Here is a 144,179-nt window from a genome sequence, read left to right on the forward strand (position 1 = left end):
TCGTGGCAACTGACATACCTCGATCGAGGTATGCTAGATCGATGTGTATGTGGCATGTCAAATACCACGATCGAGGTATTTGGCATCCGACATCGCAACTGAAATACCTCGATCGAGGTATCGTGGCATGTCTATACCTCAATCGAGGTATGATGGAGCGATGTTTATGTGGCATGTGAAATACCACGATCGAGGTATATGGCTTTGCAGGTATTATGCTAGACCGATGGATGATGGCATGTCCAATACCTCGATTGAGGTACGTGGCATCCCGATACCTCAATCGTGGTATTGAAACCCTAAATTTTCGTATATAAAGAGAGGGACACCCCTCATTCTCCATACCTCAATCGAGCTCCTCCTTATCGAAATCGACGGAATTGTGGGAGCGACGGACAACGACGGAGCGACGGAGATGGACGGAGTGGGATATTCCAGGTAAGGTTTTCTTTATGTAGCTTTTTTTTTTGCAATAATTTATTTAAATTTTAGTTTATATGAATTGTAATTTAATTATAAAATATTTCAAAATTTAAAATGCGTTTTAAACTTTTTTTAAATTAAATTTTTAATTACGTAAGTGTTTATTTAAAATATCAAAATGTATATATTTTATTTTTTTAAATTATCTTTTTTAAAAAAGAGATTAAAGTAGTTTTTATGTTAATTTTTAAATTAGTGCTTTTTTTATTTAAATAAAAAAAACTTTAAATTTTATTTTTAAAAATCATCTCTAAGAAAAAAAGAAAAAAAAGAGATTAAAGTAGTTTTTATGTTACCTTTTTTTTTTAATGTTTAAATTTTATTTTTAAAAATCATCTTTAAGAAGAAAGAAAATAAGAGTTTAAGGTGAAGTTTTTATTTAAATATAAAAAACGTATATATTTTGTTTTTAAAAATCATCTATTTTTAAAGAAAAAGAAAAAAAGAAAATAAGAGTTTAAGGTAGCTTTTATATTATTTAAGTTAGTGAAGTTTTTATTTAAATGTCAAAAACTTATATTTTTTGTTTTTTGAAATTGAATCTATTTATTAAAAAAGAGACTAGGATAGTTTTTATGTTATTTTTCAAATTAGTGCTTTTTATATTTAAATTAAAAAACGTTCAAATTTTATTTTTAAAAATCATCTTTTAAAAAAAAGAAAATAAGAGTTTAAGGTAGCTTTTATATTATTTAAGTTAGTGAAGTTTTTATTTAAATGTAAAAAACGTATATATTTTGTTTTTTAAAATCATCTATTGAAAAAAAAAGAGATTAAAGTAGTTTTTATGTTAGCTTTTAAATTACTAAAGTTTTGAATTAAATATAAAAACGTTTAAATTTTGTTTTTAGAAATCATTTATAAAAAAAAAGAGAATAAGAGTTTAAAGTAGCTTTTATGTTATTTTTCAAGGAGTACGTGACTTAGTGTAATCAATCAAACAAATAGGATGATTTGAACAACACATTCACGTACACATCATTTTCAAATCATATGGTGCGAGAGGTTGATGCAAGGAGAGGGTAGATCATGTGGCTAGCAATCCCTTTAGGTGGCACGTGAAACTATAGAAATAGGGAACTAGGGAAGGTTATAGATCTATGTATGGATATAGTTACATAGACAATTACAAAGACTTATGTGATTCCATGAAACCTTGTCATGAGCTTTTGCAAAAATTTAATCAAAATTGGCTAGCTAAAAGTTTTCATTACACAGATAGATTATTAAGTCCCATTGAATAGAATATTAATTTTCATTACCTAAATAGAATATTAATTTCCATGTGTTTTTTTGTGCATGCGCCAGCCGCCACGTAGGTTCTGGCGCCACCGTTCATATGCAGATAGCGATTTTGAGAGCTGAGATGAGGGCACTGCAGGATGCTAGGGCACCCCCTCACTTGGTTGCGAGCCTAGATTCAGTCATTGATGCTCTACGTCGATTAGACATAGTTGAGGACATTTTGGATACCTTTCAGGCACAGGCTGAGGCAGAGATCGGTGGTCATGGCTTGGATTGGAGAGCCATTCGAGAGTTGTTTGAGCGTGAGTCACTGCATAGGCAGGCCTTAGAGGATATGTTTTGGGATGGTCACACTGAGGCGATGCGACCACGATCAGGGTAGCCCTTTTATATTTTACGTTGTAGGCACCCCGTCATAGCAGCACACATTTATCCAAGATATCTCGCTGCGAATGGCAGTCGATTGCCTCACAACCGTCAGATAGCCATGTCCTTTGCCATGCAGCTATATGCTGAGTTTGTGCTTGGTCATCAAGTAGACTACCTTAGTATCCATCCAGGATCAGGAGTGTGGGACATGCTAGGATGGGGTGTCAGGAGTGTCAGACTGCAAGTGTTCGGCATCGATGCAAGGCACCAGAGCTGCACACTATCCCTACACCGGCATTGCGAGTTGTTGGAGGATGGATTAGGGGGGATGTTCATTTAGTGGCCTCATCCTTGCACGACATGGTCTCTGCCCTATCGAGATCACTTTCGATTCCACCTCCCCCACCTCCCACATCTATGGAGCCTCCCACATCTACACCACCTCCTATATCTACATTGCCTCAGCATGAGTTGGAGACTCGAGATGCACGACATTGCCTCAGCATGAGTTGGAGACTCGAGATGCACGGATTGCAAAGTTGGAGGCATTGTTGGCTGAGTCTAGGGACGAGGTTAGTTATTTCGATTATTTTAGTTTTTTTTTTGTTACGTGTTTTGAACTAAAGTTTTTTTGTTAATTCTCACCATGTATGTGACATGTTTGCATTGCAGGCACATCTATTGCATCAGGATATGGAGTCTCGTGTACGACTATTGGAGGCAGATTTGGAGGAGCAGAGGATTCGGACATGCATAGCCTACCATCGAGTGGAGCACTATATTTTACAGTTGAGACATATTAGTCGTGATCCATCTCGCCATAAGATCGACCCCACTGTGGCCCTGTACCCCGCTCCTCCTATAGATGTGCCGACTAGGACACCCATAGATGCACAAGTCATAGCCAAGCTTCCTACCGCCGCTTGCATCCTTTGCCACGAGGATTTTGACACCGTAGGGTGGTTTGGACTAGGGTGCTTCCACATCGCACATCTCCATTGCATGACCCGCCACATGGTGGCACGATCAGTGTGCCCTGTATGCTTTGCTGACATTGACGTGGCCACATACAGAGGACTAAGCATGGATGATCTGTATCCTGGTCATCATCCTGGTAAAAATGTATGCATTATACCTTCCACGTGGCACATACCAAATCAGTTGGAGACCAAATCTTATGTGGATGTAGGTCTAGGGTAGCCTAAGAGCCGTGCGAAGTTTCATCCCCAACAGATAAGTCCACGTGCGTATTTGGTTAGTACGTGCGCCATTTTTCATACGTAGTCACTAGTAGGGATTGTAAAAATGTACGCATTATACCTTCCACGTGGCACATACCAAATCAGTTGGAGACCAAATCTTGCGTGGATGTAGGTCTAGGTAGCCTTAGAGCCGTGCGAAGTTTCATTCCCAACAGATAAGTCCACGTGCATATTTGGTTAGTACGTGCACCATTTTTCATACGTAGTCACTAGTAGGGATTGTAAAAATGTACGCATTATACCTTCCACGTGGCACATACCAAATCAGTTAGAGACCAAATCTTGCGTGGATGTAGGTCTAGGGTAGCATAAGAGCCGTGCGAAGTTTCATCCCCAACAGATAAGTCCACGTGCGTATTTGGTTAGTACGTGCGCCATTTTTCATATGTAGTCACTAGTAGGGATTGTAAAAATGTATGCATTATACTTTCCACATGGCACATACCAAATTAGTTAGAGACTAAATCTTGCGTGGATGTAGTTCTAAGGTAGCCTAAGAGCCGTGCTAAGTTTCATCCCCAACAGATAAGTCCACGTGCGTATTTGGTTAGTACGTGCACCATTTTTCATACGTAGTCACTAGTAGGGATTGTAAAAATGTACGCATTATACCTTCCACATGGCACATACCAAATCGGTTGGAGACCAAATCTTGTGTGGATGTAGGTCTAGGGTATCCTAAGAGCCGTGCGAAGTTTCATCCCCAACAGATAAGTCCACATGCATATTTGGTTAGTACGTGCGTAAATTTTCATATGTAGTCACTAGTAGGGAGTGCTTGCAAAAATGTACGCATTATACCTTCCATGTGGCACATACCAAATCAGTTGGAGACCAAATCTTGCATGGATGTACGTCTAAGGTAGCCTAAGAGCCATGCAAAGTTTCATCCCCAATAGATAAGTCCACGTGCGTATTTGGTTAGTACATACACCATTTTTCAGGCATAGTCACTAGTAGGGATTATAAAAATGTACGCATTATACCTTCCACGTGGCACATACCAAATCAGTTGGAGACCAAATCTTGCGTGGATGTAGTTCTAGGTAAGCCTAAGAGCTGTGTGAAGTTTCATCCCCAACAGATAAGTCCACGTGCGTATTTGGTTAGTACGTGCACCATTTTTCATACGTAGTCACTAGTAGGGATTGTAAAAATGTACGCATTATACCTTCCACGTGGCACATACCAAATTAGTTGGAGACCAAATCTTGCATGGATATAGGTCTAGGGTATCCTAAGAGCTGTGCAGAGTTTCATCCCCAACAGATAAGTCCACATACGTATTTGGTTAGTACGTGCGTCATTTTTCATATGTAGTCACTAGTAGGGAGTGCTTGCAAAAATGTACGCATTATACCTTCCACGTGGCACATACCAAATCAGTTGGAGACCAAATCGTGCATGGATGTAGGTCTAGGGTAGCCTAAGAGCCGTGTGAAGTTTCATCCCCAACAGATAAGTCCACATGCGTATTTGGTTAGTACGTGCATAAATTTTCTTAGTCATATTTTTAAAATGTCCTAAAGCACAAAACACAATTACAACATTACTACTAATAAACAATTTTTTGTTTTACAAAAACAATAAATCCCATTGAGAAGACAACGGACATCATGTATAAAATAGAATCTAATACAATGATGTGTATGAACGTGTATAAAACCATCATAGTGAAATACAAAATATGAGCATGAAAATTACAATGGTACGGTCACACAGTGAGCCTATACATATCGAATACAAAAATATGTAATGAACTAGTGATACCTAAAAAAATCTATCTGATCAACTGATGATCCCAAAACTATGATATGTAATGTGCTACTCCTCAGGATCGGCTCTCATGCCAATAGTTGTAAGTATGCTCTCGTGATCCTCCACTGCAAGGTGCCATCGTGGAGTGGACGTCGCCTTGCGAGTGCGAACACGACTCAAAGTAATCTTAATTGCAACAACAAGATGAGAATACATGTATGCCTCCTGATCCGCCATGTACTCATGAACTCAATATAGCGACCACATCTCTGTATCTGCTGAAAATAATGGCCACCTACGATCATGCTATGAGCATTGAAGTGCATCCCATGCCCATTCACTGTATCCTCATTTAGCACACTCTTCACCATAGAGCATCGCAACAAGTAATAATCCACACCCTCCTCATTGCCCTCCAAAGCAATGACTGCGAAGATATCACCAATACACAAAATATCTGTAAGCTGGTCATAATCTCTAGAGGAATTGAATCTCGCATCCTGATCATCATGCACCTCCTCCCAAGGCTGGAAGGGAGAAAGCACTCACCATGCCCATGGATCGGCCCATGGTATCATGGAGCACCATCCCCAATCATCATCAATGCATGCGGAGCAAAAACATGCAAACCGTCGACAAAAGATCGCGGGGTGAGACTCACCTATGCTCCTGATGGAATGGAAATCAAGAGTGCCAGACACTGAATGACAATCAAAAGGCCTAGACCGATCAAGACTCCCAATGTCCATGCACCAAAAATACCGGCTCACGACCCTATCGTCACGCGACTGAAAGGAGGACATAGCACTAGTGGATAAGTGCTGGCTGCACCACCGCACCACATCATGTGCATCCTTGGAGCGATCAGCACTGTGACGCAACTGGTATCGACGCAAATCACGCTTCACGCAAGCACCTGCACCATCGTTCTCTCCCTTACCGTGCCCTATCTTAAAGTAGCTCCATGTGATTAGAATGCCTGTCTCACGGTGCCATCTGCAGAACCAATAAAACTGTCTACCAGATTTGAACTGACCACCACAACTGTTGTCTGACCAGATCTAGCACTGCTGCCATGTGACACCATGATCCCTCAAGAAACTATCATGCAAAGTGAAGCAATGCTGCACAAAATGGGCATCATGCTATCGATCATCACTAATGTAGAAGTGATACTCTCGCACAATGACGCATGAGTCCATGCTGCTATCAATGCCATCCACATGAGCCTATGCATGACGATAGCTAATGTGCACAAATATAGCAACCTGCAATATGGCATTGAAAAAAAATATGACTATTGAAATAATTCAATATAATGAGGCCATAAAAAAACCAATAACTCAATCACACATCACCTGTTCCGAGAAATAATACTCCGATTGGATCTCATGCTATGGTGCAAAGGTATAATTCTCCGCAAAGTCCACCACTAAGACAACCACCCCTATAGGAAATGTCCTCAAACATGCACGGAACTGATGAGCCTCCCACTTCACAGTGTGCGAGTGGCGTATGTAGCGGTACAACTTCCCTCGAAAACTGTTAATGAATACAACACGTGGTGTCTTCTTCCCCACAAGCTGCAACCTCCTCGAATGTGCACCACCATCTAAAGTCAGGGTACTGTACTCGTACTGCTGCCAACGAACCATTTGCATGTCATAAGTATCTAGTGCAACTCGTGGCACTCTAGCAAAGTCACCACACAAAGTACACCTGCCTTCCACACAATCAAGGGAGTGGAATAAAGCATCGCCATCTCGTGTACACAATATGGAATGAATGAAGTCGTGAGGGCTAGTAGGAACCACTCCCCTATGACCATCAAGGGAATGGAATACGTCATACATCAATCCAAAATCCACATGGTAGCAACAACAGCATGTGTCACGCTCCTGAGAGCATCGCACAAACCATGGCCTGCATCGCTCAAATGACCTCTACCCAATCCTGAACTCCGGGTGCGCCTCTACAAACTGAGTGTACAACTCAGTCTGGGTACACTCCAAAAAACATGCACCATGCTCAATGTACACACCGCGTGACACCCTCTTCCGCAATGCCTTCTTGAACACCGGGGATGCTCTGTAATGCTCCTCCCAAAACTGTTGTATGAAGGACCTAGTGGAATCATCCAACAATCGATCACTGCGAGGTGCACGACCACTCGAAGCCCAAAGAGCATCAGCCTCACTATCCTCTAGACTCTGCCTCCTAATCATGCCTGCTCGCAATGTGCGCGGTGCAATCTGAAGAAGACATGAAGCGGTACGCACATGGCCTATCATATGAGGTCTACTAATGGCAGCCACAATAGCACGACGTGCTGCCAAGGCATCACTGGAGTTCCTATGCTTAATAGAAGCATAGGAACATCGAACACTGCTAAGGACCTTGCTACATACAACCCTATCTCTACGTGCACCAAGACCAGCAAGCCTCCTACACTCTACCAAGTCAGGGTGATCAATCAGAGACGTGAGAAGAGCAGACTGTGAAGCTGGTGTGAGGTCACTAAAAAAAGACTGCACGATCTTGCTAGTATGACGATGGATAGTGGACTTCGGCAAGTCACATCCTGAAGCAACACTGCTACTGCAAGGTGGGGCAAGGGGATCAATGGGAGATGGTAGGGTGGAGGGGGGAAGGGAGGCGCCAAGGGGAAGGGGGGGAGGGGGAGGGGGAGGGGGACGGGGGAGGTGGGAGAGGGAAGAGGTCGAGGTGGAGGGCAAAATATAGGTGGCTAGGGGAAGGGCGGAGACTGGAGGTAGGGGAGCGAATGAGGATGTGGAGGGGGGGACAATGGAGGTAGGGGTGGAGGTGGAGGTGGGATGTACAGATGGAGGTGGATCGATGGTGGCTGAAAGTAGGATGGAAGGTGTGACAAAGTGATGGGGAGGCAAGAATGGCTAAGAATGGGTGAAACGAACCAAAATGTGGTGTCTTATAGAGAGCCTCAACTCATCCACTAGATTGCTCTCACTCATCCACTAGATTGCTCTTGATTATTAGTGGTGGAGAAGGTGCTAAGATTGAAAATAATTGGCTACTAAACTACGTTGGATTTTGTTTTGAAACTAATTTTTGTGGTTACTCCAAATACCTCGATCGTGGTCATAAACCTCGATCGAGGTATTCTATGCTTCGGTCAAAAACCTCGATCGAGGTATTCTATGCACACCATGGTCATATACCTCGATCGAGGTATTCTATGCATCTGGTCATATACCTCGATCGAGGTATTCTATGCCTCGGTCATAAACCTCGATCGACGTATTCTATGCCTCACGCACATCACGGTCATAAACCTCGATCGAGGTATTCTTACCTCACGCACATCGTGGTCATAAACCTCGATCGAGTTATTCTATGCCTCACGCACTGAAATCACATGCATGTATAACTTACCATGCATGTTGATGATGTGGCTCGCCATCACATGATGTGTATACATGTGGCTGATGTGGCACCATGCATGGTGATGATGTGGCAATATGGTGTGGAATATATGAGTCTCTTCCATGACGTGGAAATGTGATGTGGCATGATGAGTTAGCATTCATGAGGTGGTAGATTGACATGGCAAATTGAGGTGGAGGGATTGGTGATGTGGCAATGTTGACGAGGTATGCCAAGGTGGCAAGATGTGATGACATGGCTCCAAGAGTCCCTATGATGTGGAATGATGAGGTGGCACATGTGGCTGATGTGGCAGCATGTGTGGCAATCTAAGGTGGCATGGCAAGGAGTGATGTCACATCTTGTTGATGACATGGCACCATGCGGTCTGACAACGTGGCATGGTTGCAAGGCAAAAATAGATGACTCAGCCTTCCACATGGGCAGGATGCACACTCCAATGGCTTGCCACTAGGGTCGGTGATGCTCCTAGCCTACCTCACCAAGCCTAATACCAAGCCTACCTTGTCTTGGTATTAGGCTTGGGTGGCCCTTTTTCCCCCACAAAAGGGAGATTTCACTCTTGGAGGCCATATTGTACGTTTCCCTTACTCAAATTTAATCAAAAATTTTTCCTCTTATTCATCATGCAGAGATTTTTAAATGTTTGGTCATGTTTGAGAATTACTAGATTTATTTTTAATATTCTTTGTTGATCCTTTGAGGAGTAAAAGTAAAAATAAAACTTCAATCTTCCTAAATCTAACCGTTGGATTCGGGATTTGATGATTGAACCACACACCCTTATGTGCCTACTAACCTTCCACCGAATTGGATTTGCTTAATTATTCAAAATACTATAAAAATGTGGTGTGCTACTAAAATGCATGTATTTTATGACTTTATTTATCTTAAATAATTATTTATAATTAGATAAGTCATTCAAATAATTACCAATAAATCAAGTTAAGCTCTACATAATGTAAAGAGACCACCTACAAAGTTTCAATAACATTTAATCTAAAATGAGTGAGAAATTTAGAATTTAGTATGACACTCTCTGTTCGTGACAAAGGTGTGACCGCCTTGGAACCATGCCGTGTGACACAAAGAAATTTTTTGTGTGTGCATCAAATTTTCGATCAGACGATACATTGTGTGCACAATAGCATGTGTGATGTTGTGTCTGAAGACTTCAAAGACTAGATCCATAGGGAAGTACATGAGATTTGCATTTTTGTGTGCTGAAAAGCTTGTTTTTCCACCTCCTAAGGATTGGGGAGTGAACAAAAAGTGGACACCCTTAGCTTGCTACTTCCCCATTGCACTGTACAATCCACACCTAACCTAAAAAAAAAAGCCCCAATGTATATAATTCCATCAATAAAAAAGTATGTCCATAAATTGTATAATTCTTTTCGCTGCGTGGTTGAAGATGCTCCTGTGTTTGTCTCCTTTTTGTCTGCCATTGGTTTGGATGAGTTTCCCCTACGCAATGATAGTCTCTGTATGACACCCTACCCTTTGAATGCTAATTAGTTCTTCTTTCACTTCCCTTTCATTAGCAAAGAAAAATTTCTGCCCGTCGGCACTTTCCCATTTACTAGTGCAGGCTTGTTGGGATTCCGACATTTCTTCGGTTGAGCAAATCTGATGAATGTGCCTTGCAAGATCTTTTTTTCCTTTTCCATGTGTCTCCCTTGCACCACCCATCAAACACTGATTTGGCCTATTGTTTGGCTGCACTTTATCCCGCACACACCCATGCCATGATCTTTGAAGTGCTTCGATTGGAAGGCATTATGAATTCATAGGAACAAGGAAAAGGTGATGCCAGGGACTGCAAACCAAACGAACCACACGACTCGCATTCAAACTGCGGAAGAACATGTCGGCACCCATGTGTCCCATCATTGTGCAAACTCCATCGACCTAATCCACCGTTGCATTGTGCACCTACAAGAAAGCTTGCAAGATTCATTCACAATCCTTCTGCACGATTCATTTTGATAAGCCCAATATTTGATGTGCAGGCAGCTAACAGGCATCAAAGCAATATTGTTTTGATTGACCAATCGCATTCTCCTACCACAATCATGCCCCTTCTATGCACCCACAAAAAGAGGCGTACAACAGTTGGTCACAAGAAGATGAACTATTCCTGATGCATCTTCTCTAGCAAACTTAGACACGCCAGCAAAGGACATAGCAAGGGCGTACGAGGAAAGCCACAAAGAAACCGCCCACAACTTCAAGGCTACATGTAACAAGATCTACAAGCTAAAAGCTGCAATGTACCAGACAAGCCACAAAATTTTGATGGAAAATGCGGTTCCACCTAGCTTGCACACAAACCAAGAAAGAGGTGGCAACCACATAGGGCAAGCGCAAGTCCCTGTCTCCTCAACAGAGAGAGCGAAGCGCAAAAGGATCGGGATTCGGGATTAAAGCTTATCGCCTTTACCAAAAGAAAATCAATGACACACCAAGCTTCACATGCAGCTGCTGCTGCTGTGGGTGCTTGACTTTCAAATCAAAACTAACAGCAACAAGCATCGAGCTACCTACAGACGAACAAAGCGACAACAACTCCAACTCAACCGCGAGTCAATCGCTAATCCAAACAAGCTCGTTTGCTCGCTTTGCTACGACCAGCTATGGAGCAACAAGAAGCCCAGGTTCTCAAAAGACAATATGCAAATGGCTGCACCAAAAATTTGCACGAGGTCTCTCAATAAAGTCGAGGAGTGGCTCATTTTGATTAGGATTCCTTTTGTGCAGATCGGGCAATTGACATACGAAGGACAATTGGAACTGTGTGGCAGCGTCGTGAATGTTTTCACTGATGTTGACAAGGCCCAACATGTCCTTCCATCCTTCATTGATGACAGTGCAACGGTCACAGTCGCAATCAAAAGATGCATATAATATAAGCATAACTACATCAACGCGCTGGTACGTCCCACCTTGACTATGCGTGCACTGCATGATATGCTGCAAACACCCCTTTACTTACAAAACAATGTCAAAATAAACCAAGGGTGGCTTGAGCACATTCAAAGTTTCCAGTCTGATCGGGAGGACCACCAACTAGCGGCGACAGTGCACAGCTGCGATAGCCCAATACTCAAGAAGTCAACGCAACAGACACTCTTGTTCACGGCATTTACACAGCACATCAAGTTATCAATTTCGAGAGTGGCCCAATATTCGTAGCGCCTTTAGAAGGTTTCTCTCCTCTCAGCCTCTTCAAAGACGAGCGTTGCGAGGAACTAGCTTTCCCAACTCTCTTTTTTGGCTATCCTCGTGCATACAACACACCTGAAAGAACGAGTTACCAGGACACTGTAAAATGGGAATTACGCAACAAGGACCGACGTTTCACAATTTGAATTGAGAACTTGTTCTTCAAGATAATGAAGGTGTTGGTGCGGCATGTCCTATCCTCCACGTGGTGCGCATGAGGGAAGGGCAGCTACAGGGAAGGAGACTCGAGGCAAGAACAGCCGTGATCGACACAAACATCAAGAAACTACTGTAATCAAGAATAGGCTTTCACAACTTTGTATGCCTGAGAACATCTGTCGACTATAAGATGCGGCTCAAGCGAAATGTTTTTGCCATGTTACAACAACTAGGCCCACCAACGTTCTTCATCACTTTGTCTACGGTCAAGAAATAGTGTCAGCCCGCTGCTACGTTGCCTCCAAAAATTGAAAGATACCAGTTCACTCGGATTCACCAACGGAGACGGTACCGATGGGCAAAACTCGCCAAGGTGGACCCCATCTCATGACAACGCAATATTATGTGCACAAGTTCCGAGCTTTGAAAACTTTGCTACGGTAGGATGACACAATTCTGGGGCCAATATTGGATTTCTTCTTTGTCACGAAATTCCAGAACAGAGGCAGCCAACATGATTATGGCCTAATATGGATGGACGGTGCACCTAGTTTGGACAACTGCAGCAGTGATAGCAATATAGAACAATTCATCGACAAGTAAATCACAACAAATAGCAACGAGCTTGACACTGGCCAGAAGGATTTGCAAACACACTTGTAAGCACAAGCAAACTTGCAAGAAGAATAGAAGAGAATGCAGGTTTGGATTTCCACGACCACCTATGCGGGAAACCGACATTCTCAGGCCCCTGCCGAGCGACGTTGACAAGACTTTGCATAAGCAAAATTATGTTAAAGTCAAGAAAGCTCTACAAGACACATCCATCATTACGCTCACGATCGATGATTTTTTCCAGGCACTATCAATGTTTGAACAAGAATACAAACTCACTATTAGAAGTAGTCTTTCCCAATTGAAAGTCTTCAACCAAAGAGCCTCGCAAGATATTAACACAAACAATTTAAATCCCGTTTTGACAAAACTATGGGGAGTGAACACTAACATCCAATTTATTCTAAAACCCCACGGAGTGGCTTCATACTGCACGTGCACATCCTACATGACAAAGATCGACAAGGAGACAAGCGAGGCCGTGAAGACAGCAATGGGCCAAAGCTTTAGAGCGAATGTCTCGATGGCGGATGAACGTGTACGCAAGATTGGGAATGCAATTCTAAACACGCAACACATAAGCACCCAACAAGATGTCTACTTATGCCTTTCACTGCCATTGACTACTTCCACAAGAGAATTCATGTACATAAATACAAATCCGATTGAAGACAGGACACTTCTAATAAAGCACCATGCACAACTGGAGATCCTTCATCTAGAAAGCACCGACATCTTCTTCGATGATATCATTAAAAAATACACCACCAGGTGGGCGGTATTAAATAGTATGTGCTTGGATTGATTTGCGAGTTGCTACATGGTGAAGGCCAGAAACACTAAGAAAAGAAAAAGAGAGAGAATAATACGCCCCACATTCTTGATGTGACTGACGTCCGGCACCGATTTTGTAGCAAAATAATAACAATACCAGGGAACCCCAAGAAAACGGCTGGTTTGCACCGCCAGCTCCAACTGAAACTAGGCATGATCATAGAGATTTGCTCAAGAAACCTTGATATCGATGATGGGATCGTGAACGGGGCTGATGGTATCTTCAAGGACTAGGAAACATCAAGGAAACCATCTATTGTCTGGGTAGAATTTAGTGACAAAAAAGCAGGTGAAAGAGCGCATTACGAATACAAATATCTATATGACCACAACATGCGTACAACGTGGACACCTATATTGCGTGTTGCTCGAGAGGTCCAGATTGGCAACAACTACCTAAACACAGTAATAAGGAAACAATTTTCGATCCAGCTACAGCAGCAGCCGGGAGAACAATACATCGCTTGCAAGGACTAACATTGGAAGCCCTCGCACTCGATCCGATGGGAATAAGGACACATGGACTGGTGTATACAACAATGATAAGAATATGCAACTTGGCAAATCTTGACTTCATAACAAAACTAGAGAGTAGGCAGGTAAAAGTAGACGCACAAGTCTTGCGCAAAATCTCGAGATTGCGAGCAGAGACAAATAGGATTTTAAACAATTGGATTTCAGCAAAAATAACGACCACATCAAAACATTAGAAAGCCTGAACACGCGTTCATTTTAGCTTATCGAGACGACACAATGGTGTCACAAAGCATCCTTAATGCAACCATCTTGTGCTTGCAAGAAACACACACACACAAATACATCCGTCAATGGATTTGCCCTTTCTCTACAGGTGCTCGATATCACAAGGAGTAGGGCTAGCAAATTATTTATTGGGCAAGACTTGGTATTGACCAAACAGAAATCAAGCTTCGAAGAAGGATGTGAGTGCTTGCTTCTAGTCTTCTTGACAAATACAAAAAAAAAAGCTGGCAGTTCTAAACACATTCAGATCACCAAAAACGAGAACAAATACATTGCTTCAAAGCATTGTCGAAATGCTAGGAGAAATACCAGAAGGGGCAACGACATTTATTGTGGGCGACTTCAACATCAACTAGCAATAAGATTGAAAGAACTTTTGCGAACCCACGAGATGCAGCAATTGATTACAGAAAGCACAACAATACATGGGTCTACTATTGATCACATTTGGATGGACTCAAAACAAGAGCAATAAAAAAATGGAACAAACTACATTTACTGGTCCGACCATTCGCTGCTCTATACAACAATACAACCATTAAAAAAAAAAAAAGCTTCATCGCAAACGACCAAACAACAACTACAGATACCCAAAAAAGTTGGCAGGACCATTGAAGAAGCTTCAACTTGTTTTTGGCCTGCCATATATGGAGGCTTAAGTGAAGCCGATGGGCATTTCAGAAAGCTCATTTTGTTGTGGGATTCTCGCCGCGTGGAGCCACACCAATGCTTCAAATCCTCTCTCTCTCTCTTTCTCCCTCTCTCATTGCTAACTTCTTCCCTTCAAATCCTCTCTCTCTCTCTCTCTCTCCCCCTCTCTCCCTCCCTCTCTCTCTCTCTCTCAGCTTTTTGTCCCCTTTTCCATGTTGCACATCAATTAGTCTTCTTTTTCGATCGCGGGCAGGGATATTCATCTTGTTTTTTTGGGGGAGTTGTAATGAAATTGAAAGTGCCAACAAAGCCCATTGGTTAACAAAACTTAGCAATAGAAGGGCTAATTGTTTGGGCAAGGTACACAAAAGATAAGACGCCTACTTTCAACACTCCTTCACCGATCAGCACCATGCTCACTAGAAACAGAGCGAAATCCGCAGATTCTCCTCTTGCCAATTCAGGGACTCCGAAGAATGAGCCCGAGATGAATCCAGAGCCCCCCGCCCACTCCCTCCGCAGTCCGCGCATGAGGAAAAAGCCTAGACGTTATGACGACGAAATTGATAGAGAACACACCATCGGTCTCCCACGGTCAGCGGGAACCCGCAGAGGAAGGAGAGGAGGAGCACCCAGCAGATACAACCTTGCTGGCCGGGGAATACAAGGTCACAAGCTTTTAGAACCGAGAAAGAAGACCATGAGAGGATCTTCGAGAGGGCCAAGGCTTGTTGACGGTGAGAAGGATGACGATCAGGGCACTTCGTCAACTAGGATAGTTCAAGGTGGTAAACACAAGGAAATAATTCAGCCTATCGAGGGCACTCCTGCAACAATCGGGACGCCACGAGCACGGGCTCAAGAGCAACCATGCTCTCGCTCAATGACTGCAAAAATGAGATGGAAAGACCGAGCTAGGAGCACGAGTATTGAAAAGGAGGCTGATCCTTCGCCATCACGTGTAGAACAAACTTCGTTGGAAACGCTAAATGTTGATCATCCTAGTCCCTCTGCTTCCCCTTCTGCCTTCCAGAGTCAAAGGCAAAAGGACCCTCCACAAACTACTCGAAAGAGAGGGCGTAAGACTAGCCACAACCAGAATAACCAGCAGATCCACAAGCGAAGGAAGTTGGACATTCCAATGCTAAGGTCGAGGAGAGAAGAAAGCCAACAATACCTTAAGGCAATGAGACAAGAGAGAGCACGCAGACAGCAGATTAAAATTTTGAAAAGGCTGAAAACATGGCTGACTCAGGTAACATTTTTGCTAGTTGGGTCATGTGTCAAATCATCTCTCTCTGGAGTCTGAACAGCAATCGGTAGAAAAGCAATAAAACTTGTTCAACACTCAAAGAAGTAATATATTTAGATAAGTCAGCTCAAAAACTTCCTCGTTAGTTCAAAATGAGTGCCTATTGGGGGCACTTTGTATTCAAATATGGGGCAGCCCGAGTGATTGACCCAGTATTGATTCAAATAAGCAGCTGTTATCAAATACTAGCCCTGTGTTGTGGCTGGATTTCGAACATGAAGTTGACACTATTATGCTAAATACGTTATCAAGCTATACCTATGAGGCACTACCTTTTGACCTTGTTAAGCTATACCTATAAGGCTGAGATTGCAGCAAAATACAGGACTGTGAAGCTATACAACTCTTTATAGAATGACCCAACGATACCCTTTCTGCGTTTACTATGGGCAGTGGCTTCAAATATATGCCATGCAAGGTTTCAACCATAGCACTGGTTGCACAAGGGTGTTACTCATGGTATGAGACTCCACGTGGAGTTTAAATCCATATTATCTTGCACGGTCCAGCCTGATACCCAAGGGTCCCCGGGTAGCCTTGGACAGAGAAAGTTCAGAAAGATGTGAAGTACTCTGGGTCCTCGGGTGTAATAGTATCATGATTAGGGAGTTACCATTTTTGAGGACTCAGTTTTGGGAGTAAAAAGTATAATTCAATTTTTTGTTGTGTCCCAGTCCGTTGGGAACGCATTTCTGCTGTCATCATGATTATGGAAACGTGGGAGCACAGATAACGTCCTTGCACTGGGCAGTGTAAGTTTCACTCCACACAGTGATACAACACTGGTATGGGTAGTCAATGACTCGGCTCATGTCTTGCAATCCGCTAGAAAAGACATTGGTATCTGTTTCCAGTCGACATCTCAGTAGAACATGCTCATCTGTCTCCACCTCCTATGTGTCGCATAGGGTATAGAGTCTCACAGTGTTGCTTTTTGAGCTCAGCCTCTGAATGTGGAATTGCTGAAATGATGTTCGAAGCTGCCCATAGCTACCCTTACAGTGTGTGATACGTGGATATCTTGGTGCTCGGATAAAGGCATCCTCAGTCAAGTGAAGGAAATCGTTGCCAGGTTGGTGGCATGAGGCTGCATCGGGGACACCTGAGTCCACTAGATGTACACTTGCTTAAAGGATCTCCTCCTGGGTCAGACATAGGGAGGGCGCATCCAAGGAGTATTGTGATGGGTAGGGAGGGGCTCAACGGACACATACATACATACATATGTACACAGAGAAAGAAAGAAAGAAACAAAGAAAGGTTTATCAATGTTTGCGGAAGGCCAAAAGAGCCTATGAGACCAAAACACTAAGGTTAACATGAGAGGACACCCCTTATGAGGGGCAAGGTGTCTATCACACCTTCAAAACACAAGATCTGCCAATGGCGACCTTGGCTCCTCTCTGGAGGGTGTACTCTCACGGGGCTTGTGTTTGCTAACCCAACGTGCCTGAGAATCAGGGTCTTGGTCTTGGTGTCCTTGTCCATTTCCTCGCTTGTTGTGAGAAGTCTTGATCTCCTACTGGGTCTCACGAGTCTAGACCTGAGTTGGGTGACCTTGTAGTGGATCTCTGGTCTGGGTACTCAATGACCTTGGCCATATCTGTGTATCCATGGATGAAAAGGCATTAATACCTTGCCTGAATCTCATACTATTTAGAACATCGTATCAGAATTGCTTCTCCATCTCTATCTCATGTTGTCACAAAATGTACAAAGCCTCAGGTCTCTGCAGTGTCTACGATCTGATGCCTTGCCTCAATCTGAAATCTATGGGATGAGTTCCTAAGCTGGCTCACGGTGATCTGTAGTAGCCAATCTGAAATCTGTGGGATGAGTTCCTAAGCTGTCCCATGGTGGTCTGTATTGCATGAGAAAGGTGAGTCTATAGTACCCAGGTGCCTCAATGCTTTTGGTAGGCCATAGTGGTCGCAATTGGCTGCAAGGGGAGACCCATGTCCTATGGATGTATACTTGCCATAGACTGTCTCGGATGGTCTAGTGAGTCTTCGGCTGTCTTAGTATCAAGAATGGGCATCTAGTGAGTACTTGTGTGGTGGTAAATGATGGATATCCATGCCCTGCAATCAGAACAATGTGCATACAGCACTGCCGTTTCCCTCTGTTGACCTTCAGAGACAACTGAGAGAAAAACATGGAATAAGAGTAAAAGTCAAAGGATTGCGAGATGCATTGGAGAGAACCCTCCAAAAAATAAGTGCATTAGAGCTAAAAGCTAGTGTTGGATATACAAAAGTTCAGACGCTAGAGAAAAAGTTCAGAAATTAGACAACACAAGCTGCCAAGATGAAGACAATAAAGTTCAAGATTTGGATGAGCTGGTGAACTCCTATTAGAAATTTCCTGACAGAGGGTATCCCACAGCGGAAGACTGATAGAACGTCTTAGGAATGCATGGAGAAGTGTTTAACTACAGAATCCAAAACTTCTTTCCTTATGTGTACTCCACAAAAATGTGTGTGTTCACGCTAAGAGGCATATAGAACCCACAAAAGCTAACATTGGCCAATGATTAGTAATAAAGATGTGCACACATGTGTCTAGGTCCTAGGGGCAATAGGAAAGGGAAAGGGTGCATTAAATGGTAGGTGCATGGGTCATAGGATAAGGGTAGGTGTAAATAGGAAGATGGAACTTGAGTGATCTCAAGGGACATTAATGAAAGGGTATCACCCTTTCATTGTGAATCTCACATAGCATTCTCTCTACCACATTGCATTCATCCGCCATCTCTCTCCCACCTTGCATGTAGGTCGAAATAGAAACAAGTACTCTCACGAGGGTGCTCTTCCCCATTGGAGGGCCAATTGGCATTCAAATTCTGCATGCATTGCACACATTTGCATTCTCGAAAAGTTTGGTTTTTTACATTTGGTATCAGAGCGGTGACAGTCCACGAGCGGGACGAGAAGAGGGCGAGAGCGACGGGCAGAATCGTGGCGGAAGCGCTAGTGTGGGGAAGGTACGACCTGCGACAGCTGCGGACGACGGAAGAGGGGCGACGGAAGTCGCAGGAGAAGGTGGGGATGAGGAACGCGACAACGAAGTCGGACGACGACAACACGACGGTATGCAGCGGCATACTTTCCGGCCAAGACAACCTTGCATCCTCGAGGCAAACATCTCCCTCCCGACCAATCTTTGAGGTGATTTTTCTGAAAATTTTTGTTCGTGAACGGTGAACGGGGTGACCCCCCCCGGGTGTGAATGTACCCTTAAAATCCTTAAACCGTGAGGAAAAGGGACCCCCCCGTTCTCCCCAACGGAAAGTCGGATCGGAACAAGATTTTAAGGGGGTGATCCACCCATCGAGTACCCCGTGTAACGGTATCTAGAGCTCCAATTTGCTCAAAACAAGTAGCCCAAACGGAGCGTACCAATTTACAGCAGAAATACAAGAAGAAAAGCTTAAAAGAGAAGGAAGAGGAGGTCATTTTAAGTGTCTTCTCAACACAAACGAAGCGGGAGTCGGATAAGTACCACCAACTCTACAACACTTGACTTTTGCTGTAAAATAAACCTCTTTTTCGAAATTACAGCAAGTCATTTTCTCTCTTGTATTACTAAAAGGAAAGAATGGAAGGGGAAGGGAGATATAACAATGAACTTATTCCTTTTCCTCCATTACCCCAAGGAGAGAGAGAAAGAACACCTTCATCCCCTCCTGAAGAGGATGGATTAGGTGAGAGTTACATTACGCCTTCAACTCAAAACCTAGCACACATGGATTATAATCCAAGTGCAAGAGTAAGAGAGGAGACTCCTGTTGATAAGCTGATTTTCCAGCTTAGCAATATGATTGAGCAGTCCATTATGACAAGATTAGGGACTAAGAGGACTTTAAACTTTGGGGATGAAGAGTTGAGTACCCCTTCTAAGAGGTCCAAATTCCAACCGCGAGAGAGAATTGAGTTCCCCAAATATGATGGGGCAAGGGAGGCTGACAAAATCCTCAATTGGATTCGCCATTTTGAGCTATACTTTGCCCATCAAGACAAGACCGAGCAAGAGAAGCTTGCTTTTGCCACATTGCATCTGCAAAAGGATGCTCTAATGTGGTGGTCTTTGTCACAAACAGGAAAAGAGCCTATTCATGAATGGGCTAAGTTCGTGGAGTAATTGAAAGACACTTTCATGCCACCGAGACATGAAGAGAACCTAACCTTTTGTTGGGAGAGGTTTAGGCAGTTTGATAATGGGAGTAGTGCAGATTTTACAGCCAGATTTTGGAAACTCTCTCTAGAGTTACCCGAAAAGAGTGAGGAAGATAGGAGAAAGAAGTATTTAGCAGCCTTAAGCCCAAAAGTAAGGTACGAGGTTGAATTGTTTAACCCGACCACGCTTAAGGACCTCACTAAGCTGGCTGAAATAGCCGAGAGGAAATTGAATCCTCGTAAATCCTTCAATAAGGAGGGTGGGTCATCATCTAAGACCAACAATATACCCACTTTTAGGAAACCAAACCGGTTCAAGAATAATAAAGGGAAGGGTAAAGCTCTTGTAAGGAATGTGAACAGCCAATTACGTCCTGGATGGGTGCCATTTCCTTCTATGACGGACGAAGAGAAGAGGAAGTTGATTAAGGAAGGAAAATGTTTCGGGTGTAAGAAACATAAGCTAGGGCACGTATAGTTGGAATATGGAAGCAAGAACTAGAAATAGAAACTGGAAATGAAATAACAAGACTGAAAGACTAGAAATACCTTGAGAAGAGTGTAGACAAGACACAAGCTAGACTGATAGATTACAATGATGTGACCCATTGAATATATGGGCCAAAGTACAAGACATAAAACAAGAGTGCTTATGGGATAATTGTAGAAGTGCCACATGGCACACACTAAAGACTTAGACAGATGTAGACTAGGAAATAGTACACCTAGTGTGTACTTATCTCCAACACCCTCCTTAAGTGGACACTAGGAGTAAGACAGAAAGACAAGACTAGAAGACAGACATAAAGACTGATAGACTGAGAGACAAGATAGAAGACATGACAGAGAAAAGATCCTGAGACACCCCTCCTCAAGTGATATCCTCATATGGGTCCACAAGGGTAGGGACAAGATGGATCTAAAACATACTCTGATTGATAGACAAATAGACAGACAGACAAGACTAGATAGACAGAAGACTGATTGTAGACAAATAGAAAGACCAAGACACTAGAACCCCTTGACCTACATCATCGGTGGTCAAGGTGGTAGACAAGACATAGAAGTAATCAGAAAGCCCACTTCTCATCATGTGAGGAAGGAACAACAGGATCAACTGATGGAGATGTTGCAGCAACATGGGCTGAGGTAGATGCAGGAGCTGATGTAGTAGCAGTCCCTCTCCCGGTGATTATCACGGCCACAAATGGTGCATGGAAACAGTCCTTCTCCACATGATTAGTTTTGCCACAATGGGTGCAAGGCTTTCTTACCTTAGAACTTCCTTTCTTTGCTAAAAATGCAGTGTCAGTTACCTTTCGTTGTTGAGTTCTTTCTTCCTCTTGGAGAGCATTGATGATACCCTCAAGAGAAGGATTATTATGATACTTGAAGGTAGTGACAAGAGTAGCATAGGAGTCAAGTAAGCTTTTGAGAAGCACAGCAATAGCAATATCTTCGGAGATGGGAGACTTGATTGACGCAAGCTGAACCATAAGACTGCGAAGATAATTGACATAAGAGGCTATAGTAGCTCCTTCCTGCATATGTAGATCAAAGAATGAGATCATAAGTGCAATCTTAGAGTTTTTAGATCGGGCTCCAAAAAGAGTGTCCAAAGTGATCCATGCTTGAGGAGCAGACTGTATGTTGGAGATGTGATGAATGTAATCATCTCCAAGGCCGAGCAATATGATAGCATAGGCTTTGTCGTTCTTGGCAGCAACAACTTGCTCAGATGGACCTTCGGGAGCATCACGGTGAACAATGTCCCAAAGGCCTTCTTTCATAAGATGGCACTTGATTTTGATCTGCCAAGTATGAAAGTTGGACCCATTGAATTTGTCGATAGATATGAGAGAATGAGAGGAAGATGCCATGTGGGAAGGTCTTACCTCTTGCTAGGATGCAAGGGCAGTGTCTATTCCCTTATAATATTGCAGAAAATAAATGAGAGGAAGAGATCCCAGAAGCCGGTTCTCTCACGACTTTGTCAGGGCCATAGCATATGACAGCCCATCGAAGCAGGAGGAACCAACAAAAAAGGAGAGACTGTTCAACAAACTGAAAGAGGCAAAGCTTAGTACCTTAATCCCGTGCATAGACAGAGGTGAAAAAGGGATGCAGATCTTCGTGAAGATGAAGTCAAAGAAGTCAGCCTGTGCAGGTACGGATTCCGTACAGTCGTACGGACTGTACGGACTGCTGATGATGTATGGACGGCGAGCGGAGTACGGAGTACGGCCGACGTACGGATGACGTACGGAATACGGGCGACGCTATACGGATAGCAGATACGACAGCAGGTGCAGAAGTGACAGCAGATTTACGCAGATCTGGCGCTGCAGCAGAGAGTTGCGCAGATCTGGCGCTCAGATCTGTGGCTGAGCTGCACAGATCTGAAGCGCAGATCTGGCGCAGAGATCTGGAGCAGGTGCAGAGATTGGAGCGGAATGGCGGGGCAGAAAGAGGGCAGATCTGCAGCGGGGGAGAGAAGAGGCAGATCTGAGCGGGGGGGCAGATCTGTATCTGAGGACAGACTTGAGAAGAGAGAAGAGGGGGAAGAGGGATCAACCTAGCTCTGATACCAAGTTGGAATATGGAAGCAAGAACTAGAAATAGAAACTGGAAATGAAATAACAAGACTGAAAGACTAGAAATACCTTGAGAAGAGTGTAGACAAGACACAAGCTAGACTGATAGATTACAATGATGTGACCCATTCAATATATGGGCCAAAGTACAAGACATAAAACAAGAGTGCTTATGGGATAATTGTAGAAGTGCCACATGGCACACACTAAAGACTAGACTTAGACTTAGACAGATGTAGACTAGGAAATAGTACACCTAGTGTGTACTTATTTCCAACACGTATGGCATAAGTGTCCCATTCTCTTGGCTAAGATTGCCAAGACGAATTCAGTAAAAGGAAAAGCCAAGGCATCCAGGCAGGAGGGTGAGGCTTCTACCTTGTCACTCTCGAAATCTACCTTGACTATTGAGCCAATAGTGAATGCTGTCCATTCAGCCAATACCTTTGGGCCTCATGATCTTTTTAAGATGTATGGATTCGTGAATGGACAGAGAATAGTGATTCTCTTAGACGATGGATGTAATTATGACTTAGTGAGTGATAGATTGGTAAAATTACTCCATCTTAAACCAGAACCTATAAAAAACATGTCGCTCTCAGGAGCTTTTAGGGGACACAATGAAGAAGACACATCCATAGTACGGAATATTCATTTTCGTATATAAAAATATAGAGATCAAAGGGATTTTCAAGTAGCTCCTTTACAAGACGTTGACATGATTCTAGGTAAACCATGGCGGTATGATTTTAACCCTACTATTCATCCTCATACTCATCATTGTTGTTTTGTACATAAGGATGAAAACATAAGGATCGTAGGGGATCGAGACATGTATACAATTCCATTGATTACTCCTACCCAAGCGAAAAGATTAGTAAAAAGAGGGGTAGATTGTAATCTTGTGTATATACGGGATTCACGAGATCTTCATATCTCAAAAGAAGATCGGAAGAGAAATGAGTTCCTTAGAGCTTATGAGGATCGATTTTCAAGAGATGACTCATTCGAATTGCTTATGGAGAGAGAAGATGATCATGCCATAGACTTAGATTCAGGAGCTTCTCCTCCATGTAGAGCCCGATATAGGATGAACAGGATAGAAATGGAGGAGGTAGAAAAACAAATTGAAGATCTATTGCAAAAAGGCCTGATTCGACCAAGCAGTTCTCCATTTGGAGCACTTGTATTATTGGTCAAGAAGAAGGATGGATCATATCGTATGTGTATAGATTACCGTGCTTTGAATAAACTTACGATTAAGAACCGGTATTTGATTCCAAGAGTGGATTATTTATTGGATATGCTTAAAGGTGCTAAAGTTTTTAGCAAATTGGATTTGAAATCTGGTTATCATCAACTTCGGATGAAAGCTGGGGATGAACATAAGATTGCTTTTCGTACTCTCACTGGACATTATGAGTTTTTGCTCATGCCTTTTGGCCTAAATAATGCTCCAGCCACTTTTAGTAGGTTGATGAGAAGGGTTTTGCGACCCTACTTGGGAAAATTTGTCATAGTCTTCTTTGACGACATTTTAGTTTTTAGCCAGAATGAGGAAGAGCATAAGGATCACCTTGCTAAGGTGATGGAGCTCCTAAGGAAGGATTGAATGTTCCTAAATACCAAGAAGAGTGAGTTCTTCAAGACAAAAATAGAGTATTTGGGACACATTGTGTCTGCTGAGGGAATTCGGGTTGACCCTAAAAAGGTCAAGGCCATAATTGAATGGCCAATACCAAAAAATATACATGAGCTGAGATCCTTCCTAGGGATGTGTAGTTATTATCGCAGATTCATTAAGAATTTTGCACGTCTTGCTTCTCCACTAACAGATTTGTTGAAGAAGCATTCCTTGTATGAGTGGGGAGAGGTTCACCAAGTACCTGTGGAGCTTAAGAGAACATTGGTCACTGCACCAGTGTTAACACTTCCGGACATGGACAAAGAGTTCTTTGTTGTATGTACGAATGCGAGTGGTACCTCGATTGGGGTAGTGTTGATGCAAGGAGAGCATCCCATTGCTTATGAGAGTAGAAAACTTCAAGGGGCTGAATTGAAATATATCACGTATGAGAAGGAGTTACTGGCAGTCATTCAAGCTTTAAAGTTATGGAAGCATTATTTATATGGTTCTGCTTTCAAGATTAAGACTGACCATCAAAGTATTAAGCACTTGTTTTCTCAACCCATTGTTTCTTCAAGGCAAATCAAATGGGCTTAATATATTCAATCCTTTGGGCAACCAAATATTGAATATCAGCTAGGAAAGGAGAATTTAGTAGCTGGTGCTTTGAGTAGACGGCCCCAAGTTAATCACATTTCTGTGATTAAGGAAAAATCATTAGGAGCAATGGTTGAAGCTTATCCTTTAGATGAGGACTTCGCTGACATTTATGGGAAGATTCGGCGTAATGAGGTCGGGGGTTTAGAGGCTTATTCCATCGTGGATGGATACTTATTTTTGGGACGTGGCATATGTGTACCCAAAACATTTCGGTATCTAGTCATGAGTGAGTTACATGCGAGTCCATATTCTGGACATAGAGGCATTAGAGGGACCATTGACAATATTGAGAGATACTTCCATTGGCCTAAACTTCGCAAAGAAGTTTCGACCTTTGTTCAACAATGTGACGTATGTCAGCACATTAAATCTGACACAAGTAAGACTGCTGGTCTTTTGCAGCCTTTGCCTATTCCCTCGGAAAGGTGCAAACACATTACAATGGATTTTGTGTCAGGTTTTCCCAAGGTTGGTCAGTTTGAGCAGATTTTCACTGTTATAGATAGGCTGAGTAAACAAGCTCATTTTATTCCCTGTAAAAAGGAGTTGTCTGCTCCTAAAACAGCAAGGTTATTCATTAGGGAAATCTTTAGGTTACATGGGTTACCAAAATCTATTGTATCCGATAATGATGGCCATTTCATTAGCAACTTTTGGACAGCCCTATTAGAGAATCTCGGAACCAAACTGAAATTTACTACAGCCTTCCATCGTCAAGGAGATGGACAAAGTGAGAATGCCAATCAAACCATAATTACTTTACTTCGAGCTTATGTCCATGACCAACCTAGAAGGTGGCCAGAGTTCTTACCCATGTTAGAGTTTGCTTATAATAACACTGTACATACTTCCACCAAGAAAGCCCCATTTGAAATCATCTATGGACAATGTTTACCCACTCCAATAACACACTTGGGGCAGCTTCCTGTGAACTATGTATGCAGATCCTTTGCCACCTCCCTTGGACTTGTGGAAGGCCTTCTGGCTGGCCTTCTCTTGCTTCAATCTGCTCTTAATTTATTGCTCCAGAATGTGTCAAGTGAGGTCTGAATGGCCTCCTTTTATAGGGGCTGGATGCCCCCAAGTCAACCAACCTGGTAGGGCGATTTGGGCCGACCCAAACAGCCTTTCCCCCACTGACCTGGTAGTCTGTCCCCCTTGGTGGGGGCACATAAACTGAAGTAGGGCTGGCCCTGCCTGGCCACGTGGCAGGCACTCACTGGCCCAGGCCCTGCAGCCCCTACCCTGACCTGATCCAGGGCCTTTTGGCCCCCTAAACCTGCCCAAAACCTGCGCAATCCCTGCTGCATCTGTTCCGCACTTGTTCAGGCCTCTTCCAGGCCCTCGAGCCTCTCCAAACTGCTCCATACAGCCTGCTGATAATCTCCATATATAGCTGCTGTTGTCATCTGCTAGGTCATCACCTTGTTTCTGGCTGGATTCCCTGCGCAGTCAAGCTCCCTCCAGTCGTTGGCAGACACTTGGCAATTCCGTGCCAGATCTGCCCTCCAGGAGATCCATCTGCTAGGTACTCCTCTCTTTATGCTGCCCATGTGGCAGCCCCATGATGTGTTGTTTTGCTGTGTGTATGCTGCCAAGATGGCAGCCAAGATGTTGCTAATGTTGCAGCCACATCACCTCGTGGTTCACCTCCGATGCTCTCCTCATATGGGGCTTACAGATGGGGAGGTGTCCACCCATTTCCAACAACTCCAAGATGGATGAGATACATTATCCATGAAAGAGGAACAAACATGAAAAAGAGTGCTCTTAGTTTCATGATCATAGGGCTGGAAGAAAAGGAAAGGAAGAATCTAAATGACACTCTTAGTGAGCTCTTTGGCAACACCATTAATGTATTTGAGCCTGGATGGCAACATGCTCTAGGGTGGGAAATAAGAGGGAAATGATGAGACATCTCATTGTGAAGTTTCAAAATGCTGAAACATGACAAAGGGGGGCATCAGTTTGGTTTAATGAAGTTCTGGCAAAGAGCCAACGCTCAGAAAATGCCAGAACTTGAGATATTAAGGAACGCAAAGAAGGCAAGGCGGCATTCATCAAAGAAGGAAGAACAATGGTCATGGACAAGAGTAAGGGGAATGGTCACAAAACATAGGGACTCAATACTTGATCAATAGATGGAATGTGAGAGAGAAGTCCCTAGTGTTAGAGAAGCTATTTACAACAATTGGCATGCTTCTAGTACTAGAGCATTATGTGCTTCATCCATGGCATGTTGCCATTTTGGAACATTGACTACTACTCTTAAAAATATCAGTTCTTTAATTTTCATGACTTTGGCCACAAATGCAAAGCTACTTTTGTTTTCTATCTTTTTGATTCGTTTCTTTTGCAAAAAGATCCTTTGACCCATGTTATGAAAGTTTCAGGAATTTCGTTGATAATTGTAGTTGTTGCATTATCAATTGTAGTATTTGCTTCCTTAGCTTTGTGTAGTTACAGTGGACTGATTACTTTTTGAATTTCTAGTAGTGGCAAGAATAGTAGAGATTTGGAAAGCAAATGAAATGTAAAATTTCTTCATGAAATACGGATATGCATTTTCTTCATCAATGTCTTGATACACCAGTTGTTAATATTCAATAACTGTCATGAATCTGTAGGAATTATGGACCGTGTGCTAGAAAGTCTCAAAGATCGAACGAGTAGTTCCTTGTTCCCTAGGCCTTATGTCTCTTTTGTCTAGCTATTTGGATTGTAAGTATAACTAGTACAGGCTTGATTTTGCTTGTAGAATGGATTTGAACATGAGGACAATGTACCTGGAGCGACACAATTGAAGTTTCTTATGACAGAGGATGACCGTGAAGCTTTTGTGCAAAAGATGGTGGAACAATGTCGAAACAATACCGATCTGCGGTCTTCATTTTTAGGTAATTGTGCCAGCTGTAAAAGCAAACCATGTTCTGGTTGTGTCATGTCCATTCATGTTTTTTGTTCCAATTGGCCTGGATATGCCATGATTATGAAATTCTTATTGTAGTTGATGTACGCTTGAAGCCTTGTGATTTGTTTCAGATCCTGAAAGATGGCATCCTATCTTATAACTTTGCAATACTAACCCCTATGTTTTTGCCATTAATTTGCAGATTCTGTAAAAATGCTGGCAAATAGTGGAGTTATGAATTTTGCTGCACTAAATGTGCTACGCGAGGTTGGTTTCATACACGTTCAAGGTTTGTGGGTGTTATTACTTTTTACAATTTGGTAGAATGTTTATGCAGAAATTGCTCTTGCACGACTGTGAACAGTGTCCTTGTAAGGAAGCTCAAGATGTGATCAAAGCTTGGGAAGACACAAAGCAACATCAGTCTTCATCAAAAGAATTGCCTATGGATCTCCTTCATGCAGTGGCCAAGGTATTATATTCCTATATTATAAAGGCATGACATGCATGCATGTGTAAGTGTAACATGCAAGGGTTAAATCACAGCGAGACCTTCTATAGACCTTATTGCGAGGCGTATGCATATGCACCACAGAGAGAAGAGAGAGAGAGTTTTAGGGTTAGAGAAGTGGAGACAACAACCTATTGGGTCCCTCTACCCACACTGAGGGCTCCCGTCCCCAATATAGGGAAGAATTTGCTTTAAACTTGGAGAACTTCGAAATACAAAAGGGGGGCTTCCCTTTTTCGAGCCTAAAACCTCCAGCTTCGAGCTTGCATTGCCAAGATAGCTTCAAAAAACAGCCAACCAAACTACTCTTTCTTGGAAAAAGGGTGAAATATATGTCCTTTGAAGAAAGTACTCAACCATGTGCAATGTGAGTCTTGAAGTCTTACCGAAGTGCAAGAGTCACCCTTTACTATTGTAATTATCATAGGATGTCTTTGGAACAAGATGAGTCCTAAACTCAAATCACGTACTCAAATTTGCGTGTGTGTGTGTCACTCACAAAAAAAAAAAAAAAAAAAAAAAACAAACACAATAGTTTTACATACTGCCTACATCTTTGGGTGAAAGGATACTATTTTACTCATGCATTATACTTTTGTATGGTACCTATAACTCATGATAAAAGGAACACACACGAGAGAGAGAGAGAGAGAGAGAGAGAGAGAGAGAGAGAGGACTTTAGAATCATATCCTTAGGTCACAAGGGATAACAACATCATGTTAATTTTCCATGGTTTCAGAAAGAGTCCTCGGGGACATGCAACCCTTAGCACCCATTTTGCTAGCAAAGGGGTTTATTATCTTGTTGGGCTTTATCATCATGACTTGTATTGGTTGGGTGGATGAACCCTTTCTCACCCCTTTTTCCAGTGAAAGAGATGTTGAACATTTCATTAAGCTTGTAGTGGCAAGGATACTTTATGAGCCTACTGGAATGTACTAATGGTAGGATATGTTTCACCATGAAATCCTTGGTAGCATAGCATCAAGGGAAATATTTGGAATGCACATGAGTCTCTTGGAATCCAATGGTTGTAGGAAATGCGTGCTCTTAGATGGATGCCACCATGACACCTTTCACACTGACAAAAGGCTGCAATGCACCTTGTATATACTATCTATCTTTTTCATTATGTATATACTTGCGCACCATGCATAGACTCATATTTGGAATGTAACCCTTTCTAGCCCTTTCTTTGTGTTGGGAGGTAATTTTTTTCCTATAAGATTATTTTCACCATTTGGTTGGATAGATTTTTATAAATATATATTTTCACATCTTATCAATCCGAGCTACGGTTTGAGAGTTATGATCATTTTTAATTCTCATCACATCTCCGCTGACCCTTTCATTGGCGAAATGATACTAGAAGGATGGAAAGACTTAATTTTGATTTCATGGCTAGATAGAACAAAAAATAAACATATTTTTTCTTTATTTAAAAACTTACTTTTGATTGCATGGTTAGATAGCGCACACAAATTCCATCTTTTTTTGTTTTTACAGATCGTCAATCCGAGCTACGGTTTGAGAGTTATGACCATTTTTTCACCATCATCACATCTCCATGGACCCTTTCTTTGGCCAAAGGGTCTTGGAAGGATGAAAGGTATTTTTTTAACTTCATGGTTAGATGGAGCGCAAAAATTACATCACTTCTTCTTTTTATAGCTCAGCAATCTGAGCTAACATTCATCACATCTCTATGGATCCTTTTGCCAGAAAAAGGGTCCAAGGAGGATGCAAAGACTTACTTTTGATTGCATGGTTAGATATAGCACAAAAATTTCATCTTTTTTTCTTTTTACAGCTCGTCAATTCGAGCTACGGTTTGAGAGTTACGACCCATTTTTCACCATCATCACATCTCCATGGATCCTTTATTTGGCCAAAGGGTCTTAGAAGGATGAAAAGTATTATTTTTAACCGCATGGTTAGATGGAGCACAAAAATTACATCACTTTTTCTTTTTACAGCTCAGCAATTCGAGCTACGGTTTGAGAGTTATGACCCATTTTTTACGTTCATCACATCTCTATGGAGCCTTTCGCCAAAGAAAGGGTCCTAGAAGGATGCAAAACCTACTTTTGATTGCATGGTTAGATAGAGCACAAAAATTCCATCTTTTTCTCTATTTACAGATTGTTAATCCGAGCTACGGTTTGAGAGCTATGACCATTTTTTCACCATGATCACATCTCCATGAACCCTTTCTCTGGCGAAAGGGTCTTAGAAGGATGGAAAATATTATTTTTAACTGCATGGTTAGATGGAGCACAAAAATTATATCTCATCACTCCGAGCTATGGTTTCAAAGTTATGACCATTTTTTCACCACCATCATGTCTCCATGGACCCTTTCGTTGGTGGTCTTGAAGAAATATTATATTTGATTGCATTGTTAGATGGATCACAAAAATTACATCACTTTTTCTTTTTATGTCTCACCAAATCCGAGCTACAGTTTGAGGCTCGTCACATATCCATGGACCCTTTCACTGGTGAAAGGGTCCTAGAAGGATGCAAAATACTACTTTTGACTACATCTTGGCTAAGAAAAAAAATCTCCTTGGATCCTTTCAAAAAACATTTGTTGCCCAAAGAGTAAATAAACCAAAATTTCATAAGTTTTCTAGGCTCTTTAGTAAAAAATAAGTATTCAAATCTCAGATGCATTCAAATTGAAAATAAATAAATGAATTTTGGTCTTTAAAAGGCCCATGAGATTGGATGAAAGGGCCTATGAGCATTTTTTTGTTGCAAAATAAGTCAATAAATTTAGTTCTTAAAATGATCCAAGTGAATCTTTACTAGTGGAAGGATCCTATGAGCAATTCCTTTCTAATAATTTGAGGCATAATGCAACAAAACAAGCACAAAGGACCTTTTGTTGAGCAAACGGTCCTATGGTATTTTTTCAAACCGAACTTGATGTAATTTCTTGAGGCTCAATACAACAAAGAAAAAGTCCACGAGACCCTTGGGCCAACAAAGGATCCTATGGATGTTTTTAAGACCTTAATTTAAGATCAACTCTCTATGTATTACTAGCCCTTCTCAATTGTAACTTGCGTCGCTTCTCTTTTGGAGTATCCACTTCACCCCCCCTTTTGACCTTCACCTCATCATCTCTCCTCCATTAAAGGAAGGTATGATAAATGGAGGTGACCTTTCAAAAACCATGGAAAGTTATCATGATGATGGTTAACAAAAGTGCTCATAACTCTCTAACCGTAGCTTGGATTGATAAGATGTAAAAATAAAATGTGATGTACTTTTTGTGTTGTCTCTGATTGTGTACTCAAAAATAAATTTGGCATCTTTCTAGGACCCTTTCACTAGCAAAAGGTTTCATGGAGACGTGATGATATAATTTTAGTGAGAGTGGGCTGGTTAGGGAAATAAATTCACTCGGCGTTCTCGTGGATGAGATACCCACCCGAGAGAACTAGATTTGCTGCAGTTGAGAAGTTGGAGGAAAGAGAGGGAGTTCATAAGCCCAGAGAGCAGCTTGTCTAGTAGATTCGGGCATTAGGAACAAGGGCGATGAGATTGGGGCAGACGCTTAGCTTTGGAAGGAGTGTGTGGCTGAATTTAGCAAGTTTTGGCTGATTTTGGCTGGCTGGAGAAAAGCGGGACAAGCTGAAGGTTCTTATTGATTGGACGAGGATGAGTCTTGTTGGATACCTTCTTTGAATCATGTCCAAAGGCGGGGTCATTCTGATTCTCACTCTTTTAGCCCGAGTTCATGGATAGTCAGGATTCAAGAGTTGTTAGGGATACTACCTACTTGTTTTCTTCTTTGACGTATTGGTTGGGGTATTGTAATACAAGGGGGTGATATAATCACATTAAGAAAAGGATTGAGAACGAATTTAAGAAAAGGATTGAGAATGAATTTGCCACCCTGACTCAATCTGGGATCATCTGAGTTGAAGAGGGATCGGCTACCCTAATTCACTCATATTGTCCACTGAGTTTTTTATTTGCAGTATACTTTGGTGATATGGGACACTAAGGTATGTTACATTTAAGATTCCCTGATGTGGTGGTATAATCCAGTGTGAAATAATACCCAAGGACCTCTAGGGTGAAGTACAAGTAGGCTGAATTGGATTGGGGGCAACTTGATTAGATTTTTCACGAGGACTGACTAAGATTCTTTACCCTGAAAGAAGCCATGTATTTTTTGGTTCAACCCTGGAGCTCCATAGTCTAGACTCAATCTCAGGGAGCGTTACCACATCCCTTCTGATGATGGTATGTCAGTGCCTTGTTTGGAACTTGGTGTTCCTAGATAAGAGATCCTAAGAACTGGATGATCCTGTGATAGGAGCGGTTTATTGTGCACAAGTTTATACAGGATATCCGATAGTGGATCTTGTTTTAAGAGATCTCGGATTGTCTATTTCCGTAGTCTTTGGATCACATATGATGTTACTTCTATGATGGTTGACTATACTCCCAACATTATGAGAGAGAGAGAGAGAGAGAGAGAGAGAGAGAGAGGATTACCATGCCAAACATGAGTATATACATGATGCAGTGCACCAAAAGAGACTCTTCTCTAGAGGAATAGGAAAAGGAAGAGGAAATACTACATTTTCTAATAAGAGTGGAGGCAAGAGGACTTGAACTAGCCAAGATGTTGGAGTCGAGAGATTTAGTGGGACACGTGAAGAGCTTCTCCATGATATTGAGGAGGAAGACCAACATCATGATGAGGAGGAGGAGAGCAAGCGTGAAGTATGTAGATGATAGTGAGACAGGTGAGGATCACATTGGTTTGGAGGCCAATGATGCCAACTTTGAATTGGCAAGTGAGGGAGATATCATTAACAAGTGGAGGGTTTTTAGTTCAAATTAATATCCTTGAATATCCTTATGCATACGCGCTTAACTGATTGGCCTTTACTTGCTGGGATTGAGGATTGCTGCAGGGCTTTGGCTCCTGGTTGGACCTACTTAGGCTTTTCCCCGCTCAACATCATTTCGTGATTTTGAGCCTGGGTAAGCACACGGTCATTGGTGGGCGTGTCAAAGTTCTGGATTGGGAGACGAATATTGGAGTCCAATCCTCTAATGAATTGCTTTAGTTTGTTGGTCTTGGACACGCGTAATTGCTGTGCCAGTGTGATGACCTTATTGTTGTATGTCAACACGGTCTGGGATCATCTTCTAGTTTTGTACTGAGGCATTAGAAAGCGAGCTTTGACGTTTGTCACAACGTATCCCATTTGAAACTCGTGACATGCGTGGTCAGGTCAATGTGTATGCTGGAGTGGCGAATTCTTATGGAGACAATTAGCAGCAGCTGTTGAAGATTTTGCAGTAGCGTGTGATTTCATCAGCTAGGGATGTGAATTTGTCATGATTAGACAGAGAGCAACACCTCACCGGTGAGGAAGATAGAACCAGATAGAGGAATTTGCCAGAATCTAGGAAAGAAGAGCAGTAGCTTGCACTCGATGAGAAATCCGATTGGGGATTAGAAGAAGAGTTTGTCTTGGAAAGATTAATCCGAGATGTGTTCTGAAGAGTAGGGTGCTGCGAATTGATTGGCAAGGACTTGGTCAGGCTAGGAGACTTGTGTGGGATGGCGCATCAGGGAAAAGAGCTAGGGTGTAGCACAATTGGCTGGCCCTGCTTTTAGAAAGATGCTTTTAAGGTTTTGCTTTTCTGGGAAATTGCTTTTGGGAGCTTTAATTGCCAAAAGCAATAGCTTTTGCTTTAGTTATTGATGGCTAAAGGAGAGAAAAGAAAGAAAAGAAAGAAATATTAACGTCTGCGGAAAGCCTCGCGGTCCTATGGGACAAAGTGCAAAACACACCAAAAAGGGAAAAGAACTCATACAAGCCACAAAGGGCTGGAGCAAAGGGTGTGCTAAGGCCCTTGCTGAGTACTATGCTGAAAATAAAGAAGCTCAATAGCTCAAGCGAAATCAAGTACAAAATGTTGGAAAGGTCACCTCCCCATCTGTAAGCCCCCAAATGAGGAGTGCGTGGGGGAGGGAGACCTAGGGCAAGATGTGCCCAAAGAGAGATTACCTAGATGTGTGGATCTGGGACGGATCTGGAGCATTCATGGTTGGTGGGGTATCCCAAGGATGAAAGGCTGCATCAGGAGCAGCTCATGTGCAGGAAGATGGCGGGGACATAGTGTCTTGGATCAGGCCTGGCATGAGGCACTCAGTGGACTGCAGCAGGACCCTATGAAAGGCGCGCTGACATCAGCATGTGTACGGAGCAGGGTACAAAGCTGTACGGATCTGTACGGGCTGCTGCAGGGCAGTGTACGGAAGAGGTACGGCCAGGACAAGGTGCCGGCAAAGGGCTGCAGCAAGGCGCAGTATAGTGGGGGTCTATGGGCAGATCTATGGCTTGCAAGCAGGGCTGGCAGGTGGCAGGACAGCAGCAAAGGAGCTGGACCCTGCATGGAACAAAGGGCCAGCAAAGGGCCCTTATATAGGGCTGGTTGGGCTGAGCCAACAAGGTCGGTTGGGCCAGCCAACCTGGTCTGTCCAGTCGGCCCAGTCAGGGCAGACTGGTCGGTATTTTTGCCAGGCCTTAGGGCCTATAAAAGGAGAGGCTCTTGCCTCATTTTAGTATCCAGCATAGCCGGCAGAAAGGAGCAGCAGGGAGCCTACTCTCTGGGCCTATCTACAGGAGGTGAGAGAGTGCAACAAGTGCTGCAGACTTAGCCAGGAAGAGGCTGGACCTTGGCTGTCTTCTAGGGCAGCAAGGTGCTGAGATCATCATCTTCTGGAGCAGCCATTCACAAGCAGGTTGGAGGAGTGGAACAGGGACCTGTGTGCTGCAGACAAAGCTTGGCAGGGGTTGCCCACCTAGGCTGATTCACAGGCAGTAAGGTGGAGAAGAACACACTGGATGGAATGTCTACAGACGCTCGAGGTGGAGCACACGGGCTCGAGTCTAGAGATAGCCGGCAGATAGGAGAAGGACCTTGTGGTTAGATCAGAGGACCACACCATTGGTGGGACTCTGGATCTATCTCTTTTGTATTGTGTCCATAGTTTTGGACGGAAATATATATTTTGGTGTCTTCTATATCTAGCTGGTTCATTGTCTATTGATGAGTCTGCACATCTATTTTATGCACATAAGTAAAGAAGTTTGTGATTCCACACTCACACCGCACACTGTGTGAGCTCCTGGGCATTACTATAAGTCTTCCGCTGCGTGTACCCTCTGTTGGGTCATTTCTAACACAAAATATATCACATGCTATCTGAGGTAGGCTTAGACTGGAGCTAAAACTCAGAATCGGAAACCCGGCACCGTGATGGCAGGCCTACTATGAGCGGTGAAAATGTCTCGGATTTGCGTCTCTCAGACGGTCTCATGCTGTGGTAGCAGAGAGGGACGTGGTCTCCTCGATCTTTGAACTCATTGAGCTATGTTCAGAGTGACCCCTCGTCTCGAGCGGACTCCTCTGAGGAAAGTTGTAATAGGTTTGACCTCAATAGAGGGTCCTCTGGTTCCTCTCCGTGTTGCGAGTGGCCTCTGCACCCCTCTCTTAGAAATCCAGACTGCCTGCATGTCACGAGGACGTGAAAAGTAATGTAAAGTATCTTTGTAACTCAATCTACGCTTAACCTGGGGTTAACCATGGTTAAGTGTTGTAATGGTTTGGCCGTGAGGGACTGGCTAGAGGAAGTGCACACTTCCTAGAAGTTCTTAAGAGCAAATTCTAGGTGCACCACTAGGCCTTAGGGGCAAGGCAAAGGCTTTAAAAGAGGGGTCTAAAAGTTGGGTCTTAAGGACAACCAATGTTGTCCTTGGTATGGGGGTTAGGACTTTAATGAAGGGGCAAATGGCAAGGAGGAGGTGCCATTTGTCATGCATGTGTATGCATGCCCTTCCCCGACCTTCCATTTCTCTCCCCTCACTCTCCCAAAGGTGTTGGACGTTTTTTAGTTGTTCTTGTGCAGTTGTTGAGCTGTTTGAGCTGTTTCAAGCCTGTTTTCAGCCGTTTTCAGCCGTTTTAAGTCTGTTTTGACTGTTCCAAGGCTAGTACACACTTCTAGGAAGTGCCAGAAGTCATTTATGAACTTTCTGAAAATTTTCGTGCGGCTGTATGGACGTTTATACGGACGTGCTCAGCTGCCTCTAGCAGGTGCCCGGGGTTGTCTTTTCCTGTGCTGGACCTTTGTGCACATGTTTCTGGCTGCGTGGTGGCTTCTGGAGCTGTTCTGGACGAGTGCAGGCTGCAGGAGGAACTTTTCCTGCTGCTTTTGGCACCCTCTCTTAGGAGGACTCAGGAACAGATCCCGAGGCAGTCATTTCGGGGCAGATCTGTGGACCATCTTTCCTCTACAGCTCTTTCTTGTTCACCCTCCACTCTCTATCTTCATTTCTCTCTTCTCCTGATTGTTGGAAGACACCTGCATCCTGCGGGGAACCTGGACAGAGGATAGGTGCGAGGAAGGAGCTCGCCTCTCTGCCACAGACAACGGGAGTTGGTTCCAGGTTCTGTTTTTCCTTGTTATTTCTTGCTTTCCAGCTTTTTGCAGTGCATGCGTGTTGTGTGCAGTCCTTTCAGGACTCCTACAGGTTCTAGCAAGCACCCAAAGGCAAGGGTGATCCTGTGGAAGGCCTAAGGACAGTGTGGATGCATGTGATAGCCTTGAGGCTGCCTTGAGCTCAGTTTGCTAGTGGTTTGAATGCCTGAATGCCTCTAAGTTGTGTCAGATCAGAAGTGAATGCCTGAGTATGCCTTGCCAGTGGGATGCCAATTCCACTGCCCTTGATCTTCTCAAATGCTATGTTTCAGATCAGCAATCGAAATGGGAGCAATTTTTGCCACTTGTTGAGTTCGCGTATAACAACACTGTACACTCATCCAGGGGGAAAGCTCCCTTTGAAATTGTGGCAGGAGAACGGAAGGTACCTCCCATTCTGCATACGAAAGAGAAGATTTTTGAAGCGGACAGATTTGTGGAAAGTTTGGATGTTGCTTATCAGAAGGTTAAAATAGCCCTTTAGAAAAGCCAAGAGAAACACAAATGGGCATCCGATAAGCATTGCCACGAGTTACTCTTGAAAGAGGGCGATTGGGTGCTGCTGCATTTTCAAAAAGCACGACTCAGGAAGATGAAAGGCAAGACGAAAGTGTACACAAAGCTGAAGATGCGGTATTATGGTCCTGTTCAGGTTTTTGAACGCATTAATGATGTAGCTTACAGGCTGAAGCTACCTGCCACTTGGACCATACACAATGCCTTTCATGTGAGTTTATTGAAGCCTTTCCACGGTGATGTGCCTGCTGACCTGCTGCATGAGGATCAGCCCAAGGTGGAAGAGTTGGATTCCGGAACAGATTTTGGCACATATGGAAAGAAAAGTGAAAGGTAGAGTTTCCCGTCGCTACCTGGTGAACTTCAGGAATTATCCTGCACTGGATGCGAGGTGGATGGAGGAGGGTGACCTGGCAGACTCACCTCAGATTTTGTCGCTCTACCTCGAATCGTTTCAGCTTGCGCCAACTACGGTACAGGTTCCTACAGGTTCAGCAGAGCAGAGATCTGGAGCATTCCCTGGTGCTCAAGAGGTACAGGTTCCTACAGGTTCAGCAGAGCAGAGATCTGGAGCATTGCCTGGTGCTCAAGAGGAGGGTAGCCTCCCCTTCCTTGATTCAGATTGCTCATATATCTAGAGATCGCTTGGTGGCACCGAGTGTCTCATATGAGATGCTGCTTGCTGACATTATTTCTGCCGTGAGGTCTCCATGATGGGTGTTCGCGACACTCGACATAGAGGATGCATTGATGTATGGATGGACTCTCGAGCTCTCCTAGCCCATATTATCGTTGCAGGTTGTATCTTATAGATGATGTATATTCTGGTATGGGCTATTTTTGCCTATTTGTACTTTTTCAGTAGCAACCTAGGTAGTTTGCTGTTTTAAGGGGAGGGTATGTCACGAGGACGTGAAAAGTGATGTAAAGTAACTTCGTAACTCAACCTACGCTTAATCCGGGGTTAACCATGGTTAAGTGTTGTAATGGTTTGGTTGTGAGGGACACACTTCCTAGAAGTTCCTAAGGGCACAGGCACACTTAACCATGGTTAACTCCGGATTAAGCGTAGGTGCACACTTCCTAGAAGTTCCTAAGGGCACACTTCCTAGAAGTTCCTAAGGGCAAAGTCTAGGTGCACCACTAGGTCCTAGGGGCAAGGCAAAGGCTTTAAAAGAGGACTCTGAAAGTTGGGTCCAAGGACAACCAACGTTGTCCTTGGTATGGGGGTTAGGACTTTAATGAAGGGGCAAATGGCAAGGAGGAGGTGCCATTTGTCATGCATGTGTATGCATGCCCTTCCCCCACCTTCCATCTCTCTCCCCTCACTCTCCCAGAGGTGTTAGACGTTTTCAGTTGTTCTTGTGCAGTTTTTGAGCTGTTTGAGCTGTTTCAAGCCTGTTTTAAGCCGTTTTAAGCTGTTTAAGTTTGTTTTGACTGTTCCAAGGCTAGTATACACTTCTAGGAAGTGCCAGAAGTCATTTTTGAACTTTTTGGAAATTTTCGTACGGGCTGTACGGACGTCCGTACGGACGTGTTCAGCTGCCTCCAGCAGATGCCCGGGGTTGTCTTTTTCTGTGCTAGACCTTTGCGCACATGTTTTTTGCTGTGTAGTGGATTCTGGAGCTGTTCCGGAGCTGTTCTAGACCAGTGCAGGCTACAGGAGGAACTTTCCGTGCTGCTTTTGGCACCCTCTCTTAGGAGGACTCAGGCACAGATCCCGAGGCAGTCATTTCAGGGTAGATCTGTGGACCATCTTTCCTCTATACCTCTTTCTTGTTCACCCTCCGCTCTCTACCTTTTTTTCTCTCTTCTCTTGATTGCTGGAAGACACCTGCACCGTGCGGGGAGCCTGGACAGAGGATAGGTGCGAGGAAGGAGCTCGCCTCTCTACCACAGACAGCGGGAGTTGGTTCCAGGTTCTGTTTTTCCTTGTTCTTTCTTGCTTTGCAGCTTTTTGTAGTGCATGCGTGTTGTGTGCAGTCCTTTCAGGACTCCTATAGGTTCTAGCAAGCACCCAAAGGCAAGGGTGATCCTGCGGAAGGCCTAAGGATAGTGTGGATGCATGTGATAGCCTTGAGCTCAGTTTGCCAGTGGTCTGGATGCGTGAATGCCTCTAAGTTGTGTCAGATCAGAAGTGAATGCTTGAGTATGCCTTGCCAGTGGGAATTCTAGTGGTGCACTTGGATTAGATGTTTTGAAGACAAGTAGAGGATTTGCAGAGAGGAACAGTGCAGGATTGAATCCTTGTTGTAAAGCATTTCCATTTAGAAGCATTAAATAAATACCGTAAGGGGCGCCAAGGTATTTGGGACCAGTGGGTGCACTATGTACTATTTTCATTGAGTAGGGGCATTCTAGCCTCACCTTTGTTATTGTTGAAGCTTGTTTCTAAGTTGTGCTAAGTGATTGAAGTGACCGAAGCTTGCATTGTGGTCATTTATGAAGTTTATGATTGAGTAGAAGAAGATCACTGTCCTTTTGTTTATCGAAGGCCGGTTTCACCGCATATTGGCTGGCTCCTCCTCCTCCTCCTCCATCTCCCATAGAAATTCGTGGCTCGCCGTTGTGTCTGATCAGCCTCTATATCCTCTGGTCCGGTCGCCCCCTGCTGCTCTCTGATCTGTTGTGCCTTTGTGAAGCAGCATCACCAAGCGTCTGGCTGAGTGGAGTTATTGTTGAGAAATTACATGAGAAATTACACTATGAAATCCCTCTTTCTCTCTCTCTCTTCTCTCTCTCTCTTTTGGTGAAATCTTTGATTGATTATATTATATGAGTAGCAAACTCAAAATAAGGTGCTACAATTACATCAACTGAAAATTTCAGTATATGCCAAAAAGACCTCATGATCTATGCAGCGGGTCTACAAACAATCAAAGAAAGATTGCTGCGGAGAATGCTTAAAAAAGCCAAACAGAGAGAAAATAGGATCACCAAAGACTTTACAATTCCTATATGTCCATAAAGTCCATAGTGCCCAATAGCGAAGCCAAACGAAGAAAAGATGAAACTCCGGTCTGGATGGATGAAACCCAAATAGCCAGAAGAACTTCCCAAACAGAACAGATGGGAATCTCGCTCGCAGGCGTTGTCGAAGCAAATAAACAAACTCACGAGAGCATGGACAATGCCGAAACAAGTGAGGCACAGTCTCCGAAGAAGCAGAACATCTGTGACAAAGTGCAGGAGCAATGTGTCGATGAGCTAATAGTTGTCCAGATGGAAACACTCCCGAAAGAACTCGCCAAAAGAAAACCTATTGCTGAGGTGGTACTTTATAGGCCCAAAGTTGTTGTAATCTTTTCCTCCACCATTTGGCTGGGCGATGCATTCGCCAAATAGAATCACCTCTCTCTGAAACCCAAGCAAAACAGAAGTCAAAGTCCAATCTTCCAGCAAGTCCTGGAGTTCCAAAGGAGGAATTGGAACAAAAGGCGAAACCATAGAAGTAATTTGTCGCCACAAAGGACGATAATGAGAGCCCAATCCATATGTAGTGGTTGCTAGAGAAAAGGGGAGCATAGTACCAGCATCATCTATAACATAAGCAACTGAGGTGATGCCTTAAAACGAGACAAAGTAGGAACATTGAGGTTCCTGTAAAGCCAAGGGAGGCTGAAAGACTTTCGACCAGTGAATGCCTTCACTCAAAGAATTCTCAAGCAAAGATTGCCGTCCATTCCATTCCAGATGAGAAAGAACATGCTTCCAGTCAAGAAGCAAGCGGGAGACAAAAGGGCAGCCAGGCAAAGTGCCATTAGTGCAGCCAAAAAAGAAATCCCAGTGATCGAGTTGCCAATGACCAAACGCAGAAATACTGATATGAGTGACTAGAGTCCTAATCATAAGAGCCCAAGGCTGATCACCTTGCAGAAATTGCAGCAACATTTTCATCCTGTGGGCAAGAATACGCACATGAATATCCGTGATGTTCAATCCACCATGCATCTTGGGAGAACAAATGTGATGTATCGAAAGCAACGTGAGACTTTTTCTGACCTGTTTGGATCGCCAGAAGATTTCCATAAAGACAGACATGAAAGATGTAACATCTGCCTTAGTGAACATGATCGATGGCAAGTAAAATTGAATATATGCGACAAGGATGGACTGCACTATTCGAAGATGAATGTGCAAAGGCCAGGTTGCCGGTTTCCAATACTCAAGCTTTTTCCGAAGCTTAGCCAAAACCCAATCAGTTTGTTGTCGGCAAGTGAGTTTCCACCCCAAAGGGTAACCAAGATGACGAACAAACTGAGTGGGTGGAATGATATCCCCAGGCCATAATAGACTTTGCCAGTCTTTGGAGTGCAAAGGGAGCAGCTTAGACTTCTGAAAATTAACATGAAGACCAGTTGCCAAACCATAAACAGAGAGGGCCTGCATCAAGGCACCAAGATCATGGGGCGTATTCTTCGGGGTAAAGAAAGAATCATCAGCATAAGCTTGAGCAACCATGCTGCGATTAGCACCCAATTCCAAGCCATGAAGTGATCGTGTAGCCACAAGATGATCAATATATTGTAGCATAGGATGAGTAGCAATGGCATACAGTAAAGCACTGAGAGGGCATCCATGGCGGACCGAACAATGAAGAGTCCACTCATCAGAGATATCCCCAGAAATAATGCAAGCCGCATTGCTATCTTTGTAAAGCCAATAAATAACCTGCTGCATTTTTGGTCCAAACCCCAAAGCTCACATAGTTTGCGAGATGAAATCCCATTGAACTGTGTCAAAGGCTTTTGCAATATCTACCTGCAAGAGTAGAACATCCTGCTGTGTGTATTTGGCATATTTAATCCCAATATAAGCATTGGCAATGTTATCTGTGATATGGCGACCTGGAACAAAACCATATTGGGAGGGATGCAACCCATCATGCAAATAACCTTTAATCCGATCAACCACCATTTTGGCAATGATCTTGTAAATGACTGGCATGAGCGTGATTGGCATCCAATCACCAGGTGAATCCCATAGCTGCTTTTTTCAGCTTGAGAAGATCCTTTTTCCATGACACAGGCATCTGCTGATTTTGCCATGCTGTATTTACCATTTGCAGCAAGGTGAATTTAAGAAGATCCCAGAATGCAAGAAAAAATTCAACAGTGAGACCATCTTATCTTGGAGATTTTCATCTGCCATAGGATCTCAGTGCATCAGACAATTCCCTTTCAGTGAAGGGATGTTCAAGTTCCAAAGCCTAAGCATCAGACAAAATTGGATGAATATGCTGCAAAAGAAGCTGACGTGCAGACACGACCCGAGGAGAAAGAGTATCCAGATGCCCAAAATGAGTGGAGAAGTGCTGCACACATAAATCAGCAAGCTCTGAACGAGATGTTGACCAAGAACCATTAGGCATCCGGATCCGACAAATATTGGCAGCCTGTCTTTTGTAGTGTAAACTCTTAAAAATTTGCTTGGAAGAGTAGCCTTTATCCAAAAATGCCCGTTGTCTAGATCGAGTTTCCCATTTAGCAAGCTTTTTGCGATCATTGGATTGAAGAGAGAATTGAGCTTGACATAAGAGCATGCTTTCCTCTGAAGACAAAGGGCGAAGATGAGCAAGCTCAGTCAAACTCTGACAAGTAAATTTGGCATGTGCTACAGTCTCCCTTGTGGCTTGCATATAGGATTTGCCATAATCTCGAATAACTGCTTGCATCTGAGCAACAAAAGCCTGCCAGGCATAATCCAAACCAATGCGTATCTGACGAGAGAGAGGCTGAATAGCATCAGAGACCAAGGCTTTAAAGTCAGCATGCTCCAGATAACTATTATTAATTAGCAAAAGCCTTCGGCAAGGCAATCTGTTAGTGGGAAATTCATGTAAGGAAAGCCTCAACCAAAGAGGAGCATGATCCGAATGTGGGAATGCATGATCGACCCAAATTTGACAAGTAAAGGCATCACAATGCTGTGGATCAATTTGATACCATCTGTCCAAGCGTGCCCGATAAGAAGATTGAGCATTATGCTGAAAGGTATAGCCCGGAAGCATGGGTTGTAATTCCTTCCAGAGATCAACCAGGCGCAAATGAAGCAAAAAATCGGACCATGCCTGTGTTTCAGAAGCCAACATATGAGTGTGGCCTGAGGTGTTGTCGCCCGATTGAGGGGCATTATTAAAGTCACCACAAATGAAGGCATGTTGTCGCCATGGATAAGTATGCATGGTAGCCTAGATCAAAGCTCTATCACGAGAAGATTGGGGGGCATAAACCGATGCAAATTCAAAAATTTCCCCTTGAACAAGGCATTGAACAATAATCCATCTACCATGGCAATCATTGAGAGCCACAACAGGTTGAAGGTCATGCTTTACCAAAAAAGCCACAATAGAAAAGGACTGCTCTCCAGCATAGAAGGTATCATAACCAGCAAAATGGCCTATTTGACCAGCATACATATGCTGATTATGCTCTTGCAAAGCAACTATATAAGGCTGCAATTGCCTGATATACATCCATACCAATTTCCATTTGCGACCATCACACATTCCCTGTACATTGAGAGTAACACACTTCAGATGATCAAGCATATTTACAGTTATGGGACAGGTATGTACAGCAACTAATGGGCTGTCTACGTCTGCATTTCCACCTCAATGTCCGGGCCTCTGCCCTAGGATGAAGCATCAGCCTGAGGAGAGGACAAAAGTGCAGCAACTTCTTCTTCAGGAAACAAGGTCTGCAGTCACAGCAGCCCAGGTCAAAAGCCAACACCAGAGTTTTCAGCAGGTGTTTTCCCATGAGAGGATGCACCACTCCAAGTCCGAGAAGGCAAGGGTCGCCTGGGGGAGATCACTTTGTGAGGAGTTTGCCATCCATCAGTCAAAAAATTTTCCCCCTTCCCCTGAGGTGGAGAGGACAAAGGCACAGGAAAAGAAGCATTACCATTTGAGACAGCCGGGGCTTTGCCTTTGTCTTGAACATAGAAAAACTGTTTGACCCCTTTGTTTTTGACCACAGAAGAGGCATTTGCATTCTTATTCAAAGGTTGAACCATTTCAGCTTGCATTGGCATCCGTGGAGCTCGGGAAGGGCATTGTGAAGCCATGTGCCCAAATTGCTTGCATTCAAAGCAAGTACCTGCAAACGGCCCCCACTTGAGCTGTAAAGGGCACTCCCCATGGAAACATTATTCACAGTAACCGAATATGAAGCTGGAGTGGGATGATTCGTATCCCACAAAATGCAGAAGCGATTCGAATTTCCATTGGGTCGCGGTGGACGTACCACCTTACCGAGGGAAGCTGCAATTTTAGGTAGAAGAGAAGACAAGCATTGAGAAAAATCCACAACTTCTACCCAAACAGGGCAACGATGCCGAATCAATGCTTGATAATCCCGGGTGGGAGACCAGGGCAGGACATGGACCATCTGTTGGCCATAGAAGAGAGGAGAGTGCTCTAGCAAAACCTGACGGTGCTCCTCATCAGCCATGATGATCTCAAAAAAGCCCCTCGCTGCATAATGAACTTTTTTGACATAAGAACCACCTAGGGTTCGAGCAGGCATCCGTCTTGGGAAGAAAATTATAATGGCATGCTTTGCATACTCTTTAACTAGATCAAATATATCATCCACTTCCACCATAATGCCAGTGATGGGAAGTGGATCTTTCCAACCTTTGCGGGTGTCTTCAAACCCTTCATGCATAACCTCATAAACAAGCTGAGCCTCAGCAGAGTCATGAAGGGAATCATCTCAATCCATCACTTGTGTTTTTGTTTCTTGTTGGAAACCAACTTGTCTTTGTGAAAGGTTTTCTCATAGGAATAATCCGCCATTCGAGTTAAGGAAAAGGCTTGGAAGCAGCAACGCTTTACAAGGAGGAAAGCACAGCAGGTACAAAACTATACGGATTTTTTCTGGCTGTATGGACAAAATGGTATGGATTTTTGACAGTACAAAATTTTTTTTCCCCTGACATCAAAATTGCATGGATTTTTCTAGACTGTGCGGACGAAATCGTACGGATTTTTGATAGTACGTTTTTTTCCCCCCCTTCCTGACAAAGCGTACGGACACAAAACGGGCGTCAAACGGAACCTCAAGGGCGTCAAACTAAGGGAGAAACAAGCAGCTGCAGCGTGGGAGCACGAGGGCTAGCACGGGATCTCTCTCACACACTCCCAATGACACCTTTTTTTTTTTCTCACCCACACACACACACACACACACACACACACACACACATTTTCTCTCTCACACCCCCCCCCCCCCCTCTCTCTCTCTCACACACACACACACACACACACAGAGCACTAGGGCCTAGGACAACTTGTCGGGCTGGACCCCCCTTTAAGGTTCTAATTCATTCAATGAAAACTGAGTACAAAGTTCAGCTCATGGGCTGCTTGCTTGAAAAACATACGTGAATCATTTTTACAAAGAGCTCACAAGCTCAAACTTTCTTGGCAACATGCCACTTGTCTGAAATCTAGACTATCTCTAATTACATGCCTCAAAGGGCAAATTCTTGGGCCTTCGTAGCACTGGGTCACATGGTCACCTCCTGGCTACCCACTGGGCTCCATAGCGCTCGGGCAATCAACCCCTCTTAGAACGTGCAACCATTAATGAAAGCGCACATAGCCATGGCACCCATTAATCGTTAGCACTTTTGCATGCAAATAAATTCTAGACTAATCCTAGTCTCTGTGGGCGTCCCCACCAAGCAAACATGTGTACATAAAAATAACTAACTGTGGTTGACCGAAGCCAACCCTTCTAGCTGTAATTAAGGACTTTGAACAGGGGTGAAGGCGCCTTAATTAATGCTAGAACTCTCCGACCGGAGTCGGTAATGATCTAGGTTGACCGGAGTCAACCTGCTTTGGCCGAAGCCAAGTCTAGTTGACCGAAGTCAACTCTTTTTGACTGGGGTCAGAGGTTCTTTGGTTAATCGCAGTTAACCCTCTTGGCATACGCCAAGTCTTCCCAACCGTGGTTAAGTATCTTTGACTGAGATCAATACTTTGACCAATAAAATAAATTTTTTTGAACATAATTAAATAAATGAAAGACTTATTAATTATGGTCAAATAAATGGTCAACTAGAACTTTGACTTTGGAGTATTCACAACTTAGTGACAGACTAGCAGGGAGGCAGCTGAGGAAGGAGCAACCAAGTTGTATGAATTTTAGCATGCATAGGTTAGGATATGGACTTGGATTTACATTGAATGTTGTCTGATATGCATACATCTCCTTCAATGCTTTCCCCTATTTGTTCAATTGGATCATCCAATCGTTCTATTTCTTTGTTGGATTTTCTTTGAAATGCTCTTCATATCAAGACGATGCCATATACTTTCTTTTGGTGTTTCTTCAAAAATAACATCCCGACTGTAAAACATTTTCTTTGTTGTCAAATTGTATAGCTTGTGTGCTTTCTTCTCTTTTGCGTGTCCACAATCTTTTTTTAGACTCTTGGCAAAATTTGCTCCTTTTGTTCTTCTAGATATGAGCGTATGTTATTGAACCAAATACTTAGAGATGTCTCACCGTTGGTTTGACTCTTGTCCATGCTTCCTCTAGTGTCATATTATGAGTGCACGGGTTGGTGAGCAATTAATCAGGTATACTATGGTATTTATAGCTCTTTGCCAGAGCAACTTCTTTGCAACATACATTGAACACTTTCACAAATTATCCAATCCTTTCTTTTTGAGACATCATTTTGTTTTGGAGTATTTGCAGTAGTCATTGCTCTTGCAGAACTCAACAGACCTATAAAATGTTCATCTATCAAAGTAAAATAAGTGTAGATATAAATGGGTCTTAGGGCTAGGTTCCTATACCAAAGTACACTAATTCAACCTACCACTAACCTTTGTATACTTAAAACATGAGACCGTAACACTCACCTATTCCAGAACTTAGATTGTACAGGAAACAAAGCTATCTGTACTAGGAGGGATGAGATTACTTTGAAGTGGAATGTGAGGTAGTTTAAGACAATGGCGGATATGTGAGCTTAGATGTGAAGAACCACACTTTTCGAAAATGCAAATGTGTGCAATGCATGCAGAATTTGAATGCCGATTGGCCCTCCAATGGGGAAGAGCACCCTCGTGAGAGTACTTGTTTCTTTTTCGACCTACATGCAAGGTGGGAGAGAGATGACGGATGAATGCAATGTCATAGAAAGAATGCTACGTGAGATTCACAATGAAAGGGTGATACCCTTTCATTAATGTCCCTTGAGATCACTCAAGTTCCATCTTCCCATTTACACCTACCCTTAGCCTATGACCCATGCACCTACCATTCAATGCACTCTAATGCACCCTTTCCCTTTCCTATTGCCCCTAGGACCTAGACACGTGTGTGCACATCTTTATTACTAATCATTGCCCCTAGGACCTAGACACGTGTGTGCACATCTTTATTACTAATCATTGGCCAATGTTACATAGTTTTGGCGGTACTATTTACACTGCTTGATCGATCATAAATACAAATATATAACCGCACCATCAAATTGGCGCCTAACAATAATAAAGTTCTAATGACTATTAATTAACTAAATAATCATTTCTCTTGTCATGACACTCCCTCCTGCTTGAATGAGCATAAGTCCTCTTCTGGATTATTGCTTGTCTCTTCCTCTTACGTGCACTTTCTCTTGTTACTTCTGCCATTGCATCGCCTCTTTGTAATCTGCGAGTATCTGTGGAAAATCTGTAAAGAACTCTTCTTCCATCCATTGTGCATCACTAGCTGGCTGGTTTTTAAACTTCTGTAAATACATATATCTCTTCTTTCCACGAGTACTCTTCTCTTTATGGTACACGATCTGTTCCGGAGTAAGAACTTCAGTCCCATCTTCAAGTTCGGGTTCTTCTTGATGCTGAGTATCCAAAAACGCAGAAGTATCGCCATGGTATCTCTTCAAATTGCTCACATGAAAGATGTTCTTCATACGCCAGTGGGCTGGTAACTTCAGCTCATACGCTCTGGATCCTTCTTCTGGATATAAAGCTGCTGAAATCTGAAATGGACCATAAAACTTCGGTGCTAGCTTGACATGTTTGGTACTTCCTCTCACTGACTTGATTCTTCTTTTATCAATCTTTAATAAAACCCAATCATCCTCCTTGTAATAAACTTCTTTTCTTTTTTTATTGGCTGCCTTGGATTATTGAGCCTGGGCCTTCTTAATATGTTCTTTTACCTGCTCAATAACCTGTGACATATCCTCAGCAAACTGGTCAGCAGCAAAAATTCGCTCCCCCAAGTGTGTTATTGGAGTGGGTAAACATTGCCCATAGATGATTTCAAATGGGGCTTTCTTAGTGGAAGTATGTACAGTGTTATTATAAGCAAACTCTAACATGGGTAAGAACTCTGGCCACCTTCTAGGTTGGTCATGGACATAAGCTCGAAGTAAAGTAATTATGGTTTGATTGGCATTCTCACTTTGTCCATCTCCTTGAGGATGGAAGGCTGTAGTAAATTTCAGTTTGGTTCTGAGATTCTCTAATAGAGCTGTCCAAAAGTTGCTAATGAAATGGCCATCATTATCGGATACAATGGATTTTGGTAACCCATGTAACCTGAAGATTTCCCTAATGAATAACCTTGTTGTTTCAGGAGCAGACAACTCTTTTTTACAGGGAATAAAATGAGCTTGTTTACTCAGCCTATCTATAACAGTGAAAATCTGCTCAAACTGACCAACCTTGGGGAAACCAGACACAAAATCCATTGTAATGTGTTTCCACCTTTCCGAAGGAATAGGCAAAGGCTGCAAAAGACCAGCAGTCTTACTTGTGCCAGATTCGCTGACATACGTCACATTGTTGAACAAAGGTCGAAACTTCTTTGCAAAGTTTAGGCCAATGGAAGTATCTCTCAATATTGTCAATGGTCCCTCTAATGCCTCTATGTCCAGAATATGGACTCGCATGTAACTCACTCATGACTAGATACCGAAATGTTTTGGGTACACATATGGCACGTCCCAAAAATAAGTATCCATCCACGATGGAATAAGCCTCTAAATCCCCAACCTCATTACGCTGAATCTTCCCATAAATGTCAGCGAAGTCCTCATCTAAAGGATAAGCTTCAACCATTGCTCCTAATGATTTCTCCTTAATCACAGAAACGTGATTAACTTGGGGCCGTCTACTCAAAGCATCAGCTACTAAATTCTCCTTTCGTGGCTGATATTCGATATTTGGTTGCCCAAAGGATTGAATATATTCAGCCCACTTGATTTGTCTTGAAGAGACAATGGGTTGAGAGAACAAGTGCTTGATACTTTGATGGTCAGTCTTAATCTTGAAAGCAGAACCATATAAATAATGCTTCCATAACTTTAGAGCATGAATGACTGCCAATAACTCCTTCTCATACGTGATATATTTCAATTCAGCCCCTTGAAGTTTTCTACTCTCATAAGCAATGGGATGCCCTCCTTGCATCAACACTGCCCCAATCGAGGTACCACTTGCATCCGTACATACAACAAAGAACTCTTTGTCCATGTCCGGAAGTGTTAACACTGGTGCAGTCACTAATGTTCTCTTAAGCTCCTCAAAAGCTACTTGGTGAACCTCTCCCTACTCATACAAGGAATGCTTCTTCAACAAATCTGTTAGTGGGGAAGCAAGACGTGCAAAATTCTTAATGAATCTGCGATAATAACTACACATCCCTAGGAAGGATCTCAGCTCATGTATGTTTTTGGGTATTGGCCATTCAATTATGGCCTTGACCTTTTTAGGGTCAACCCGAATTCCCTCAGCAGACACAATGTGTCCCAAATACTCTATTTTTGTCTTGAAAAACTCACTCTTCTTGGTATTTAGGAACAATCGATCCTTCCTTAGGAGCTCCATCACCTTAGCAAGGTGATCCTTATGCTCTTCCTCATTCTGGCTGAACACTAAAATGTCATTAAAAAAAACTATGACAAATTTTCCCAAGTAGGGTCGCAAAACCCTTCTCATCAGCCTACTAAAAGTGGCTGGAGCATTAGTTAGGCCAAAAGGCATGACCAAAAACTCATAATGTCCAGTGAGAGTGCGAAAAGCAGTCTTATGTTCATCCCCAGCTTTCATACGAAGTTGATGATAACCAGATTTCAAATCCAATTTGCTAAAAACTTTAGCACCTTTAAGCATATCCAATAAATCATCCACTCTTGGAATCGGGTACCGGTTCTTAATCGTAAGTTTATTCAAAGCACGGTAATCTATACACATACGATATGATTCATCCTTCTTCTTAACCAATAATACAGGTGCTCCAAATGGAGAACTGCTTGGTCAGGCCTTTTTGCAACAGATCTTCAATTTGTTTTTCTACCTCCTCCATTTCTATCCTGTTCATCCTATATGGGGCTCTACATGGAGGGGAAGCTCCTGGCTCTAAGTCTATGGCATGATCATCTTCTCTCTCCATGGGCAATTCGAATGAGTCATCTCTTGAAAATCGATCCTCATAAGCTCTAAGGAACTCATTTCTCTTCCGATCTTCTTTTGAGATACGAAGATCTCGTGAATCCCGTATATACACAAGATTACAATCTACCCCTCTTTTTACCAATCTTTTCGCTTGGGTAGGAGTAATCAATGGAATTGTATACACGTCCCGATCCCCTACAATCCTTATGTTTTCATCCTTATGTACAAAGCAACAATGATGAGTATGAGGATGAATAGTAGGGTTAAAATCATACCGCCATGGTTTACCTAGTATCATGTCAACGTCTTGTAAAGGGGCTACTAGAAAATCCCTTCGATCTCTATATTTTTGTATACGAAAAGGAATATTTCGTACTATGGATGTGTCTTCTTCATTGTGTCCCCTAAAAGCTCCTGAAAGCGACATGTTTTTTATAGGTTCTTGTTTAAGATGGAGTAATTTTGCCAATCTATCACTTACTAAGTCATAATTACATCCATCATCTAGGAGAACCACTATTCTCTGTCCATTCACGAATCCATACACCTTAAAAAGATCATGAGGCCCAAAGGTATTGGCTGAATGGACAGCATTCACTATTGGCTCAATAGTCACAGTAGATTTCGAGGGTGACAAGGTAGAAGCCTCACCCTCCTGCTTGGATGCCTTGGCTTTCCCTTTTACTGAATTCGTCTTGGCAATCTTAGCCAAGAGAACGGGACACTTATGCCATACGTGCCCTGGCTTATGTTTCTTACAACCGAAACATTTTCCTTCCTTAATCAACTTCCTCTTCTCTTCGTCAGTCATAGAAGGAAATGGCACCCATCCAGGACGTGATTGGTTGTTCACATTCCTTACAAGAGCTTTACCCTTCCCTTTATTATTCTTAAACCGGTTTGGTTTCCTAAAAGTGGGTATATTATTGGTCTTAGATGATGACCCATACTCCTTATTGAAGGGTTTACGAGGATTCAATTTTCTCTCGGCTATTTCAGCCAGCTTAGTGAGGTCCTTAAGCGTGGTCGGGTTAAACATTTCAACCTTGTACGTTACTTTTGGGCTTAAAGCTGCTAAATACTTCTTTCTCCTATCTTCCTCACTCTTTTCGAGTAACTCTAGAGAGAGTTTCCAAAATCTGGCTGTAAAATCTGCATTACTCTCATTATCGAACTGCCTAAACCTCTCCCAACGAAAGGTTAGGTTCTCTTCATGCCTTGGTGGCATGAAAGTGGTTTTCAGTTGCTCCACAAATTTAGCCCATTCATGAATAGGCTCTTTTCCTGTTTGTGACAAGGACCACCACATTAGAGCATCCTTCTGCAGATGCAATGTGGCAAGAGCAAGCTTCTCTTGCTCGGTCTTGTCTTGATGGGCAAAGTATAGCTCAAAATGACGAATCCAATTGAGGATTTTGTCAGCCTCCCTTGCCCCATCATATTTGGGGAACTCAATTCTCTCTCGCGGTTGGAATTTGGACCTCTTAGAAGGGTTACTCAACTCTTCATTCCCGAAGTTTAAAGTCCTCTTAGTCCCTAATCTTGTCATAATGGACTGCTCAATCATATTGCTAAGCTGGAAAACCAGCTTATCAACATGAGTCTCCTCTCTTCCTCTTGCACTTGGATTATAATCCATGTGTATTGGGTTTTGAGTTGAAGGCGTGAACTCATCACCTTGTTCTTGGCTGGTCTCATTTCTTCTTTCATTACGAAAGGAGAACTCCCTATCAGTAGGTTCTTGAAGGAGAGACTGCTGTAAATCTATTTGTGGGTTATCATACTCAAGATGTGTATAACTCTCACCTAATCCATCCTCTTCAAGAGGGGGTGAAGGTGTTCTTTCTCTCTCTCCTTGGGGTAATGGAGGAAAAGGAATAAGTTCATTGTTATATGTCCCTTCCCCTTCCATTCTTTCCTTTTAGTAATACAAGAGAGAAAATGTCTTGCTGTAATTTCAAAAAAAAAGAAGGCTTATTTTACAGCAAACTTCAAGTGTTGTAGAGGTGGTGGTACTTATCCGACTCCCGCTTCGTTTGTGTTGAGAAGACACTTAAAATGACCTCCTTTCCCTTCTCTTTCAAGCTTTTCTTCTTGTATTTCTGCTGTAAACTGGTACGCTCCGTTTGGGCTACTTGTTTTAAGCGGATTGGAGCTCTAGATACCGTTATAGGGGGTACTTGATGGGTGGATCACTCCCTTAAAATCTTATTCCGATCCGACTTCCGGTTGGGTAGAACGGGAATCCCTTTTTCTCACGGTTTAAGGGTACATTCACATTGGGGGGGGGGGGGGGCAAAAAGAGAACACCCCGTTCGCTGTTCGCCGTTGAAGGCCAAAATTTTTCAGAAAAATCCCTTGTCTCAGAACCTCGAGATCGGTCAGTCGTGATCCTTTTTCGCCAACGTCTCTTGCGACTTCCGTCGTTCGCAACTGTCGCCCTCTTCTCGTCCCGCTCGTGGATCGTCGCCGCTCTGATACCAAATGTGAAGAACCACACTTTTCGAAAATGCAAATGTGTGCAATGCATGCAGAATTTGAATGCCGATTGGCCCTCCAATGGGGAAGAGCGCCCTCGTGAGAGTACTTGTTTCTTTTTCGACCTACATGCAAGGTGGGAGAGAGATGACGGATGAATGCAATGTCGTAGAAAGAATGCTACGTGAGATTCACAATGAAAGGGTGATACCCTTTCATTAATGTCCCTTGAGATCACTCAAGTTCCATCTTCCCATTTACATCTACCCTTAGCCTATGACCCATGCACCTACCATTCAATGCACTCTAATGCACCCTTTCCCTTTCCTATTGCCCCTAGGACCTAGACACGTGTGTGCACATCTTTATTACTAATCATTGGCCAATGTTACATAGTTTTGGCGGTACTATTTACACCTCTTGATCGATCATAAATACAAACATATAACCGCACCATCAAATGGGCACCTAACAATAATAAAGTTCTAATGACTATTAATTAACTAAATAATCATTTCTCTTGTCATGACATTAGACATTCATGGTGATAGTAATATGGTGCGTACTTTAGGTGGCTTGGCTTGTTGCAATGGTAGGAAATTGGAGGATGAAAAACTAGAGTTTTTTAAATCGCATGGTTTGGTCACAATGTTTGTTTAGGTGGAGGGTGAAAGCCTTTTGGACAAATTGAGGGGGTGTTTTCATGTATAGGCATTTGTAGCCTTCTACTTGTGTGTTGAAGATGTTGTCATGGACTTTATGAAGATTGTGATATTCTGAAAGCAACAGGGTATGGGGAATACTCATTGATCATATGATCATTGAGACAAACTTAGTAATCGAGGAAGTTGCTATAGAGCTTGAGAAGATGGTTGCTATAGAAGAAATTGAAGAAACTTTTGTTTCATCTCTATATTTTCTTGATTTCACAGATGATGGGTTATGCATAAAGCTTGATGCTGGGCTGGAGGAGATGAATGATGCACTGTCAATTAGAGACCCCTTTGATTGATGAGCTTGATGATGTCGGACAGTGGTTGCAATGTGAGCGCATGCATGTTGGCCTGCATGTGGGCAGGACCCTGGGAAAACAAGGAGTGAGGGCATGGGTTGCTTGATGTACTAGAACCCCTGTGAATTTTGTGGTTTGGAGCAAGAAGGGGGAAAAGAACCTTAGGATCCAAAAGTTGGCCATTGGTTTGGCTTTAAAAAGGTCCCACTAGAGGGGGCATGGGGCAAATGAAGAGTGGTGAGTGCGACGTGGCATTTCCCCATGCCTTGATGCATTTGGCAAGGTTGCCCTTGGGAATCACCTGGAAGAAATTCACAGAAGGCAAGAGGCGCCGACAGGAGACGAGAGGACACACACACGAGATAATTCACGTGAACCATCTATAATACGGCCACCATACGGTCTCGTTATGATGGGCTGTGTGTACGGGCTGGAATGTACGGCTGCTGCGGTACAGACTGTACGGACTTTCCGGACGTAGAGATTAGAAGGACTTGCTCGTGGAGGTTGCCTTGGGCTGTGTGCACAGGCACGAGAGCCAAGGTTGTACGAGCAACATGGATAGAAATCTCTCTGGGTGTATACTTAGTGCATAAGCTTGTGTATGAGCTGAGTCTATTGTCTTGGAATTGGCTGGTCAAGATTGCAATTATCCATTGTCTTGAATGCATCAGTGTCTCAAGGGAGTACTCGTGGCAGATAGAGGAACTGTGTGATCCAGAAAGACTTGCTAGTAACTGTTCTGAGGCGTATGTAAGTACTCGGGACAGTTTTTGGATGTCTTCTTCCATGATGGTGTAGAGCAGAGGATTGTAAAGGTTATGTTTTGGGCTGGGAGGCCTTCCGGGTTGTGAATTACCTGTGGAGCAAGTGATTTCAGCCTTTGTGTAATTTGCAATTGAGTTGCTCGAGATGACTTTATTAAAGAGGTGAATGGCTAATAGGGCACTCAAGGCAGCTACGGGGGACTGTGTGACCAAGTATTAGTTGCTAGGAACGGTCCTAAGCTGAATGCTAATGTTTTGGAACTGAAATGGATGCCTATTTGCCATGTTTGGTTGGGGCCATTCTCAGCAAAGAACACACATTGTTTATGGATACCTAACGGGCTGTGTAATGCCTTTAACGCCAGAGGGATGGCACTTGTATGACTGTCTTATTGTTGGCTGTGTTGTGAAGCCAGTTCTCTTATGGAAATCAAGTTGATGTCTCAGGATGTATGTTGTCAATAGGGTGAGAGACTATTGTTAATGACAGTCCTGGACAGTGGAGAAAGCTTATGTATGCTTTCTTTTTCTGCTTTGAGCAGATAGTTAGCTTTTTGGGCACTAGTTACAGCTATGGGGAATTTTGTGGCCAAGCGTGGTTACTAGTGACAGTTCTGGACTGTGTGCAAGCTTTCTGGAGTAGGAATGGAGGCCTATTACCAGGATTGGTGAGAGCAGTGAACAGTTAAGGCTATGCAGGGTATGTCGATGCCTAATGGGATGTGGAATGCCCCAGATCTCAGAAAGAATGTATCCTTTATGTAGCCTGAAATTCTGGGCCTCTCACTTAATTAAAGAAACACCAAAAGGGGCACCAAGGTTGGGGGCCAATCTGTGTCTTTGTCTTGGTGCAGGGGCACTCTAGCTCCCAGTCTGCTGGTAATGCTTTTACTGAATTGTTAATGTAACAGTGTTGACTGGTTACTTGTTAGTTTTACTGCCCTTGAATTTACTGAAGGCCGGTTTCTTTCATCCAAACTTCATTGGAATTACCACTACAGATGTTGAGGGGATCTTGCTCATCTTGGGCAAGAAACTCTTGCTTCTTGCACGTCAGTGTTGGTATTTGTGTGTGATCCTCATCGCTATAAGCAGGGGCGCCTTTCAAATTTGTTCTCTTTGTCATTAACTGCTGCTTTGTAATAGCATCCTTGAATTTGATGATTAGAGATTTCTCCCCTTATGTCGTCCTTACTGACCCTCCAAGCCTTTTCATTCTCAGCTTCGTCATAAATTGCCTGGCTGTTTCAATTGGGCTGACTGCATCCTCTTTCGTCCCTTGTTCTTCCTTCTGGTATTGTCTTCGAATGTCTCTGGGATGGCATTGAAAGTTTTTGTCCCCTCTTGCTACCTGTGACCATTGTTAGGAAGCAGTGAGGCTGGAGACCACAGCCGAAGCCAAACGTACGTAGATAGCATGAAATAGTATGAAATGAAAGTACCATGAATTCACAGGGCTAGGACTAACAGTCCTAAAAGTCATACGTCGACTAACTGGACTAAGTGTCCCAAAAGAACTGAAATCTAACTAGAACTAACAGTCCTAGTCCTACAAGGCTATACCAGGCCTAGGTCTACCAACCATGATTGAGCTTTTCATAAGCTTGTTTTATTCTTGGATTTAATGATGGATTCCGCCATTCTTTACCATCAATCTCTTTTTCATGGGTCCATTCTGTCCAGCATATCCCCAAGTGTTCTTTCAGCATCATGCTGAATTCCCACGCTTGCTCTTGTCATCTGGTGGAGGCAGCTTTTTATGTGCATCTTCCATGGCCTTCATGGAGTGCTTTGTGTGATCCTGTAGGCAAAAAAGGTGCTCCCCACCTGTGGAAATAGCACCGCAAAAAAGAAAAAAGAAAAAAGGAAAAAAAAACCGGTACCCTGCTGTTTTTTTGAGCCAGAAAAGATTAACGTTGGAGCTAACGGAATTCAATAGTAAAATCTCTCTTTGTATTTGCTGAGTCTACTGTTGCATCTTTGATTACATTTCTTGACATAGGAATGCCTGGTGCTGTTATTAATTCACTTCCCTGCTCATCACTGCAAGATTTGAAATCTTGTATATGTTAATGTCCACACTATAGATTGATTGTGTTTGCACCTCTCAAACTGCTCAAGCTGATGTCAAGTTGGGGGGAGAGAGAGAGAGAGAGTATTTTCTTGATATATTACTCATAGTCTGCTTTCTATGCATGTTTTGCTCCAGCTTCATGAGCAAAGGAGAGATTTACCTGAAAGGCTTACAAGGTTTCAAAACCCAGGAATGTGCTCATTGAGTCAGATCCATGACAGCATGTGGCAAATTCAGCTGTCAGATGGTGCTTTGTTAGAGAATGCTGAGCTGCATGAGGCATAAAATGCCTGTGGATTGTGCTGTATAGCTAACACATTTCCAGGCTGAATCTTGAAAGTAGGTGAAGATTTCTGGCTATGTTTTCGAGTCTTACAAAGGTATATATATGTTTTCGAGCCCTACGTCAAGATTTTGTTAAGATGTGTGTTTGACTACATGGTACAATGATGTCACTTTGCTCTCTCTCTCTCTCTCTCTCTCTGTGCTCCCTGCTCCTGCTGCTCCACCTGCGCCCGCCTGCAGCTCCCCGCTCTGCTGCTCTGCGCAGCTCCACCGCCCTCTGCTTCTCCCCCGCTCGCTGCAGCTCCTCCTTTGCCCGCTGCAGCTCCGCCCTGCAGCCCGGAGGGCCTGGCTGACGCTCCGCCCCTCTACTCTGCTGCTACCCCGCCCCCTCTACTCTTCTGCTACCCTGCCCGCATGCTCCAGCCCCGCGTGGCCTGCTGCCACTGCCCCGCTTCCCCTGCCACAACCTCCGTCATAGCCTCCGCCTTAGCCCTGCTGTTCTGCCCCTTCCTGTGCTGGCTCTCCTCCCCGTTGGCTGACCACCGCCCGCTCCACGAGGCCCCCTAACTCTAGTCTCTAACCTACCCCCCCCCCCCCCAGTCTCTCCCCTAGCCTCTTGTCTCAAACTCCCCCACCCCTCCTAGCCTCTTGCCTCATTGATTTCTGGCCCCAGGTTTGGGTGTGCCTCCCGCCAGGGGGGGGGGGGGGGCGGTCATGCTCCCGCTCTTGCACTTGCACTAAGACCTACACCAAGGTTACAGAGATCAGTCCAAAGAAATGGGGAAAGGTGAAAAAGATACGGATAAAGCCAAGAAAGACAAAAAAAAGAGCAACAAACACAACTGAGACTTGAGGATGTGAACATGCGCTACAATTGAAGGACTCGGAGTTGACAGCAAAGCAAAGGCGGAGTCCACCTCAGCCTCAGTCCCCGCTTCAGTTTCAGTCTCAGCCCTTGCTACATCCTCATCTTCAGCTTCAGCTTCAACCTCAGTTTCAGCTTCAGTTCCAGCTACATACAGCCTCTACACCCCCAGCTACAGCTACTGCCAGCGACATACCCATACCCATGACATTGGTTGCTTCACTCTCGCCAGGGATAGACGGGTTGTCACTGATCTCATCTCTTCCATCCCTCCCTTCCTCTCCCCCTACAGTTTTCTCACCGATTATGACACCTACTTTGGAGGGGTCATACATTGCTCCGCATTACGCCTCGACCTTTCTCTCCCCTCTGCCTCTCAGTTAGCCTACGTTCCCACACCTTGCTGGGATTGCCTCATCCAGGCCACTATCATCTCCAGCTCACCTAGTCACCATCCAGCCTCTAGCATCACTCTCACACTTTCATGCCACAGTCCTTCGAGTTTCAGCTAGGACATGGACGAGTTGATCCATCAAAGGCTTAGGAGAACTTACTGATGGAGGTACATAGTATCCGAGAGCGCGAGATGGAGCTGACATGCTTCGCACAGGAGTAGGTCCACTTCATCCAGGAGCAGGCACGTCTCATACAGGAGCAGGCTCGTGCTATTCGAGACCAGGCTGATCTCATTCAAGGACTCAGACATGACATCTCACAGCTCTAACAGGAGGTCACCACTATACGCACAGTCCCATGAAGCACTCCAGTTGTTGAGGCACAGATTGCGAGCATGCAATCTGTAATTGGAGAGACGTCTAGATGGGTCGACTCAAGCTAAACGGGAACTTGCAAGGGTAACCGTTTCGGCTACCCTCATGAAGCAACAGCAAAAGGAAAGTAGGGGAGAAATGGGTCTGAAAAGGGCCTCGTAAGGAATGGATTAGGGGAGGATTATGAAAATCTTAGCCTATGTGGAGGGGTCATAATCGAGGCTTAGGCGGTTTAGGTAAGCGAAAGGTGGTTTTACAGGACATAAAGAGGGAGGAGTTAAAAGGGTTGAAAAAGATTTGAAGATATATCTAATATGTCAGCCTTATATTACACGATCAGCTTGTTGGCCTAGTGGTTGGGCCTCCAAGGGTGGTCCCAGGACCACGTGGTTGTGGGTTCAAATCCTGCCGTGCACTCGTGAAGGCATTTACTTTTGGAGGCGCAATTGGGAAATGGTGGGATGACTGTCTAGATGCAGAAAGCACATAGCAGCCCGTGGGTGGCTACTATGTCCTTCAGGCTTTAAATTGACTGTCCTGACTTGAAAAGTCATGCGTGAATGCGTGCATGTGGTAGCTTTGTGGATGCTCTAAATTGATTGTTCTGACTCAAAATGTTATGCATGGATGTGGTAGCTTCGTGGATGGACTATTCCTTTAGGCTTTAAATGCAATTCCAATTAAGAAGAAAACAATTCCAATTCTAGGTATGCTTGATGGGAGCTGTGGTAGTACATGCTAGGGAATACCAGCCGAAACTTTTTTTTTCCTTTTCTTGGGATGGACTGTGATTGAAGCCTGAAATTTTGACTTTAAAGGTGAAAATTGAACTTGTGGAATCATTGCAATCAAGTGTGGAACTACCACTTCTTGAATGGAATCTTGATATGGGAGACAGAGAGAAGGGAGTAACAAATGCTTAATAGTACACATTGTCTTCCAATTCGATGACTCTAGTACAGAGTGACGTCTTTTTGTCCTCATTCAATAGGATAACCTTGCTATCGTCATCATGAGCATAATGCCACTCAATGGCAACTTTGCATTGCATGAACTAGCATTGCTTCATAACATGGGTCTTACTTTCGAACTTGCCTGGTGCATACCATTTTTGAAAATCCGTGGAAGGGAGACCCATAAATAATTATCCTCAGTTCCATTTAACCGTAGCCCAAATTACTACAAGTAGTGGGGAAACCATATAAAGTGCCATCATTTCCATGTAATTCCCAATAAATTGATATGCACATGAACAAAAAAATCACCCCCCCCTCTTCTCGTGTGCCCCTTCCCTCTTGCGAAACCACTTTTCACACATTAGGACAAGGTAGGGCAAGGTAGCCTGCCTTCTATAAAGGGCTGCTGCCCTCCTTTTCAAACATTAATTAAAGCCTGCTATAGGCGCACGTGATTCCAACAAAGGAGGTCTAGCAGGCACAGTGATCTGCTCAGATCTACCGCACCATCTTCCCTCCCCCTATCCCCTTCCATCAACATAAATTTGCACTCCCAGCTTCGTTTCAAATCCATTTCAATTGTAATCCCACTCCCCACTCATGCTTCATTCACTAGGATGTCATCTTCTACTTCCCAAAATCAATAGGCATTGGCACTCCTAAAGAAGTAATATTTAGATTCTATTTCCCAAACCCTTACTTTTACTTTCCCCTCCACCAAATCTCTACTTACTCTCCTCTACCCTCGTCCTTGCATAACATTGAGAAAAGAAAATGAAGACCTGCACTCTTCATTCTATAGGTGCATCCATTTGGAGACGACCCCTATTTAGTCCTAAATTTTGAACCCAATCCCAAAACAATCGCTACGGCAACACCCAAAAACATGAATTGTTGAATACGTAGTGTCATTGAAAGCAAATCAGTTGACAAGATCATTGCCAAAGCTTCTATTGGTAGCATTCCTAATAGGCCCATGGCTTCAATCATAATTTTCTTATGTCTCTCCTTATTTAATACAGACCATATGACCTCTTTATTGGAATATCCTCTCTATGTGATGCTTTCTTGAGCTATCTTCTATTTTAACATTCTAGCCAGATTTTTCTTGACAGCTTTAGAGAGATTTGATCTAGAAGGGGGTGCACCAATCAAGTAATGAGACATTGATGTAGATCATCGTCTGGTCTCTGCACTAAAATAAGTGAATGCCCAGAGGTCACCATCATTATGAACACAAAATGCTGCTTCACAAAAGCGCTTACTATATGTAATGCACACAATGCAATTGAAAAACTTGAGTCTCATCACCTCAATGCTAGTGTTTGAGGTGCCTTCTCGCGCTAGCGAGCTTCTTGCTAGCTTGCAGTCTCAAAGATGTCCCCACAAGCCTTGGCTTGAAGCTCACAAATAGTAAAGCTTGAATCGCATCACATTCTAGTTGCAAATATGGTCTAAAACTATTGTGAATTTCATGAAAAAAATTGACGTGATATACAACTGTTGTTTCCCACCTATTTTTGGTAATTTCTAAATCATCCTCCCTCTTGTTGCCACCACCAGCTCCATTATTCTTTGTTGTCTGATCTCCCACCTCCTGCGCACTAGTCCCGAACTACTCCTCCAGCTCCAGGCCCAACATTTTGTCACGACCCATCTGATGGCCCACTCATAGGATCGTTTCTAAACTTCTTTGCCATTGGTGCTTCTATTTCCTCCAAGACAAGTAGTGAAATAGGTGGCGTTACCCAATTCTGAGTCATGGACATAGGGCAGCTGCAGCGGTTGAACTGCTATCATGGTGGGGATCAGGAGCAAGAGCAGGTATTAAATCCAAGCCCCAAAATGATTCAAGAAAAATGGAGCATAGGAGCCATCATTGAGGAAGCAATAGAAGAAAGATCTTTCATTGAAAGCGGCGAAGGGCATTGATGCCATTGAAAATTCAAAACTTGGGTGCCAAAGCAAGCTACCACATGGCATTAAGAGGAGAATGGAACCACGTGTCTTGCCCTCTGCGTGCCATGTGGAATCTTAGAAATAAGGAATAGGTAGATTCAAAATTCAAAACTTGGGTGCTAAAGCAAGCCCCTTTAGTGCCACATGGCACTTAGAGGAAGAAGGGAACCACGTCTCACTACTCTCTGAGTGTGAAATAAGGAATAGATACATAGAAGATAGATGGATAGTTCTTTAAAAACTATTGATCTATATTCTTGAGTTGAAACAAGGGTCATCTCATCCATAAACATTGCCATTCAGCTTTGAGTCCAATGTAGCAATTGTAAAACGTTATAGTATGTAGAAGCACCAAGATCTTCACCAAATGATTACTCACTAACTTCACCCTCTACCTTAGTGTCCATCAATTCATTAAGAGTGTTAAATCGGTTGCTATGGTAACCTAGCTCGTACTATCCGTATATTGACTCAATTGTGCCTTCCAGTTGAGCCTAGAAAAAAAACATCAATTGCTCATGCTTGCCATGGACTGCCTTACCTATGACAGATAAAGTGGGTTCAAGATCAATGGTGGGGGGAGGGAGGTGGGAGAAATTACAAGCAAGGATTGGGGGGGTGGAGGTGAGGGGATAGTGTTGATGGGAGTGAGGAAGGGGTGCGGGGGAAAATAGCCAATAGGAAGGGATGGAAGAGTCGGGTAGGCTAAGGGGTTGATGGCTTGGGATAGCTTAGGTGTGGAGTGGGTAGGCTAAGGGGTTGATGGCATGGGATAGCTTAGGTGTGGAGCGGGTAGGCTAAGGGGTTGATGGCATGGGATAGCTTAGGTGTGGAGAGGGTGTGTTTTTAAAAATAAATAAAAAATCAAACCACAAGACTATTTCCCCCTTTCTTCCATTTTCTCCTTCCTCCTCTTCGAAGACAGGTTCCCAAGCATAGGTTGGGGGTTCGCCAAAACCAAAAGACTATATCCCCCCTTTGTTAAAACTCAAAAAAGGGGGAAATTTTCCTTCACAAGTTGACAGATGAGTGATTGAATTTAGCCAATAGTTGACACTACCGCGATCTCCACAATGATATGCACACCAATACACATGAAGAAAGTTGCTGTGCAATCCACCATCCGACCCACCAAGGCTAGCCGAAATGCTCGCATGCGACACATATCGAGCTACATCTCAATCATACAACCTCAAACTGTAGAGCCATCAAAAGAAAAAATTGTACATCTCAGCATGCTTCGCATGACTGTCCGAAAAACTCCATGATTGGAACTACCAAATGTTGCCATTTGACCCTTCGACAAATATGGTTGCATTCGTTATATGACACAAATCCCAACATATCTTTGCCACAATAGCTTGGATTGAACTGTTGTCTCACTGCTGTAAAAAGGAATTTTTCTTTTTGGATCAAATCGAAGGTAAATCTGACCACACCATGACATCTGCAATGACAGCAACAAAATGTTGTGAAGCTTGCTTTTTGAATATCCACCATCCAAGCTGTCCGAAACTAGCCGAGATGCTCGACACAAATCCAGGTGCATCTCTCACACTAACCCTCAGATAAATAGTTGTAAAAGGAAAAGCTACCTTGCAGCATGCCCCATGCAACTATCACAAAATCCCCATGATAAGGACATGTTGTGGTGCTGCAAATTGAGCCTCTACTAGATCAAAAGTTGGGTTTCTCCAATGCTACTCTATGTGATGGTGCCAAAAACCCTATGATTGGGACTAATCCAACATGCCAAAAATGCCCAAAATGGATTTTAATGTCCATGTTGCTGCTCAAAATCTCAAGAAATTAGACCAACTACCGCACCTCTAATGGGCAACTCCAATGGGTGTTATATCAAATGGTCAACCACAAACTCTCAAAGCTCGAATACAAGCCCTCGTTTAGTGCGGAGTGAAGCAATTGGGAGGTAGTTTGCACGTAAAAGCTTTGAGTCCCCCATGAGTAAATTGTGAGTGCTCTTACACCTCATCCTAGATGAGACACTATTAAAAACATAACTTATGGAAATTAAGGAATAAATGCATCCTACTTGTTAATTTTAAAATAGTGCATAAAATTACCCCTGTTATTGTAAATATATTTTTATAAGTTTGAACAAAAAACTACCCCTTATTTTGAACTCTCATGGTATACTTACATTTCACAAGGTGGACTCCTTGAGGTTTTCACCTTGTGCATGTATATTCCTTTGGGGTTTTTGTGGAGGCAACATTAGTCTATAGCTTAGAAGTAGATTGTATGGGATGCCATTGCCTATAACGTGGATATTTAGTTGTTCATGCCTCATGAAACCATCAAGGAGAGTGTTAGCTACTTTGGCAATTGGTGGAGAGCCAAGGTATGAATCCCTACCCAGCAAGAGGGCAAAGCAAGGGAAGACAAGTTGTGGATGTCCGCCCGATAAAAGGGGAAAAAAGAAGCAACAGAAGTGAGGTTGAAAAGCCCACCTTAGCTCACTCTTAACATGTGACTTGAGACTTTCATTTTAATTATCATATGATGTATCAAACTTCAATCATGATACCTATTATGATTCATCTATCATTGAATTTTTCACTTTTGTATTTCATGTTCATTTGGGTGATGGCCACTTGCCTTGCTGCAGGATAGCCTTCTTGTTATTTGGATTTTGGAATTTGAATTCTAAAATTTAGCTGGCAAGCTCTTAACTAGAGTCCATTTTCACTTTAATATTATCTTTGATGTTAAAAGTTCAACTTGAGGGTAGAGATTTGATGATGGACAAAGTATTCTTCCTTATAGCCTAGGACATTGAACTCTAATGGCACTTTCACACAAGATGCATGGGGTAACTTGCATGACTAGTTTCCAAGCTTCTTCTAAATTAGATGGCATCTAGCCCGATGGCTTTTGGTCATTTAACAAATAGCTATCTTAGTCCTTGATGCATGTAAGACACCCCATGATATGCTCGTGTTTATATACATCAAATTTGAAGACCCTTTTTCCCTTCTTTCTGTCAGGTACAACTTGCATTTGAAACTTAATAGCTCTAACTAAATGAGAGTAGACAAAGGTATGTGTCTTCTTATATAAGAGTCTATATTTGTGGCCTTTCTTGGATGTCTTGTCATTCCAAATACCTTCAACCACTACTTCATAGAGTCTCATATGTCAGTCTTCAATGACCTTGAGATGCCTCCTTCACCTTATGTTTGGGTTTAGTACACTGCAACACAAAGTTTGGGTCATCTTCCTTGTTTTCCTCAGAGGTAGTGAAACTGCAAAGTTATTCTCCTCTTTCAATTCATCAATGAGGTCATTAAATCCCTCCCAAAACTGTGGTTCATTGTTTGTCTCTTTGATAGAGTCATCATGTAGAGGGAAAATATGGCATAGCTCCCATTGCTTCATAGTTCCTATTATGCATGCAGTGCAATAGCACAAAAGTTGTCATGCTCTCAGACAAAGATGGTGTTTGAAAATATGGCATAGCTCCCATTTTTTTATAGCCACAATGTCCTTAAAGCTCTCATAATCTCCCATGATGCATGTACTACAAAAATAGGAACACTGTTGTGTTTTGAGATAGAGGTAGTTGTTCGAAAAGACCCATAAGGTTGTGCAAGCTTTATGTCTCTTCAATGATGTCACAGTCATGTCTATTACTCCTTTTTACTCATCCACTTTCTACCTCATGCAAAACTCTGTTACTCCTTTCTACTTCATCCACTTTCTCCCTCATGAACACTCTACACACTAAATTGTTGAGTCTCTGTTTAGAGTATGTCAACTATGCCCTATGATAGAGAGGCTAGATGCAAGCCATGTTGCTACATCGTGGGCATTCTGCAATCTATCTTAAGGGCATGTTACCTGATGTCCACAAAGAGTCACTTAATAATGATGCCACATCCGTCTTGTTACCCCTTGCCATGGTTGGATCCAAATAAATTCCATTTAATTTTAGACCAATGAGGGATTTAAATTGAGAGGAAGCATCATTTGAGCAAACCCAATGTTGTTTTATTGTTTCTTGTACTTGGGAATCGTCTTTGATTAACCAATCATAGTGCAATGGAAAAGAATGCTAAACAAACAAGATGTCATGTTCCTTGTTATTCAAAATGTAGAAATGATATGTGCACTACATTTTCCTGAACTACTTGGAGTCTATTGGCAGACTAGTATCAGTCATAGAATCTAGCATATGGCTCTAGGTGATATGCACCACCAAAATTGATATCTAGTTGTTGTACTAGTGTGCACTTTGCATTTCATCTTGTTCTTAAAAGAGTAGTTTTTAGCAAAATCTTGCTTGTCTTGCGAGCGTGCTACAAGATTGTGATGTATTGTACTATGTGGTCGATAAGCTCTTGTGGGCATCTCCTCTCGTCTAACCTTTCAACATCAACCATTTCAAATCTCCTCGATTTTACGACGACAATGTTATATTCCTTTTATTCATTTGGGAAGACGAATGGCTTCACACCACACTTTGGGCATTTGCCATGAATGCATTTAGTGTGGTGCCACTGAGAATCTCCCTTTGGACAAGTCACTGGCTCCCATAGAGAACACGGAGTGTACTTGCCCTTGCAACAAACAATAAGGATCCAAGTGGCTGACATGCAAGATATGCACCTAGGATACATGGGCATCTATCTCCATGAAGCAATGCTCTAGGATGACCACAGCTCAATCATTCAACGGTTGCCAAGCTAGGTCAAAGTCTATGTTTGTTTGGTAGCAACTAATATTCCTTTCTTTGAGTTTCTTGACATATTGCAATGTTGAGCACTTCTCTATACAATCATCATGTTAGGGTTCCTCGACATAAATTTGAAGTATAGCTCTGCTACTCATCCACCAATAGACAACCATCGTTCTAGGAAAGGTGAAAGGTCATGAGCATTGATGGACTAATCAATGAGAGTAGTCCTAGCTGATTCACAGCAGGGACAAACTTAGAAGGTGATTAGATTGAGGGCCTCAGTCCAAGTCAAGATTCTTAGTACATACTACATAGGGATAGAGTATAAGCTCTCCCTTAGCAATTCTAGTCTTCTTCTGTAGAGGCTAGCAAAATTGAGTCAAGGTTGCTATTGCTCATAGATTCTTTGTGTCTTAAGTCGAGGCGACAAGAGTGAGTGTTCAGTTCTAAGTGGCTACAAGCCGTGTATATAACATAGACAGACATTTCAATTAGTACATGTGTGTTTTGCATATTTGGTTTACTAGTTTGTGCATTATGTTTGCTACTGTACACCACTTGAGTGTTCATTCACTCATCTTCATACGTCACGATGGTTTTCAACCAGCATCATGGTTTCAATGCACATGGTGGTGGTTATTATTCCGACCATGATCGTCGGGGATTTAAAAAGTATATTTTTTAAAAATAAAATATGTATTTTTTAAATTAAAAAATGCGGCCTAACATCCTAAACGTTATTGATTTTTTCCACCGATTGTCGGCCAAGAACATACCGCGTGATTTGTCATAATACCATGTGGTATGTGACTTCACACACCACGTTGTATAGTACCATACCGATTGGTAAGAGAGACCTTGCACGGTGTCACACCCATACCGCATGGTTTTTTAAAGAGGGCCATGAGACACCGTTGGGTGATGTACCCATACCGTGCGGTGTTGTACAGAGTGGCAGGTGTGCCATAAGGGCTGTCCGATTCGCAAGCATCAACAATTGTAGCCATTGAGACACTAGGCGATCGGGAGAGGTACCGCGCGTTGTTGCTGCAAAATCTTATAAAAAGACACCGTCCCCGCCACCACCACCGTGCCTGCAACAGCTGTCACTTTCTTCCACTTGTCTGTTTTGTTTCATCTTTGGGTGATTTTATTTTCTTTAGGCTTTGGTGTCAGTAGCCAGTCAGAGACCAGGTGATGGCCCACCTCGGTTGGTCGGAATCACCTCGCCCTAGTTGACTGTAGGATATTAGAGAGAGAGAGAGAGAGAGAGAGAGAGAGAGAGAGAGGGAGGGAGGGAGGGAGGGTAAAAGAGAGAGGGTAAAAGAGAGAGGGAAAGAGAGAGAGGGAGACAAAGAGAGAGAGAGAGAGACAGAGACAGAGACGACTCTACAAATTTTGCTCTATAATAGTAGATTATGTAGTGAGTTGCTATAGTAGTGGATTATATAGTGAGTTGCAAATTACTCGACATAATATTCCATTGCCTTAGAAAGCAAAACGTATTTAGTAGTGTATTATTCTAAGCATCGAAACTTTTGCGAAAGTTATTTTGGAACATGACTATCAATTGTGTTGCATGTCACTTGTGAGTGGTTTAATTTACGTTAGCATTGCAAATTTGCATGTGTAAGTGGTGTGTTCTTTATTTTAAAGTAGTATGAGCACTTACAAAATGATTGTGGCATGCACTAGATCACTACATCCATCCTTGATGGCAACACAAGAGCAGTTGAAGATTGAGGTTCTAATGCTTGTCCGTAAGTTAATGATCAAACACTTAGATAGGATTGAGTGACGAAGAAATTCGGGCCCATGCGACCTTAAAATATTTACACGATCAAATGCTAACTTGAGTATTTGACTTTCTGTACATGAGTTGGCCCAGACGTGGCCGAATGTCATGGTTGGATGTTAAATTGATAGTTGATTAATATTTCTCTTGAGTTTTGGGAGATCCTATAGGTCAATGGGAAATATATGCAAAGATGAACAATGGCACTGGAACAGTTTTGCCTTAGGAGAAGATTGCACTCTAGACATCTGAATGGAAGGTGTCGCATATTTTTACTTGAAGAAAAAGCATGAAGGACAAAGGGGTTGTCGGAAAGGCAATAGCCATTGCATATTACAAATAAGAATTGCTAACGATGATGTAGAAAAATTACATTTTAGAATAATTGCATTTTAAAAGAATTGAAACATTTCATTTGATGACAAAAAAGAAGTGTGAATTGCAATGTCTCATTTGCATTTTCCCTCCAATTGCAACATTAATCAGACACACTGACATACATTACAACAACACCTCTTCTTTTGAGTTGCTAGAATTTGGTTCAGGGTGTGTAAGTACAGGGGCATCATGCAAGGGACCTAGAAGACCTGTGTGTACCCACTTTGGCATATCACCATCACTGCGCACACCCCTTTCACATAGTCCACCACCCTACCATTCGCATAGAGGTATACAAGCTTCTCTGATCTCTTTGATGTCAAGTGGTTCCTTGTGACAGAATGCACAAACTTATAGTTACTCCAGTTTCGTTCACTAGAGGAGTTGCTACAAGGTTGTGACAAGACCTTCATGGCCAAGGCTTGCAAATGAGGCATGGATGCTCCACACTCTTCCCACCATCTCCATGATGGCATATCTTTGGCTAATTCTTTGATTCTTGGATAGGCAAACAATCCATCTCTATTTTGAAAAGTAGAGAGTTCCTTAAAATAGCAGAGGCATACTCTGTCCTATCCTCAAAGAAATAACCAAGAACATCATGCCATGACTTCATAATCTGTACATCTGTCTCTATACGATATTCCCACCATTGTGGATCTAATATATGGACGGCATAGTGCAAAGAGTTATGAGCTTGATTCCATCATTTTCACACCATCTTTTGCAATAGGGTTCGTCGACTCAAATTGTAGCCACCTTCACATGGCCTTCCATCTTCCTTCAAAACATCCCTCTCAGGAGTCCACCAAGCCGTATAAGCACTTCCCATGCTTCACCCTTTCACATCCAACCTACGGATTGCAAACCAAATTGGCTTCATCACTTCCACCGCATCAGATACCCTCTTCCAAAATGTAGGATTATTATAAAGCATCTTTAACTCGATGAATTTCGTAGGGGTGCCGCTCGAGCATGGCTCGGCTATCCACTTTGCAACCTCTGCACTGAATAATGTCTCGGTTACAAGCCCTTGCTGCTTTAACAACCACTCCATCATTATATAGTTTGTGCCAAAATGCGTTTCATCTGGCTTCAGAAGCTCTAGCAGGTGATTCACATGCTAGTGATTCTTGAATATACCAATTAATCGCTCATGGTTAAGAAATTATAGCACGACTTTCCGAGCCTCATCCATAACAACTTTGAAGAACTGGGTCTTAGGTGTTTTGTACCAATCCTCCAAGACAAGGTCCAAATAGTGGCACGAGCATGCTGGTGATTCTTGAATATACCAATTAATCGCTCGTGGTTAAGAAATTATAACACGACTTTCTAGAGTCTCATCCATAGCAACTTTGAAGAACTGGGTCTTAGGTGTTTTGTACCAATCCTCCAAGACAAGGTCCAGACAGTGGCACAAGAATGGCGATGCCCAAATACGTCGATATCTGTGATTTATAAAATTTCTAGCCTTTCGATAATTCTTAGCAAATTTATAAGTAATCAGTTGAATAATATTGCCGGGACTAATATCTTCAATACATCTACTTAGTGGCTCCACAATAAATTCTCTCATATCGATTGTCGAAAAGCATCGCCTTTGAACGTCACAATCATGACATTGATCAGGGGCCTCTTACTAACACTTTTACATCCGTCTGTTTACAATGGTGCAAGCTATTTTCTCAATGCCATCGTAAGCCACTTGTTGCATCTCCTCTTTCATCCTATTGTATTATGCACCCAACATGCTGACGAACGGCATCATAACTACGCATTGTGAAACCCAGACCAGCTTTAGTGATAGAGGCCATGGATTTTTTTTAATGTGGGCTTTGCACCATGCTCAATAGATATCCCGTGCAATAGATAGCTTCAAACACATCGTGTTGCGCCTTCTCGATATGTTGTACTTTGAAGGAAGCTTCCAAGGACTGTTGTTGCACATGTGCATGCGCATTCTAACAAGGCACATTACTACATTGTTCTCTTTCCATATGCACATTCGAGAAACTTGCCGATTGTGCAAGGGACCCTATGCCACTACTATGCGTGGTTACACTTTGCGAGCAACTTTCCATAGTCTCTGATTGCTCACCTGGGGATCCAAGACCCATGGTTCTTTCTTCAATTACAAGTTGAGACTGCTGGTGTGCAATATGTCATCCACCATCGTGTTTGCACTTGCAGATGTTTCACCACCCAAAATGACTACCACTCTTTCCAATTCTGGCCCTCTACACTTTTCGATCTGTCTTTGAGGATTGCCTAGGAAGTGTTTCCGCATTCAAGTACGTGAACTCATGTACTCTTCAATGCAGATGTTACATCTCCACTTTGTGGTAGCTAGGAGTGTAACATAATCACATGCTTTTGCAGGGTCTCGACCTTGTTTTTCTGGAGCCATATTCACATCTATATACATATACCAATGGATCAATAATGTGCAAAGGTTTTAGAAGCAAAAATTTTCTTTTCAAATTTATTTGTCCTACCTTGATCAAATTTATTTGAAAATACGTTTTGCTGCATGAAACACTCAATCTTATTCTACCACCAATGCTCTGTAAGTATGCTAGACCTCAATATAGAGCAACTATCCAATTGTCTTACCTCCTCATGACACAATTGGGTGGTTATAGACATGGTAATCTGCCTATGGACATAGGCGTGGGATGGCAAATTGCCTTTTCCGACATCCAGCTCTCTCTCAAGTAAGCATCTATTTGCACTATGATCATTTGTGACATCATGCTCTGTACGCGAACGTTGGTATTTCACACATGCTAGTGCCATAGCTAGCAATGCTTACATTTACATGATAGTTAGTTCACTCACACCAACTACCTTTCAACCATATGACACAACTATTCGGAAGATTTAAAAGCATTTTATCATGTTACAACCAGTCTTAAATATCCAAACTCAGCTTACATATCATCACACAGAATATCTATGAAACTAGCAATTGATTGATTTACAATTCCCATGGTCCAAATTAATGTCATATTACATTGTAATAGTTTTGCATATTAAATGTTCACTCATTTACATCTTCAGCTTGTGCACAGGGTACTCTACTTTCTGCATGGTTAATGCCTTTTAGGATGGTAGCAACAGATTTGACACCTAGTCCCTCACATCTCTTTATTTGTTTTTCTTCATCGCCAATCAAATGTTTTCTTATCCTCAAGGTAGATCCTGTGAAGACTTGGTTGCAAAAGTTGCACACTCGTTGCACATCCACTTTTGACGACATAACATTGTAGCAAAATCTTGTGGTTTTGCAACATTTTGCTCTGGTCCATGAGCCTCGTTATAGTTAATGTGGTCCTACCTTGTCTTTTCTATCCACCATGATTGCTGTCCATGTAAAAGAGATAAACCATCTTATATCATTAATATGTTTTCAGCAATTCAAAACAGTGTCACTAGTATGTCATCGAAAAACAATGTAGTTTTCTAGTAGACCTCGAGACAAAGCAACCATCCAATCGTCTTGCCCCCTACCGACATAATTGGAGGGTTATAAACGTGGTAATCTACCTATGGAAATAGGCATGGGATGGCAACTTGCATTTTCCCACATCTTGCTCTCTCTCGAGTAAGCATCTATCTACACTATGATCATTCATGACATGATGCTCTGTACGCGAATGTCGGTATTTTACACACACTAGTGCAGTAGCCACCAATACCTACATGTGCACTTATCATGATTCTTTGTTCGGATCTATGGAGTAAAGGATACCTACCTAGGTTAGAAATACCTAACGTGAGTTTAGATGTACATAACATACCTACATAAATTCAACGAATTATTCTAAAAAGAAAGTATTACAAGCTACACATTAATGCATGGTATAGTATGCCACAAGTTTCATCTTGCTAGTAACTAAACAAGTGTGGTTTGTAACATTCTCTAGCATGTAATTTGCGAGTTGATACAGGCTGGCAATTGTGAGCTACGCAATCAGCAAGACTTTCAATGAGTTGTTATCAGCTGGCAAATGCGAGCCACAATCCGCCAAAGCCAAATATTTGTCTTTTCCTAATAGGTACCTATAAACTATGATATAGCATTTAATATCTCACATCCATGTGCGAGTAGTTATTGGTCGGCATATGCGGACCGCCCACTAGCACATCTTTCAAAGATATTATGTATCTATATGCGAGCAGTTACGAGTCAGCATACACGGACTCCCCACTGGCATGTAGATACTTGCTTACAAAATCATCTATCCTTTTTACTGTTTTTTTGTAAACTATATAGCTAATGACTACTAAGCATGTAAATTCTTTACAAGTTTATAAATACTAAAAGCTATATCGTTTTTGGCTACCAAAAACATTTTCTTTTTTCACGAATTTTTAAAAACTATATTGCTAACGCCTATAAAAACATCTTTCTTTTTAAATTTTCCATAAAAATAACTTCAAATTTCTTACAAAAAAAAAGCTCTTCTTTATGAAAATAATACTCTCAAATCACAAAAGATAAACTATAAACTAAGAACTTTGCATTTGTCCATTTGCATCTTAGTGTGGGTAGATATCAGCTAGCCTAAGCGAGCCCACCAACGACATTAGACACTTTTTAAAAGGATAATAAAACTTACAAATTAGTTTGGACACTTTCTTTATCCTTTTTTTATTGTCCTTTGTTTTTTCAAGACTCCAAGCAGAGCTAGATTCTCGAGAATGCAAATAGTATGAGGTGGGCACACAGTATATATAAGGTACTGCACCGCGCGGTATATCAACAACACCATGTAGTATATATGCCCACCCCGTGTGGTATTTACACTATACCGTGCGGTTTAGTGTAACACTTCTCAGTATAGATAAATACTAAGTGGTAATTCCAGCTTCTTACCGCACAACATTAGGGGAGATTTGGGGTCTCAAAAGGGCCTCATAAGGAATGGATTAAGTTAATTGGAATTGAACCCACTATGGTAACCCATGGTCTAAGGGACCCGTAGCATTGACTCAACTGACATGTTTACCTTTATTTTGAATTTGGGAAACCTTGGCCTTTGGATGGAGGTGGATGGTGGATGGATCAAAGGCCTAGGATGTTTAAATACTTAAGGGAGGCATCTTTGGTGGGCTCCAAACAGGCAAAATTTGACAAATAGGAGGGGTATTGAAGAGGGAGAAGGTGCCTTTAGTTGTGGACCATTGGATCTTGGGTAGATCTATGGTGGAGATGGGTTATACAATTGAAGGGTGGAGATGGAGGTGCATTTTCAAGAGTATAGATACATTTATGCAATTGGATGGCCAGGATTGTGAACCGCATAATCAATGGCTCAAGTTGGAGTGCATTTTTGGTGCATCTCTCCCCTTGGATCTCCTTCAAACCAAATGGATGGCTCGGACTGAAGGGCCTTTTTGGTCCATCTCCTCCCTTGGATGTGTTTCAAATCAATGGCCCAGATTGAAGTTTTCCTTTCATGTCCTCCCTTGGATCTCCTACAAATCAATGGCTAAGATTGTGGTGCTTCCTTCTTTCATCTCATCCCTTGGATCCATTACTTGATCAAGGGCTTATATTTGATCCTTCCAATCCTTTCATAGTATCTCTTAGATCTACCCCTTGATCTAATGGCCAAAAGTGCTCTACCACAAATTTGAATGTGACCCTTGGATTAGAGATCAAATCAATGGCTACGAGTGAGGACCATGGGTCTAAACCATGGGTGAAAGGTCTCCCCACACATAAATGCTCAACATGGCCTTTTGTACACCTCAACACACCATTGCCCCACACAAAGGAGCAATCTCATTGGTACACCTCAAATCTCTCTCTAATCCCTTGAAATTAGGAAACACTAACTGGAGGCCCTTTTGAAACCCCATTTCTCCCCTAATGTGTGTCCTCTTACCGCGCGGTAACTGGCTACAACTGATGCCGATAAAAAAACGTGACTTGGCCAGTTTAAATCGCTCCAGGGGGGCTCAAAAAATGTTTAAAACGTTTTAATTCGCTAGTTTAAAACACCCGTTTAAAATCCCTCCCAAATCTCTGATGATCATGATAGCCACTTGTAAAATAATACTCTCTCTCTCTCTCTCACACACACACACACACACATATACACACACACACACACACACACACGCAGGCACGCACACCCCCATGCATGAACACATGCACACAATATATTTATGATCTCTACTATGTGTGTCTATCTTACACGATGCTTTTTAGAAATATAGTTTACCCGCCCAATCCCCAAACACACACACACACACACACACACACACACACACACACACACACACACATACACACACAAACACAACACACACACACACACACTTATGTAATGTTACTCCCTATGCATGTTCGTGATCATTTCTCCTAAGGTGGTTCCTTTATATGCATATGACTATCATGACGAACTCTCTGATAACTCCGCTCTACTATCTCAACTCAACTCCTCATCCCTTGCATCACCAACTCCTTGCACCTCTCTATTATCCTTAGCCTCCCTTGAGCCTCCGTTCAACAATACATTTTGCACCTCCTTTCTTTCTTCTTCCTTGTCACTTTTCTTGTGCCTTGCATGCTATCCTCTTGGCAACCCTTGATACCCAGGTGATGGTCTCTTCCTTCTCCAACCTTTTACTTGCCAACCTTTCATGGTGACTCCTTGGCTGCTCCATGACCACTCCGTTCTACCTTATTGACTCACTCCTTACCTCCTCTTGGCTCATTGGATGGCCATGCTAATGGCCTAGCCCCCTTGTTTATGCTTGCTTCTATTTTCATGTACTATTGGTGACTGCTAGTGCCATGCATTTGCAAGCTTTGCTTCTTTTCTAGTTTGGTGACTCCTCTTGCTTGTTTCCAATTCTCGTTTGCATTTGCAACCTCTGCTTTGCATTCGTAGTGTTTGGTGACTCTCTTGCTCCGTGTTCATAGTCTCTCTCTCTCTCTCTCTCTCTCTCTTATACACACACACACACACACACACACACACACCCCCACACAGATGCACATGCCCATGCCCATGCACACGCCTACACACATTTCATGCCCATGCCCACATCCACGCACACGCACATGCACATGCACATGCACACACACACACACACACACACACACTTCTTTTTTGTTGTGAAAGCTATGATTGTTTATATTACAAGAAAAGCCAGCTCAAAGTGAGGAGCTAGAAATTACATCAGTTGAAAATCTCTGTATATGCTAAATATACATCATGATTGATGTAGCGAGTTTGCAAGAAGTCACAAAAAGATTGATGCAGCAGAGAACGCTTGAAGAAAGAAAATAAAGAATTGTTTATCCAATAACAAACACAAACAAAGAAAAGATCAAACTTTTGAATGCATGGATGAAAACCAAAGAGCCCGGATAATTTCTCAAAAGCAGGAGTCGGGAATCTTATTCTCAACCGCTATCGAAGAAAATCCAAGAACTCACCGGAGGATGGGCAAAACCAAAAAAAATGAAGCATAGTCTCCTAAGAAGCCAAACATCTGCAACATAGAGCAGAAGCAATGTGTCTACTTGCCAATATTTGACCAAATGGAAAAACTCCTAGAAGAACTCTCCAAAAAAAGACCTGTTGTTGCCGAAGAGGAACTTTATATGCCCAAAGTTGCCTTAGCCTCTTTCTCCACCACTTATATAATGCAGGCATTGTAATTTGAGATAGCCTCAAAGGACAAAAGGAGGACTCGCGGGAAGTCAAAATCCAATCCTCCAGCCTACTATCCTGAAGTTCCAAAGGAGGAATTGGGACAAAAGGTGAAAGCATACATGTAATTTTTTGCCATAGAGGACGATAATGAGATCCCAAGCCATACCATGTGTCTACGAGAGAAAAAGGTAAAATAGTTCCATCATCATGAATGACATCCGCAACAGAAGTAATTCCTTTGAAAGTAATAAATTAGGAACGTCTAGGTTCCTGTAAAGCCAGTGGAGACTGAAAAGCTTTTGACCAGTGAATGCTTTTAGCCCTCAAGGAATTTCATATTAGAGAATCGCGGCCATGCCATTCCAAGTGAGAAAGTCTGTGCTTCCAATCAATAAGCAAGTCGAAGACCAAAGGGCAACCATGCAATGTACCATCAAAGCAACCAAGTAAGAAGTCCCATGGAGTGGGTTGCTAGTGACCAAAGGCAGAAGTATTGATTTGTTGTGACAGAGAGCGAATCTTACAGCCCAAGTCTTATCACCTTGCATAAATTGCAACAGCATTTTCCCTTTGTGAGCAAGGATGTGCACTTGGATATCAATAATACCTCCATGCATTTTTGGTGAACATAGTTGATGCATTGAAAGCAGTCTTAGACTTTTTTGGCCATGCTTGGATCGCCAAAAAGTTCCATGATTACCGACATGAAAGAAGCAATATTTGCTTTAGTGAACATGATAAGAGGCAAATAGAATTGAATATAGGCCACTAGAATGGACTGCACTATTTGAAGTCGAACATGCAATGGCCAGGCTGCTAGTTTCCAAAATTCAATCTTTTTTCTAAGCTTGACAAGTACCCAATCAATTTGCTGATGATGGGTGATCCCCCAACCCAAAGGGTAACCAAGATGACGCACAATCTGAGTGGGTGGAATTATTTCCCCCGGCCATAACAGACCATGCCAGTCTTTAGAATGCAAGGGAAGTAGCTTAGACTTTTGAAAATTCACATGAAGACCAGCTGCCAAACCTTCGGGCAAAAGAGCTTGCATCAAAGTGGAAAGATCATTTTGAGTATTCTTTGGGGTAAAAAAGGAATCATCAGCATAGGCTTGAGCAACCATGCTATGATTTTCTGCCATTTCCAAGCCATGAAGCATTCCTGTATCCATTAGATGGTCTATATATTGCAACATAGGATGCGTAGCAATGGCATACAACAAAGCACTAAGGGGACATCCCTGATGGACCGAACAAATAAGATTCCATTCTTCAGAGATGTCTCCTGAGAGAATATAGGCATCTTTGCTGTCCTCATAGAGCTAGTAGATAACCTGCTACATTTTTATTCCAAACCCCAAAGCTCGCATGGTTTGTGAGATAAATTTTTATTGAACTATATCAAAAGCTTTTGCAATATCCACCTACAAGAGTAGAACATCGTGTTGCGTGTATTTTGCATATTCCATCCCAACATAAGCATTTGCAATATTGTATGTGATATGTCTACAAATGATAAACCCATATTGAGAAGGATGCATCCCCTCATGCAAATAACCTTTGATACAGTCTGCAAGCATTTTGGCTATGATTTTGCAAATGACTGGCATAAGCATGGTTGGTCTCCAATAAGAGAGTGAATACATAATTGCTTCTTAGGAAGGAGCTTCATAAGTCCTTTTTTCCATGACATTGGCATGTGCTGATTTTCCCAAGCTGAATTAACCATGCACAGCATAGTAGATTTCAAAAGATCCCAAAAAGCTAGGAAAAATTTAACAGTAAGACCATCCCATTCTGGAGATTTCCATCTACCACAGGATTTAACTGCATTAGACAATTCATTTCTATGAAGGGGCTTTCCAGTTCCAAAGCCTATGTAGCAGAAATAATAGGATGGACATGATGTTAAAGAAGTTGCCATGCAGACACAATCTAAGGAGAAGGAGGATCCACATGCCCAAAATTAAAGGAGAAGTGTTGGACAAGCAGCAACAAGTTCTGAGCGAGATGAAGACTAGGCACCATGAGGCATCCGTATCCAGCATATACTTGCTGCCTATCGCTTGTAATGCAAGCTTTTAAAAAATTGCTTTGAGGAGCAACCTTTATCAAGAAAAGCTTTCTGTCGAGAGCGTGTTTCCTATTTAATGAACTTTCTTTTATCAGTAGATTGGAGACTTGGCATAGCAACATGTTTTCTTCCAAAGACAAAGGCCTAAGATGACCAAGCTCTATCAAATCTTGGCAAGTGTATTTGGCATGAGCAACAGTCTTCCGTATTACTCTCATATGAGATTTTCCATAATCTCGAATAGCAACTTGCATTCTAGCAACCAAAGCCTGCCATGCATAATCAAGATCTATCTGTGTGGCTGATGACCAATCCCAAATAGTTATTATTTATCAACAGTAGCCTTTTGCAAGGCAATCTGTCATCTGGAAAAGCATGTAAGGAGAGCCTTAACCAAAGAGGTGCATGATCCAAATGAGTGAATGCATGATCAATCCAATGTTTACAAGAAAAATTATCACAATGTTGCGGATCAACTCGATACCATTGATCCAAGCATGCCTGATAAGAAGATTGGGCATTATGATGAAAGGTGTAGCCCGGCAGCATGGGTTGTAATTCCTTCCAAAGATCAACCAAGCTAAGCTGAAGCAAAAATTGAGACCATGCCTGCTTTTCAGAGGCTAACATATGAGTGTTACCTGAGGTATTATCTCTTTATTGTGGAGCATTATTAAAGTCACCACAAATGAAAGCATAATGTCTCCATGGATAAGTTTGCATAGCATCCCAAATCAAAGCCCTTTCGTGCAAAGATTGCGAAGCATAGACTGAGGCAAATTCAAACATCTCTCCTTGATTGAGGCATTGCATGATAATCCATCTTCCTTGTTGATCATTGAGGGCCACAAGTAGTCGAAGATCATGCTTCACCAAGAAAGCCACCCCTGAGAAAGAGTGTTCCCTAGCATTAAAAATGTCATAACCAGCAAAGTGTCCAGTCTGACCTGCATACATGTGTTGGTTATGCTCCTTTAATGCGACTATGTCTGGCTGTAATTTGTTGAGATACATCCACACATATTTCCATTTTCTACCATCACACATACCCTGTACATTGAGAGTAACACATTTGATATGATCAAGCATATTTATAGATATAAGACAAGTATGTACAATAGCTAAAAAGCTGCCTATGATTGCATTTCCACCTCAATATCCGGGCCTCTCCCTTGAGAGGAAGAATTAGCTCGAGGAGAAGCCAAGGGTAGCAACTTCCTCTTCTAGAAATAGAGTATGATTGGCAGTCAATGTAGCCCAAGTAATACCAATTCCAAAATTCTCTTTAGGAGTTTTTCCCTTGGAAGATGCACCATTCCAAGTCCTTGAAGGCAAGGGTCTCCTAGGCAGGAGTTTGCCATGCTTCAGTCAAAGTTTTTTCTCTCACCTGTGGTTGAGATGTAAAAGGCACAGAAAGAGGAGTATTATCATTCGATGCAATCTGTGTTTTCCCTTTTTCCTTTTCAACAAAAAGCTACCGAATACCCTTATTCTTCATCACAGAAGAGGCATTAGAATTCTTATTCTGAAGCAAAATAAATTCAGCCTCCAATGGCATTTTGGGAACACGTGAAGGGCATTGGGAAGCAAGGTGCCCAAATTTCTTACATTCAAAACATACACTTGCAAATAAACCCCATCTCAACTTATAAAAGGCATTGCCCATCAAAACATTGTTGACTATAATAGAATATGATTATGGGGTTGGATTATCAGTGTCCCACAAAACACAAAATCTGTTGGAATTGCCATTTGGTCTCGGTGGACAAACCACCTTATTAATAGAAGCTGCAATTTTTGGTAGAAGAGAGGCTAAGCATTGGGGAATTCTACCCATACAAGACAACAGTGTCTAATCAAAGCCTAATAATCCCTGGTAGAAGACCAAGGCAACACATGAACCATCTTCTATCCATAAAAGAGAGGAGAATTCTCCAACAAAATCTGTTTATGCTCTTCATCAGTCATGATTACCTAAAAAAACCCCCTTGTTGCATAATGTACATTTCTGACATAGCAACCACCCAAGGTTCTAGTCAACCAGTTACCAACATCTGCAATAGCAGGCATACATCCTGGAAAGAAAATGATGATAGCATGCTTAGCATAATCCTGTACGAGATCGATATTTCCCTCTCATCCTTTCTTTCAAATAAAGTATGGTCCTCTTCCCTTGATGTCTCCATCTTTACATTCCTCCTCTTATTATGTACATGCTTCTCTTCCTCCCTTGTGTCATAGTCTCCCTCTTCATTCCCTCCCCCTTCTAATTCCTTTTCCTTTCCTCTATGGCCCTCGAGCGTCGCCATGCTTAGCCTCTAGCCTCTGGTCTTGATTTCTTTTCTGGCTAATAGTACTACCACCCCCCCTCAATGCTTTGTGATCCCAATGTTATCTGCCTTCTCATATAAGGTGATTGCATTACACTCACCTGGAGTAGAAATGCTAGAACTAGTGGATACCCTTCATTCCCATAGTCAATTTCCCACACATCTTCATGTCACCACCTTAGATGACATGCTCACAGAGGGCCTCTTTATAGCTGTGCTGTATGGGTTTCCCCTAGATGTCAGCGAAGGCTTCAATATTGTCAGTGCAGAGTACTCTCGACTTGGTGGGGGGCCTGTAATCCGAGTCCTAGCAGGTCTTCGGCCTCTCCATCATATCCTCCTTTGGCTCCCTAAAAAATTTTAATGCAACAAGCTAGACTGGCGGAAAACTGAGTTGTACAAATTTCCTCTTGCTCAGACGAGGTTCTTAGCAATGGTTGGATGTAATCTTTTGGCCTCTAAGGCTCTCAATGATCTTTTGGCTCACTGTATGTAATGTTTTGGTCTCTAAGGCTCTCAACAATTGCTGAGTTTTTATTACATTTATGTAATCTCTTTTTGTTCAATTTGAGGCTCTTAGTATGCATTGTTGTCAACTTTTATATTTGAATGGTTATAGTTTCTAGTTGTAATCTTCTGGCGCTTATGGCTCTCAGCAATAGCCGAGTTTTAATAAATCTAAGATCCTCTATTCAATTTGTGCTCGGTATAAGTTGTTAATTTTTATATAACCTGTTATTGGATGTAGATGTACATTGTAATCTCTTTTGGTCAATTTTCACTCGATAAATTGTACTTTTGCCCTCATTTATATTCACTGCAACAACGAGGACTAAAATGCTAGGAAAGAAGGACTACAATTTCCTTGGTTTATGACCAAAATAGCACTAAAATAACTCCAACGACCCACCGTTGTGGTTGCATGGAGATACATCCAGAAAAATACAATTAAACTTTCAGAAAATGCAATTGACGATATGGCCCTTGGGGGGTCCCCTTTAGGGGCAAGGGCCATATCGACATGAGTTATACTATATCTAGGATGCCACTAGATAGAAATGGCATGTCGATATGGCCCTTGACCCTAAAGGCTCCCTAAAGGGGACCCCTCAAGGGCCATATCGTCAATTGCATTTTGCTTGATTGCACAACGGAATACATTTTCCTTGGTACATAAATATATAACTCCAAGAACCAGCACGGTAGCTGTCAAAGATCTCCTTCTATTTGCAAGTGCACTAGTCATCATCATAGACCTCCTCTTGTAACACGTAAAAATAGGTAACGGAGATATAACTCCAAGAACCAGTGCAGTGGTCTCTCCAAGACAACCTTGAATTCTAGCGATGATAGGTCGTCAGGCCAAAGACTGCACTGAGGCGATGCTTAGAATGATAGATTGCGTCTCATTACTATGCCAAATTCATGTGCGGTGGTCTCTCCAAGCCAACCTATGATTTGCATGGGCTACATGCAAAGATGCGGCAAAAGGCTGGACGATGACAGGTGTTCAGCACAGAGACTGCACTGCGGTAGTGTTCATAATGATAGATTGCATCTTATTATTACACCAAGAATTAGCGCGGTGGTCTCTCCAAGCCAATTTTCAATTTTAATGATTTGCATGGGTGCGGTGCCCAGTGATAGTTGGCAAAGTTGTGGCAAAAGACTGCACGATGATAAGTGGTCAGGCGGCTTAGGCCAGAGACTGCACTTCGCGAAGCAGTGCAGAGATGCCGTGTGTTGAGCTATGTGGTATTTAGAACAAATAGGCTGCATCTCATTATTATGCCAGTGCACCTTCATGACGTCGAGAAAATTTCCGGTGAGAGCACGGGTCTTCGCAAAGTTCAAATATTCACCTAGAAGCGCATTGTGTCGCGGCCCCAAAATGGCCTCAAAAATAGTTCCGCGATTGGCTACACCCAGGCAAATGTTGACCCATCTGCAATTAATATGGATGGAACCTTGGGCTCCAGCCACCACGGTGGCTTAAACTTTATAATATATAAGATCCATGGCATTTGGCATTTTACTATGTTGCTCTCATCTGCCCCTAAGGCTCTTTTGGCCTCTAAGACTCTCAATGATCTTTTAGCTCGCTGGATGTAATGCTTTGGTCCCTAAGGCTCTCAACAATTGCTGAGTTTTTATTACAGTTATGTAATCTCTCAACAATTGCTAAGTTTTTATAAATGTAAGATCCTCTATTCAATTTTTGCTCAGTATCAGTTGTTAGTTTTTATATAACCTATCATTGGATGTAGATGTACATTGTAACCTCTTTTTCTCAAATTTCACTCGATGAATTGTAGTTGATTATTTGGATGGGCCTCAATCACTGCCGCAGTGGCTCAAAATACTTTTTCCCTCATTTATATTTACTACAACAAGGACTAAAATACAAGTAAAGTAGGACTACAATTTCCTTGGTTTAGGACCAAAATAGCATTAAAATAGCTCCAATGACCCATCATTGTGGTTGCATGGAGATACATCTAGAAAAATACAAGTAAACTTTTAGAAAATGCAATTTATGATATGGACCTTGTTGAGGGGTCTCCTCTAGGAGCAAGGGCCATATCAACATGCATTATACAATATCCAAGATGCCACTAGACATATATGGCATGTTGATATGGCCTTGCTCCTAAAGGGGACCCCTCAAGAGCCATATCATCAATTGCATTTTCCTTGGTTGCACAAGCAAATACATTTTCCTTGGTACACAAATATATAACTCCAAGAACCAATGTGATGACTGTCATAGATCTCCTTTTGTTTGCCAGCGCTGTGGTCATCATAGACCTTCTCCTATAATACATAAAAATAGGTAATGGAGCTATAACTCCAAGAACCGGTGCGGTGGTTGCCGCTCCAAGACAACCTTGAAGTCTGGGTGATGACAAGTCGTCAGGCTAGAGATTGCGCTGAGGCAATGTTCATAATGATAGATTGCATCTCATTATTATGCCAAAACCAGTGCGATGGTCTCTCCAAGACAACCTATGATGTGCATGGGCACGTTGCCTAATGGCAAGTGATAAAGTTATGGTAAAAGTGCACGATGACAAGTGGTGAGATGAGAGACTGCACTGTGGCGGTGTTCAGAATGATAGATTGTGTCTCATTATTACGCCAAGAACCAGTGCGGTGGTCTCTTCAAGCCAACCTTGAATTCTAATGATCTGCATAGGCACGTTGCCCAGTGATAGGTGGAAAGGCTATAGTAAAAGGCTACGCGATGATAGGTGGTCAGACCAGAGACTATGCTATGCGAAGTAGTGCAGAGATGCATGATAGTGTAGAGCTACCGTGTGTCGAGCTCTATGATGTTTAGAATAAATATATTTTGTCTCATTATTACACCAGTGTGGCATCATGACATCAGGAAAATTTTCAGCGAGAGCATGGGTCCGTGTAAAATTCAAAATTTCACCTAGGAGTGCATTGCATCACGGCCCCAAAAATAGTTCCATGATTGGCTACACCAAGCAAACATTGACCTTGTTGGTAGGGGTGTTACTCTATGAACTTTAACTAAAGCTTGTGAAGACTCAAGACTGGTATTCACTTGTATGGCCTAATGTTGCTGCCTCGAATCAGAGATGCATGATAGTGTAGAGCTACCGTGTGTCGAGCTCTATGATGTTTAGAATAAATATATTTTGTCTCATTATTACACCAGTGTGGCATCATGACATCAGGAAAATTTTCTGCGAGAGCATGGGTCCGTGTAAAATTCAAAATTTCACCTAGGAGTGCATTGCATCACGGCCCCAAAAATAGTTCCATGATTGGCTACACCAAGCAAACATTGACCTTGTTGGTAGGGGTGTTACTCTATGAACTTTAACTAAAGCTTGTGAAGACTCAAGACTGGTATTCACTTGTATGGCCTAATGTTGCTGCCTTGAATCCTCCCACCAATTGTGACACCACAGCTTGTGTTCTTTGCTCCGTTTCTTCCTTTGCAAATGTTGCAAAATGTCTTCCGTTGCTATTTTGATACCATGCCATTGCTTTTGTCAACCCACAATTTATTCCTTGTGCCTTGACCAAGCTTTTCAGCTTTCCTGTCTCATAGCTTCTGTCAGCTTCTCTTGCAAGCCATGGTGAGCTGCTTGGGGGGGTCACTCATCATATGTAACCCTATCACGTGAGTTCAACAGAAGGATATTTTTTATTCCTAAAATTTATAGAAATAAATATACATAAGGGACTATTTAAAATAGTTTTGAAAAAATTTACAGATTTGTATAGAAAAGGGGTACATTTTATTAATGAAAAAATTTAAAGAGAAGGGATTTTAAATATAGGCCTTGAATGCACGTGATATAGAGGGTTTATACATAGTGACCCCCCCGAGGTGAGCTGCATGTTGCCATTGACGCCACGGCCACAGTCGGTCTAGAATAGACCCAGAGACGCTATGAGGCGAGCAAAGAATCATAAGACAACTTACCCAAAAGAAAACAATGCCAAACCAAAGTCTATGTAAGGTCACATTGAGGTGCGTGTAGGTTGCAGGTGGGGGTAGGTTGCAAGTACTTAATATTCCAAGATTGAATGGATGGGAGATGTGAAAATTTGAAATTCATAGGAGTACCAAAACTTTCAGCCATCGGGGACGTCAATAGAATTGGATATCCTAAACAAGTGCAATGTGGCCTAAAATGCTTCAAAACACAAATAGGCTAAAGGACATGCTATCGGGTTTGATGTTGTGTATTATGAAATACAATGACCTTTGGCATGCTTATGAGCCATATAATAAACAAGTGCATGGACAAAGAAACAATTCAAAATTATAAATAGTATTGGATTTATTAAAACATATTTGCACATTTTCAACTTCTTCCATTTTAGGGTGAATCTAGATACTAATATCAACAACTATCAATGTTTTAAGACCACCATGAGTAGTCCCACTAGGTTGGATTCCAAAATTTCAATCCATTTTGATTTTCAACAAATCAAAAAAAGGTATGGACTGTGCACTCAAATGGGTGTGCATCACTTTACCTCAACATTGGAGGCCCGTTAACCCATACCTATTGTTCTCATTTAGGTGTGTCATTGGGTTGAGGAGAAGCTCTATTGTATGTTTGAATGATTACTTGGTTGCATGTATGTATAGAACAAAGTTTTAATGTCTTTGAATAAATTGCTATATCCTATAGTCTTCAGGATGCATGCTTCACATGAAACAGAGCACTTGTAATGCTTCAATAGTCTCATTCCAAATCATTATTTCATAAATTTTTGGTCTCATGTTCAAGTTTGAAATGTGTACTATAACTTGAAGAAAAAGTTTGCCAAATTCCATTGAGTAATGGATAAGTTATGGGTCATGCAAGATACCTATATACGAAAAATTCCATGATGCTTGCTAACTGCATCTCACAATATCATGGGAGGGAAGGTAAAATCTTGTCTAGCATGTGCTCCCTAGTACCCTTTTAATCCAACGTCATCTTCAATGCCCATGTGGAGCTCTTCATAGGTCGGCATCAAGACTACATGATAATTTAAGCCACATAAGGTCTCTCCCTAAATCTTAGGCCAAATGCTGAGCTCCTAGTCCAAAAAAATAAAATGCAATAGTTGACAAGAAGATTTTTGTATGATTACCTGAAATGGGACTGCCGACACGCGTAGCATGAACTTTGCATACAACATCTGGGCAACGTGCTATGAGGTTTCTTTGCAAAGATGAACTCCTAGATGATGGATGCATTCTCCTTAATAGCTATGACCATGTTCTTGACTTGTGAGTACTTCAAGCCATGATGAGGGTTATGGAATGGCTTACCAATGACAATTTCTTATTCCTCTTCTCTCTTGGTTGGTTGGTTGTGGTAGCATCAACCACATTCATCAAGAATTTCATGGCTTGAGTAGCACACATGCGGGCATTCAGTACTTTTGATACTTGGCTTGTGTAGATGGTCGAGAGGGTCTCATGCTTAGACATCTCACCTCCATCTCCCGTGGTGCCTCCAAGAAAAGAATCCATCATGTTTGCCATACCCTCGTCCTTCTCTAGAGGATCATTCTCAAGATCATCTTGATCAAACTGTGGTGGTGGTGCACTTACTTCCTCGCTGCTCTCCTCATCGTGTATAATATAATGACACAAGGTTAGTGTGTGCAACAAGGACAAGCAATATAAATATCCATGGATCATTAAAATATCATCGGTTTACCGATGATGCACTAGCATGTCGACCAATATCCTCTTCTGGAGGCACCTCTCCATACATCTGCAAGTCGCGCATGACAATATGGCGATGATGACAAACCCCACGTCTGCAATGCGTGCAAGGACAAGGCAATCTCTCACGAAGCCACTCTAAACTCCCAGGAGGTGGCCCCCCATTCGATGAGTTATTACTACTCATTCTCTCCACTTGCACACATCCACAACCATCCCCCCAAGTCAAGTCAAACACCCAAATCCCCCAAATTTCCTCAAACCCCCTAGTCCCCTCTCTTTCACCAAATACCCTTGGGCCTAAATCCCCCCTAAATCCCTTCAAACACCCACTCACCCCCCAAAAGTCTCCCAAGCCCCCCCCTAAACCCAAAACGCTAAACCCCTAGAAGTCCCTTGTTTCATCGGTATGGGCATCGGTATATACTAACGACCATACCAACGCTCTGATTTTTATATACCCACAGTCATACTGATGCCCGTACCAACAATTTATGGGAACCAAAAACTTGTGCTATTCATCCCGTGATGCCATTCATTTTTTTGTGCGTTCTCCTCCCTCACTTTTGCTTTCAACTCACCATCGCCCACAACCCTTGCCTCCTCCCTCCCTCTCCCACCTCTCCATCCTCTCCTACATTGTCCCTTTGGACCTACAGGACGTGATGCAGCTCCCTCTCCATCTCAAGGTAAGAATTCCTCTCTTCCCCTTATATTTCAAGTTTGTTTGGTTTCTTTGTCTTTCTTTCTACCTCTCCTCTTGTTTCCCTTCCTCTACTTTCACTTTCCCTACCTTTCTCTAAAGTTTCTCTCCTCCTTTTCTTTCCTTTTCTTTCTCTAAAGGAAGAAACAATACACGAAAAACAATCATGAAAGAGAAGAGTATGAAAGCTCTACCTATTGTTTTCGTGCTTTCTCCTTGTTTATAGGCTTATGTTTGTCTTCTCAATCCATACCCTTTGAAATGTTGCTTCTCCAAATTCCTCCTTTCACTAATTAGTTTTCTTAAAATGGTATGTTTCCTCTCTTTTATAGGGCCAGGACACGAAACACCTCCTCTTCCGAGCAGGACCATCCGGTGCCAAGACACGTCATTTCCAAGTAAGAACATGCTTCCTCTTTTCCTATTTTTCTTTTTGTGATTGCATTGGCCTGCAGCTAGTGTCTTAAGCAATAGTTGCAGTGATGGGTGTAGGAAATCTTCTCCTCTCTTTCCCCTTTCTCTTATTTTCACATCCTCTTTCTCTCCCCTCTTTTCCCTCTCTTATTTCCTCTCTTTTCTCTCTTTTTCCTGAATCCTCTTTTTCCCTCTCTTTTCCTCTTCCATCCTCTCTTTTTTTCTCTCTTTTCCTCTCTTCTCCCCTCTCTTATTTTCTCTCTTCTCCCCTCTCTTCTCTTATTTTCTCTCTTCTCTTTTTCCCCCTCTTTCTCCCTTCTCTTTTCTTCACTCCTCTCTTTCCCCTTTCTCTTATTTCCACATCCTCTTTCTCCCTCCTCTCTTTCTCTCTTATTTGCTCTCTTTTCTCTCTTTCCCCCCTCTCTTTTCCTCTTCCATCCTCTCTTTTCCCCTCTCCTTTCCTCTCTTCTCCCCTCTCTTATTTCCTCTCTCTTTCCTCTCTTCTCCCCTCTCTTCTCCTCTCTTCTCTTATTTCCTCTCTTCTCCCCTCTCTTATCTTTTCCCCTCTCTTTTCCTCTTCATCCTCTCTTTTCCTTCACTCCTCTATTCTCTATTTTCTCCTCTATTCTCTTTTCCTTTTCCCCTCTCTTCTTTTCTCTCTTTTCCTCTCTTCTCCCCTCTCTTATTTTCTCTCTTTCCTCCTCTCTTTTCTTCTCTCTTTTCCTCTCTGTCCTTCTCTCTTTTCCTCTCTTTCCCTTCTCTCTTTCCTTCTCTTTTCCTTTTCCCCTCTCTTTTCCTCTCTTTTACTTCTCTCTTTTTATCTCTTCTCCCCTGTCTTATTTTCTCTTCCCCTCTGTTTTCCTCTTCCATCCTCTCTTCTCCCCTCTCTTATTTCCTCTCTTCTCCCCTCTCATCTCTTTTCCATCCTCTCTTTTCCTCTTTCTCCCCTCTCTTTTTCTCTTTCTCCCCTCTTTCTCCCCTCTCTTTTCCTCTTCCATCCTGAACACTCTTTTGCATTAGCGGAGAAGTGGGGTCTCAAAAGGGCCTTCAATTAGTGTTTCCTAATTTCAAGGGATTTGAGAGGGATTTGAGGTGTACCAATGAGAGTTCTAGAAGGTGTGGGGCAATGGTATGTTGAGGTGGAGGGTGGGCAAGCCTATAGAGAGCCCCTATTGGTTGTTCCGCTTACACTAGGGACTACCCAAACCATCCCCCCCCCTTGACCCATGTTTGACCCTCCTACTAGGTGCACCTCCCCTACATGAGCCCAAATTATGACTTCAATGAGATGGTAGGCCCATTGTGGCAGAATTTTCTTCTCCCCTCCCTCTTTCTAAGGCCTCTACCCCCCACTGTTCTAGTCAAGCCTGCCATTCCCTCCATTTTTGAATTGTGAGACTGCCTTCCCTTGCATTTGCCCTCTTCTCCCTCTTTCTCAGCTCCCTCCTGCTCTAGCCTTCTTGTTGCAGCTGCTCTCTTTCTCTCTCTTCCATTTGCTATGTACCCCCCCCTCTGCCCCCCCTCTCTCTCTCTCCCTCTTGCCTCTCTCTCTCCTGTGCCTCTGTTAGTGTTGCTCTGTCTCTCTCCTTCTCCCTCTTTTGTGCTTCTATTGGAGCTGCATTGCCCTGTGTAGGAGTCCCATTCTTGCTGTTGCAACCTCTGCAAGCATGGTGAGGATCAAGGCTACAAGACCATGCAATGCTGTGACCTCTTGTGTCTTCCACAACATCAGAAATGCATTGGATGATTAGATCCCTTGCACCTATTGAATTACTGGGGATAGTGATGAAAGGATCGACCAAAGGTCCACATTAGCTTCCTAAGAGCAAGAGAGGTGATATGTTGCATGAGTGAAAGGGGCACATCTTGAAGTTCAAGTTTGGGAAGAAAGGATGACTCGCAAAAGTGCAACATGTCTACATGGGAAAAGATATGCGGCTTCATCCATTATTCAATCAATCTAGGATACCGTCACACTGTGAGCATTTTTATCTATGTACCTTTTTCACCTGTAAGTGTAATGAGTCCATTTGGAAATTTTGTGTTTGGTTTCTAAGAGCTCTTATTCATGGCAGATGTTTTCCCTTTAGACTTCGAGGATTGGGAACCAATTGAATCATTCATAGACAAGTTCGCTACGATTCATGAGGATTTAGGTAAATAAATGCATGCAAGGGAGAAGTTGGCCTTCTTGCGAAAGAAGAATGTGTATTGGTATAATGCAACATACACCACTCCAATGACATCATCAAGCTATGGCCGTCTGCAAACCATTGCACCACCACAACTTCAAGACATGGATCGCAGCAATGTGGACTCGAGGACATTGCAATCATACAAGGACAAGATTGCAAAGGATGTGGGCATGGCCATGAAGTTTATCTTTGGATCCAAATGGGCATGGTTATCTTGGCTTATGCCTCTGCACATTTTTCCTTCTTTGTTTCAGAATATACATATGAATAGAACAAAAACTATGTGGTCCTACAAGCATGTAGATGAAAATGCTCTTGAAGATTTACTTGGGATGAATTGGGAAACCAGGTCAAGTGAAAAAAGGGTGATGTCTTTCAATGTCACGCATGTAAAGACAATGTGGTTATTAGATACCATTTGTCACACCAAATGTTGTATTTAGCTTTTCAGTACAGGCACTGGAAGAAAACAAATGGCCAGTGGTTTCCCCTAGACTCTAATGATGAAGACAATACGCGGGTAAGTTTGTCTATTGATGTTCTCAGGGGGGTCACTATGTATAAACCCTCTATATCACGTGCGTTCAAAGCCTATATTTAAAATCCCATATCTGTAAAATTTTTCATTAATAAAATGTACCCCTTTTCTATACAAATCTGTAAATTTTTTCCAAAACTATTTTAAATAGTCCCTTATGTATATTTATTTCTGTAAATCTTAGAAATAAAAAATATCCTTTTGTTGAACTCACGTGATAGGGTTACATATGATGAGTAACCCCCTCGAGTTGATGTTGAAGAGGGAGATGTAAAGAATGTGAATGTCACATTGCAATGGACTCTAAGAGATGTGCGAGAACACCTATCGGTCATGGAGGACAGCATGTCAAAGTCCTTCAACTTTACCTTAAATGGTGGTAAGATTAGCCGGCTGTGAGGAGAAGTGCATGCATAGTGCCAATTTCATTCCTCCTGCAACTTTGAAGATTGTTTATTCAGACCTTGGAACCAACAGGATAAAAAAGCCAACGAAGCCTACATAGAAGTCGTTAAGAGACAATTTCCAAATCCTAGAGGGTTTGTGTTTGAAACAAATGCCATGCTTACTCACATGGGGGAGCTCCTTAGGTCTCGTAGATACGAACTAAGGGATGTTGTTAAGGGGGGTAAGCACAAGCCAGGGCACATCGATTGGGAAAGGGTGGCAATGCATCATGTGAGTATACCCTATTCCTCTTTGTTATTGTTTGTCTATCACCATTTTCTTACAATCAGCGTTCATAGTTTTTCTAACTTGTTTCATTATTAGGGAGGCACATTCGACCCCATCTGGAGATCCGGACAGAGAGACGGGATCTGAGGAAGAAGCGACTAGGCACATAGACTAGAGACCAAGGGCAAGGAGGGCGAGGAGGACGAGAAGGAGCAACAATAGAATATGACATTTAGTGGTTCAATATTTTGGCACTTCTACCCTTTTGTAGCAGATTGCCATTTTGGAGTTCGGTTCGACACTTTTGCCATTTTGTAGCGCATTAGCATATTACTTTAGCGGATTTGCCATATTGTAGCATATTGCCATTATGTTGTAGACTTTCTTTACAAAATTGTAATGTACACCTCCGCATTTGTAACATTTAATCGTGCTTTTCATGGAAAAATAAATTATGTGGGGTAGGATGGGACTGAAACAAGCCCCATCCTATCCCCCACAATTTGTTTTAAGCTTCTGTAAAAACGTCGGTATATACCGATGCCTGTATCGACACTGCAATGTCACTTTATATTGATAAAAAAAAAAGAATTTCGTATTTAGTGTCGGTATCAGTGTCGGAAAAACGGGGCCATGTTATTACTAAGATGTGGGTTATTTCCAAAAGGGCTTGAGTAGATATCATTTGGCATGAAAAAGATGGAAAAAGCCACCATTTAGCATGAAAACTCCCTGCGAGCATGAAAACGAGGGTTTGTCAAGGAGATCGTAGTTTGCATTGTGGACACATAAATTTAACTCATACAAGAGTACTATTTAAGCATGAAAACGAGGGTTTGTCAAGGAGATCATAATTTGCATTGTGGACACATAAATTTAACTCATACAAGAGTACTATTTAAGCTTTGTGTATACGGTATAGCAAACAAAACATGCAATATCATGCATAAACGTTAGGTGTTTTATGTGTGGGGAGAGAAACTTGAATGCCAGCTCTTGAGATGATCCCCATGAGAAAATCTGGTACAATGCTCCCAACCGTCATCATCAAGCTCTCCATGAGTATCATATAGGCGAAAAGCACGAGAATAAAGTATGTGAAGTGTACAAATCCATGATGGAGATCGACAAGGAAGTACACGATTGCTCCCAGCAATGTAGAGATGAATAGCAAGAAAGGAATAGAATAGGACCCCCCAGCGAGAGTTTTGCTGCAATTAATTAATTTATGTCTGCCGCGATGAAGAATTAAAGTAAGGGCGCAGGGCGATTAATCAAGGCGATGACGAATTAAAGTAAGGGCGCAGGGCGATTAATCAAGGCGATGATGAATTAAAGTAAGGGCGCAGGGAGATTAATTAGGGATGCGCGGCGCTGGGTGAGGCTTTTGGAAGAAGCCTGTGGCTTCTGCATCCAGAAGCTTCCAGCTTGAACATTATAAAAGGAGGGGGGCATAGAGTGCAGAAGTGCAGGCAGGGGGGCCCTTCCCAATACAACTAGAGGGAGTGGACAGAGGGGTAGGCAAAAGGGGGAGAGAGGGGAAGAGAGAGAGAGAGAGAGAGAGAGAGAGAAAGAGAGAGAGAGAGCACGTTGAGCAGCGGGAGAGAGGGACTGCGTGAGCGTGAGAGTAGGTGAGCATAGGTAATTAATTAGTTAGCTTAGGTTAATTGATAGGTAATTAGTTAGCTTAGGTTAATTGAAAAAATAAGGGGAGCGTGAGCGTAGGTAATTAATTGATAGGGAGTGTAGATGTCACTCCATAATGCCCATTGAGCCTCTCTCGATCGAACACCTGCAAGGCATGACTTTATTTTAGTTCCAAATTCGAAATTCAGATCCTTTTTCACAACTCTGAGCATACGTTTCGTTTGGGTGTTTTCGATTACCCTCATGTCTTCCGCAAACGCTGGAAAGCCTCCTATCGCCATGAAAGTCAGGAAAGAAGCTACGCCTCCTATCGCCATGAAAGTCAGGAAAGAAGCTACGAACATTAGCATCCTACCTGTATTGCGTTGTATCCATCTCCAACCTTATAGTAGTTGGTCCCAACGCACAGACACAGCGCCACATAGATCCCCAGTCGAAGCCAATAATAGCCCAAGTCCCTATACATGTTTTTGCAGGATCTCCGCGTAAGAACATGAACCTGTGTGAAGAAGTTGGCGAAGTCCATGACTCATGAGTGGATCCAAAGTTGCTGAATTCATCATCGGAATTCCAAAACCGAGATTGCATTGCGGGCGCTATTGCTATTTGATCCTCGTTGCCCATAATTTCGTCCGAAGCAGACTGATCATCGTCTGCGGGATCACAAGATTTAAGAGGGCTAAGGGTCCAGCGGGATATCTCGCGAGTGGATGCCATATGGCTGAAATGGGAGAGCCAAGGAAGGATCAGCGAGTGGCTTATAAAGGCTTGCATCTCTCTCTCTCTCTCTCTCTCTCTCTAATTACTCTTCATCTTTCTTCTGTGTATGCAGCCTACTGAGGAAGCTGTTGCATCATCGTGCACTGCAGCGTGCAATTCTAATTCCTCGTTCGCAGTTGTTATTCGGTGTTCTGTCTTGATCGCTCGATTCTTTGTGCCTACAATCGTGGCTGCCAAGGCCAATATATAGAGCTGAGGAGGAACCCATGCAGGTGCAGCGTTGAATTTACATTTTTCATCCCATGCAGGTGCAGCCTTGAATTTTTCATTTGCATCTCATGTCCAAAAGACCAAGTCCGGGGGGTGAAAATTTCTATGGAGCTTGCTTTTGACAAAATGGATGAACCAGTTGCCACCTTTCTTGGTTGGAATCTGACGTCAAGGATGAGTTTTCATCTTCTTGAAAGTGTTTTCAAACGTTAGCTAGTGTTTTTAAACGTCAGAGCTAGGAAAATGTGCTCCGTTTTGACAAACAGCAAGTACTGTGGAACCGCATTTCATTTGCCACTCTCTAAGAATTGATGGACATTCCTTGCCATCTCAAAGTTCACAGAAATGACTTTTGCTAACCCCTCATATTGACAGAAGTCTAATATGACCCACACCAGTATGCTAGCTTAATCATTATATTGTGAAATGTGGAAGAAAATCAAGGATATGTTCAATCATTCAACTCCACTTGGTCCAACACGATATCTAATGTTAGCTTTCTCAATATCCAATCCAGTCCTACATCTTTTATGTTATACTTTTCTCATCTTAGAGTATGTTCTCATGTTAAGTGGAGACACTTTTACTCATTGAAACTAATGTCCGGAACATTCCTTGGAAAACTTATGTAATCATGCTTTGCACGATTAAACGTGCCAAATGCAAGGCACCTTATGACTACGATTTAGCCTTCAAATTCAAGGCCTCATCTTTACTACATGTAAATAGAACGAGCAAAGATTTGGAAGAGATTTTTCAGTCGTCCTTGCAACTATAGACTATTCTCTTCTGGTCTTGCTCTTTGCCTTACAAATCCCTTCAAAGTTTTCATAAACCGCTCGAGAAAAAACATCCACTGACTTTGAACGATACCTGTAATGGCCACCTCATCAACTATGTGCACAAGCAAGTGCACTTGAGTTGTCATAATGCTCGATGGAAAGTGCTTCTCAAGCAAGCATACGGCTTCGATGGAGTCTATCCTAGCCTTCTCGATGCTTGATATGGAGATCTCTTTTTGAGATATCCACTTATTTCACATGCCCATGTAAGATATATTCATAATCAGTCTACAAATTATTCAACTTAAATTAAAGAAAATGCAATCAATGTGATTTGATAGTAAGCATACCTCACAATACCACTGATCTTGAATATAGCATTTCTAACATCTTCTTGTAAGCAGCCTTTCACTGTAATTGGGAGGATGAACTATCAAAGTAACAAAGAAGTCATGTCAATAATATAACATAATCATAATTACACTAATGCATCACGATTATCGGTACACTAATCCTAAAGCTTAGAATTCATGTAAGACCTTGTGCCAATCATGGGACTTGAGCCCACTAAGCTTATTGTCCTTTGAAATTGTTCCTTTCAAGCAATGCATGTACCCTGTGGGTGTTCGAAAAGAGGCAATGTCCACCTTGACCGCTGCCTCGTCTCTCTTCGAGAGGATCCATGTTGCTTTCTGGAGGACAACTTTGTAAGCACGCACTTAGGGCCACTAATGAGGCATCCTATTCATAGCGCGCAAATGTCTTCTCGCACTCCTCTCGAGTCTTTGGAACCCACCAAGTGTGCTCAAATAGTAGCCCCCACATTCTTGAAGATATGCATGGGATCCAAGAGATGATTGATTTGCAACTGACCCCAATAAGGAAGCTCGTGAAAGATGACTAGTCTCTTCATACCACAACGAGGCTTCTCTCCATTCACCCTCCAACTGAATCCAGTCACTTGCCTTCAAATATGGTAGTGGTGGATCAAGCTGACCTCCATGCGCGAGATGGTCTAACGGAAGGTATCAAGCATGACCATAAACATTTTTCCTCATATTGGAGTATCATGCAAGAAATTTCAAACCCGGTCCACAAATAGGACAAGCATGGTATTCACTTGTAACAAGTCCTACATGCATGCATGAATGTGTTAGTATAAGACATGCGCGTGAAAGAGAGTCATAAAAGCATAATTTGATATTATACAAGTAAAGACACAACCACGTACCTGCACACTCCCCAGATCCTCGGTAGTCATGCATGGTCCACATCAAGATTCCCTTGACCAAAATGTCATTGGTATGTCTAGGAGCTCTGGAAATATCAAAGACCCGCACTCCTCTCCATAAGATCTGTAACTCCTCTATTAAAGGTGCCATGTACACGTCCATATTTTTTGCCTTGTACTTCCCTGGCACAAGTAGTGCAAGCATGAGCTGTTCCTTCTTTATTGTTAGCCATGGTGGGATATTGTAATTCACCAAGACTATGGGCCATGTCAACCAAGATATTGAGCATAACCCGAAAGGGTTCACGCCATCCATGGCGAGCCCAAGATGTAAGTTGCATGGCTCCCTCGCAAAGTCTGGCCACTGATTGTCTATGTGCTTCCAAACTGCACAATCTGCAGGAATCCTTAATGTGTCATCAATGGACCGATGAGATGCATGCCAAGTCAACAACTCCGCTATGTATTTGCATCGAAACATGTGTTATATTCTCGCAATGATGGGAAAGTGTCTCAAGACCTTTATCGGGATCTGCTCACCCTACAAGTCATCTCTATATCGTTGTTCCCCACACTCTACTAGACAACTAGCCAAATCTCCATGCTTACAGTAAAACAGAATACAACCATTACGGCAAGCATGGATGGTATCATAATCCATACCCACCATGGTTAGCATCTTCTTTGCTTCATCTCTTGATGTGGGCATGGTATTTGGTGCAGACAACATCTTCAGGAGCAACCTATCACAATTCAAACATACATAGGCTTCAAATAATGATGATCTCAAACATACATAATAATTATCAAAACAAACAATATCCAAATAATGAGACAAATTAATGCTGGAGCTAACATCATGAAGGCCAAGACACTTGTATCTGACCACCCATACTTTTCTTACAGATTCAAGATTAAGAGACAAGCCTCTAGCTTAGACATCCTAGCACCCTCATACAACTATGTTGATTGCAACTCTCACATATTGATCTCAGACTCAGACATCACTATCATGTAGTGCCCCTAGAAATAGAATCCATCATGTCCACCATACCCTCGTCATCATCAGGCATATCCGGGACACTATAGTCCTGCTCAAAATGTGAAGGTGTATGCCAACCTTGCCACCCTCCTCATCTTGTCTCAAGGTTTCGCATCGTGTATGCATGCAATATTAATCGCAAATTCAAATAGCATTGACTTACCGATGATCCATCACCACGTGCATCACCAATGGTCGGTACTGGTTTGAGCTCCTCCCCATACATCCGTAAGTAGTGCATGAAAATATGGTGTTGATGTTGTACTTATCGCTTGCAATGAGTGCAATGACAATACAACCTCTCCCTAAGACACTCTGCGCTCCCAAGCATTGGCGCATCATCTGACGAGCTTCCACTAGTCCCTTCCATTTGCACACCTCTAAAATCACAATATGAGCTGCAAGGAAACCCATTAAGATCCAAAAAATAGTCACCCATGAGCTCCTTTCCTCTCTCCTTAGAATAAGTGCCTTGAACCATCGCTATATAGTGACACTTTGCCTTGAAAGTGCTTCCTCTTTTTTCCTTTTTTTATTTCTGTTATTTGCATTGGCCTACAGCTAGCGCCTTAAGCGTTATCTGCAATGATGGGCGTACGAACCCTCTCTTCTCCTCTCTTCTCTTATTCACTCTTCTTTTCCTCCTTTCCTCCCTCTTTCCCCCCTCTTTCCCTTATATGCTCATGCATAAGCATAAGCATATGCTTTCTCTCTTTTTCTCTTATGCATATGCTTTTCCTTCTCTTATGCTTATGCTATTTTCCCCTCTTCTTTTTCCCCTCTTTCAATCTCTTTTTCCCTCTTCCTTCTCTTCTTTTACCCTCTCTTTTTCCTCTCTTTTTCTCTTCTTTTCATAAGCATATACATTTACCTATGCTTATGCTTATGCATGAGCATATGCTCATATGCTCATGCATAAGCATAAACATATGCTTTCTCTCTTTTTCTCTTATGCATATGCTTTTCCTTCTCTTATGCTTATGCTCTTTTCCCCTCTTTCAGTCTCTTTTTCCCTCTTCCTTCTCTGCTTTTTCCCTCTTTTTTTTCCTCTCTTCTTTTCATAAACATACACATTTGCCTATGCTTATGCTTATGCATGAACATATGCTTATGCTTATGCTTATTCTTATGCATGAGCATATGCTCATATGCTTATGCATAAGCATAAGCATATTCTTTCTCTCTTTTTCTCTTATGCATATGCTTTTCTTTCTCTTATGCTTATGCTCTTTTCCCCTCTTCTTTTTTCCCTCTTTTAATCTCTTTTGCCCTCTTCCTCCTCTTCTTTTTCCCTCTCTTTTTTCCTCTCTTTTTCTCTTCTTTTCATAAGCATATGCGTTGCCTATGCTTATACTTATGCTTATGCATGACCATATGCTCATATGCTCATGCATAAGCATAAGCATATGCTTTCTCTCTTTTTCTCTTATGCATATGCTTTTCCTTCTCTTATGCGTATGCTCTTTTCCCCTCTTCTTTTTCCTCTCTTTTAATCTCTTTTCCTCTCTTCCTTCTCTTCTTTTCCCCTCTCTTTTTCTCTTCTTTTCACAAGCATATACATTTGCCTATGCTTACGCTTATGCATGAGCATATGCTCATATGCTCATACATAAGCATAAGCATATGATTTCTCTCTTTTTCTCTTATGCATATGCTTTTCCTTCTCTTATGCTTATGCTCTTTTCCTCTCTTCTTTTTCCCCTCTTTCAATCTCTTTTCCCCTCTTTTTTCCTCTCTTTTCCTCTGCTTTTCATAAACATATACATTTGCCTATGCTTATGCTTATGCATGAGCATATGCTCATACGCTCATGCATAAGCATAAGGATATTCTTTCTCTCTTTTTCTCTTATGCATATGCTTTTCCTTCTCTTATGCTTATGCTCTTTTCCCCTCTTCTTTTTCCCCTCTTTCAATCTCTATTCCCCTCTTCCTCCTCTTCTTTTCCCCTCTCTTTTTTCCTCTCTTTTTGTCTTCTTTTCATAAGCAGATGCATTTGCCTATGCTTATGCTTATGCTTATGCATGAGCATATGCTCATGCATAAGCATAAGCATATGCTTTCTCTCTTTTTCTCTTATGCATATGCTTTTTCTTCTCTTATGTGTATGCTCTTTTCCCCTCTTCTTTTTTCCCTCTTTCAATCTCTTTTCCTCTCTTCCTTCTCTTCTTTTCCCCTCTCTTTTTTCCTCTCTTTTTCTCTTCTTTTCATAAGCATATACATTTGCCTATGCTTACGCTTATGCATGAGCATATGCTCATATGCTCATGCATAAGCATAAGCATATGCTTTCTCTCTTTTTCTCTTATGCATTTGCTTTTCTTTCTCTTATGCTTATGCTCTTTTCCCCTCTTCTTTTTCCCCTCTTTTAATCTCTTTTCCCCTCTTCCCTCTCTTCTTTTCTCCTCTTTTTTTCTCTCTTTTTTTCTTCTTTTCATAAACATATACATTTGCCTATGCTTATGCTTATGCATTACCATATGGTTATGCTTATGCTTATGCATGAGCATATGCTCATATGCTCATGCATAAGCATAAGGATATTCTTTCTCTCTTTTTCTCTTATGCATATGCTTTTCCTTCTCTTATGCTTATGCTCTTTTCCTCTCTTCTTTTTCCCCTCTTTCAATCTCTTTTCCCCTCTTCCTTCTCTTCTTTTCCCCTCTCTTCTTTTCCTCTCTTTTTGTCTTCTTTTCATAAGCTGATGCATTTGCCTATGCTTATGCTTATCCTTATGAATGAGCATATGCTTATACGCTCATGCATAAGCATAAGCATATGCTTTCTATCTTTTTCTCTTATGCATATGCTTTTCCTTCTCTTGTGCTTATGCTCTTTTCCCCTCTTTCAATGTCTTTTCCTCTCTTCCTTCTCTTCTTTTCCCCTCTTACTTATCTGCTTTTCCCCTTTTTTTTCCCTCTCTTTCTCTCTTCTTTTCATAAGCATATGCATTCGCCTATGCTTATGCTTATGCATGACCATATGCTTTCTCTCTTTTTCTCTTTTTTCCTCTCTTTTCTTCTTTTCATTTCTCTTTTTTCCTTCTCTTTTCCCCTCTCTCTCTCTTTTTTCCTCTCTTTTTCTCTTCTTTTCATAAGCATATGCATTTGCCTATGCTTATGCTTATGCATGAGCATATGCTCATATGCTCATGGATAAGCATAAGCATATGCTTTCTCTGGACTTTTCCTCAAATGCTTTCCCTCGGCTTTCCCTGATATGTTTTCTCTCGGCTTTCCCTCATATGCTTTCTCTTCTTTTCCCCTCTATTTTTTCCTTCTCTTTTTCCCTCTTTCTTTTTCTTCTTTCTATTCTTTTCCCTCTCTTATTTCCTCTCTTTCATCCTCTTTTCTTAAGCATATGCATTTGCCTATGCTTATGCTCATATGCATTTGCCTATGCTTATGCTTATTTCCTTCTCCTTAGCTGTATTTGGTTCTTTTTTCACATGCTCCTTAGCCATATTTGGTTCTTTTTTTTTTCAAACAGATTCTAAATGGAACAACCATGCCCTCACCCATGGGTGTCCTCCCTAAACCCCAACTCGGTTCCTCACGTCACAGGGATTATAGACATAGCTTCTTTGCTAGCTTTTGAAAAGAGAAGATTGTGCAAGAGAGCGACTGGGTGCACTTGGGTAGGATCCAAGCGAGCAACTAGGTGAAGTACAACATGGGGGTACGTGCGCTTGGGTGGGATCCAAGCAAAAGGGTAGTGGACTAGGGGCGACTGAGGAATGCACGACACAACCTACGGGATCTCTGTAGGTTTTGGAGAGACCTCCACGACCGCTAGAGTACCAAATATGATTATGTAAAGGACATAATGGATTGTGTGGAGGCCTTCATGGATTGCGAGTACATAATTGCTGAAGAGCATGACCCATATTAGAAGAAGTGGAGGATGAGGTCCCCAGTGACCTGCCTAGTGGCTTGTAGCAGGAAAGTACGTCGGACAATAACGCAAAGCAATAGACCTCCTCCACCATTTTGGCATTTTTGGAGAATGTCTCTTTTGGAGACAAATTTTGCTTAAGTATACTTTTGGAGACATATATTTTTTATATACATACTTTTGGTGATATTTTTTATATATGAAAATCTTCTTGTATTCTACTTCTCTTTCATAAATATTTATCATTTCAAAACTGGCTTTTCATAATTGTCTTAAGTAAATCATTGTCCTTTCATATTTATCCTTTAAGCGTTGATGTCATTTCATAAGTTTCACAAGTGATTAATTGCCTTTTTCATAATTTCTTGAGTTTGAATTTCATATTTATCTTATGCAATTAATTGTCTTTCTGCTTCTTACCCACTCTAGTTTTTTGTTTTTTGTCTTCGTGTTTGTGTCTATGTTTGTGCAATCCCCCCAAATCAGACATGGGATCACGTCGCACATCCGACGAGTATGAAAACCCTCGTAGGAGGAGACATCATGATCTCTACTCTCCAGATGACTTTGATTCCACTCAGGCAATACCTCAGGGGCCTACCCTTGGGCCAACTCCTCTCGGACCTAGCACTATGACTACCCCTTGGGGAACTCTTTTACTAGCAGCCCATGGCTTTGTCGAGAGTCCTGACGAGTTTTTCACACAAATGAGTGATGCGGAGGTAGCAAGATTATTCTCTCTACTATCCCAAAGGACCTCAGCTCTTCCCTCCCCTACACCGATGGCTAGACCTAGTCCACAGACATCCCCTCTAGCCCCTTCGACTTAGGGGCCATCACTTGGGCATACCCATCATAAGGGAAGGAAGAGTAGGAAGCTGGGTCGCTTATGCTATGCTGACTCAGGAGATGTAAACAAGTCAGCACACTCACATATCTATAGGTCTCCACTTGGTCATGAGACCCAGTACCAGTCAGGTCCCTTGCCCTCTCCCACTCCCTCTACTACTCCTTGCTCTGTAAGTGCTCACAGTAACACCCCTCGCTCTAGCTCTACCGCTCCCATGACTCCTCCTTTCCCACCCGAGGACCTATCCTATGAAATCACGGTGGCTGGAGAGATGATAGAAAATAAAAAGGGCTCAATAATGATGGCCACCATGAGGCGGTTGATGAGCCACCAAGAGCGGCATAGCTACTGATTGGCAGTACTAGGATGACCAAAAGAAGCAGGTAGTCATCGATGAATTGAAAAGACAATACCCTAACCCCCCAAATCTGGAGTTCAATGAGGATTACATGCGAGAGCACATGGGTGGGGTCTTGAAGCATTGTAGGTCAAAGTTGCATACTTCTATCGCAAAGGGGAAGGCTAAACCCAGCTAGTTAAACAAACCAAACTGGAAGTTTTTCAAGAAGGAGTACAAGGACCATCCCGAAAAGTTTAAGGGTCAAAGGAGGGCTATGAGGAGACGGCTGGACTCCGTAGGTACTTCGAACTTTGCTGCAGGCGGATGGTTGGATTTCGAGGCAATCGTGGTAAGTCTACTTCTTCTCATTTAATTTATTGTTTTATTTGTTTTATTACATATTGCATGCACTTTATCTAACTCTTGTAAATTGGACCCACAGCAAGCTGCGATGGGTCGCCTTCCCTCATACAAAAAGACGAGGTGCATTTTGCATAGGAACAAATCCGTGGTTTATTGAGATGGAGGCCATGAAAGTGATGGTCGATTGGGCTGAGGTGGTTGGTTGCATAGTATAAGTCTACTACTACAGCTTCTAATCTCACTTTTTAAATTATTTTATTCTTTAAGTTCTAATCTAATTTCCAATTAATATGGTTCCACTCTTAGGGTGCAAGCTCAAGTGTCCCATCAGCGGAGGTGAGTGATGATGATGAGGGATTAGGCTTACATAGCTTCAACGAGGGCCAGGGATCACAGGCATAGCTCACGAGGGCTAGGAATCAAGCCAGCATGACCACGATGATGACAACGACAAGGATGATGATTTGAATGAGCAGTAGTAGTAGTAGTATTAGTAGTAGTTTGTATATACTTTGGTATGTATATGCTTCTATATGTTGGCTCATTTGAGCGATTTTGTATCACCCTTTTCGAAAGGTCAATTTTGTAATAAACAATGTTGCATATCTTCGGCATGTATATGCTTCTATCGCCTCGTTTGAGCGATTTTTAATCACCCCTTTCATAAGGGAAATTTTATAACAAACAATATTCTTTTGTATTTACTTTAAAAATAACATTAGTGGGGCAAAACAAGGCTTTTTGTGGCCCTGTTTAGCCCCACAAATGTTTTTTTAAAGCTTCTATTAAGTGTCGCTATATAGCAACATTTACCAGTGTCGCTATATAGCGATGTTTACCAGAGTCGCTATATAGCGACTCTTATATAGCAACCGTTCTTTTACGATGCTAATAGCGACGTAAATATTTACCTTTGCGCCCATCAAAAAAAACTTTTTATTGTAAAAAAGGTCGGTATTTCCGTCGAAAAATGGCCTGTTCCTTGTAGTGAGTTGCTACATAGATGCAATCCTTTGTTCCTACAACAAATTTGTGTCCATTGTTTCTACGATTGTTATAGGATTAACATAATCGTTCATTGCTACTAGTTTGTATTTGATGGTATCTAAAAGCATTGAGGTAGTTAATAAGTGTTATCTTCTACTTTATTCAATGTTGAAACCTCAAAGTTCGACACTATTACTGGTCTTCTTTGATCTATGTTGTGAATTAAAAGTATCTTGTGCCTTCATTGGATGATAGTATCATTGAGTTTTTGACACCCTTGCTTGTTTGATTTTGTTGCTACAATATGTGTGAATAGACACAATCTCTAGCTTTCATCGCAACATGCAAACTGTAGTCATTACACATAGACAAACACCAAAATTTGTTTTGGTGTGTGGCTATAATTGTAGAAGATTAAGGTAAGCATGAAATTTTCTTGTGTTGGTTTGTTGCTATTAGTTTGTGTTCGATTGTCGCTACAATAATAGATGATATGCAGAGCATGATGAATATATAGTCGTAGGATTAGAAAACTGTATCCAATAAGACGTGGATGCAACAAGGGACTTAGATATAGCGGTGCGAGCATATCAGGAACATGGGAAAGATGGATGAAGATTTTTTATGTCCAGAGAAACTGAAATGCATGAAGAAGATCCGAAGGATATCCAAGGATCTACGGGATTTTACATCCATCGAAAGATGATAGATGTTCCAAGCCATCTCCTTTCATACCCTATTGATGTATTTTCCAAAGGCGAGGTAATGAGCTTGCCAAATTTTGACAGCTTCCCCACACAAAAGCTCCCATCCTTGAAACTTTGTCTGCAAGTCTTCCTTCCAAGGTCATTGTTTAATCCATTGCCAAAAGGCGAGTTAATGAGCTTGCCAAATTTCCATAGCTTCTCGACACGGCCAAAGCTCCCATCTTGGAAACTTTGTCTGAAAGTCTTCCTTCCAAGGTCATTGCTTAATCCATTCGCAAAAACACCTTTTGCATTCCATTTTTATGTTGCTTGCATTGCCTAATTGGATTCATCGTCACCAACAAAGAGAAGGATTTTGTAATGAGGCTTCTAAAATGCATCAAAGACATTTGAACAAGTTAGGCTCATTGTTGTAATCCTACAAAGGTTAGTAAGTCTTAGAACATGAATGTGTCGTGACTCCCATGGCTTGTCAGGGGTAATTGCACACTAGTTTATAGAATGCACACTTGGCTACAAGTGATCTGGATCATGAACTTGTTGTTCAAGGAATTGTGCATCAATAACTGTCTTTCTTCATTACAGGGAACATACAATAGCAAGACCTTTGTAGCTATGATACCATGTTGAGAGAAGAAGAAGAGATGATAGACACACCAAATAGACTCCCAAAGACTGATTCATATTGATCACTAGTTACACATATATAGGTGAGACCTAGTTCAAGTTAGGGCAAGCTATATATAGCTGTAACACCCCAGAGGTACATCATCTCAATTTTAATTTAAGTAAGAAGAGAAGTTAAAAGACTTATTATATCCAAGCCCATTATATAATGATTTAAGAACTACCACTTTATAAGTCATGTAAGAGTCAGTAAGACTTAGAGTAATGGTGTAGTTATATTTAGTACGATTGTTAATAGCTTGATGAAACTATGATAACTCTTCATTTGCAAGTGAAAGAAAAAGAAAGTAGTAGTGATATTTTCTATCTTTATGTGCTATGGATGTGAAAAGGGAGTGTATTTTGTGTCATAAAATTCACTAAAATTTAGTAGAAGTCGTGATTCATTATGTTTAGTGTAGATAGCTCTTAATGTTTTTTTAAAATTAAATTTGTTGATGAACAATTAAAGTATTCAAGATGTTTGCTGAGAATACTCTCTATTAGTAAGGATGGCTAAAAATCTATGTTAAGTTTTGAGTACATTATTAAGACATAGTAAAGGTGAGACATAGTAAAGGTGAGACCTTGAATTTAAAGGGTGGATTGATCATGTGATAAGGTATGGTGATTTTTCCTTTCAATACTTTTTATTATTCAAGACTATGATTTATTCTATCATGTAGAGGTCTATTTCATGATAGAAATCTTTGGAAGGAATCGTATGGAGATAAGTATAGACTTCTTGACTTGAAGTAGTCGTGTATTCATTCTAGTTAAAAAGAGTATCCACACTTAACATGGCCAAGACTCTAATCAGAGAAAATTATTACATCATAATGATATTGGAATTTATTATACCAAATGGTGTTGAGCGATTGCACATACCTTATTTCCTATATATTTCACAACAGAACGATTAGGCTAGCATATTGGTGTCTAAAAGACTCTTTCAAATGAGTTTTTGGAATGAGATGGTTATGGAGTGATTAAATTTAATATTGGATTGGTGGGACTACATAACATTAAGCATTAGATATGTGGGATGTTTATAATTAGTATCCCATAGGTTTTCATAATGGACATCATGTCATTTTCTATGAATAGTCCAAGGAAGGCCCTTTGGAACCAAAACCTATAGTCCCTTAGCAGGGCCGAATGGATTACGATACCATGTGGGTTTTAGCATGAAATTTTCAAACACGACATCATAGAGAAAGAAAGACTCAAGTCAATAATATAGGACATCATAGTCTACTCTCATTCATAGAGATTCAACTTGATAATGTCTTGGTGGCATTAAAGTAAATACGGTTCGAAATTTAAAGTTTGTTGGTGAAATCTGATCCTCAATATAGACAAAGAAAGACTCGAGTCAATAATGTAGGACATCATAAAGGCTCCGGTCAATAATATCGTACAATCCTTTAGAGACTGGCATGAAAGGAAATGCGGTCCCAAAGTTGGAGTTTGTTTGTCAAATCTGAGCCTCGAGGAGTCCATAAGTTTTCAAACTCTTTAGAAACGGCCGCTCAAATCTGAGCCTGAAGGAGTTCATAAAGTTTTCAAACTCTTTAGAAAAGGCCGCTCTCGACAGCAACCTTGAACCACATGAAACGAATGTTTGATTCTAACCAAGCAAGGTTGACAGCAACGAGATAATTCCAACGGATCATAATTCACTTCCGTAGACTTGATGGCATTGAATATGAGTGACCCCTCAAGAAAACAAAAGCACGCAGGTGGTTTTCTTTATCCCATGCGACTTGGTCTTTTGAGAATGTTCTCAAAATTTCCAACGCTGCACCTCCTCCGCGGCTCTATATATTTGCCTTGGCAGCCCTCTTCTTCGCATTCCTTAGCAAAGCCACAGAGAACTGAGCGATCGAGAAAACACAGAGAGCCAGTGAGGAGTTAGACTTCCGTGCTGTTTGCTCATGCAGTGCACAATCAAGGAACTTCCTCAGGAGACAAAGCTCACGATGAAGAGTTAGGGAAGAGAGGAGAGATCAGAGAGAAATCAGAACTTTCTCCGGAGACAGAGCGAGAGACGAGAGAGCCTAAACTTCAGAGAATTGCATCGCCCACTTGCGAATAACACCGTCATCTCTCTATCCTATCTTGATCTCCTGCAACCCTTTTCCCACTCCCTGCTCCTTCCTTGCCTCTCCCATTTCAGCCATATGGCATCCTCTCGTGAGGTACCCCGCTGGACCCCTAGCCCTCTTAAATCTGGTAATCCCGCAGTCGATGATCAAATGGTCATGGCGCCCGCAAGCCACTCTCGACTTTGCGATTCCGATGATGACCTCAGCAACTTTGGATCTACTCGTGAAATTCAGTTGGGAACGAATATAGAAAATCCAAAATGGAAGGTACCGCAAGCCTCTGCGAGCCCGTTTAATGAGAGCTCTTCTAATGCTATGGATGCACCGCGAACGATTAGAAATAGTGATGCGTATGAAAGTGAGCAACTCCGGTCGCCTGCCATGCAAATGACGAGCACCATTTTACCCAACGTGAAGCAGACCATTACAACCTCAAAAAGTTATGGAGAATTCCACTGGCCTCAAGGCCGGGGTCACGGAAAACTGTCTATTCGAGACTATGATAATTCTGCCGTATGGCTTACATGGAAAGATCTCTGGGTAACCGTCTCCAGTCCTAAGGGAGGAACACGGCCTCTTCTTCAGGGTCTAACAGGATATGCTGAGCAAGGTCGTGTGATGGCCATCATGGGTCCTTCAGGCTCTGGTAAATCGACACTGCTGGACACTCTAGCGGGTATGCCCGTCTCTTCCTGTCCAACACATGCACAAATTCTCGTGGCGAGAATTCTTACTTCTAATACCAACGCTCGATCGAATGACTCGCCTGTACTGTAACAATTTTTTTTTTGCAACGAATCATGTGAACTCGTTTCAGGGAGAAATCGGATGCAATGTTCATTTATTTCGTTATTGGCTTTTTAGGACGCTTGGCCAGCAACACAAACCAGACGGGAGAGATTCTAGTGAATGGAAGAAGACAATCCCTATCTTATGGCAACGCGGTAAGTAGATTGATGCAGGCAGTAAGACATTGTTAGGAGCTGCAGGCAGTAAGACATTGTTAGGTACTAGTCCCTTCCACTCTCTTTTGGTCCTACTCTACGCATTGACTATATTGAGATGTCTTCTCGTATCCCCAGGCATATGTCACACAGGATGACGTGCTAATGGCTACCCTCACCGTAAAGGAAGCAGTATTCTACTCAGCGCAACTGCAGCTGCCGAATGACATGCCTATCGAAGAGAAGAAAGAAAGAGCTGAAAGTAGGATAAGGGAAATGGGACTACAAGACTCGATGAATACACGAATTGGAGGTTGGCGTGCTCGCGGACTGAGTGGGGGCGAGAAACGACGAGTAAGCATTGCGATCGAGATACTTACAAGCCCACGCCTTCTCTTCCTTGACGAGCCTACGAGTGGTCTGGACAGGTGAATGAGTTCCTCATTATTAGCTATTCCAGCAGTCTCCTAAATTGATTCTGCTTGCAGCCATACACATATATACGTACAGTTTTCTCACGACGAATTGACACACGGTTATCAATCTGTTGTATCGTGCTGCAGCGCTGCCGCATTTCACGTAGTGAACAGATTGAAAACCCTTGCAATGGATGGAAAGACTGTTATCGCATCCATTCATCAGCCCAGTAGTGATGTTTTTGAGCTCTTCACTGACTTGTACTTGCTATCAAATGGAAGGACGGTCTATTTCGGAGAAGCTTCCGGAGCGCGGGAGGTATTTATACGATTGGTGGATCTGTTTCAAGTGGCGGAGAATAATTGCTAATCTTGTGTCTCGCCAGTTTCTTATCTAGTTGATGTTCGCACTGTAGTTCTTCCATGACAATGGATTCCCTTGTCCGCCTATGCGGAACCCCTCCGATCATTACTTGAGAACCATAAACTCAGACTTTGAAAGAGTAAGAATCATCCTAAAGATTGTGCTCTGAATGAGTATTAAAACATTCGTATTTCCTCGACTCGACTCTTACGTTAGCAGGAGACAAGAAACGAGATGTTGTTGGCTCTTTATTCGGCTAAAATCTTGCTCCAATATGCTACCGCTGCAGGATGTCGAAGATATTGAAGGCGGTGGTCCAGGGCGTAAAATGACGACAGAACAGGTGATAGACCTCCTTGTGGAAGCTTATAAAACTTCCGAAACGGCCATGACGGTATCCAGGCACGTCAACAACATATCGAATAAGGTATGGATTGACGTGCTGAATGACTTGCTCAATTGGTTCTTTTCCTCAATGATGGTTAGGAAGCGTAATTAACGTCAATTGGTTCTTTTCCTCAATGATGGTTCGGAAGCGTAAGTAACATTTGTTGCAATTGGCATGTGCAGCAAGGTGCAGCAATGGAGTCTTTTTCCGCGCACGCCAACTTCTTCACACAGGTTCATGTTCTCACTCGGAGGTCCTTCAAAAACATGTACAGGGATTTGGGTTACTATTGGCTTCGACTGGGAATCTATGTGGCGCTTTGCCTGTGCGTTGGGACCATCTACTATAAGGTTGGAGATGGATACAGTGCCATACAAGTAAGACCTTTGTGCTTTAAAACTTGAATATGACAGTCAGTTCATCGATAACTACATACAACTGGAGTACTACGACACTCATGTTATGGATGTACTACTGGATGCAGGCAAGAGGTGCGATGCTAATGTTCGTAGCTGCCTTCCTAACCTTCATGGCGATAGGAGGCTTTCCAGCGTTTGTGGAAGACATGAGGGTAATCGAAATGTATCTCAAAGAGAATTTGAATTTCAAATTTGGTGAAACCAAATAATGGCTTTTCTCAATGCAGGTGTTTGATCGAGAGAGGCTCAACGGGCATTATGGAGTGGCATCTTTCGTCTTTGCCAACACTCTCTCATCTATTCCTTTCTTGCTGTTGATCTCTGCGTTGCCTGGAGCGATCGCCTACTTCCTTGTCGATCTCCACCATGGATTTGTACACTTTGCATACTTCATTCTCACGCTTTTTTCCTGCATGATCCTTGTGGAGAGCTTGATGATGACGGTTGCGAGCATTGTACCGGATTTTCTCATGGGAATCATCACAGGAGCTGGCATTCAAGTTCGTCTCTCCACCCTTAATACAAATGCAAAACACGTAACATTTATCTGTTTGTTTGTTTGAGGTATGCGTATGCATAATATTGCCTGTTGTGCTTGCTTTACAGACGTGGACGCCAAGCTTGAGTATTATTGTTGTATGATTTCAATCTACTTGACTTTCTTAAGAGCATCATAACTTTTACAAACCCATACTTTCATGCCTCGTAGGGAGTGTTCATGCTAAATGGTGGCTTTTTCCGGCTTCCAAATGATCTGCCTAAGCCCGTTTGGAAATATCCCATGTCTTATATTGCTTTCCACACATATGCAAATCAGGTAACAACCTGACCTCCTTTTGGCGAGGGTTTGATACGTTGTTGTTGGGTTTTGCATGTGATAATTGACATTGGGTTTTGCATGTGGATTATCAGGGATTCTACAAGAATGACTTTATGGGCTTGAGCTTTGAGAACAATGTAGTAGGGGAGCCTCGGATTTCTGGTGAGACAATTTTGAGAGAGAGTTATCAAGTGACGATGAGCTACTCAAAATGGGTAGATCTTTTGATAATTTTAGGGATGGCTGTGGCATATCGTGTCATCTTCTTCTCTCTCATTAAGCTAAAAGAGAAAATGCACCCAATAATGCGTTCCCTTCTATCAAAGTACTCTGCTTCACAAATTATGTTTACAATTCCCCCTAAGTAGTAGCTAGAATAACATGTTGGTGGGAACCTTTTGGCACTATTCGACCTTTGGGTGACTTAGTAATTCCTACATACTATGCATAAGTAATTAGGCCTATATGTCAACAACCATCATTGTTTGGCATCTAAGCAAAACTTGTCCTCCCTATTTTGTAACATTAAAGGGATGCTACTACTCTACTCCATGAAGATTTTGTATAAAGATGTAACATATATATGCTATTTCCTTCTTATATCCCAAATCTTTTGTAGCACTATGTGATATCAAAATTTTATACATTCATGTAAGTTTTGACATTTCATTTTTCACGTTAACATCATGTGAATACATTATAATGTGTGAGTTCAATTCCATGTTATATTGTACCTACAAAATTATAGAATATAACCTTTATGTAAAATCTATTAAAAGATAAATTTTTTGTCTTTCAATTGTAATAAAATCACACTTGTAATGGGAATGTTACATGTGTTCACATTTGGATATTAGAAAGATTTTAGACGTGCCAAAATCCAAAGGGTTTTTCAAAATAGTACAAAGTTTCATTTCTTTAAGCATACGGCATTATTAAAAAGGTAAGATCTAAAGAAGCAAATTGTCGTTTGTAACAAAAAAGTAACTTTTCTCTTTCAAAAAATATTATTTTTATCAAGTGATAAAACATTGAGACAATAAATTTGGTGTAATAAAAGGTGAGTGGTTGAGTAAACACTTGAGTGAAAACAATAAAGTCCATTAAATAAAAGGTGACTGGATGAATAAATGATTGAGTAAAAGCAATGGCATTGGTCTAGTTAACAGCCACATTAAGAACATTGGTTTGCGAGCATAAGGAGAGGTTGTAGCACCAAGGAATTGGGGCAAGTTTGCGAGAGCACAAGGAGGTAATATGGAGAGGGTGAGATTTTGCAATGATACAAGATTCTATAGGGCATAATGGACCAGGGAGGGCGTAGGCTATGAGGGGGTTTTGGGGGTCTAAAATCCAAGATGGGGATAGGTTTAGGGGACAGAAATGGGGGGGGAGAAGAGAAGGGGGAGGTGATACACAATGGGAGAGAAAATGAATAATAAAGGGAGGGAGGAAGAGGGCAATGATAAGGGAGAGGTGACAAAAAAGGGGACACTACTACAAAACTAGTCAGAAATGGCAATAGCAAATGGCACACAATTTCCAATTTTGCCACTTCTTATGTATGAAAGGGCAACAGCTTCTCAAATTGCCATATTTTTTGCAAAAATGACAGTTGAAAATGGCAACTAGTTCTTGAACTGCCATTTCTTTCAAAGAAATGGCAACATTTTATTGTCTGCCATTTCTTAGCAATAATTTGCCACACCAAATTGCAGCCAATTCTTGATTGCCATTTCTTATGAGCAAATGGCAATAAATTCTTGACTGCCATTTCTTATGAAGAAATGGATTCTTATGAAAAAATGGCAGCAAATTCTTGATTGTCATTTCTTGGTAAGAAATGGCAACCATATCTTGACTGCCACTTCTATGGCAAGCACTTTTTGATTGCCATTTTCTAAGAAGAAATGGCAGCACAAAATGGCAACTATCTCTTGACTACCATTTCTTACGAAGAAATGGCAACCATTTTTAAACTATCATTCTTACCAAGAAATGGCAGCAGAAAATGCATATGTGGAGTAAAATTACACAATGGTTGACCATTCAGTTGCTCCAAAGTATCTTATTGTTGCCAAAGATTCAGTACTACCATTCACAACAATGATATTACTATTACTATTTCTGTATTGTCTAAGTGTGAAAGATTAATCAAAAGTCTTAAGTGCATCAGTACTCATAATACACAGTGTAAAGAAGTCATCTAAAATTCTGAAGAATAACTTTTACCTTTTATAACACACACATTCTACTTGATAACAAATATTATTCAATAGTTGATTGAGAAATAAATAATATAATTTTCACATAGTAAAATAAAATATAAAATTATAAAGACATTACATGAAGAGTTTTCCAAGAAACATTCGAGCCTATGGTTTGACCCAATGTCTCAACCTCATAATTTTCTTTAAATATACAAGCATCCTTAATGATTGCATCATCAACACTCCCGATGGGTATGATACTTTGTGGATCAGGTATCGTTTTCATGGCCGGGAATGTGTATTTCCACAATTCTTGATACTTTATAGTCTTAATACCAATAATACCCTAATCCTTGCAAATTTTTAAGTTGATAGGATATCATTTGCATGGTTGGGCAGCCATATTTTCATTATTCTTAAACATGCATCATGCATGAGTGCTTCTAGCATATCTATGTGTGTCTAATAGGCATGATACTTTACATAGCTTCAACGAGATAAAAACCCTTGTACTTTCAAAGTTTGATGGGGATCAAGCATCAATTTCATGGTTGGGCATGTGTATTTTCAAATTTCTTACCATGCATTGTGCATGAGTGCTAAAAATTATGCTACAAATTAAGTAATGAGTAAAAAGCAACAATGTCAAGCAACAAAATACTCAAAACAAACAAGAGAAATGAAAGAACACAAACAAGACAACAAGATACAAAGAAAGCAACGAAGTCAAGCAAGCAAGCAAGCAACAAGATGCAATCATATCAAGCAAGCAAGTAATTGGAAAATTTTGGTAGCATCTCCCCTGGGCCGTAGAAAAATCTCGTATTTGCCTTTTGTGCAACCACAAAGACATAAGAAACGTGTAAACACACAATGCAGATTCCAAAGATTATTTTAATGCAAATTAAAGGGTTGGGAAGCTTACCTAGAAGAAGAAATTTGAAAGAAATTTGAAGACAAACCACTCAAAATATCATCGACTTCTCTAGTTCCCAAGAAAGAATTCTTCTTCTTCAAGCTTGGAGTGGAGGGAAGTGGGCCAACAGTGGTGTGGGTGGTGTAGGGATGGTAGGGGAGGGTCTAAAGATGGTGGAAAGGTCATGAGGAAGAGGCAAAAAGTTGGCAAGATCTCAAACAAGAGAGGTGTGGCAAAAAAAGATGCACTTGGGTTTGCTTTGTGAAAGTTTATCTGAGTCGGTACAGGCATCGGTATATATTAGCACCTATACCGACAAAAACAGAGTTTTCCTTTATTTTTGCATTTCCTAAAACTTTTAGTACTTCTCTCACTTCTAGTTTCTTACTCGGTTTAATAAATGATGACTTGTATTGGATTACAAAATCTTGTAGCCTAGGAGGCTCTGTTTTAGGGTGCGTGTTGACTTTTTTTCTCATATCTCCTTTTTTACCACACCTTGCACTTTAAAACATACATCCTTTTACTTCTAGCCATGCATATGGTATTAGATGTGCATGATATTTTTCAAAAACCTCCAACTAAGTGCTTTCAAGTCCTACGCAAAGAATCATGGCCATTTGATGTCATTTTCATGGATTGGATTGGATATTTTCTAGTTTCGCACCATGCATCATGCATGGTCATTGAAAAACATGCATCTGTCAACTTCTAGCCATGCAAATGACATTTGATAAGAATCATACTTTGTGCAAATAGTAAAACAGGGTGAGTTCAAGACTTGTGCAAAGTATCATGGCCATTTGGTGTCATTTTCATGGCATGGAATGGATATTTCCTAGTTTTTCACCATGCATCATGCATCAGTATTCAAAAACATGCATCGGTGTGCTTGTAGCCCTAGAAATGATATTTGATGGACAAAATACTTCGATCAAGCCTTAAACTCGGTAATTTTAATGTCTGCGCAAAGTATCATAGCCATCTAATCTCATTTGCATGGCTTGGAATGGATATTTCCTAGTTTTCACCATGCATCATGCATGAGTGTTGAAAAACATGCATTGATGTGCTTCTAGTAGCCATGCAAATGGTATTTTATAGACATAAAACTTTATAAAGGCCTTAAAATAGGTGATTTCATGGCCTGTGCAAAGTATCATGACTATCTCATGTCATTTTCATGGCTTGGAATGGATATTTTCTAGTTTTTCACCATGCATCATGCATGAGCATTGAAAAACATGCATTAGCATGCTTCTAACCATAAAAATGGTATTTTTTGGGAATGATACTTTGCACAAGCCTTCCTAGTTGTTCACCATGCATCATGCATGAGCATTGAAATACATGCATCGATGTGATTCTAGCCATGAAAATGGTATTCAAAAGACATGATACTTTCAACTAGCCTTAAAATGGTGTATTTTAAGTCCTATTCAAAGTATCATGGCTATCGGATGTGGTTTGCATGGCTTTGAATAAGATATTTCATAGTATTCCACGATGCATTATACATGCCCATCATTTGTCAACTTCTAGCCATGAAAATGACGTCCAAAGGTAATGACACTTTGCACAAGCCTTAAACTAGCAAGTTAAAGCCTTTGTAAAGTATCATTCTCACTGGATGTTATTTTCTTGTCTTGGCATGCATGGATATTTCTCATGCATGAGCATTGAGAAACATGCATCGGTGTATATTATATCAGTGTGTATCTAGCCATGCAAATGGTATTATATGGGCATGATAATTTTTAAAAGCCTTAAAATAGGAAATTTGAAGTCTTGTACAAAGTATCATGACCATTTGATGTCATTCCTTGGAATGGATAGTTCCTAGTTTTTCACCATGCATCATGAATGAGCATTGAAAAACATGCATCGGTATGCTTCTAGCCATGAAAATGGTATTTTATGGGCATGATACTTTTCACAAGACTTAAAGTAGGGAATTTTAAGGCCTATGCAAAGTTTCATGACCATTGGATATCATTTGCATGGCTTGGAATGGAATTTTCATAGTTTTTCACGATGCATCATGCATGAGCATTGAAAAACATGCATTGGTGTGATTCTAGCCATGAGAATGGTATTCAATGGGTCTGAAACTTTACAAATCCTTAAAATGGGTGATTTCAACTCCTTTGCAAAGTATCATGGCCATTTGATGTCATGTTCATGGCTTCTAATGGATATTTCTGAGCATGCATCATTATGCTTCTAGCCACCATGAAAATGGTATTTGATGGGCATGATACTTTTCACAAGCCTTAAGACAGGTGAATTCAAGGCCTGTGCAAAGTATCATGGCCATCCCACATCATTTTCATGGCTTGGAATGGATATTTCCTAGTTTTTCACCATGCATCACACATGAGCATTGAAAAGCATGCATGGGTGTGCATGAAACTTCATATAAGCCTTAAAATATTGGAGTGTAAGACCTATTCAAAGATCTTGGATATATGATGTCATTTGGATGGCTTGGAATGGATATTTCCTAGTTTTTCACCATGCATCATACATGAGCATTGGAAACCTTGCATCGTTAGCCATGCAAATGGTATTCGATGGACATGATACTTTTTACAAGCCTTAAATTAGGTAATTTGAATGCCTTTGAAAACTATCATGGCCATTTTATGTGATCTGCATGGCTTGGAATGGATATTTCCTAATTTTTCACGATGCATCATACATGAGCGTTGAATAAGATGCATCACTGTGTTTCTGGCCATGAAATTGGTATTCTAAGGCCATTATACTTTGCAAAATCGTGTGAAAAGTATCATGTCTATATGATTTCATTTGCATGGCTCGGAATGGATATTTCCAAGGTTTTCACCATGCATCATGCATGGGCATTGTAAAACATGTCTAGCCATGCAAATGATAGTGGCTGGGCAAGATATGTTGCACGAGACTTAAACTACAATATTTCAAGGCCTATGCAAAGTATTATGGTTATGGCCATCTAATGTCATTTTCATGCCTTGGAATGGATATTTCCTTGTTTTGCACCATGCACCATCCATGAGCATTGAGAAAGTAGGATTCCTAGGTGGGGTTGGGATGATAAAGTCTATCTCAACCCATATGAGATTTAAACTCAGCCGATATGGCTTTCTTGGAATCTCTCTATTAATGCCAATATTTCCTCTTGCATGCCATCTATACACAAAACATGGATGCTAGAGTTTTGATGATAGAACCTCCCACATGCACATCATCATGATTAATAAATATTTCATGGTTTCAAGGAGGATACCCTAGTAAACGTCGAGATAATGCCGAGATAACATCGAGAATATTAGCGCCGAGGATAAGTCTCGTACAAACAGATAAGAAACTGGCATATTACTTGAAAGTCAATAGTCGTAATCATAGTCAAATGCCAGTAAGATCACTACGACTTGTGTGATTCAAATTCTCATCGTCTTTTGGTGATTTCTTTGATCTTAGAGACAATATCCAAAAAACTTGCCAATGTGAGCCTAAGAGGCTCTACGTGTGTCCTTGAGCGGGGTGATTCTAACATTCTTAGATCGTTCGAGAGAGTCTAGACAGCACAAAAAGACAACTATCATTAGAGAAAGTTCGAAGTAGAGCACGTAACATTCTCACTCTCCACTTAGCTAGCATTTCTCTCTCTCTCATATATATATATATATATAGAGAGAGAGAGAGAGAGAGAGATAGAGAGAGAGAGAGAGAGAGAGAGAGAGCTCCTTGGGGAATTGGAAGCATTAATCTAGAGCTGCTTTCATAGGTAGCCTCTTCTTTTCACCAAAAGCTTGCTTGCTTTTGCCACCTGGCTCTGCAAGAAGACATTTTTCTACAGTGACAAGCCAATATACACTAACAAGAAGCCAAACAACCATCGTTAGAGGAAGCCCTTCACTACAAGGCATAGGTCCTTTAAAAAGTTTTCTTTTAACGGGCGCAAAGGTCGTTATTTATGTTGCGATAAGCGTAAAAAAAGAATGATCATTATATAAGTGTCGCTATATAGCGACATCAATAAACGTTGCTATATAGCAACACTAATAAACATCGTTGTATAGCGACACTGGTAAACATCGTTATATAGCGACGATTAATAGAAGCTTAAAAAAAATATTAGTGGGGCTAAACAGGACCACATCAAGCCCTGTTTTTCCCCACTAATGTTTTTTATTTAGTGATTACAAAAGAATATTTTTTATTACAAAATTTCCCTTGTGGAAAGGGTGATACAAAATCGCTCAAATGAACCGAGCGACAGAAGCATATACACGTCGAAGATATACAACATTGTTTGTTATAAAATTACCCTTTCGAAAAGGGTGATACAAAATCACTCAAACTAGCCAATATACAAAAGCATATATATGGTGAAGTATATGCAAACTACTACTAATACTACTACTACTACCACTGCTCATCTGCAGTCCTCGTCCTTGTCTTGCTAGCCTGCTGATCCTTGGCCATCGTGAGCTGCGCCTGATCCCTGGCCCTCATGAGCTGCGCCTGATCCCTGGCCCTCATCGAAGCTGTGTAAGCCTAATCCCTTGGAAATTAGATTAGAACTTAAAGAATAAAACAGTTTAAAAAGTGAGATTACAAGTAGGAGTAGACTTATACCGTGTGAGTAGCCACCTCGGCCCAATCGACTGTCGCTCCCAGTGCCTCCTGCTCAATAATCCACAACTTTGTTCCTATGCAAAATGCACATCTTGTCTCTGCGTCTATAGGAAGGCGACCCATCGCAGCTTGCAGTGGGCCCAATTTACGAGAGTTAGATAAAGTGCATGCAATATGTAGTAAAACAAATAGAACAATACATTAAATGAGAAGAAGTAGACTTACCACGGTTGCCTCAAATGCCAACCGTCCACCTGCACCAAAGTGCAAAGTACCTATGCAGTCCAGCATTCTCCTCGTAGCCCTCCTCTAACCCTCGAACATTTTGGGATGGTCCTTGTTCTGCTTCTTAAAAAACTTCCAATCAGCTTTGTCTGCCCAGTTGGGTTTAGCCTACCCCTTTGCGGTGGAAGTACACAAGGTTGACGTACGATGCTTCAAGACCAAACCCATGCGCTCTTATATGTAATTCTCATTGAACTCCCAATTTGGTGGGTTAAGGTATTTTCTTTTCAATTCATCGATGACTGCCTGCTTCTTTTGGTCATCTTGGTACCGCCATTAAGTAGCTATACCGCTCCTAAAGTGGTGGCTCATCACTTGTCTCATGGTGGCCATCACTGCTGTGCCCTTTTTATCTTCTATTATCTCTCCAACAGCCGTGATTTGATAGGACAGGTCCTCAACCAGGTAAGGACTCATGGTAGTGGTAGAGTCAGAGCAAGTGGTGTTTGTGCGAGCGCTTCCAGAGCGAGGAGTAGCAATGGGAGGAGGAGAGGGCAAGGGACCTGACTGGTACTGGGTCTCAGGACCAAGTGTAAACCTATAGGGATGTGAGTGTGCTGACTCATCTACATCTCCCGAGTAGCACAACATAAGCGACCCCTCCTACTCTTCCTTCCCTTACGATGGGCACGCCTAGGTGATGAACTCTCAGTCGAGAGTTGGACAGTAGGTCCAGCCATCAGTGTAGGAGAGGGATTTGCTGAGGTCCTCTGGGATAGCAGAGAGAAGAATCTCGCTGCCTTTGCATCGGTCATTTGTGCGACAAACTCGTCGAGACTCCCAACAAAGCCATGAGCTGCTAGCAAAGGAGTTCCCCGAGGGGTAGTCACAATGCTACATCCGAGAGGAGTCGGGCCAGGGGTAGTCGCAGGGGTAGGCCCCTGAGGTGTCGTCTGAGTGGAATCAAAGTCCTCTAAAGAATAGAGATCATGATGTCTCCTCCTACGAGGGTTTCCGTACTCGTCGGATGTGCGATATGATCCCATGTCTAATTTGGGGGGATTGGACAAACGTAGACACAAACACGAAAACAAAAAACAAAAAACAAGAGCGGGTAAGAAGCGGAAAGCATTTGAGGGAAATCATAAGAAGCAAAAGAGAAGGAGAAACATAAGAGAAGGAGAGGGGAAAAGAAGAGAAAGAAAAGGGGAAAAGAGATTGAAAGAGGGGAAAAGAACCAAATATGCATAAGAGAAAAAAGAGGGAAAGCATATGCATAAGAGAAAAAGAGAGAAAGCATATGCTCATGCATAAGCATAAGCATAGGCATATGTTTGAAAGAGGGAAAAAGAGATTGAAAGAGGGGAAAAAGAAGAGAAGGAAGAGGGAAAAAAGAAGAGAGAAAAAGAGCATAAGGATAAGAGAAGGAAGAGGGAAAAAGAGCATAACCATAAGAGAAAAAGAAAGAAAGCATATGCTTATGCTTATGCATGAGCATATGAGCATAAGAGAAAAAGAGAGAAAGCATATGCTTATGCTTATGCATAAGCATATGAGGATATGCTCATGCATAAGCATAAGCATAGGCATATGTTTAAAAGAGGGGAAAAGAGATTGAAAGAGGGGAAAAAGAAGAGAAGGAAGAGGGGAAAAGAAGAGAAGGAAGAGGAGAAAAGAGATTGAAAGAGGGAAAAAAGAAGAGGGGAAAAGAGCATAAGCATAAGAGAAGGAAGAGGGGAAAAGAGATTGAAAGAGGGGGAAAATAAGAGAAGGAAAGGAGGGAAAAAGACATTGAAAGAGGGAAAAAAAGAAGAGGGGAAAAAGAAGAGGGAAAAAGAAGAGAAAGAAGAGGGGAAAAGAGCATAAGCATAAGAGAAGGAAGAGGGGAAAAGAGATTGAAAGAGGGGAAAAAGAAGAGAAGGAAAGGAGGGAAAAAGAGATTGAAAGAGGGGAAAAAGAAGAGGGAAAAAGAAGAGAAGGAAGAGGGGAAAAAGAAGAGAGGAAAAGAGCACAAACATAAGAGAAGGAAGAGGGAAAAAGAGCATAAGCATAAGAGAAAAAGAAAGAAAGCGTATGCTTATGCTTATGCATGAGCATATGAGCATAAGAGAAAAAGAGAGAAAGCATAAGCTTGTGTTTATGCATGAGCATATGAGCATATGCTCATGCATAAGGATAAGCATAGGCAAATACATATGCTTATAAAAAGAGGAGAAAAAGAGAGGAAAAAAGAAGTGAAAAATAAGAGAAGGAAGAAAGAAAAAGAGATTGAAAGAAGGGAAAAAGAAGAGGGAAAAAGAGCATAAGCATAAGAGAATGAAAAACATATGCATAAAAGAGAAAAAGCGAGAAATATTATGCTTATGCTTATGCATGAGCATATGAGGGAAAGAGGGGGAAAAAGAGAGAGGAAAAGAGGGGAAGAAGAGGGAATAAGAGGAAAGGGGAAGAGAGGGGAAGAGAGGGGAAAAGAGGGTTCCTATGCCCATCACTCTAGCTAGCGCATAAGGTGCTAGCTGCAGGGCAATGCAAATAACGAAAATAACAAAATGAAAAAAGAGGAAGCACTTTCTTACCTGGAAAAGTCCCACTTGGTGTTTCGTGGACTAGCCCTACAAAAGAGAGGAAACATACCATTTTTCATATAACTAGTTAGAGGAAGGAGGAGTTTAGAGAAGCAACTTCTCAAAGGGATTGGATTGAGGAGACAAGCATAAGCCTACAAACAAGGAGAAAGCATAAGCCTACAAACAAGGAAAAAGAGGAGGAAGAGAAATACTAAAAAGAGAAGAGGTGAGTCTTCTTTCTTTCACTAAACCTCGTTGTTTGTCCTTAACCTCTGAAAATCAAGCATGAAAATTAGCACATAGCCTTAGCAATACAAGGAGAAACATGCTTCAACACTCACAAAATGAAATCTCACAAAAAATGAACCTACATTACTTAAAGAGACTCACCTTGTTGAAAAACTTCCTTTCACACAAGCAGAGAGGGAGAAGGGTGGACAGGGAGCACAAGTGTTGGGAGAGGGGCTGGGTAGGGTGAAGAGTGGGGAATAGAGAGGAGGAAAGCGAGGTCATCGAATATAATGTGGGAGGAGAGATTTTTGCTTTTCTCGCAATAGAGATGTGAAAGAAAGCGTCACACGGGATTTCAAATTTAAGCGCTCAGTATCACTATATAGCGACGGTAGTCAATCGCTATATACCAACATTTATATAAAAAAAGCATCATTATATAGCAATGGATTAGGAAAAAGCATCGCTATATAGTGACAAAATAGAGCAAAGCATCGCTATATAGCAATGTGGTTCAGGGCACTTATTGTCAAAAGAGAGAAAAGGAGCTCATGGGTGGCTATTTTTTGGATCTTAATAGATTTCCTTGTAGCTCATGTTGTGATTTTGGAAGTGTGCAGATGGAAGGGACAAGTGGAAGCTCGTTAGATGATGCACCAATGCCCAGGAGCGCAGAGTGGCTTACGGAGTGGTTGTATTGTCATTGCACTCATTGTAAGTGAGAAGTACGACATCAACATCGTATTGTCATGCACCACTTGCGGATGTATGGGGAGGAGCCCGAACCAGTACTCACCGTTGGTGTTGCACGTGGTGATGGATCATCGGTAAGTCAATGCTATTTCAGTTCGTGATTAATATTGGATACCATTATGACACGAAACCTTGAGACAAGATCTTATATTTACATGAAATCTTGAGACAGGATAAGGAGGGTGGCAAGGGTGCACATATACCTTCACACTTTGAGCAAGACTATAGTCTCCCGGATGTGCTAGATGATGACAAGTGTATGGTGGACATGATGGATTCTATTTTCAAGGGCACTACATCACATGTACACGTGATGTCAGAGTCTGAGGTCAATATATGAGAGTTGCAATCAACACAATTGTATGAGGGTGCTAGGATGTCTAAACTTCTTTGTTGCTTTGAGAATCATCATTATTCGAAGCCTATGTATGTTTGAATTGTGATAGGTTCTCCAAAAGATGTTGCCTACACCAAATACCATGCCCGCATCAAGAGATGAAGTGAAGAAGATGTTAACAATGGTGGGTATAAATTATGATACCATCCATGCTTGCCGTAATGACTATATTCTCTTTCATCGTGAGCATGGAGATTTGGCTAGTTGTCTGAAGTGTGGGGAACAACGATATAGAGATGACTTATAGGGTGAGCAACATGGATCCTCTCCATGAGAGAGGAGGCAGTGGTCAAGGCGAACATTGCCTCTTTTCAAACACCCACAGGGTACATGCGTTTCTTGAAAGGAGCATTTTCAAAGGACAATAAGCTTAGTGGGCTCAAGTCCCATGATTAGCACAAGGTCTTACAGGTATTCTAAGCTATAGGATTAGTGTACCGATAATCGTGATGCATTAGTGTAATTATGATTATGTTATAATTATTGACATGACTTCTTTGTTGCTTTGATAGTTCCCCCTCCCAATTACAATAAAAGAGTGCTTACAAGAAGATGTTAGAAATGCTATATTCAAGATTAGTGGTATTGTGAGGTATGCTTACTATCAAATCGCATTGATTGCATTTTCTTCAATTTAATCTGAATAATTTGTAGACTGATTATGAATATATCTTACATGGGCATGTGAAATAGGTGGATATCTCCAAAAGAGATCTCCATATCGAGCATCGAGAAGGCTAGGGTGGAATCCATCGAAGTCGTATGCTTGCTTGAGAAGCACTTTTCGTCGAGCATTATGACAACTCAAGTGCACTTGCTTGTGCACATAGTGGCCATTGCAGGTACAATTCATAGTCTATAAATGTTTTTTCTCGAGCGGTTTATGAAAACTTTGAAGGGATTTGTAAGACAAAGAAAAAGACCAAAAACAAGCATAGCAAAGGGATGGCTTGTGCAAGAGTCATTAGTATATATCATGGAGTTTCTTGTATCCATGGATCCCGATATGCCAAAAGCTTGGCATAACAAGGATGATGATTGCATCGTTGGCGAGGTTCCCCAAGGAAAAGGGATTGAAAGAAAGATGAGCGAAGAGCAAATGGAGAAATTCAATAAGTTTTGTATCCTCAATAGCAAGGAGATGTAGAAGTGGATTGAGAGATATGAAGCGGCCAAAGCAAAAAGAATGAATGCAAGGAGGAGATTCAGGGTAATGTACAGGCAATCGCAACCATATCCACCGGATCTAACCCTTCTCCCTACTCACATGTCACTTATCATCTGGATCTATGATGCATGTAAGTTTCTTAACTCTTCACGTAAGTAATTAATTATTTGTGGCAATATACACTATAAAATAGATGCATCTTCATTGTTTTAATGATGCTCTTTTGCAATACAAAAAGTACAACACATTATGGTCATATGGATGACATTTTTGCTGGAACGGATCGATTCAAAGAGAGTCACGTATGATTGTGGAGTCATGGCTAACTTCATATAAGATAGCCAAGCAAGTGCTTTGGATACATTGTAATCTTCTCTCCTCACAGTTGGATTATTATGGAACCATATGCAAAATCTATGAAATTGATTTCAGCTGATTTAGTATTTTCATTTTGGATGTAAGATGGTTTAGAACTATTTACAATGGTCCCCATGCGACAGTGAGAAAAGACAGTATTGGTTTCTTTGCAACAGACTCCATCAAACTTTGGACCGATGAAAGTGATACTTTTGTTCTTCCCGAGCATTGTGAGCAGGTGCATATCAATGATTTAATTAATTGAAGCTTTCGTTTTTAAAGATCCATTGATACATGTACTTAAGCATAATTTCATGTATGTAATTGATGGCATTTGGCACCCATCTTCAATATAGGTGGTTTTTCATCCGGATCGTTCCGATCCAAGATAATGGTACTTGATCCAAGTTGCACCACAAAGTAAGCAAATTTTTGAAGATAGAGATGTGGATATGGAGATGCCACTACCAATGCCGAATCCAATTGATCCAAATGGATCTAGAGAAGAAGATGAAGATCACAATATGAGCTAAGAGGAAGATGCACATAATGACATCGTACGGGAGGAAGATGGAGATCACGATATTGAGGAAGAAGATGACAATCATCAAGAATCACCACACTTTATTGAAGAAGATAATCAAGTACTCTTAGGTGAATGTATGATGCTAGAGTATGATGATGATATAGGAGATCAACTCGGTATAGAGTTAGAGATAGACTTGTTTGGCACATTAGACTTGGCTCAAGATGAAGCTGTTGATGTAAATGCTCTTCATTGATTTTTTTCATCTCAAACTGGGACGTGAATATATGAGCTTCAAAGGCTTGATGTACATGCTCTTATACTTTTATTCTCTCAAAGGATCAAACATGTATTAAAAGGAAAAAAAATTTGTCATTGGGAAAAACTATCTATTAAGGTCGGTATGAGAAAAAACACTCTCTATAAAATGTCGCTATAGGAAACTGTCTCAGTGTCACTATATAGTGACCATTCACAAGTCTAATAAGTGTCGGTATATAGTGACCATTTACAAGTCTAATAAGTGTCGCTATATAGCGACGCTCTTTAAACGTCGTTATATAGCGATGTTTGCCTAAAGTCGCTATATAGCAACACTTAACGAATCTTGCTTTGATTACTGACGATTACTGCCCCGTGCGTGCTAATCGTCGGTCCTTAAGCATTGAAATAGGACCTGTGTGTAGTAGTGCTTGTTCTTCAAATCCTATGTTGCTCATCCACTTTCACATCGATCACTACACTTGAGCCTTATTTATTGAACCACAACTTGCAAGATGTGAAAAAACTTTTTTCTTGCTTTTTCTTTCTTTTTCTTGCTTTTTCTCAGCCAGATGGCCACATGTCCACATATCAAATAAATACATATTAAATAAGCACACGGATCCAAGGAAAATATGTCTACTTTGAACTTTGAAAATATGTCTACTTTGAACTCTAAAAGCTTAGACACTAACGCTTCTCAAGAATTTTAATACAATAGATGAAAGTTTACTCCATGCTAAAGTCAGGTGAGAAGCCTAATTGGACACCTATGAATCCCAAAAGAAATTCACCTTTATCGAGACTTAGATCACATCCCCTAATTTTTTAGCTTCTCTTTTCTTTTTTTGAAGATCGCCAAGGATTGAATTCCTGTTCGTGCATATTGCCTGACTCCATTACAGTGGGAGAGTGTATGCAGTTGAACAACTTTTCCATGGTGCTTATCAGTCTTGAGGCAGGAGGCTTCCTGATCATTCTCGCAAAGCCTCTAGCCAACAAACCTAAAGCTAAAACCTCCTCATAGAAGATGGACAAGATCGCAGTCTGGGAGCCACGTTAGAAATTGTCGTCTTCTTTTTCTTATGTTGTATTGTATCCCTTTCAATTGTGGCAAAGGTGTCCTTGCTCTGTTCAATCCCTTCCACATTTAAATTAGCTTCCACAGCTAGTGAGGTGCCCTCTATCAATCTAAGCCTTTCCTTATTAACGAATTCCAAACAATGTAAATTAGGAATTGACGGAACTGCAAACGGTGAATAGGAACGGAATTTTCACTCTACACTGACACACGTATGGATTGAAATCATCTAGAAAGAATGTAGGATGTAGATTAATGTTGCGCTAGAGCTGATGCTCCTCCAATAGACCCAACCACCACATCAACATAGTTTCATAGTGGAATGACCATGGATGGCCACGCCAAGCATTCTTTCAACTGTCGATAGACCAAACTTTTGGTTTTTTCTATGTATGATTTCTTAGCATTGCTCAGCATCAAGGATTCAAATCTTCCTTGCAACGCCTATATGACTTACAGGTAGGTAATAAAAGCAAGGATGAAAGGGGTAGAAAGAAGGGATGAATGGCTGGGAAATCCCATGGGAGTGAATGGAGGATCGACTAACAACAATTGATTTAATGTAGAAGATGGTTTGAATGGTTCATGGGAGTGCTTGTTTGGCAAAGAGCATGACCTCCCTTAGTCATTACCTTTCTTTAGAAATGTTGGTCAATTCAATGGGAAAATAAAGATTTTCTCTTCGTCGCTCCTCAACCAATAAACACAATGAACCATCTACAACTACACTGAAGCTAATGCTCCTTAAACATATTAATGTTGTGCTCGAGCCGATGCTCCTCCAATAGGCCCAACGAAAGATCTACAACCTACTCTTATTTGAGCTGCAATGACTGTTGCAGCTGTTGCTATAGTTATCCTTGATAACTTTCCCATGTCTTTGCTCATCAGGGCCCAATACGTGCTACAAACCAACAATCCAAAAGCTTAACATGTCAGCTATGTCAAGTGTGATGGACAGTAGAAGGAAGAGGCGAGGATGGATATCATGAGGTGAAGGACAATAGAAGTAATGTTGGAGTGCTAAGAAAAAAAAAATCGACGGCCTTTCTTTGACCAGTATATAGCTCTGGCAGTTGACGTTTGTGGCTCCAATTCTCTATCTCTTTGTCTATAGATCCACTTACACAAGAACATTGGCTAGTATGTATGGATTTGTAGAATGTCTGAGCAACATCTTCAATAGGTATGCTGCTTGGACGGTGTAGGCAGCCAATAGCCCAAGATAGACAACTGCTGTAAGGGCAACCTAGAACACACAATAACAAAGTGCAAGGCTTTAAAGAAAAAGCAATTCACACTTTCAAAAATAAAGCACAATTCACACCATTAGATCTTTTGAAGTTCAACATATACTCTTATGACACATGGCTGAAGGAGGGCTTAGAAAACTAAAACTTCCCTCTAGGTTGCCTATCATGATAAAATATTATTCAAATTGATAAGAATGGAAAAGTCCCCATATGCGACAATAAAAAACAATCAATGTCATTGGATGGTCATGCACATACATGTAGGTCATCCATGTTCCCTAGTGTGGAAAGAGTGGTGCAAGAGTGCAAAGCTCCATTACAAGATGTATTCTTATTACTTTCATCCATCTATGCAAGTAAAATTTTCAATTTTCAATTTATAACACAACAAGACAAAGCACCCATAGACGTGCGCACAGACGCATTTCATGAACTAAATAAAAAACTTACGGGCGCGTCTATCTGCGCATCTATTTGCACGTCAGGAGACCCGCGTCTATTAGCGCGTCTATATATTAGACTTACGCGTGTATAGATGCGCTGATACACGCGTAAATAGACACGCAAATAAATGCTTTGATAGACGCACGTATAGATGCATATCGAACAGACATACGCAAATATAAACGTGCTTGTAAACACGCTGATAGACATGCCTTTTTTTTTAAAAAAAATTTTACAGAATACTGTGTATGTTGTGTATGCTATATAGTTACAAGAATCCCATATCCACATTCTGTAATTCAATTCTTACAGCCAACCTCATTTTAATTACAATTCCAAATAAAATATTACAACTCCAAAACGCAATAAAATTGAAAGCTCAAAAAGTGCTTGTATATACATATAGCACGAAGCTAAGCCACGTCATGTGGCTCCAAGTACAAAAAATAAGGAAGCTAAGCCATGTCATGTGGCTTCCAGTACAAAAAATAAGAGGAGTCTATATACAAGAGGCACGAAGCCAAGCCAATGGCTTTAAGTACAAAAAAGAATAGTAGCACTACTTCTACGACTAATCCTCGCTGCCTTCCACACTCCCTGATGCGCTGCCTTCTGCGCTCCCTTTTGCACCTCCTTCCTCGTCTTCCTCGTCGTCTTGTGCAGGGGCGCCCTGTAAACAAGGGACAACATATATCAATGTATGAAAAATCAAATCTTTACTTATAATTTTGGCAGTATTTAATTACTTTCAAATACCTGGGGGGCATGTCCAGTCGCTCGGGTATACTGCTCCTCAGTAATCAACCCGTCATCATAGAAGTGCCTCCATGTATCTCCTCTGTGATGGTGGTGGTGGTAGGCTGTCTCCACTGGAGTAGGGTATCTGCCCACGATCTCAAGCTGCATGACCGCGATACACTTTGTGGAGGGATTAGTACAAAGAAACAACCAACCTCCTAATAAACTACATAAATATAATTTGAGATCGATACTTACAAATTGGGCCTCCCATGATTCAACACCCCCTACTCCAAAATGCGTGCTCCCATACTCCTCGATCTGGATCCTCCGTGCCTCCACGTGCTGCAGATTGGGCTCCTCCCTCGCTGACTTCATTGCCTTCTTCCACTCACGCTTCTGAGCGGTGTGGGGCGGGCCCCTTGGAGGTTGACCTGCCTCAAGTCTGGCAAGCTCCGCTAGTGCCTGCCTCTTAAGGGAAGATCTTTTATTGCTAAGTATTGTAACAATCTTTGACTTGGCCCATTTATCTGTGAACTGGCGATTGGGGGGGTTAGGATACCTAGAGCGAATAGTAGCGAGGGTCTCATCAGCCAACCTCTTTGGGTGGTCTTTATAGTGGATAAAGCAATCTCTGTAATTGTTAGCAATTACAGAGCGCATGAAGGCCATTACATCCTTCCCCTGCGCATCCATCAAGATGCCTCCTGTCTGGGTGATGTCATAATAAATCGTACCATCACCCAGAGGCACGTCTAAATCATCGGAATCATCATCCTCGGCCTCACCACCACATGGCCCAAAGCACTGTGCCATGCATCCGCCACCGCTCTCCCTACTACTACGCCTGCCACCCTGTCGTGTCGAGCTCGTACGCTGGGGGACTGCGCGGGACTACGCTGACCACTCATAGCTGGAGAACCGAGTCTCGACGACTGGGGAGTACGTCGACGGCTCGCTGAGGCAGAAGGACCTCCTGAAGGCATGGGGGAAGGGGCATAAGACGGGATGGCAGAAGGGACATAAGACGGCATGGGGGAAGGGGCATAAGACGGTACGGGGGAAGGGGCATAAGACGGCTATGCGGACTCCGCTGGGGTGATCTCAGGCGGTGTGGGGTGGCTCGGAGTCTGTACTGCCGACTCCTGGGGAGTGTTAAGGGTACCCGTCATGTACCCGTATAACTCTGCAGGACTAGGAGGGTGCCCTAAAATATTATATAAATCCTTCCATATCGATTCACGCGGATCAGGTGAGCTAGAAGCACTTCCTCCCCACATGTTAAATTGGAAAAAAATAAACAAATCTATTACTTTGGGAGCTGAGAAGAAAGGGGGAAAAAAAAAAAAGAGGCTCTGTCAGAGCGCGTCTATAGACCCGTCTAATCTTCGCATCTATAAACGCGTCTAACAGAGCGTTTAATAGTTCAAGTAAAAGCGCGTCTATCACCGCGTCTAACAGTCCGTCAAAACATCCATCTAACAGTGCGTCTACAAGCGCGTCTAACAATTCGTTTAAACTTCCGTTTAACAGATCGTCTGTTTGAGCATCTATATCCGCATCTGTGCATGTCTGTAGCAAGCCAGACGTGCAAATAGACGCGCCTGTAGATGCACGTTTAGACGCGCCCTCAGACGCCTGTATACATGCGCTCCGACAGTCGAGAATACTCAAAAGTGGAAAAGGACGTTTCGCCCGACAAAAGAACGTGTCGCTCATACCTAGATGCTGCGTTTCGTGGATGCGAAAAGTACAAAACTGGAAAGAGCAAGCAAGAACAACTTCAAAAGGACTTACTTGGAAAAAGGTATGGAAGGATCTTTCTTTTCTAAACTTGTTTCTTCTCCTCCTCTTCTCTTTGTTCGTACTCCTCCTCTTCTTTAGGCTTGGAAGCAAGCTGTGTAGGTACGGTCCCTTTGTCTTGAGTGAAAGCTTGGAACTGTGTGTGTATGGGAGGCTCTCTCTTAAGCTTCGAATCTATAGAATTGCTAATAATGAAGGAAGAAAGCCGCTCGCGAAGTTTAAGTAGTTAAAAGAAAAGCAAAGCGAGCGGCGCGCCGAAAAGCAGGTTTAAAAGTCGCGGGTATAGTGGCGTTTATTAGCGCGTCTATAGTCACGTCTGAATACACAGAGTAAGCGCGTCTATAGGCACGTCTATTAGCACGTCTACAGGCGCGTTTAAATACACAGAGTAGACGGGCATTTAGATGCGCAGGTAGACGCGATAGTAGACACGACGATAGACAGACATTTAGACGCGACACAAAGTTTTTAAGTTAAGCATTTGAAGAAGAGCAAATTTGGTGGGTTGTTTGTTTGTAGGATGTCTCCATCTTCAACAAGCAGCTCCAGTGAGGATGAATCCCTCCGTATCCACCATCGCGAAATGTGGTTGGAGCAAAAAATCAAATGTCTGTGTGATCGATGTCGAGGAAACATGTATCGTGCACGCAGGATTACGCTCAATCATATCTCAAAGTATGGAGAATGGGATGTGACCGTAAACAGGGTAAGGATTTGTAAGTTAAGGTTGATTGAGATACCTATGGGTGTTCATATGTTTGAGTTATAATGATCCCGTTTTAATTTGATACAGGATGCAGTGCCACACCCGCACATGTTACCCTATGCCCGTCGTGAGAAGGCGAAGCGTCGGCGATATGAGGTGGGATCTTCAGGAGGAACCGTTACGGATGCATGGAGTGATGGTGATAGTAGCCCTCCACCATTACCTCATGAAGCCGTGGAGGAGGAGGTGTTTGATGATATGGTGCGGGATTTATATGTCCATCAAGGGAGGGATAATAGCATGGAGCAGGATGATCTTTTTACCGCAGCATCGACTCCACTGTTTGAGGGGTGCACATTCTCTGTTCTACGTGCCTCCCTTGAGTTACTAAACTTGCAAACCATCTATGGATGGAGCAATGCAAGTTTGAATGCATTACTCAAGTAAGCTTTAATTTAAAGTCGATTTTACAAACATGATGAATTATGCGCGTGGGTCAATTACTCGAATGCTTTTCCTCATTTATGGTCTTCACGTGCAGGCTATTGTGTAAAATGCTTCCAAGGGAGAATAAATTACTGACCTCAAGAGATATGGCAAGGCAACATGTGACCTCTCTTGGAGGATTAGATTACAAGTGCATCCATGCATGTGCCAACGATTGCGTTTTGTTTCGTGGACTACATAAGGATGCAAGAGAGTGTCCTACTTGTGGAGAGGCAAGATATAGAGCAGATCTCAAAACCTTGGACATGCCTCGTAAGGTATTGCGACATTTTCCCATAATCCCTCGCATCCAACATATGTTCAAGTGCAAATCTATTGCACAGCTCATGTCATGGCATTCCTCCCATCGATCAACCGATGGCAAGTGGAGAACTCCCGCGGACTCTCCTGCGTGGAAGCATATTGAAGACACATGGCCAAGCTTCAAGGAAAAACCTAGGAGCTTGAGACTTGGATTGGTGGGTATGGACGGTGTGAACCCATTTGGTCTCAAAAGCACGTCTTACAGTGTATGGCCAGTGGTATTGGTGAATTACAATCTTCCACCCTCTATGGCTATTAAGAAAGGACATGTCATGCTGTCCCTTCTAATTCCAGGGAAACATAAAGTCAAAAACCCTGATGTTTATTTGGAGCCTTTGATTGATGAGCTAGAGATACTTTGGAGAGGTATCGAGGTGCATGATGTGAGCAGGCTTCCCTCGTCACGAGACTTCAACTGCAAAGCGGTCTTGATGTGGACGATGCATGACTTCCCAGGCTATGGCGAGTGTTCAGGTAAGCATTCAGGTAAGCATTGCATTTTTTAATTATGAATAGGCAAGGACGTGGCACCCTAAACCCACCTTCCACTCTTAATTGCATCTATTGTTTCAGGTCTCACTACATCGGGTTACCATGCATGTCCTGTTTGTGGTCCTTCGCTAGTTGCTTCGCGGGCAGACGCATTGAATAAGGTCATCTATGAGAATCACCATCGATTTCTCCCACCTGATCATCCTAGATATGTTGCCCCTTGGAATGAAGTCCTCCCACAATCACTCACCGCGGGAGATTGGATGAGAATTTGGGACGGATCCACGACTCCTCCACCACTTGGCATGAGCCGGTAAGGATTTGTAACTATTGGCTGGAAGTAAAGATTGGCTATATTGGTTGAAAGTGAAGATTGCACGCTAACACTTTATTTTGTTTAGATACTCCATCTTTTATCGTTTACCATATTGGTCCCACCTCAAGATCAATCACCTGCTCGATCCCATGCATATCTTCAAGAATGTGGCATCTACCATTTGGGAGCATTTGAATGGGACACGAGATTCGGCAGGCATAAGGGAGGATCTACGTACCACAGGGAGGATGCGTGAAGCTTGGCCTCAAGAGAGACCAAATGGGCGTGTTTTTTTACCTCGTGCACCTGGATGTTATCAAAGCTAGAGATGGCGATGGTGAAGCGTGCTATTACTACAATTCGTACTCCCATTGGATGCATGAGGTGTTTGAAGGGAGCCTTTACAAAGAGCAAGAAAAGAGGTGTAGAGCAATTATATGGCTTGAAATCTCATGATTGGCACAAGATGCTCCAAGTAAGTATTTTATATGCATAATATCTTTTTCCTTTCAAATTTGTGAGTGAATAGCTATAAGCAACTAATCAACCACCTCCTCGCGGGTTCAGTTCATACTACCTACTAGCATTTCACGTAGTGCATCAAAGGACGTGAAAGATTGTATTTATAAGATGGGCGAGCTTGTGAGGTATGTGAGCTCAAAGGAAATAGATCCCACCACGCTTGAGAATGCTCGAGTTATGTCAGTGGAGGCGGTTTGTTTAGTGGAGGAAACATTTCCACGTTCTATTCTCACAAGCCAACTACATCTCATAGTGCATTTGGTGGATGAGATTGCTATATGCGGTACTATACATGCACGATGGTTGTTCTTCCTCGAGCGCTTCATGAAGACCTTGAAGGGCTTCGTGAGACAAAATGCAAGACCCGAAGGTAGCATGGCCGAGGGTTGGTTGGTACAAGAGTCACTTGTATATATTTCTGAGTTTCTTGTTGATGTGGATAGCTCTCTCCCACGACTATGGAGAGATGATGAAGACCTAAGGATGACCTCTATTGTGCCTCAAGGAAGAGGACGCAACAAAGTAATAGACACGGAGTTGCATAATAGTATCAACCTCTTTTGCGTGCTTAATAGTGATGTGATGAAAAGATGGGTGACAAGATACGAGGATGCAAAGGCAAGAAGACAAGAAGAAAGGGCCCTCTTTCGTACACACCACGGATCTCGTGTGCCATACCCTCAGCATCTAAGAGCACTTCTAAAGGATATTCATGTGGATTGGCTACTTGATGAAATGGAGAAAGCAGAGAAAGACGAGGGGATGCATAGCACAATGGAAGAATGGGAGTATGCTAGGGGATGCATGAGCAAGGTCGGTATATAGAATGTTATGCATAAGTTAGGAGGTTTTTATAATTTAGATTGCTTATTTAATTGATTTTTTCTTGGTGTAGTGCACTATGTTCAATGCTATATGGTGTGAGGGCAAGCATTTTCGAACACAACGGATTGATGATAAGAGAAACACACAAGATTGCGGCGTCATTGCTAGCTTTGAGGGAGCCAATGGAGTCATGGATGATTATTGTGGCATAATCCAAGATATCATTATGCTTGACTTTCGACGCTTCTTTGTGTATGTTTTGGATGTAAAGTGGTTTAAGGACGTGGTGGAAAGAGTCCCTAATGCAACAATCAAACGCCATGCAAGTGGCTTTGTAACTATTGACTCCACAAAGTTTTGGCAAAGTAGGAAGGACACACTAATACTACCGCAACAATGTGAACAGGTACTGTGCACACACATAAAAATACTCGCTTTTAAATATTTGATGCAAGAAAAGTAACATGATTGTATTTGTGTTTGAATTAGGTTGTCTATCAACCAATGGTGGATAATAATAGGTGGTGGCATGTCATACCTATTATGCCACGTTCCAAAGTGATGTATAGTACATTTACTAATATGGAGCGTATGGAGGATGATCATGCCCATGGACATGATGATGACCGTGATACAAGAGAGGAGGATGATCATGAGATAGGAGATATAGATATTGAGGCCGGCATTACCCGTGAGAACGAGCCTACCATTGGAGATCTTGATTTCGATGAGCACATGAGTGGAACAAGTAGTAGTGGGTTGAATGTATTTGTAGATCTAAACACTTGTTTGGATTTTGAAGTAGATAGTTTGGCAAGGGTTGATCTCATTGAGGATGAGATTGAACCGTAGCCCCACAATTGATATTGGCAAAACTATTTTACATATTGTCTCATTCTCCTTATTTCTCTTAATTCTTGTATATGTGGGCTTGCAAAAAATTATGCGCTTTGGTAATCATGGGCAATGTTTGGAAAGCAATGATGTACACCAAAATCTCACTTTCTGTATTCTCTGGAGTACGTCTAACCCCGCGTCTAAATGCGCATCTGAGTCTCAGTGTAAACGCGCAAATAAACGCGCAAATACATGCGCAAATAGACGCGCTAATAGACGGGATGTTAGATGGGCCTGTATTTTCTCAGGTCTAACGCGCAAGTAAACGCGGTGATTTACGCGCAAATAGACGAGCATTTAGCCGCGCTAATAGACGCGCCTGTAATTTCTCTACTAGAGCAATGCCTATAGACGCGCCCTCTATTTTGCGCGTCTACCAAGTGCGTCTATAGTTGCTTTGTGTTGTTGTGTAAGTAATAACGATGAAACTAGATATTGCATAAGATTGCCCAACTTTCCCACCTAGTGCATCCCTTTAGTTTCCCTACTTTGAGACTTAATTCCCCACCAAGGCAATGGTGATGGCTCTCTCAACTCTGAGGGAAGCTACGATGTTTTAGGGTGAGCCTAGCTCCTCACAGCTATGGCTTCCAACAACACCCTCAATTGGTAAGCTCATAATTGATTTGCCTCTTTTGCATCCCTTTTCTTGCTAATCACTCTAAACATGCCTACATGCAGGCCTCAAAATATTTTATATACGCTGCTCCCAATCCAAGCTTCGCTTTACAAAAATTGCAATTACAACTTATGAGAGTTTTGTAGACAAATCGAGATCCTATGGGTAGAATACTGGGAGATGTTGAGGCGCAACACGAAGAATGTAGAGAAAGGATTATCCACTTCAATCTAAAGCCTCAAAACATTTTGCTAGACGCCCGAGTTTCCAGCCAAGGTATTGGATTTCATCCTTGCAAAGGAAATGAATCGAGACCAAACTTGAGTGGTGACAAAAGTTCATGGGACGCCCAGTTACATGGCACCAGAGTGGCTTCGATAGTTGGGTGTGAATGAGAAAAGCAATGGTTACAGTTTTGGCATGGTGGTTTTTAAGATTGTAAGCAACAGAAGAAACATCAATCTGGTATTGGCGTCAGTAGGCTATAGGCTGGTATTTCCCAGCTATGGCAATGCGCAAGAGACAAGAGTGCTAAAGGATGGTTGAGCTCCTTGATCCTAGATTTTCAACAGTGCTAGTAGATCAAAGTTGATCAGGAAGCTATGATTGAAGAAGAAGTTTGGATAGCTTTAGAAGTTGCAGAGCAAGCTCCTCGCTATTGCCAATAACGAAACCCATGAAGATGGGCTTGGAAATGAGGTGAGTCTTGTTGCTCATTCCCGATTCCTGACCTCCATAGAACTTCTCATCTCTTCAGTAGGTACCTTCTTGTCCATCTCATTGGTAACTTTATGTTAGAGCCTTCTTCTTTTGTTGGTTCATAAACAGGCCGACACGCCATGCGTTGAAATGTTTTTTAGAGGTGGAGCTTCCGGATGCAAGTAAGTGGGACATGGATGCCATGGGAATGAAGAACGACAGTGCCTATTTAGTGAGAGTTTCGATAATGCTACCAATTCGATATCTTCTCATAGTGGATCCATAAGGGACATAGCATAGGCACCCATATCTTTGGGTCATCATGTCTACACCAGGTCTGGTCTCACAACTTGCAAGGCCTTCTTTCCTAGGTACATTTTTGCTTCTAGTCTATCCATTTATGTTTTCTTGTCCATTTCGAATGGCTCTAGTATCATACAATGCCTCAAGACTCTTCCATTCAAGAGTTTTGGTAGTATGGTACAATGCCAAGGCCCTTCCATCCACCATCTTTGATATCGTACAATGCCAAGGACATGCCATCAAGCAAAGACTCCTCAAGTCCACTTTCACCTTTACCATTTTATTTGTTGTAAGAGCCTTTGTGCTCTTTTGCAATACAAGATTTATATTGAACTAGCTTTAAGAGATGGACACATGTCTTTAGGATGTTATTAAATTGTGTTGTTTTGCTCTTGGATTTTAATGCCTCAATCAAGGGAGCATTGTGCCAATCTCAACATCTTGTAGTATCCATTCCTAAGAAACTGGGAATCTATGTCATCCCTCCTAAAAGTTGAATGAGTGAATCGGGCTCTGTACTACTCTAGGGCTCTTTCTTTCATAACTTTCTCTAACTTTGTTTACTTACCCTTTATTTTTTATATGCATTATCTTTTAAGTATTTCCCTCATCTTGATTTGGAACGTTCTTTTGGATAGCATGTAGCACATTCATGTGCCTCATTCAGAATAAGGCTTTTCTAGTATCTACTCAGTTGTAGCCAGCCCTAGTGTTCAGTTCTATTCTTTAATTGATTTGTCAAGGCCATAAAGCAATAAACAATAGATAGTTAGTTGTCCATGTACATCTATTGACACACCACAGTCCAGATGCACGTCATAGCAAATGGGACCCGTTGTCCATGCAAACTTGAAAGAGAATTAAACTCACCTGCATTTTAGGCCCGTGAGAAATATCATGGCCATCCTATCCCATTTGCATGGTCAACAATGAACATTCCCATGTTTTCTCTTCTGGGTCCAAACGATGCCTCGGTGGTGTTCTAGTCCATGAAAATGGGAATCGATGGCCATGATACCTTTCAAGGGACTTGGAAACACCTACATTAATGCTGCTGTGAAATATAATGGCCGTGAGATCTCATTTGCATGGCCAAGGTTAAACATTTCAAGGTTTTTGCCCATACATCCTCTCTTTTGGTTTAAAGAAATGCACCGTTGGTCTTCTAGTCATGCAAATGGGACCTAATGACCATGATACTTTAAAAGTGACTTACAATCACTTACATTGAGGTCCCTATAGAACATCATAGCTATCAAATACAATTTTCATGGTAAACAATGTGCATTCCCATGTTTTTGGCCATGCATCCCCTCTTCTAGTTAAAATAAAAGCCTAGGTGGTATTCTAGTCATGCAAATGGGAATCAATGGCCATGATACTTTGCAAGGGACTAAAAATAAACTATATTGAGGCTTTTCAAAATATCATGGCCATCGGATCCCATTTGAATGTTAAAAAATGAGCATTTCCATGGGTTTGGCCATGCATCCCCACTTTTGGTTTAATGATTTGCCTCGATGGTATTCTAGTCATGAAAGTGGGAATCAATGGGCATGATACTTTTCAAGAGACATATTATAACTATATGAAGGTATGTGCAAAATATCATGGCCATCAGATCCCATTTGCATGTGGTCAAGAATGAACATTTCCTTGTTTTTGCCCATGTGTCTCCTCTTTTACTTATAAACTTCCTAGATGGTATTCCAGTCATGCAAATGGGACCCAATCACCATGATACTTTGAAAGTGAATTTATATAACCTAAATTTAGGTCCTTGAAAATAATCATGGCCATCGTATCCCATTTGCATGGTCAAGAATGAACATTTCCATGTTTTTGCCCATGCATCCCCTCTTCTAGTTCGAAAAAATGCCTCGATGGTATTCCAGTCATGAAAATGGGACTCTATGGCCATTTTTACTTTTTAAGAAACTTTAAATCACCTAATTGAGGTCCTTGCAAAATATCAAGCCATTAGATCCCATTTGCATGGTCAAGAATGAACATTTGCATGTTTTTGCCCATGCACCCTTCTTATGGTTTAAAGAAATGCACCTGGAGTCTCCTACTCATGCAAATAAGATCCGATGTCCACCATAATTTTCAATGGACTTACCATCATTTAAATTGATGCCCATACAAAATATCATGGCCATCACATCCCATTTTCAGGTCAAGAATGAACATTTCCACGTTTTTGCAAGTGCATCCTTGCCCTTGCTTCCTCTCTTCTGATTTTAAAAAATGCATCAATGGTCTTGTAGTCATGCAAATGGGACCCGATGGCCATAATACTTTGAAAGGGACTTAAACTTACCCACTTTGAGTGATGTGCAAATTATCATGGCCATTGGATCCTGTTTGCATGGTCAAGAATAAACATTTCAACATTTTTGCCCATGCATCCTCTCTAAGTATGATTTTTCTTGGAGTTGAAACCCATGAGCTTAGAGTTCTGAGCTTACTTCCTAGGAGATTTCACAACACAACATTTCTTAGGGAAATAGTACAAGATTTTATAGGATAATTCCAAGTGTCATGAAGATTAACAACACTAGTTCATGATTAGAAAGCTAAAGTTGCATGCAAGTCATAGAGCAATCCAAATGGTAACATAGACTATGTTGTCAAAAAAATACATAGTGCAAAAAACTTAGCATAGAACTTCTGCCTATATAGCATGTTGTAAAAACCATACATTATATTACATAAAAATTAGCATGTTCATAATAAGATATCGTGTACCACAAATGAACTATGTGCACCATGACTCGTATATATGACTAAAAAAGAAATCCAAGCACTACATGTCCATATCATGATCTCATGTTTACTGTGATTGATATATATGGCAAAAGACAATTAACCTTACCTTAGCATCTCCATATCATGCTAACATATAGCACAATCAAACTATGTCCATAGCACATCAAACTTAACAAAATATCATGTAGCACAAGTGAACTATGTGCACCATGACTAGTACATCTAACCACAAAAGTAATGCAACTACATATCCATATCACTATCTCATGTCCACTGCAACCAATGTAGTGAAAAAAAAACTAATACAAACTTAGCATGTCCAATGCCACCATATAGCACAAGAAAACTATGTACATAGCAAGGTGGAGCCCTATATGTCACTCTCTGAGCCATATCATCAAATATGAGAATAAGTGGGTCATTGTCCATAGATAAAGAAGAATGCCCAAACTTGAGTGCTATTCTCATGCATGGCCTGATACCTCTCCAAACACCATAACAACACCCCCTCTAGGACACAAAAACTCCATAAACCATGACAAAAAGTTCGGACTTTTCTCAAGCCTCACATGACATGTCTCTTTGCATTCCTTTTTTAGTCGATCTGTTAATGGCAAGTAATGAGAAAGCATGTAGTCACTAAGACTCAATCACTAGTACATGCCTTGTGGGAAACACGTTGCAATGCCATGACATGAAAAGCTATAACCTACAAAAGGGAACTCAAACATTATTTAACAAAACCAAATAATCAACATCACCTCACCATAATCATGTTGTTGAGAAAAATGGCATCCTCTAGCGATGGCGGTAGGGATAGGGCCCCCCCTAGCGATGGCGGCAGCGACAAGGTCTCCCCTAGCGATGGCAGTGGAAAAGATAGGGTGGGTGCTCACCCTACTAAAGTAAACCCCCTCTTTTCTAGTGAACTTGAGTTGCCAGCCTTGAATCATGAAAACAATAGTAAGACAGACTACATCATGCAAGATCTTGAACAAGCCAAAGAAAATACAAAAGATGGTATGACAATGGGCTTCACATTCCAAGTGGTAGATAGAGACATGCAAAACGCTGGTGGAACTGTAACCATCAGAGAACTACTAAGCACTTTTAGAACTACCCCCGATAGCTTCCCATCATCCTCAAGAAAAAAACGATAGAAAAGACTAAAGGAGTCACCTTTTCAGCGTCAAAACAAACACACCAGTCCAATGGAGCTCCATGACAAGATTTGGTGCAGTAGGCCCAAGCAAGGGTGTCCATGTAGGACGTGTCGAGAGGCTCCTACATTGGAGTTGTTCAAGGTGGGGGAAGGAACCTCTTCAAAGTGCCGTAGGACCCAAAGCAAACTGCGTGGGAATAGCTCACCCCAAGGGCCAAACGAATTTTTGGCGCAACACCTCCAGCACCGGACCCACTAGCATAGATGGAAGCATCTCAAAGATACACTACCTACCATGAAGGTCCACAATGGAATACTTAATGAAACAACCCAATGGCTATGCTCCTGTGTGGTTGTTGGATACATTCATGGCCTTCGTCCTCCCACGGTGTTCCTAGAGGGATGGGTTAGGAATGTCACAAGCATTTGCTTCCTAAGGAATGGGTATATTGTTTTTCTCTTTGAGAAGGCTGAGATGGTGATGAAAGTTGTGTAGAAAGGTGCGTCGACAATCAGAAACCAACCCCTCTTTGTACAGCTATGGGGGAACCCTCATTTAATCCTAACTTACCTCTGCCTGCCAAAGCGCCCATTTGGGTAGAGTTTCCAGACCTTCTACTGTCTCTCTTCCCCCAATTGGAAGTGCTTTGTCTCCCTCTTGGCCATTTTTTAGGATTAGAAATGGAAAGATTCATAAGTCCTAGAGGAAATCCGCCAGCCTGTGTTCTTATGGATTTGTCTATAGATCCTCCCAATGCCATTTGTTTGCTGGATGGCAACGAGTCTTAACTTATACAAAAGGTGTTCTACAAGAACATCCCCAACTCATGTTTCCTCAGTGGATTGGGTGGACACTTTATAAAAGATTGTCATGCCCGTAGCAGGCATGGTAAAGAGAAGCAAGCTGAGAGTAGTAAGGAGCCAGAGGCACCGTAGAAGACAAGGGTATAGGAACCAACTCCTTTGCCATAGGAAGAGAAATAGAACCAGAGTAAAGAGAGATGGGTAGAGATAAAAAAGAAAGGTAAATAGATAGAGGAAGAGAGGACCATTGGAGAGAACATCAAGACAGTTCAGGAGAAGAGGATTGCATCCCCAACAGGCAGGATTTTGAAGCTCAATTAGAGCACACTACAAGGCATAGGCCATTTTCCGACGGAAATACCGACGCTTTTTACATTAAAATTTTTTTTTTTCACGGGCGCAAAGGTCGCTATAAAAGTCGTTAAAATCGTCGGAAAAGGAGCGTCGCTATAAACCGTCGCTATATAGCGACGCTGTTAATCGTCGCTATATAGCGACGATGTAAACGTCGCTATATAGCGACGATAAAAACGTTGCTATATAGCGACTCTGTTAATCGTCGCTATATAGCGACACTGGTAAACGTCGCTATATAGCGACGATTAACAGAAGGTAAAAAAAATGGTTAGTGGGGCTAAACAGGGCTTCCTTTTGGCCCTGTTTAGCCCCACTAACCCTTTTTTTTTTTTTGTAATTACAAAAAAAAGTTTTTTATAACAAAATTTCCCTTGCTTGCAGGGTGATACAAAATTGTTCTTGTGAACGATGAGGAAGAAATGCATATACATATACAACTGTGTTTGAAACAAAATTACCCTGTGAAAGGGCGATACAAAATGGCTCTAACGAGCGGATATGAAAAATGCTACTACCACTACTAATCCGAATCCGAATCCGAATCGTCTTGTTGGGCTGTTCCCTGGTCCTCGGCACCTGCATCTTCTCCCTCGTCCCCGACACCTGCGTCTTCTCCTTCGTCATCGGCACCTGCATCCGATCCTTGCCCCTGTTGATCGCTCGTCTCTGATGATGGGACGCTTGAGCTTTGACCCTGAGAGTGAACCATATAAATCGAAAATTAGATTGGAACTTAAATTAAAAAGTGAGATTACAAGCAGGAGTAAACTTATACCGTGCGAGCAACCACCTCAGCCCAATCGACTGTCGCTCCCATTGCCTCTTGCTCAATGAACCACGGCTTGGTTCCTATCCGAAATGCGCGCCGCGTCTCTGCATCCGTAGGAAGACGACCCATCGCAGCTTGCTGTGGATCCAATTTACGAGAGTTAGAGTTAGCTAAAGTGCATGTAATATGTAAGTAAAACAAATAGAACAATACATTAAATGGAAAGAAGTAAACTTACCACGGTTGCCTCGAACGCATACCGTCCACCTGCACCAAAGTGCGAAGTACCTACGACATCTAGCCGTCTCTTCGCAGCCCTCCTCTGACCCTCGAACATTTCAGGATGGTCCTTATGTTGCTTCTTGAAGTACTTCCAATCAGCTTTGTCTGCCCAGCTGGGTTTAGACAACCCCTTTGTAATGGAAGTACGCATGGTTGATCTGCGATGCTTTAGGACCAAACCCATGCGCTCGAGCATATAACTGTTATTAAACTCCACATTTGGCGGATTAGGAAATCTTTGTTTTAACTCATCGATCACCGCCTGCTTCTTTTGGCCATCTTGATACCGCCAATCGATATTTATGCCGCTCTTGAAGTGATGACTCATCAACCGCCTCATGGCGGCCATCACTGCTTTGCCCTTTTTGTCTTCTATTATCTCTCCGGCAGATGTGATTTGATAGGAGAGATCCCCTGATGAGTAAGGGGGACTGACGGTAGCAGAGTCTGAAGGAGTGGAAGCTGCGCGACCGCTTCCGGATCGAGGAGTAGCTGTGGGAGTAGGAGAGGGAAAGGGACCTGACTGATACTGTGTCTCCGGACCAAGTGGAGACCTAAAGGAGCGTGAGTGTGCTGACTCGTCTACATCTCCTGAGTCAGCACAACATGAGCCGCCCATCCTACTCTTCCTTCCCTTGCGGGAGGCATGCGCAGGTGATGATCCCGCGGTCGAAGGGGCGCGAGGGGATGGCTGGGCTGTACGTCCACCCGTCGGTGTAGGGGAAGGAATTGCGGAGGTCCTCTGAGAGAGCAGAGAGAAGAATCTCGCTGCCTCCTCATCGCTCATCTGCGCTACAAACTCGTCGGGAGTCCCAACAAAGCCATGCGCGGCCAGCAAAGGAGTCCCCTAAGGGGTAGTCGCAGTGCTACGTGGAAGAGGGGTCGGACCAGGGGTAGTCACAGTGCTAGGACCGAGAGGAGTCGGACCAGGGGTAGTCCTCGGGGTAGTCGCCTGAGAGGAATCAAAGTCCTCTGGAGCATATAGATCGTGAGCTCTCCTCCTGCGAGGCTGTCCGTACTCGTCCAATGAGCGACGTGATCCCATGTCTAACATAGACACAAACACGAAAACAGAAAACAAATAAACAAACATGAGCATTCTCATAGGCATAGGCATAGGCAAGAAGAAAGAAGAGGGAAAGGAAAGAAGAGGGAAAGGAAAGAGGGAAAGAAGAGGGAAAGATAAGAGGGAAAGAAGATGTAAAGGAAAGAAAAGAATGAGAATGAGGAAATAGAGAATGAGAGAAAGGGAAAGAGATGAGGGAAAATAGAGAATGAGAGAAGGGGGAAATGAGAGAAGGGGGAAATAGAGTGGGAAATAGAGAATGAGCTTATGCAGAAATAGAGAATGAGCTTATGCTTCTCTCATTCTCTATTTCCGCATAAGCTCATGCATAAGCATGAGCTTATGCGGAAACTT

General features: G+C 42.0%; 2 protein-coding genes across 3 annotated transcripts; both read left to right on the forward strand.

The window, feature by feature from the left end:
- The first annotated feature begins 15,167 nt into the window (after nucleotides 1–15,167).
- On the forward strand, nucleotides 15,168–68,672 carry LOC147880510 (uncharacterized). 2 transcript variants are annotated; one of them, XR_015540591.1, is made up of 6 exons: nucleotides 15,168–16,041; nucleotides 27,913–28,051; nucleotides 28,268–28,332; nucleotides 28,430–28,537; nucleotides 57,513–57,757; nucleotides 68,607–68,672. XR_015540591.1 is itself a non-coding variant. In XM_087371191.1 (5 exons), exons 1-5 carry the CDS (start codon nucleotides 15,199–15,201, stop codon nucleotides 57,660–57,662), a joined length of 1,305 nt encoding a protein of 434 aa, XP_087227317.1. In that variant the 5' UTR covers nucleotides 15,168–15,198; the 3' UTR covers nucleotides 57,663–57,773. The 2 variants fall into 2 exon arrangements, 1 of the variants encoding a protein (XP_087227317.1); XM_087371191.1 differs by lacking the exon at nucleotides 68,607–68,672 and having other exon boundaries at nucleotides 57,513–57,773.
- Nucleotides 68,673–107,673: 39,001 nt separating this feature from the next.
- On the forward strand, nucleotides 107,674–111,236 carry LOC147880511 (ABC transporter G family member 1-like). Its single transcript, XM_087370628.1, has 11 exons — nucleotides 107,674–108,193; nucleotides 108,382–108,461; nucleotides 108,600–108,889; nucleotides 109,025–109,196; nucleotides 109,294–109,380; nucleotides 109,531–109,668; nucleotides 109,812–110,006; nucleotides 110,114–110,200; nucleotides 110,276–110,548; nucleotides 110,758–110,865; nucleotides 110,961–111,236. The coding sequence occupies exons 1-11, from the start codon at nucleotides 107,674–107,676 to the stop codon at nucleotides 111,234–111,236; spliced, it is 2,226 nt and encodes a 741-aa protein (XP_087226754.1).
- The last annotated feature ends 32,943 nt before the right edge of the window (nucleotides 111,237–144,179 follow it).

The sequence above is a fragment of the Dipteris shenzhenensis genome, chromosome 32 (assembly GCF_047967505.1).
Source record: "Dipteris shenzhenensis isolate YYH24624 ecotype China chromosome 32, Dip_SZ_1.0, whole genome shotgun sequence".
NCBI classification, from domain to species: Eukaryota; Viridiplantae; Streptophyta; class Polypodiopsida; order Gleicheniales; family Dipteridaceae; genus Dipteris; species Dipteris shenzhenensis.

Excerpts from the sequence above, each read along its gene's own strand:
- LOC147880510 (XM_087371191.1), top strand. The coding sequence starts at position 15,199 with ATGCTCACTAGAAACAGAGCGAAATCCGCAGATTCTCCTCTTGCCAAT. Across the intron at positions 16,042-27,912 it reads TGAAAACATGGCTGACTCAG|AATGGATTTGAACATGAGGA; the intron begins GTAACATTTTTG and ends TTTTGCTTGTAG. Across the intron at positions 28,538-57,512 it reads TCCTTCATGCAGTGGCCAAG|CTTCATGAGCAAAGGAGAGA; the intron begins GTATTATATTCC and ends GTTTTGCTCCAG.
- LOC147880511 (XM_087370628.1), top strand. The coding sequence starts at position 107,674 with ATGGCGCCCGCAAGCCACTCTCGACTTTGCGATTCCGATGATGACCTC. Across the intron at positions 109,381-109,530 it reads TAAACTCAGACTTTGAAAGA|GATGTCGAAGATATTGAAGG; the intron begins GTAAGAATCATC and ends CTACCGCTGCAG. Across the intron at positions 109,669-109,811 it reads TCAACAACATATCGAATAAG|CAAGGTGCAGCAATGGAGTC; the intron begins GTATGGATTGAC and ends TGGCATGTGCAG.